The following is a 126,999-nucleotide window of genomic DNA, read 5'->3' as shown; positions in this document are numbered from 1 at the left end:
GATTACGGTAATTATGGAATAGTTTATTATGGGCTCATTTGCTGGCCACTTTTGAACCCATAATAATAATATATGAGTGGAGTGACTTTGCTTAAGAGAAGTCACTGATTACATTAATGTTAACAGAGTACATGGGATAATCCATGTCTGAGGTGAATTAGGGTAATAGTTGTAGTTACTGATTTGAGAAAACCTGCACATGACACTTGTCTTGCTGATGTTGAATGCTTATTACTCTTATGATACAATTGTTTACAGGTATGAAGTTTGATTTCACTTCCAGATTTTGCTTTCCAGGCCGTGATGGTGTGTATGCAGGCTCCTGGGAGAGCCAGGTGTTAAGCAAACTTAATATGCAACACACGCTAACATCTTTTATTGCAGGGTTACGGAGCTACTCCGGAGGAGGTGCCCTGATGTTGCCTGGGACATGATCTAGCTAATCTTTTTCTTTAAGACAGGGATCCAGGTTTGGTGAGTTGACGCATGGGAATGTCCATGCGTCAAGAGGTGGAGTGCAAGGATTAACATTAAACAATGTTTACTATTATTGTTGCAGTGATTTGTGTGATTAGCCGTTTATTTACAAGTATTAAACCTATGCAAGTGGTGCATCCATGTTCAGATGAGGCTTTGATGGCCTATAAGTGAAGTTCACTGAACTAAAGAATGTGGTTTGATGATTGTTGACATGCTCTCCAAATAGAAGTTTTTCTTCTTAGCAAGGAAATACAGGTGCAGCAGTAATCTCCTGAGAAATCTTCAGAGGCCCAGTGAGAAGCGTGAACCATTCCAGGCATAGCTGACAGCCAGGCAGTGGTTGAGGTCAAAGGTCAAGCTGGTTGGGGCCCATCATGAGATCAGACCTTGGAGCCACAGCAAGGACCATGAAACTGCCTGCAAAATAGAGGAGAGGATCGTCCACAAGATGGGAGCTGAGGCCAGGAGAGAGGCTTCAGGAGGATCAGAGATCATCTTCAGCACAGCAGACATCACACAGAGGGCTGTGCTACTGAGCTTCCAGGAGATTTTAAATAAAATGAAAGATTCAATATTGACGCTGAGGAAGACAACTAAGGTGTACGACGTGCTCTGCCTTAAACCTTCAGCAGCGTTGGAACATGAAAACTCGTGGGATGAGGGGAGCGTGCCAAGCTCCATCGACAGCGCAGAAGGAGTTCGAGGATGACATCATGATTCTGTGAAAGCACAGGAACCAGAAGCTATGGTGGTGATGACAGCAGTTTCCTATGAACATCACCTAATGCTGTGCCACTGTACTGTGCATACGATGACACTCTGAAGGCTGCTGGGATCATAACAGCAGTAAGATGACGGAACCCAGCACCCTTTCCACAGAGAGCTTTTCTGCAGAGCGTGGACAATTAAGGAGTCATAAATATCCCCCTCACAAGACGAAGGTCTGAAGTCAGGTGATGGGGGCTGGTAAGAGGCCATAAAACTAGAGTGCTGAGAGGTCTGCAGCTTTGGAAATAGCTGAGACCCATGTTGACAAACAACAAAACCAACTGGTATGTTTGAATGTTTATTCTACATACATTTGGACTCTGGTCCTATGGACAACGAAACAACTAGAAGAGACATTCATGTCGCCCTGCAGAACTCAAACCACTCTGCAGAGAGACATGTGATGTGCACACCTGGAGGAAGCACCACCAAGCTGAGATGTTTTTGGAAATGTTATCTTCTTATTTTCACTATTAAATTAACAATTTGTTTGTTTGTGGGATGCAGTTTGCCATGAGATGAGATCAATGAGGAATGGGATAACTGCTAATACATTTGTTAAACTGTGTACCTTTTCAGTAATTTAGGGTGATTTGACATATGCTGAGTATAAAAAGGTTTGCATTGAAACTGTCAGACATGAGGTATTCATACCTGGGAACTTTTCAAGCATAAAGGTCAAAAAGGGGGGAAATGTTAGATTTGTATTGTTGATTGTCATTTATGCTTAGAAATATTTACTTATATATGCTTAGAGTTTTGTAATTAGTTGTAGATTGGTAGAGGTTTTGATCCTTGATAGTCTGCAAACTTTGTGTGTATTAGACAGCACTTTGGGAGCATGAGAGGTCATACCATGTCTTATTGTTTTATGGTAGGATTAACATAGTTGCGTCTGTTCTAGTCTAAGTGCTCTTTGTTTAGATGAACTGCAGGACTTCCTCACCGTGTTATCTAGGATGAACCATCTAGGGTGAGGGGGAGGCTACCCTCTTCCTGACCAAGGATGTTTGACCCTTTGATCAGCAGTACACACACACACACACACACACACACACACACACACAGGCAAGGTACTCTTTGTTTGTATGTAGACGTCGTATGTTAATGAACCTATGCATATTCATGTAACCTCAATAAAAGGACAGTGTATGGGAGAACGGACGAGAGCAACTGGGGTCAAGCGAAGGGACGGCGCTCTGTCCGGTCTCTCCCGTGCACGAGTAACATGAAGAACTTTGCCTATTTGTGTCTTGCTTAGCAGTGTAATTATATTGTCTTAACATTCCAGCGAATAGGTTCAAGCTACAAACCTATCACTCACCCACCCCCACTGCTGCTGTTCCACCTCTGACACCTCAGACACTTCACACCTCTTCTATTCACCCTGCTCACTCCCCCCCACCCCCAACAACAGCATCCAATACACACTCAACACAAGGCTCCAGCCTGTCTCTCTCAACCACCCAGGTTAGGAGGGAACTGAGGAGGATTAATGGCAAGAAGGCAGCGGGCCCAGATGGCATCAGCTCGAGGGTCGTCAGGTCCTGCGCGGACCAACTGTGTGGGGTGATGGAGCACCTCTTCAACCTGAGGCTGGGAAGAGTCCCACAGCTCTGGAAAACCTCCTGTGTTGTTTCAGTGCCAAAGACTTCACGCCCCAAGGACCTCAACAGCTACAGGCCGGTGGCTCTGACATCCCACCTGATGAAGACCCTGGAGCGGTTGGTCCTGGCTCAGCTTCGGCGCCTAACAAGCTCATCACTAGACCCACTTCAGTTTGCCTACCAGCCTGGCATTGGAGCAGATGATGCCGTCATTCACCTCCTACATCGTTCCCTCGCTCACCTGGAGACCGCTGGAAGCACTGTGAGAATCATGTTCTTTGATTTCTCCAGTGCCTTCAACACCATTCTTCCCTCGGTTCTGAAGGACAAGCTGGAGAACTCTGGAGTGGACCATCACCTCACTACCTGGATTCTGGACTACCTCACCGACCGACCACAGTATGTGAGGACTCAGGGCTGTGTGTCGGACAGGGTCGTCTGCAGTACGGGGGCCCCACAGGGAACGGTTCTGGCTCCGTTCCTCTTCACCATCTACACTGCAGACTTCTCCCACAACTCCACCCAGTGCTTCCTGCAGAAGTTCTCTGATGACTCTGCAATAGTCGGCCTCATCACTGATGGGGACGACAAGGAGTACAGAGGACTGACTCAAGACTTTGTGGACTGGTGCCAGCTGAACTACCTCCAGATCAATGCCAGTAAAACCAAGGAGCTGGTGGTAGACTTCCGCAGGCACAAGCATTCTCCACTGCAACCACTGAACATCCAGGGTATGGACATCGAGGCTGTGGACAGCTACAGGTACCTTGGTGTTCATCTGAACAAGAGACTGGACTGGACTCATAACTCAGACGCCCTCTACAGGAAAGGGCAGAGCAGGCTGTACCTGCTGCGGAGACTCAGGTCATTTGGAGTGGAGGGCCCACTCCTGAAGACCTTCTATGACTCTGTGGTGGCCTCAGCTATCTTTTACGGTGTGGTCTGCTGGGGTGGCAACATCTCTGCCGGGGACAGGAAGAGACTGAACAGGGTGATCCGAAGGGCCAGCTCTGTCCTAGGATGCCCTCTGGACCCAGTGGAGGTGGTGAGTGAGAGGAGAATGGCGGCTAAGCTGTCATCCCTGTTGGACAACATCTCCCACCCCATGCAGCAGACTGTGACAGCACTGAGCAGCTCCTTCAGTGGGAGACTGCGGCACCCACGGTGTGGGACGGAGAGATTTCGCAGGTCTTTCCTCCCCACTGCTGTCAGACTCCACAACAAAGACTTTAACTGAACAAACACACACATCCATACATATGCAATAATACTATGTGCAATAATCTTTTCTGGCATCGTTGTATTTTTACTCAGTGTATATAGCATTTGTATTCTATTTTTATCTTATTGTATATTTTTATTCTATTTTATTCTACTGTATATAGTATATTATTTTATTTTATTCTATTCTGTACAGTTGTGTACTGTATTTATTCTTATCGTATTCTAATTTTTGCATCATAACTTTTGCACTGTCCACTTCCTGCTGTGACAAAACAAATTTCCCACGTGTGGGACTAATAAAGGTTATCTTATCTTATCTTATCTTATGTTGATGCTTTTAAAGCAATCATGTCATTTGATGTTTGACCTAATGGTAGGTCTGACATCTCTAGATTATTGTATAGTGCCTGTTCTACATCTAGCCAAGGCTCATCTAAGAAGGTATGTTTTAACCATCCAGAGATGAATTGAAGCCTGTTGGCTAAGAAGTAGTGTTGAAAGTTAGGCAGATCTAGTCCTCCTTTATCCTTGGTCCTTTGTAGCATTTTTAAGTTGATACACAGTGGTTTATCATTCCAAAGGAATTTAGAAATATGTGAATCTAGAGATCTGAACCAGTCTTGTGATGGTTTACTCGGGATCATTGAAAATAAATAATTTATTTTTGGCAAGACCCTTCCCATGAGTGAAATGATTAGAGATTTCCGATTCAATATTGAGGAAGGGTACAAGAGGTGATCGAAGAATAACCACACCGATCCGGCCGGGTGAAGTCAAACGATGATTTTAATGAATACACGCGTGGGAAGACAACTCTGTACGCAGACAGGAAGTAGTCTTCGACTTAATCAAAGCATGAACAGATATTTTATAGCATCAGGGTTTATTTACTGACGCCCCTTCATGCGTCACCGGTACATTTTATACATAGATCAGATCAACATCATCATGACTTTTCACCCAGAAAATCATCTTCTATTTTCATGGCTTGGTACTTTCTGTGTACCTTTCAGTTCTTATCCTATTCCTCTTTCTTGCCGAGACACCAAGAAACGGTTCCTCTTTTACCAAGACAATTTTGCAGTTACAGCCAAACATCCTCTAAATAAATCTAATTTAAAGTGTGTGTGTCACGACCTCACTCAGCCTCGATGTCACCTCTCGCACTTCTGACCTTTTACCAGACCAGAAGCTCACTGAGACTATGTGTATGTCTTCTACTAAATAAATATTTTAACCAAGAACCTCTACTAAAACCTTAATATAAAATGATCTGATATATAAGTGTTTTGTAAGCATGTATTGCAATTCCTTCTATGGCTCCAAGTCACTTGCACAATAGATTGTCCGAACATCGCGCCGAACAAAGCTTCCGACCCCCAATTAATTGACCGAGCTCCAACTCTTTAATAAGCACAGATATGCATTGTGTATAAAATAGTCATAGCTGCTTAAGGCCTTCTTAAAGCTATCTGTTACATTGTTAAAGCCTCGTCTTAGCCTGCGGCTCAAAATAACTTCCTGCTTTCACTTCTGCATACAACTTCCTGTCAGCCTGCAACTCAGTCTTTCTGAAAGAGACACTGTTTAAACCTCTGAATGCAATATCCATGCTGCAGATTATATTATTAATGCAATGGTAATAATGACAATTATTTAACAATAGCAGTAAAATAATTTCCCTTCTCGACACTCCCTCTTTTGACCTCTGGAACACCAGAGGTCACAATACATTGTGTCCTCACGCAGACCCTTCTCTGGTGGTCTCGAACCTCGAGATCTCCAGGATCCTCGCCCCTCCTGTGGTCGCCGAGATCGATCTTCTGCAAAAGAAACAAAACACCTTTTCCTGCATCTCCCTAACTTATCCTATCTGGGACTCTTTAATCAAAAGCCTGATCCTAATTATCTTCTTAACTTATTGACTTGTATTTATGTATACTCTTCAACGTTACTCATCCCTTTAGAACTCTTTAAGCCCTGCTTTCACGTCCGGTTGCTCGCTCTATTTTCCCTTATCTGATCATCAACATCCTGTGCACAAATTGTCGCTGCTGCAAGTTCCTCTACTCCAAAAGAAAACAACCACTTTAATCAATTAAGTTTAAGCATATAAGCAATTACTCCTGTATACATTTCATCATAGCTAAATGCTGCCTTGAAACAACTCCTATGTGTTAACTTCATTTTAACCTCACATTTCCTATGTTATAACCCATTTTGGTATAGCCTTTTTATTTCATTTTGCTCCTTTAATGTAACAATACCTTCTAATTCTAACCAAAATATATGCTTTCCTTCCTCTTTGGTCCTTCTTTTGTTTGTTTGTGACGTTCTACTTTAGTTCTACTAAACCTTGATGTAAAAACAATACTCCCTTATTTCACGCACACACTCTGCCTTTTGCCTACACACACACTTCTCTCTCAGACTTCCTCTGTTCACACATTCACCTTATATGGGCATGCAAACTTCCTGTCACCCACACCATTTCCTGTTACACACACACCGCACGCAGCTGCTCAGAGCAGCTCAAGCTGCTTTGCTGTTTCTCCAGGCTAATCAAACTTATTTTGTATTTACAATCTACAAACCCTCTGTAATTCTACTAACTTTTGACCTAAAATGTAGCATCATTCACACAATGATTTCATAATCCTCTCACACACACCTTTTAAATAAACTAAACTCTTATAACATCACTCATGCCTCTCTCAAATTAAAAACACTTTCAAACTTTAAAACGTCCTACTTTACATCACCCAAGAAATACCTCTCACACCTTTATTCATCATGTCAAAGCTTCTAGTCACCGCATTCACACACTTAAAGTGTGACTAGAGTTAAGGAATATAACTCAACACACTTTCCTAAGAGTATTTTAGACATGCTTGTCATAATCAAAAAGAGCAAGTAAAAAACAAACAAACAAAAAAATTGAAACCTCCATTAATTCTCACCGCACACACAAGAAATTGAAAAAATAAAACCCACCAGCAACTAATGCTGGAGAAAAGTTACTACTGAAAGTGATGTGTTAGTCTTAAGTATATACAGTGCACTCAATCTATTTATATATCTACATCCAAACTCAGTCAGTTACTATGCATCCCCTACGGCAACTCAAAACTTTATTTATAGTCCTCTAATAAACATAAATGGCATTTTAAACACACACTCTACAATGTTTGCAGCAGTATTTGTAAAACCAACTGTGGCTTAAACAGTTCACTGCTTACTCATTTGCATTTTCACTCACACACACACCGTCTAAAAATAGCAACAGCATTGCCTCAGACTCCTTTCACACAGATTTTTTTATTACAAAGACGTCTTATATTTACAACTACTGTCAGATCTGTCAGCTTTAGCGCCTAACCAATTTTGACAAATTTCAGTTAACGGTCTAACCGATAAAGTCCAACTTTTTTGTAATCAATTAACCAGTATCTGTCCAACAGTTTCTGGCCTCATCTCTAAAGTCCCTAACTCAATTTTAAAAGTGTCCAACACCCAAGGTCCAACCTTTGCTGCCCAAAAAAGCGCAGATACCGTTCCAAACGGTAAGGAGATTCTAACTCCTAGTTATTCTGGAGTGCCCCAAACTCCACAGTGACCAACTGACTATCCCTCTTCGAGGACAATGTCTAAGCGTCCTTGACATTGGCAAGCGTTACCTCTGAGCACTGCGCTTCCTACCAGTCCAACTGGCGTTCTAGAATAATTTATAATACTTTGAAACAACAATAAAACACCCAACAAAGTGTAAGACTGAAGCAGGTCCAACCTTATAACCAAAAAATAACCAAATTCCCTAACATACTAAAATCATTTCCAGCAGTCCAACTGCTTCCCGCGGTCCAACCGCATTAAATCCTTTCCAGCAGTCCAACTGCTTTAAATCCTCAGTACTGTCATGACATTCTCATCAAAATCAAAACAGACATCCACCAGTAACTTCAGTGAGTAGACTTAAATTTTATCATATCCAATTTGGCACACTTTGGAAATAATTCAACAGGTAGTGCCTTACCTTTTGGATAAGCCGGCTTATGTCCACTCACTTAGACCACTGGAATTCATGTCTGCCCGTCAGACCACCTAAGATCCCGGATTTCTCCGTCTAAACCTCCAACTCTCCCTCCTCAATAACCGGACGAAGCCCCCAAATGTTAAGATTCAATATTGAGGAAGGGTACAAGAGGTGATCGAAGAATAACCACACCGATCCGGCCGGGTGAAGTCAAACGATGATTTTAATGAATACACGCGTGGGAAGACAACTCTGTACGCAGACAGGAAGTAGTCTTCGACTTAATCAAAGCATGAACAGATATTTTATAGCATCAGGGTTTATTTACTGACGCCCCTTCATGCGTCACCGGTACATTTTATACATAGATCAGATCAACATCATCATGACTTTTCACCCAGAAAATCATCTTCTATTTTCATGGCTTGGTACTTTCTGTGTACCTTTCAGTTCTTATCCTATTCCTCTTTCTTGCCGAGACACCAAGAAACGGTTCCTCTTTTACCAAGACAATTTTGCAGTTACAGCCAAACATCCTCTAAATAAATCTAATTTAAAGTGTGTGTGTCACGACCTCACTCAGCCTCGATGTCACCTCTCGCACTTCTGACCTTTTACCAGACCAGAAGCTCACTGAGACTATGTGTATGTCTTCTACTAAATAAATATTTTAACCAAGAACCTCTACTAAAACCTTAATATAAAATGATCTGATATATAAGTGTTTTGTAAGCATGTATTGCAATTCCTTCTATGGCTCCAAGTCACTTGCACAATAGATTGTCCGAACATCGCGCCGAACAAAGCTTCCGACCCCCAATTAATTGACCGAGCTCCAACTCTTTAATAAGCACAGATATGCATTGTGTATAAAATAGTCATAGCTGCTTAAGGCCTTCTTAAAGCTATCTGTTACATTGTTAAAGCCTCGTCTTAGCCTGCGGCTCAAAATAACTTCCTGCTTTCACTTCTGCATACAACTTCCTGTCAGCCTGCAACTCAGTCTTTCTGAAAGAGACACTGTTTAAACCTCTGAATGCAATATCCATGCTGCAGATTATATTATTAATGCAATGGTAATAATGACAATTATTTAACAATAGCAGTAAAATAATTTCCCTTCTCGACACTAGATCGCCTTCTACTGTCTTTAAAAGTGGGATGTGGTTTAATTTAGTCAAATCTACAAGCTTAGGAGAGACATTAATACCTAAATATTTAATATTTCCAGATTGCAGTGGGGTAGAAGAAGAATTATGTAAGGAGCAATTCATCGGAAGAACTGTAGATTTCATTTGTGGTGAATATAAAGTTTAATAGAAATCCCTAAAAATGTTGTTTATTCTTTCAGGGTCATATATTGTGTTCCGAGATTAGTCTTTAACACCACATATAGTTGTTTTTTTCTTTATTTGTCTTTAACTGTTTAGCTAAGAATTGACCGGATTTGTTACCATGTTAAATTTTTTTTTAAAAATTTAAGCGAAGTCTTTGTACTAAGAACTGTATTTTTTAATTAATAATTTCGGGGGGGGGGGGGGGGGGGGGGGGGGGTTTGCACATTTTGTTCAGTATTTCCTGTTCCTGGGAGGACACGTAGGTCATAACTGTGTTTAGGGAGGGGAATGATCTTCAGGGATGATTTGAAGGGAGTTTTTGTTCTCTGCAATCTGCTTGTGCCTGTCTGAATTTGGTTCAAGTTTACAACACATGATCTGCATTTCCTGCAAATCACAACTTGGCATTCTTTTTTTTTCAAAGTAGGAAATGGGTTATTATCCAGAGATCAAATTTTCAAGTTTTGCCATGATCCTATCTTTTAACTCAGTGATTCATAGACATGAGCGAGACAGATAAATATGAAGGCATGCCAGCTTGGACGTCGCCTGGACCTATGGGTGTTTCGATACCCAACATCCACAATGATGGCGAAACAACTATTAGCGCAGTGTTCCAACATTCGAAAGAAGGAAGTGCTCTCACAGCCCCTGGCAGAAGGGGTTACATGAAAAGGATGAGGAACCTATGGATGCTTTGAAAGCCAACATCCACAATAATGGAGAAGCAACTAGTAGCTCAGTGAACCGACATGGTTCACGCCTACTGGCTAAAGAAGCTGATTGCACTCCACGAGCGTTTGGCAGCACAAATGAACCAGCTGCTAGTTGACGAGAGACCCCCAGAAGGGACCGGTCCCATCCAACTACCGACCAATAACCTGCCTCAGCACCACATGGAGGCTCCTGTCAGCATCATAGCAGCTAAGATGAACAGGCAAATGGCTCAATACATGAGTGGGGCACAGAAAGGGATGGGCAAGAATACCAGAGGCGCAAAACACCAGCTACTGGCAGACCAAGCAGTCAGCCGAGACTGCAGGACCAGACTGACCAACCTGTACACTGCCTGGATTGATTACAAGAAGGCCTATGACTCAATGCCCCACACACGGATCCTGGAATGCCTAGAACTGTATAAGATCAACACAACCCTAAGAGCCTTCATCAGGAACTCAGTGGGGATGTGGCGTACAACACTAGAGGCCAACCTCAAGCCCATAGCACAAGTCACCATCATGTGCGGGATCTACCAAGAAGATGCTCTGTCCCCACTGCTGTTCTGCATAGGCCTGAATCACCTCAGTGAGATACCGACTACAGACAGTACCAGGAGAGGACGTTTTAAGTGTATGTGCTTATGCACAGCAAATGTTGAGTAGATGTTTGATATCTCTGTCTCTGCTGATTGGAATTTTACACACATTACATATCACTTTGGTTTTATCTGCAGCACTGACTGTAAAATGCTTCCACGCAGAACTTGAACACGTTTTTTTTGGCTGGTGGAGGACCAAGAGGTGGCTCAGCAGCAGCCACACTCTTATCTATGTGATTGACCAAATCCATGTGGGGAGTTTCAGCTAAATTAATGAGTGACAGCTTCACCCCTACTGGAGACATATGCCCTGAAGTTCCAAAGGCATGTAGTCTACGCAATCCAGCTGCAGCATCACACCGCAAACATGACTACGATTCTCACTGAAACACAACTGAAGCAGACCCACTACCTTAATCACACTGAAAACGATCTGAAATTTGTATTACTTGGCTCTTAAAATGATTCTCTTATCCCAGGGCTCAGTGAAGAAAAGAAGTGTATGTGCTGCATCTCTCGAAGGGGAGAGTTGGGGCATATGAGTTTGTGGTTGAGGAGCCCAAGTGCTGTTTAAGCAGACTCTGAACACAGTAACCGTATCATGCAAATTAAATGTGAGTCCAGTTTTGTTCGTGGTATTTCCGGCTAAGCAAATACTATCAATGATGATTTTTTAAAATTTTTAAATCTGGAGACTCTGGATTAAATATATATTAAAGATATAGCTTTTCTTCAATTTTATTTCTTCAAACCAGTATCATACTGACTTTTAAACACAGTGCAACTTATATCTAAGTTTCACTTTTCAATGTCATTCTGACTGATTGAAATATAAATGAAAACTTTTAAGATTTGAGAGTTTGAGCACTTTATGTATCCTTTTATTTATTTTTTAAACACTGTGGTTAACAGAAGTATTATCACTAACAGAAATGTTAAATATTAGTGCCAGTTCATGTGTCAGTTCATGTATCCCTGTCAGGCAGGGATAGCTCAGTAGGTAGAGTGGCGGCCCCATGATCGGAAGGTCGGGGGTTCGATTCCCCTGAACAGCTACCCTGAGGTACCCCTGAGCAAGGTACCGTCCCCACACACTACTCCCCGGGCGCCCAATGGCTGCCCACTGCTTCACTGAGTGAATGGGTTAAATGCAGAGAGGGATTTTCCCCACGGGGACCAATAAAGTACACCTTCTTCTTCTTCAGTAAACCTCATTTGAGTGTGTGGGTTTCAGAAATACACAGTGCTGCATTACTGAGGGTGTGTTTTTAATAGATGTCTGTGGTTTAATATGTTAACGGGAACATAAAACATCAGTGTGCTGTTATGTTGGTTGCTAACCACAGTAAATGTATTTAAAAAGAAGCAGCATCTATGTTTATATAAGCAGAATCTTCAGGTAAGAAACCGAGCCGTGAAAAGAAGGCGGTTTAACTGATACTAACAATGTAACCAAGACAGAGACCAATGTTGAGACAATGGGTGGGAGTAAGGGTGGGGGTGACCTTCAGTCTAGGTCAGCTGTCAACATCTTACACACTTGGAATTGGCGCAGAAAAAAACATTCCAAATTTAAATAAAAACATTATTTATATTTGTATGTTACATTATATTTGTATGTTAGTATGTGTAATATTAGGCAGAATCTACTGGTTGCCACTGAAACTTACTTTGATTATAGCTGTTTTAGAAAGAAGTGAGAGTATAACTTTATTGGTTTCAGAACTCAGTAATAGGTCTAAATGTATTGAATCTGATGGTCTATGTTCTGAATTTGTTACAGTGCACAAGGGGATGCCACAGAGCTCTCTGTATTAGGTCCCCTTCTACTTATCATTTACATAAACAATCTTGGTCTAAATGTGCCATACACATACTTGCACTTCTATGCTGATGAGACAGTTATTTACAGCTGTGGTTCAACTCTCATCCAGCTGTCCAGCTCTCTTTACTTCAGCTTAAACTTGTTCTCAATGCAGACAAAACAAAGCTCATGTTGTTTTCGAAATAAAGGAAATGGGCCAAACAATTCCTTCAATTTTGCCTGCTTGTAACGATGTTGATTTATTAACAAATATTTTTAATAATTATTATCTTTCTATTTTAGATAATATTTGCCCTATTAAAACTAGACTATCCCGTTTCAAAACCCTCTCCCTGGATAAACGACAGCATTTGCTGTTTAAAGCATGCTTTAAAGGTATGTGCTTATGCATAGCAGATGTTGATGTTGAGCAGATGTTTGATATCTGCTCAACATCTCAACAAAGAAACTAAAATACCTTTTACATATCCATATTTTTAATTCTATAAAACCAAAGCTAACACTGGTGAGACTTAATAAGAGGTGTAAGCATCACAGCAGATGCCTTTGTGTTAAAGTAACTGAGCATAAAACACAGAAAAACATGAAGGAGATTTTCTTGGCTTGGCTTTTTGTAGCAGATAACCCAAAAAATATTCTGCAATATAACAAAAACTGAAGAAAACCATGAATCAACATATGAACATTACCTGATGCTGCTGAAGTGAAGCAGAGCAAAGTTACAGAGGTTTAGAGACACAGCTAATGGTTTTGTAATTTTGCATAATTTTAAGAAGTCTAAATTTGTTCAGTATTGAATAGCAGAAATTAGGTTTTATTGTTGGAAGTAAAAAAAAGAAAGAAAAGAAAACAGCGGCCAACAGCGCTGTAAACAACGGTAGACTGGTGGGTAATAAGCAAGCGAATAATGCAGAAAACAGAGATTTGAGATTGGAAACTGTTCTTTAAGTACACCGAGAGAGAGAGAGCTGTGGAGGAAGTGTGATTTTATCTTGGTGGAAGCAAAACAGCAAAATTAATAGGGAATTCATGACGATGTTTATGTGAACCATAGTTTGGATCTTCTTTTGCTGCTGGTTCAGTCAATTTTGGTTGGAGAGAGAAAAAACCTGCATCTTCAGAATCTAGCGCAAAAAGGACGCAAACACAAAGTGCAGACCCACCAATGCATCAGAATCAGTGAGATGTCGGCTTTCAGCCCCTACAGCATGTCCGTGTACGTGCCATCGAGTGAGAAGGGCGACATCTCACTGATTGTAATGCGTTTGCAGGTCCACACTTTGTGTTTATGTCTTTGTGCAGAATCCGTGGACCTGCTCTCATTTACTGTTTTAGCTGTTTGGTGGTTGTGGAAATTTTGTGAGGTTTAACCTGAGATTCTGGCGTTTCGGGCAAAATAAAGTTATATTTAAAAATTGATTCAGGGTTTTAATGAATTGATATTCCATTATCCAAGCTAGAATTGATTTTAATCAATAAATCGATTATCAAAACCCACCCATAGTTTTATATGTAAGGCAATACTTCGATTGCTGCCGTCCTATATAGGTTCCCTGCTTGCAGTGAAACATGCTGGTTGTTATTCTCTTCGTCCACAAGGTTAATTGCTGCTTTCTGTTCCATTTGCCCGAACTGAATTTGACAAAAGAGCTTTTGTCCGTTTAGCACCCTTGGCTTGGAACGAACTGCAGAGCGACTGGAAAAAGACTCAGTTCATTTAATTAAGTGCTTTTAAATCTGAACTAAGAATCCTTGAGGCGAAGTCCATAACATGCAACTGTTTCATTTAGATTGTTTGTCCGTTTTACTGAATTGTATTAAATTTTATTATATATATATATATATATATATATATAAATTTATTTTAGCATGTGTGTTGTTGCTATTTATGTTTAATTGAGTAATATTTGTAACTGTGAGACATTTGCTGCTGCCTATCTTGGCCATGTCTCCCTTGAAAAATACGTTTTTAATCTCAATGGGATCATCCTAGTTAAATAAAATAAATAAATAAAAAATATATATTCGGCTCTTCAACTGTTTTTTTTTTTAACTTTCATTTCCTGAAACTCTGGTCCTTGGGAATCTTCAGCAAGGTTCATTTCAGTCTACTTCAAGCATCTTCCTGTGACTTTTGTGTTATCCAAAAAACATCAAACAGTAACTGCTAAAAAACTGTTATTTCTTTAATATTTGTTTATTATTGTGGCTTTATAAATTACAGTGACTGGAGAGATAAAGAAAAGCTCACAATTAAAAAAAAATAGATATAGAAAAACTTAGATGTGCCATTCAAGAGGAGCAAACGTTACATTTATGGGATAATAACTGTTAATGTCTAATGTAAGTCCAGAAAATAAACTGTGTATGATCTTCCATTAATCAGTCAATTAGTATGGTTAGACTCATTAATGATTCTAAATTGCCCAAAGGTGTAAATGTGAGTGTGAATGGTCTCAATGTGCTAGCTCTGCAATAGATTGGCGACCTGCCCAGGGTGCATCCTGCTCTCGTATAGCCTCCAGCCCCAAGCACGACCTTAATTTGGATGAGCGGAAGAGAATGGATAGATGTATGTGCTTCAGTTCTCTGAAGAATAGGTGACAGTCTCTTCTTGAAAATATGGATCAATGTCTGCTCTGGACACTTTTAGTTCTGTGACGGAAACAAATATATCAAATTCAGAATGTTTCTTTTTTCAGGAAAATACGTAAATTTTATTATTATTTTATGCAAACAAGAAACAGTGTGAGAGGAATATTCTAGAATTTACATACGTATACCTGTAATTTAAATAAGTTTTTCACCTGTGTTAAGTATTTAGCTCATATACAGCTCAATAGACTACAATTAGGCTTTTAACAGGCTTTTCAAGTGTGTATGTGGATATATACTCTCTCTCTCACACACACACACATTCACACACACACACACACACACACTCAATAGTTGTCCAGTGGTTGTCCAGTGGTTGCTCACTGTGGCAATTGAGTCATCTTGATTTGTCTCCATCTAACAATGTAAGATTAAACCTGAAAACCTAAATATTCTCTCACATGCTGTCATTTATGTACTCATTTAATTCTTGAAAACCCCCACAAAATATAAATGACTCAAAAAGTTTACCTTTCTGTACAGCATATGCCACTTGTGTGTACTCTTCTTGCAAGCCTGAAATGTTAGAAAAAAAGGAGGCATTATGTTGATTTAATGTGAGGATTTTAACATGCATGTTATGGATGCATTATCATAGAAATATTTTAAGTACTACTGTTCAATTAATGTCAGCATTTCAGAAAATTGGATGCATTTGTTGAACATTTCTGAGGTCATCAAGGATGTCTCCTTGGGAAACATTTTTCCCTTAACCCTTACTAGTCTCCCAGTTTCTGGTGAAACAAACATCCCCACAGTATAATCCAGTGCCATGCTTCACTGAAGGCATTAAAATAATAATAAAATTTACATATTTTCCTGAAAACACAGGTGAAAAACTTATTTAAATTACAGGTATACGTATGTAAATTCTAGAATATTCCTCTCACACTGTTTCTTGTTTGCATAAAATAATAATAAAATTTACGTATTTTCCTGAAAAAAGAAACATTCTGAATTTGATATATTTGTTTCCATCACAGGACCAAAAGTATCCAGAGCAGACATTGATCCATATTTTCAAGAAGAGACTGTCACCTATTCTTCAGAGAACTGAAGCACATACATCTATCCATTCTCTTCCGCTCATCCAAATTAAGGTCGTGCTTGGGTCTGGACGCTATCCGAGAGCAGGGTGCACCCTGGACAGGTCGCCAGTCTATCGCAGAGCTAATAGACTGCCATGTTTCACTGAAGGCATGGCAGTGGCAAGGCAATGAGCAGTACCTGGTTTCCTTCAGATGTCACGCAGTGCATTCAGGTCGGATCAGATCAGATAATTTTGTTTCTCTATGGTCTGAGAGTCCTTCCTTTTGGCAACTCTAGGGGGTCTGTCATATGCCATTTACTGAGGAGTGGCTTCCATTTGGTCATGTTACTATACAAGCCTCATTGGTAGAGTGCTGTGGAAATAGTTGTCCTTGAAGGTTCTCCTGTCTCCACATGCAACACCGGAGTAGTTCCAGACTTCTTCAGTTTTACGAATGATGGTGGCCACTGTGCTCACTGCCAGAATTTTTTTTCTGTACCCTTACTTAGATCTGTGCTTCAATACAATCCTGTCTCAGAGGTCTACAGACAAGTCCTTAGACTTCATTGCTTGGTTTGCACTCGGATATGCACTGTCAACTATGGGACCTTGTATAGACAGGTGTCCACCTTTACAAATCATGTCCAATTGACTGAATATACCACAGGTGAACGCCAGTCAAGTTGTACAAACATTTGACAGATGATTAGTGGAAATAGGAGGAACCTGAGCTCAGTTTTGATTGTCATGGCAGAGGCTGTGAGTAGTTATGTACCTGTATAGTTTAGTTTTCTATTAAACATTTTTTTTCTTGAGTTTCTTATTGCGCTCTATTGGCTGTAGAATTTTGAGGTGAAAGTGAATGTAATCCATTTTGAAATACGGCTGTAACATGACACAATGTGGAACAAGTAAAGCGCTGTTAATACTTTCAGGATGCACTGTACAAGTTACTTTGGAAATCAGCTGTTTTTGAGAGGACTCATATGGGAACTCAGATTTGTCTGATGTTACAGAGAATGACCCTGTAGTTAATTAAAATCTGTATGCCTGTAACATCAGATTGAACATCCAGACATTATTAGTGTTTTTTTTCTTTGTGATAAGACTTCTCAAAAGCACCTCTGCTGTCTGCCCTTATGTTTCTGCCTAAATGTTTGAGTGCACAAGAGTTTAAAGGGAACTGTATATTGCACATTTGTACAGCTTTTATAGTAAAAGAAAATTTGCTTTTGTCTGAACAAAATTATTACTGTTAGAAAATAAAGTAACATTAAACTCTAAAATTGTCATGGAATCAAAACAAAAGGGCAAACTGGCTTGGGCATATCTAGGACTCATGTTGCAAGTTTTTAGTCACTGAAAAAGCCACTAAATGAGGATGGCGTTTCTCACCTGTGTTGTCTTCACATGAGCGTGACCCTTGTAGTGATGAAAAACAGGCTGATACTGAAGGACACAACAAAGAAAATCAATCAGTAGGAAAGAGAGCAGGGGAGATGTAGCAAAGAGGGGTAGGGGATGTTACTGGATTGATATATATAATAATCAAAATGTCAGCAGCTAATACATTAAAAAAGCATAATAGTGTCCTATGTGTATGTATATATAAAAAACACCCAGCACGCCCCTGCGGGCGGTTTATCCTTCAAGCTCGGGTCCTCTACCAGAGGCCTGGGAGCTTGAGGGTCCTGCGCAGTATCTTAGCTGTTCCCAGGACTGCGCTCTTCTGGACAGAGATTTCCGATGTTATTCCCAGATGTTATTCCCATATCCATAGGTCCGTCATGAATAGGATGACGGACCTATATATATATATATATATATATATAATTTTTGTAGTAACGTTAAATTATCTGCCAAATATTAGGATAGCAATATCTGTCATATTAGCAAATACCTTCATATTTGTTTTGCAGGAGCAAGCCGACCACCAATAGATCCACCAATAAAACACAGATAACAGTCCACAGCAAAGTGAGTGTTTTAGAGAAGAGACTTTGTGAAAGCTCAGTCTCTTTGGAAGGTGCTGAAAAGAATATGTTAAACATGAGCATATACAACAAAAACAAAATACAAATATACTTAAAAATGCAAAAGAAATTTTTTTTTTACATTGTTTTATAACAGCTAACCAGCCCTCTGGTGATTCTCCAGCTCCAGATATACTGCACTTGTAGAGTCCTTCATCTGACTTGGAGACATTTTTGATGGTCATGCTGCTTTGATACCAGGTCCCGAGAGAAACACCATCTCTGTAGAAGTCAGTTATGTGTTCTGACTGAGTTTTCTTGTTTGTACAGTTAAGGGTCACCTCATTTCCCTCCTTCACACCATGCGTCGGGGTTTCCAAGATCACAAATCCAGCTGCGAAGTGTGATGAAAATGCATTTTATTAATTACTTCATTACGTGATTTAATAAACATCTGACTATGGTAATACACATATTACCACACAGACATATACATATATATATGTATGTATATATGTATATATATATATATATATATATATATATATATATATATATATAGAGATAGATAGATAGATAGATAGATAGATAGATAGATACCACATACCAGTGACTGTGATGTTAACAGCCTCACTTCGTTTGCCATCTTCATTTTCACACCAGTATTGTCCACTGTGTCTTTCAAAGATTGGATAAATTGTGCAGGGTGATGTAGATGTGTGGGAAGAATTTGTTATTTTATGGGATTTCCATTTCACACTCCATTCAGTGATGCTGTCATCTTCCTCACAATGTACCGAAACAGACTCGTATTCAAAGAATTGAAATCTGTTTGGAGAAAAGCGAGGGAAAACTGCACCTGAGACGGAGATGTGAAGAAGGAAAGCAATTATCTCTTCTTAAAACAAACAAAAAATCTTCCAACAGGTGTGGCTATTACTAAAAAAAATGAAAGTGCTAATTCCACTAGATTTTGAGACATCAGTGCTGGGAAGAATCTGCTTGCGCTAAATCAAATCCAAACATTTGCGTTTATATCAGGAACAAACTATTTTTAACTCACCAGCAATGTTACCGTGGTCAGTTTGTACGGTGATCAGGACTAAAACAGCAGTCACTGAAACGACAAATGAAAATGCTCTAAATCAGACGTATGTTATAGTTGAAAATGTAATGAACAATTGATATGTAGAATCAGTACTTACAAAGTCGAATACTGAGAGCTGTAATCTCCATAATGTCTCACTGAAGACTGTGAGAGCGTCAGACTGAAATACACCAAAGACAAAATGTAGGTCGGTACTTCCTCTTCCTGTCTAATTTTCGTCTCATGTTGATGCAGATGAAAATGGTACCAAGAAACTGTAGGACACATCATCAGCTGCTATGAGGATGATAATGTCACAAGTATGACCTATGATATATATATATATATATATATATATATATATATATATATAAATAAACACCTAGCACGCCCCTGCAGGCGGTTTATCCTTCAAGCTCGGGTCCTCTACCAGAGGCCTGGGAGCTTGAGGGTCCTGCGCAGTATCTTAGCTGTTCCCAGGACTGCGCTCTTCTGGACAGAGATCTCCGATGTTATTCCCGGGATCTGCTGGAGCCACTCGCCTAGCTTGGGAGTCACCGCACCTAGTGCTCCGATTACCACGGGGACCACCGTTACCTTCACCCTCCACATCCTCTCGAGCTCTTCTCTGAGCCCTTGGTATTTCTCCAGCTTCTCGTGTTCCTTCTTCCTGATATTGCTGTCATTCGGAACCGCTACATCGATCACTACGGCCGTCTTCTTCTGTTTGTCTACCACCACTATGTCCGGTTGGTTAGCCACCACCATTTTGTCCGTCTGTATCTGGAAGTCCCATAGGATCTTAGCTCGGTCATTCTCCACCACCCTTGGGGGCATCTCCCATTTTGACCTTGGGACTTCCAGGTTATACTCGGCACAGATGTTCCTGTACACTATGCCGGCCACTTGGTTATGGCGTTCCATGTATGCCTTGCCTGCTAGCATCTTGCACCCTGCTGTTATGTGCTGGATTGTCTCTGGGGCATCTTTACACAGCCTGCACCTGGGGTCTTGCCTGGTGTGATAGACCCCAGCCTCTATGGATCTTGTGCTCAGAGCTTGTTCTTGTGCTGCCATGATTAGTGCCTCTGTGCTGTCTTTCAGTCCAGCTTTGTCCAGCCACTGGTAGGATTTCTGGATATCAGCCACCTCCTCTATCTGCCGGTGGTACATACCGTGCAGGGACCTGTCCTTCCATGATGGTTCCTCGTCTTCCTCCTCTTTCTTGCGTTTCTGCTGCCTGAGGTATTCACTGAGCACTCGGTCAGTTGGGGCCATCTTCCCAATGTATTCTTGGATGTTTGTTGTCTCATCCTGGACTGTGGTGCTGACACTCACCAGTCCCCGGCCCCCTTCCTTCCGCTTAGCGTACAGCCTCAGGGTGCTGGACTTGGGGTGAAACCCTCCATGCATGGTAAGGAGCTTTCTTGTCTTTATGTCAGTGGCTTCTATCTCCTCCTTTGGCCAGCCTATTACCCCAGCAGGGTACCTGATCACGGGCAGGGCGTAAGTGTTGATGGCCCGGATCTTGTTCTTACCATTCAGCTGACTCCTCAGGACTTGCCTGACCCTCTGCAGGTACTTGGTGGTTGCAGCCTTTCTAGCGGCCTCTTCATGGTTCCCATTTGTCTGCGGGATCCCCAGGTACTTGTAACTGTCCTCTATGTCTGATATATATATATATATATATATATATATATATATATATATATATATATATATATATATATATAAACGCTTGGATGTCTTCAACCCACTCAATAGGCCCTCTGTGAAGGTGCAATAAACACGAGGCCCACTTGTGATACCATTCCACATGCATACAACTGGTGACAGGAGTAAATGATCAATACATAGAATAAATAAAGAATAAAGAAATTTCCAATACAATAGAATTTAGAAAATACATCAGTGCCAATTTTAAGTCTATATCATAATGTCTGGTTTTAATTTTGTTTTATTTTGTGAGCTGGTTATTTGATGTCACTCCAGCCAGCCAGAGAATCCCCTACTGCCCGGTCTCTCTCCTCCCTGTGCCCGTGAGTGGAATCAAAACCTGTATGTCCAGGTGGCTGACCTGAATTCCAGAGTTCTCTTTGAACGTTGGTGGCAGGAGGGTATATGTGGTAAAGATATCCATCCAAGAAAAAAACAGAACATGGGGTTCGGTGGTGTGAATCCAGTAAGAGTTTAACCAGCGTCTGAATGGTGAGCACAGCTGTGAAGTGGAGCAGAAGCTTGATAAGGGCACTGTAGCACAAAGAGATAAAGGCAAGTATACAAAAACTTGGTCATAGAATGAGAACAGAGAGCCTTTTACCAACATGGGTAAGCTGATGAACTGGTACTGAAGAGACGGTGATGCTGGTCATATGTAAAATTTCTGAAGTCACATGATGGCCCAAAAAAATAACTGACTAGACTCTGCATTCCATAAACTGCTGCTAATTTGTTTGCAGAGCTGTACACACCACTCAAAACAAAATGACTGCATGTTTCATGTCTTTCTTTTATATATATGTATAACTTCCCACAGTGGCTCATTAGGGCGAAGCACTGAGCCATTGATGACCTTAAATGTCATTGAATGAAGTACTTGGGTCAGTTCATGAACTAGTGTGAGTTCATGTGTCAGTTACCTCAGGTTGAACTTAATTTGAGTGTGTGTTTCAGACATACAATGCTGCATTCGACAGGGTGTGATTTAAGAGATGTAATTGGTTTAATATGTTAATGGGAAAATCTAAAAGTGTCTGTGAAGGTTCTCAGTCATCCAGGTCATCGTAGTCAAAGGAGCTTGCAAAGAAAAGCGTCTGGACTTCTTTAAGTTGCTTGAAGACGTTTCACCTCTCATCCGAGAAGCTTCTTCAGTTCTAAGGTCAAATGGTGGAGAGTCCCAGATATAAACCTAGTGGGAGTGACCCCCCACAGAGGGACAAAAGGACCCCCTGATGATCCTCTAATCACCTGAGACAAGGTGTGAAATTGGGTGTGCGACCCAATCAGCCAGAGTTTCAGGTGAGTTCATTGTGAAACCTGGCCCCACCTTGTCATGCGAATTCCTGAGGTCAGATGGCCCAGGATGTGAGTGGGCGTTAAGGCGTCTGGGAAGGGATGTCAAAACTGGATTATAGATGGCAGAGAGTTGGTGTCGTAAACCCCCGCCTCTGTTCAAAGATGGTCGCTCACAGTGGACATAGATGGCTTCTTTCACTCCTCTTTCAAACCATCTGTCCTCTGTCCAAAATGTGAACATTGGCATCCTCGAAAGAGTGTCCTTTATCCTTAAGATGCAGATGGACTGCTGAGTCTTGTCCTGTGGAGGTGGCTCTTCTGTGTTGTGCCATGCGCTTGTGAAGTGGCTGTTTGGTCTCTCCAATGTAGAGGTCTGGGCATTCCTCACTGCACTGTACAGCATACACCACATTGTTAAGTTTGTGCTTTGGCGTTTTGTCTTTCGGGTGAACCAGTTTCTGTCTGAGTGTGTTGCTGGGTCTGAAATACACTGGGATGTCATGCTTGGAGAAAACTCTCCTGAGTTTTTCTGATACACCGGCTACATAGGGGATGACAATGTTGTTGCGTCTAAAAAAAATCTAAAAGCAGTCCACACTGTGTTAGTAACTAACCACAGTGAATGTATTTAAAAAGAGGTAGCAGCTGTGTTCATCTTCAGCATCTTCAGCCGTTGACAAACCGAGCAAGTAAGACAAAGTGGTTATCTGACACTAATGTGACTAAGACAGAGACCAAAATAGAGGCAGTATGTATGTGTGTGTGTGTGTGTGTGTGTGTGTGTGTGTGGGGGGGGGGGGGGGGTCAGTCTAGGTCAACTGTCCCACTAACTCACACACTTTGAAACTGTGCTGGAAAAACCCCCAAAACAGCCGTTACTGAACGTGGTAAGTTTGTGTGTATCTGTAACAAAATGCAGAAGTTACTTTTACCACTGCAATCATATCCAACATACTTTGAATATTATTATTTCAGAAAGAAGATATAATTATTTGAACTTGAGGAAATGATAGTAGAACTTTATTGATGTTTTTTTGGAAGTGAAATATATTTGGCTCTCCAGTGGTTTCTGTACTTTTTGTACTTCCTGAAATCGTGATCTGTTAACATGAATAGGGTTAGGAATAAATTGTAAGTAAAGTTAATTTGAGACAATTCCAAACACTGTCCTGTGACACCAGTGTTCAATAAAACCTTGCACTATAATAACTGCTGACAAAAAACAAAAAACAAAACCCCAGTACTTGGTTTCTTTGTCCTTTATTGATGCTATTTAAAATTACAATGAATGGAGAAAGAGATATGTAGACAAATGCTGACATTCTTTAAAAGTTCATAGGCAGATAAAATTAATTTCCAACATACGTATAAAAGAACTTTAATGTGCCATTTGGGGGAGGGGCTATCTTTTTGGGATGATACCTGTAATGACAGTTAAGGCTGTTTTTTCATATTTCAAAATAATATTATTAGTGATCATTTTGTCTTTTTTTAATGTCTTTCTCAGTTTTTTTCATTTGTGACACATGTTAGGCCAACATTAGATAATGGTTTATAAGTCCAGCAAATAAACTATGTATGAGGCTGAACATCCTTGACTGAAGAATAGATGACAGTCTCTTCTTGACAGCATGGATTCATTTCTTCTCTGGACACTTTTCGTTCTGTGTTGGAAACAAAGGTATCTGACTCTTTATCAATAAACTTTTTTTTCTCTTAATGCATGTTCAATTGTCCAGGTAGCAAAATCCCAGAAACTTTGTCATTTGGTCATCACATCAGGATGAACAGAACAGATGGGAAATAATTTTTCTTTCCATTTGTAAAACATGCATATTGAATTATTATTTTTTACAAATCATTATTAATACTGATCACTAGATAGATAGATAGATAGATAGATAGATAGATAGATAGATAGATAGATAGATAGATAGATAGATAGATAGATAGATAGATAAGCTGTCAGTGTGCCCCAGGGTGGCTGTGGCTACAATGTAGCTTGCCATCACCAGTGTGTGAAAGTGTGTGAATGTGTGTGTGAATGGGTGGATGACTGGATATGTAAAGCGCTTTGGGGTCCTTAGGGACTAATAAAGCGCTATATAAATACAGGCCATTTACCATTTTTAGATATGCGTGTGCGTGTGTGTTTGGGTACCTTTTTTCTTCCAGTGGTTTTTAACAGTGGCATACATGACATCGTCTGGATCAATGGAACTGTCTCCATCTAACAACAAACATAAGATAAAACCTAAACACTAAAAGGCTCTTTGTCACACTATTGTTATTTATTTAAGTATTTAATTCATTTAGGCATGAAATGTAAAGGACTAATAAAACTTTACCTTTCTTTACTACTACTTTACTATTACCATTAATTACTATTAAGCCTTTTAAAACAAATAATTATGCTGGAGTTTTAATGACCCTAACTATTTCCAGGTGGCTAATCTGTAATCCTTCCAGTCCTTAAACTATGACTCAAACATATTTGTCTTTGTTAAATTGCCAAATGATTTCGATATAGAAACAGTTTAAATCTTTATGTTCACAATCTCAGTATTTGTTAACTGCATGGTTTTTTGTTTTTTTTTCCATTGCTCTGTAAGTTCATATATTCCCTGTGTGAGTGACACGTGACAAATAAGTGTAACAACTTGTAACAATAAAAATGCCATCAGTTGAATATAAGCTTCCACACTTAATAAATTAAGAGAATTTGAAAATGCTGAAAATATATTAATCAAAAATGCTACATTTTGAACCAAAACTATGTTCTTTGAAGGGCCTGCGACTCTGTAAATGTGCACAGCACGAGGATAAATTTTGTATGGCTTTAATATACTATAGCCACTATAGAGGGAATTTGGCTTATTCTGAATGAGTTATGGGGGACCTTTGCTCAGATTTGGCTGATGTTACACAGATTGGACTGTTGATGATATAACTTTTTGTATGTCTTGACTTTTCTTATTTATTTATTTATATTTTCCTCCTCTGATGAGACCACCTTAAATGCATCTCTCTTATTTACACTCATCTCTTTCTACAGGTGTGAAAGTGGAAGAGGACTGTTCATAGGGTACTATTGAATTGTAGGCTTGCAAAGCTGCTGAAAAAAGAGAAAATATGGCTTTGGCCAAACAAAATGATTGTTATTGATAATAAAATAACACTAAACTAAATTTAAATTATATGTTAATCTTAAATTGTCACACAGGGGTGGGATCTAGAGAAAAGGCCAAAGTGGTTTGGGCAACTTCAAATTTTGTGTTTTTCACATGGAAATGCATTAGCAACATTCCACTGAACAAGGTTCTCACCGGTGTTGTCTTCATGTGAGTGTGAAAGCCGTACTGATGAAAAACAGGCTGATACTGAAAGAAAGAGCAGAGGAGTGATAGCAAATACGATAAGTCAAGGTTAATGTAATGATGCCTAATATTCAAAGTCAGCAGCTAATGCATTAGAAGAATTAGCAATCCTGCTAATCTTGTTTTGATCTATTACAATCAGGCAAAAACATTGCTTATATTTGAATTAGTATGCTAATAATACCATGTTAATGAAGTCTGTAAGACAAATTTTCCATACCTTTGTGCCCCCTATGAAGAAGTAGGCCCACCACCAGCAGCAACAGAACCGCAGATAAAGCACAGATAACAGTCCACAGCAGAATGTCTTTTTTAGGGAGGGGACTTTGTGAAAGATCAGTCTCTTTGTGAGGCACTAGAAAGGCTACATTGAAGATATTAAAGCAATTTAAGAAAAAGACAAATTAAAACAAACAAAACAGGGATATATATGATCTAAATCACCTTTGCTTTGTTTTATAACAGCTAACCAGCTCTCAGGTGATTCTCCAGCTCCTGATATGCTGCACTTGTAGAGTCCTTCATCAGACTTGGAGACATTTTTGATGGTCATGCTGCTTTGATACCAGGTCGCAAGAGATAAACCATCTTTGTAGAAGTCAGTTATGTGTTCTGACTGAGTTTTCTTGTTTGTACAATTGAAGGTCACCTCATTTCCCTCCTTCACAGGGATGATTGGACTTTCCAAGATTACAAAACCAGCTGGGAAGTGTGATGAAAATATATTTTATCAGTTAATTTTTTACATGTTTTAGTAAACATCACATTACTTATGCTGCCCCTTTTACATGGAACATGATGCAAAAAGACTGGAAGATAGCAGATCTTATTTCATTAAATGCTTTTAAGTCCAAATTGAGAGAGCCAGAGAAAAATGTTTTTTAAAATGTAATTGTTACTTATAACATGTATGCAACTTTGTAATTTTAACATGTTGTCGCCTCTTGGCCAGGACTCCCTTGAAAAAGAGGTTTTTAATCTCAATGGGACTTTTCCTGGTAAAATAAAGGTTAATAATAATAATAGCATCCAACTATGGAATATTACATTTTTATGAAAAGTGTTAAAACAACTATAGTAGGTCCAGCCTTGTATTATAGACTCTGCTGGGTAATAGGTTTTACTCTGTACCCTTATCTACTTTTGTAATCTCTTGTTAACAGATAATATTGAGTATTAGTGCATTGTTGAGTATAAATAATGTGCTTCATATTCATCTTGATTGTCCCCTTATAAGGGGATATTTTAAAGAAAGGTTAGTATTAACATATAAATAAAGGATATAGTCACCCAACATACCAGTGACAGAAATGTTCACAACCTCACTTCGTTCTCCCTTTTCATTTTCACACCAGTATTCTCCACTGTGTCTTTCAAACATGGGAGAAATTGTGCAGGGTGATGCTGATATATTCAATGTGAGGGAAGCGTTTGCTATTTTATGGGATTTCCACTTCACAGTCCATTCATTGATGCTGTTATCTTCCTCACAATGTACAGAGACATTATCATATTCAAAGAACTGATGCCTGTCTGGAACAATGCGAGCAAAAACTGCACCTGAGACAGATATGAAGAAGGAAAGCAATCAAATGAATTATCTGTTCTTGAAACAAGAAAAAAAATCTTTCAAAATGTGTAGGTATTACAAAACACAACAAAAAAAGTGCAAATTTTGTTAGATTGTGAGGCAGTGACATTATTTTCTAGGCAGGATCTGCTTGTGTTAAAAAAGGCAGACCATTAAAGACTACAGTTTCAGAGCTTCAAACAGTTTTGAAGGTAGTTGAAATCTTAAATGTCAGTTTATATCAGGTATATCAAGTAACTGCTTCTTACTCACCAGCAAAGTTACTGTGGTCAGCTTGTGCGGCCATCAGGACTAAAACAGCAGTGACTAAAGAGACAAATGGAATTTTGTGCATCAGACATATAGGATTGCTATTGAATGATTAATTGGTAGAATCAGTACTTACAAAGTCGGATGCTGAGAGTTGTAATCTCCATGATGTGTTACTGTTGACTGTGAGAACATTAGACTGAAATACAACAAAGGCAGAATGTAGGTTGGGACTTCCTCTTCTTGTTTAATGCATTGCTGATGGTGTAACTTGTAAGTAGAAATAGATATTAGTGCTATACACTAATAATGTCACAGATGTGACACATTCGCTGGCTATTTGCTACTGTTTTGGGGAGTTAAATTATTTATTTAATTAATTAAAATTATTAATTATTTATTGCCATTTTTTTGGGGGGGGGGGGGTTATTTGTTTGTTTTTAGAGTTCCAGCTCAAGCATTTCAAAACAAAGATACTTGGACTAATGGGGGGCAAATGATTACACAGCGGATTGAACCCAAGGTAAAAACTATCCAGAACTAATCTTCATTCCTCTGCATTATAACATTCAGTAAAGGCTGTTTTCCTCTCCCTTCACTTTTTCTTAGTTCCACTCTGCCCTCTGCTGTTAGCCATTTTACACTCCTCAGTACATATATTATTTACAGATGAAATGAACATTGAACCTTATAAAGTACAAGGGGTGTAACAGTAGTCTGATAAGGCAGAATTTATTTTCTCTATCATGCCATCAAGTTTGTGACAGGTGCACCAAGGTCAACTTAAATCTTCAAACACTAAGATTACCTGAGATTAGACATCACAAATCTGGAAGTAAAAACGATTTTACTGGAGAACTTTGACCTTAAATTTAACTAAGTCCGACATAAGCAGAGGTCGGCTTACTTGTTCATGTAACCTTATATCGGTAAACTTTATAAAATGTATATTTATTAAAATTTAATATTTATTTTAATAATAGAATAAATTAATTGCTTTTGAAATAAAATCCGGGCTGTTATCCTGAGTCAGTAAATTGTTTTGATACGCCTATATTATATTTAATTTGGATTTATTACAGTAAAATTAATTTGTAGCTGAATATATCACATGTTTTTTGATTATATTATATTTTTGTTTAATATACTGAGATATTTATAATTAGATTGATTGATTAATTGCATTAAATATTAATTGGGCTGTCTTCTATACATGATTTCATTGATGCCAGATATTGTATTTCTTTTCAGTGTACACTTCCAAGGTGGTGGGTTTTACAATTGTGGACTGATTGCAGGTGGTTTGATAGTTGGTATCATAAGGAAATCTACACCTAAGTCTCAGCTCACTTATTCATAAAACTCCATATTTCACTTTAAAACACAAGTGAATTGTTGATATTGTAATTAATTTTTTTAAGTGAATGGGGAAATTACTCTCTCTGCATTTAACCCATTCACTCAGTGAAGCAGTGGGCAACTGCAAATCAGAAACCCAGGGAGCAGTGTGTAGGGACAGTACCTTGCTCAGGAGTACCTCTGGGTAGCCGTTCAGTGGATTTGAACCCCTGACCTTCCATTCCAGAGACCTGAAGCCCAAAAAAAAAGCAAATGTTTGAAACATGACATAGATATCCCTGTTTTTTTTTTTTGTTGTTTATGTTGTTTTTTCGATCATTGTATTGTCTACTTTTTGGAATTTGTACAGTAACTAAGTAAAACCTAATGAAAACGTTTATAGTATTTTTCCCCTTTTTATAACAAAACAAAATACTTCTTATTCATCCTTTTTTGCTTACAAATTTATAAAATAAGGAGATAAGAGATGACCAGGTGCAAAGTACATGGCTTTCAGCATTTATTTTCTACCCCTTCTGAGCACTTTGGAGTGTTGACAGTGAATGTTGTTGCTTGGTTTAACTAAAACGGTATGTAAACTGTATTAAAATTTACTAATATTTTTTTGTTCTTTTATGTCGGCGTAGTATATTTAATATAGTTATTGTTAAATACATTTATTTATATATTTCTTATCTATCCTTTTTTTATTTGCTTTTACAAATTAAAAACAAAAAAATAAACAAGGTTTTGTAGCCAAAACACTAAGATTATTTTATTACAATTTGTTCTTTATTGTGAACATGCTAGGATTTTCAGCATGGATGATTTCTATGCAACTTTACAATTATGTTTTATGTTTTATCATTTCATTTGCTTTGACTGATGCAATCACATGACCATCATGTGTTACTAGTTTCTGCATGTGCTTGCATTTCTTTTGGCTTACAACCTTGTGTTTATTCCTCTACTTGGAAATAAAAACTGAAGTACACATTTGTCCTGTTTAATGTAATTTTTACCGTAATCTTAGTTAAACAAAAATGAAGCATTTATACTTTTATACAAGCCTGTATGTACATTGTGTGCCAAAAAACAGTGTGATCCAGGTACAAATCTGTCATATTATCTATCTAACAGTATCTTGGATTAAATATTAGCCAGTCTGGTTTTTTTGCTGAAACAATAAAACATTTTTTAAAAATTAGCAGTCACTAAAACCTGTTGCTAACCACAGGATCTTTCTGAATTTATGTAATTGTTTAAAGCTTTCTTTCATTACCATGTTGTAAGGGTGAACTACATATTATCTCTCTGTAGTGTCCATGCACCCATGCCAAATTGTATATCTTAGAAGTTCCTTCCTTCACACACACACACATGCATACACAGAAACCACCACCCTTTTTATATAGTCATGATCAAAGTACAGATGAGTCTGAGGTTTCTGAGCACAGCTTACTGAGGGGAGAATTTTTGTTTTGGCGAGTGTTTTGGCGAGCCTTTTGTTGGTAAGTAAATACATTACTATGCTATATCGTCTTCGTAAGCTCTGATCAAGTTTCAAATACTGCTGCATTCTCAAATTAATGTGGATACATTCATGGTTTTCTTTTGACATATTACAAATTTTGAAAGGAAGGATTAATCCTGCCTTCTAAAGTGGTTTAGGGTAGTGGAATTGTATAGTACACTAGTAAACTTCTGGCCCTCCAGTACCAGTTGAGCATTATTTAAATATCTCAACCTTGTATGAACATCCCTTCATGGCCCATGTGTACTAACTCTTAATGATATAGTAGTCACATTATTGTATAACAGAGATACAACAGAGAAGCTCAATTACATGATGGAAAATAAGTCACAGAATATGAATTGTGTGTTTATTGTTTCTAAATTACTTTTATTGTGGAAAAAGAACTGAAGTGCTGCTAACTTACCATTTCTGAGGCTGGTGACTAGGATGAATTTATCCTCAGCAGCAGAGGTGACTCTTGGTCTTCCTTTCCTGGGGCAGTCCTCATGTGAGCCAGTTTCATCCTAGTGGTTAATGATTTTTGTGGACACATTAAAAGTTTTAGCTATTTTCTGGACGAACTGACTTCAGTTCTTAAGTAATGACGGACTTTCATTCCTCTTTATTTAGCTGATTTGTTCATGTCATAATATGAATTCTAACAGTTGTCAAATAGGGCTGTCAGCTGTGTATCTACCTGAATTCTGCACAACTGATGGTCCCATCCCCATTAAGAAGGCAAAAAATTCCACAAATGAACCCTAACAAGGTACACCTGTGAAGTAAAAACCATTTCAGGCGACTAAATCATGCAGGCCAAGGGTTTGCAGCGCTGTCAACAAGACAAAGGGAACCTACTTTAAGGAATCTAAAGTATAAAACATATTTGAAGTTGGTTATCAATTTTTCTTTGCTACATAAGTGAATATATCATGGCTCATATATTTGATGTCTTCAGTATGTATCTACAATCTAGAAAGTAGTAAAAATAAAGAACAAATGCCGAATAAGAAGGTGTGTCCACATTTTTGACTGGTAATGCATATGTAATATATATATACACACACATATATAATCCTATAAAACCTCAAACAGCCAAATCATTGTTTATTTCTGTTAATTTCTCTGCTAGATGTCTTAACTTTTATTTATTTTTTTATTCAATTCATAGTAGTGAGATTGTTATTATTATTATTAATAATAATAATAACAATAATAAACAATAATAATAATAATGAAAATAATAATAATAATAATAACAGAATGACAATTATTAAATATGAATAATTCTGTTCTCTATACATGATTTAGTTAATGAAAGTTACCTTATAAGATGATGTTATTTGTCTTGTGCTTTTACGTTACCTTGCTTCAGTATTTGATTCTCTCTTTTTGCCAGTAAAAAAGTGCAAATCCGGTAACACTTTAAACCCCTGCATTACTATGGCTCTCCTGTTTGGCGCTGCTGGACTGATTTTGGGTGGTGTTACAGGCAATGCCATGTGGCTATATAGACGTAAGTCTCAGCTCACTTATCGTTAAAACTACTTATTTCAATTTAAAACAAGTATATTGATGACCATAAATTTTAAGTAAATGTAGTGGGCTTATTAAATACTCCAAAATCTTTTTAAGTGGTTTCATTGTGGAATAAAATGCTATCAGAGAAGCTCTACAGTACTGCAATATTATTTACTAGGGAATATTGCATAAATGCATAACTCACTGACATGTCTGGTTTTCACAGGTTTTAGATCTGACACTGAGAAGGGTGATGCTGCTGGTGCTGCTGATGCAATGAAGAAACTGAAAAAGGAACTGGAGAACCAGGAAAAACAATTAGAGGATGAACTTGATGACGTGAAGGAGCAACTCCGGAAAAACAAAGAGCAGCTTCACTTAGTGGAGATGAAACTAACACAAAAAGACACATCTGAAAAACCAGAGGCATTATTAACACAAAAACAAAACCTTCTACATGCTCAATGGGCACTGGATGAGAAAAAGAACGATTGTGAGAGAAAAATCCTGAAAATAGAGCAGTTGCTGGAGGAAATAAAGGAGAGTAGTTACATCTAAAAGGAAACAGATCTCAAGAAGCTCTTTGCTCTGATGAATATCAATGGCTATTATAATTGGTACCACTACACAATCATCCCTATAGAGAGGTCAGATATTAACTACACTGACCAACCTTTAGGTTTAACTAAGCTGACAAAATCATTTTATCAACATATAACCCAATTTGAGAGTAAAAGAGAATAAACTATAGAAAGACATGGACATAATGGGAAAAAAGATGAGTGCCATTTAATGTGTGTCAGGCGTGTCGTGTGTGGAGGCGAGGAAGAGATGACCCAAACGCAGGACTCACGGTGCAGGATAATGGTGTTTTATTGTAGGCAGGCTGGATTAACAGAACATGAACTGAAATGACTGGCTGGGTGACTGAACTAACTGGCTGACTGGACTGGACCGGCTGATTGACTGACTGACTGAACTGAACATACATGCGGAGAGACGACATCAACATCAATGACACGACAAGGGCTGAAGGGAACAGAGGGCATAAATACGTGACTAACCATGACAACGATTGGAGACAGGTGAGAGCACAGCTGAACTTAGTCAAACTAATAATGCATGGAAGGAACTGGAACATGATACACTAGCAGACAGGCTGACACAGAAAACATCGATGTGAAAATAAACTGAACATGACAAAACAGAAAACACTGGGTCAACGACCCAGGAAACCTGACAATGTGTATGCAAATATTCAAGATTATTAAAGAAAATAAAGCAAACCACAAATGATGCTAATGTAAGTTCACATAGTTGTTCATGTTCTTCACCATAAGTGTCTTTTTCCATATATGCAAACTTAAATGGAAAAAAATGAAACAATTACATTTAAACTTATTTAAGAGCTATCTTTTACACGTCCAAAAACCCCTTTTTGTTTTTTTCCCTGGCACATTAGGGAAATTGCTTAAAAGATACAGAACAGATAAATTTAAGAATTATGAAGCAATGAATCAATGCTTACTGTTAGTGGATGCAGAAGCTTATTTTCACTTGAATTTATGTGAAATGAAGCAATGTCAAAACACAACTGTTTTTTTTTTTTATTTAACCAGAAGCAGCTTAATGAAACGAGAGAAATAAATGCAGTGTGATTAAACCGTATATCTGCTCAAGTGCATATTCATGCAAATCTAAACTTGATATAGATTTTTTTTTTTGTATTTTCTTTTTTTGTATTTTTGGGTCCATTTCATCCATGTGGAAATTGAATTAAAATCTAATAAAAAAATGTTTCTAGTAGTTTTTTTTCTAATTTCCCTTTAAGTCTATCTATTTTTTTTTCATTTCACAGCGTTATTATTGGTATTATGTAAGAATAGTACATATATAGCACATGTCATTGCAGATGTAATAGTTTAATGTAAGGTAAACTGCGTAGTTGAAATTCTAAAGTCTCTCTGAAGAGACTTCATGATGTCAGAGCTGTGCAAATATGTAAAACACACATGTCAAACTCCAGGCCTCGAGGGCCGGTGTCCTGCAGGTTTTAGATGTGTCCTTGATCCAACACAGCTGATTTAAATGGCCAAATGACCTCCTCAACAGGCCTCTGGAGAACTTCGGTTGTGTCTCAAACCAGCGACCACACGCTTCGTAGTGCGCATTTGGAGACTGATTACATCACAGCGACGTGACGAAGGGTGTTCCTGTCCCAATTCGAAGTGTACTCCAAATGCATTTGACAAATGCGCCTGTCACTACCCGATCCGTACGGGAAACCTGATCAGTACCACGCATGCGCAAATCTTACGTCACTTCCTCTCTTTGCCTTAATTGCGACAGTTAATGTATTTGAATGACACAGTTAGCGCCCAGTTAGCTCCTAGCATTTCTCAACAGCTCTGCCTCCTTTTCGACTGCCCGGGACATTTAAACAATGGATAATCCGTATACAAACAAATTAATAATTTTCTCCTCAACAGAGAGCGTCCCCGATTGAACAACATCGCCGTAAAATAAGAAGAATTACACCTAATTGCGCCTAATTACAGACTTAATAATGGTCACGTCAAGATTCATCAGACAGATTAAGTGTTTACTGACAATTGACAGTAATAGTGGACATCATCGTCACTATTCCAACAATTCTCTCTTCACTGACATGCATAAACACACTCGACTATCACTAAATCAATGTATTTGTAATGACGCTAGTTCAGCTTACAATAGGATTCATTGGCTCGGTCAGCAGGTGGCGGTATCCTCCTACACTGGGGAGTAAAATGCCATTGAATGATACAGAAGAAGAAGAAAACATTTGCATATACACGGTACGGATCGGGGAGTCCTGATCCGTAACTATCTTTTTATTTTTCGTTTTTGTCTACATTATATTGAAATGTTTCATTATTGCAAACATTTTAAGAGATGACCCATAACTATCATAAAACGCTTCGGCCGGAAGTAGACACCTTTTGCACATGCGTGGTACCGATCGGGTTTCCAGTACGGATCAGGTAGTGACAGCGCCTTTCATTTCCCCAAATTTCAAGTGTGGTCCAGTGTAGACTTCATGGCCCCATATATCCCACAATTCATAGCGCTGCGGTGGATGGGGATATTTTGTTTGAAAAAACAACAGCAGATGGCTGAAGTGGGGCGCCCGAAGAGTAAACTTTCAAAAGTAAGAACTGAATATTATGTCACTTATTTATGTGCGAACGTTTAATAATGCAGAACATTTAAACATTATTGTTGGCCACATGTCGGCAATGTTTTGTGACATTAGCAACATTGTACTTGCAGAGTTAATTTGGTTTTAAAGCCTTTACTTTAAAATATACACCGTTCAATAGTTGACTTTAATCTTACAGAGATTGTGATGATTTTGTGGATAATTAAAGTCAGTCATATATCCACAAACACAACAAGCTGAAAGTCAGTGATGCTGCTCGGTTTGTAGTCCTGAATATCACGGCACAAGCAGGATTCACTGCACTGTTAATGTTAGCTATGTTATATTGCTGCCTCTGTTCGGTGGTGTCGAGCCAAAACGGACTTTAACGTGTGTTTGAACGAGCTGACGGTTCACTCGTTAAGCTGAAAGAAAGATGCTTTAATCACAGGAGTCACACATGTGTCCACTGTACCATCTGGGAACTCTTCTTGTTTAGCACTCGTAATAACACAAACACTAAATCCTCCTTCTCTTGTGCTGTTTTGTAGCAGTGTATACACCTGAGACTGTCACCTGTCTGTCTGTCCTGCACTCTCTCTCTTTTTCTGGACCGAAAAATAAATGTTTGTTTCAGTTCTATGAAGCTTTGAGTATTTTGGATTAGTAGTCCTGCTGTGTTTGTTGTATCATATTGCTGCAATTGTTTATATGCTTTATCGGGGCTCTAGAGTGCGACCAATGTGGTCAGAAATGTGACCATTTCTCAATGGTGCGACTAAAAAAATAAAAAGTTTCCACAACTCTGAAAGTCTCTGAAAGTCTCCGTGTGTTCAACAACAGACACACATTATGCACATGTCGTGTTCTAAACCAATCAGAGACAGTCAGAGGTGGGGACCTCTGTGATTGGCTTTGGTCCAGATATTCCTGCAGGCCTACGAGTGTGTACATTTGAAAGTGCACTGAAAAAAATAATCTGTGGGATAAACATAAAAAAATATGTACATTGGTTGCACGAAATTAAGTTATGTTTGGTTAACCTTAGTTTTTTATGTTATACCTGCACACATTTTTCTGGTAACATGAACATGACTTTTTTATGTTGTTGTTATGTTTTTCATTCCAGTCAAATATTTATAGAAACCACTTGTTTATCAGACATGAACTTTTTGTGTTAATTGTATTGGACTACTATGTGTTTTATTGACAAGATTATTTTATGGTAAGCTTATTTTATTTCATAACAAATTTCTAATATATAATATATAATTAATATATAATTGAGTGTTCAATAAATAAAACTAAATTAAGGCTGATCTTACTGTATGTACTGTACACTTTCTCTTCAATCAAAGAAGAGAAACATTCCTTTAATATTCCTTATTAAAGGAATATTTAATAGATCAGTCTACTTATCAGCAGTTATCACAGCATTTCCTTTTTACACATATATGTAAGCATTGAGCCAAATTTAGTAATGCCAACATATTAAATGATCAGTATTTGTCTTTTATATATAATACATCTATATATACACTGTCAAAGATACTTGTCTTTGAGTGAAGATTTAAGGTGATAGGAAATATAAATAACTGCAAGTTGAATCTTTGACACAGAGTTCAAGCTCACAGCTGTAATATATATATATATATATTGGATATATATATCATAATAATCTGACAATACTATAATATTGGCCATATTATATTTACATTACCAAAGTGAGATGACTTTAGTCTCATGGACAACATTAGCTAATTGTTATTTACTAACTAATGTTTAAATGACTGTTTATTTTTCAGAAATGAAGCCCAACAATCATGTTTTACAGTCCTGTGGTCTCAGCCTTAGATACTCAACAAATCAAAATGATCTCGTGAAAAAAATGAACGAACAAAAAAACATTTTTTCTCCTTCATTTCTGTCAAACAATGCTGTATGAAACGTTTCTTGTGGTTAGTATCATGGTTGCTAGGCAACCTGAGCAGCGCAACGAAGGCCAGACCGTCCCTTTTCACAAGCCTTGCACTTCTCGTACTTCGTAGTACCCGCCGTACGTAGTCCGCGAACTGCGCGTACTACAAAGCGTGCGGTCGCTGGATTGGGACACAGCCTTCATGACACGTTGAGGAGGTCATTTGGCCATTTAAATCAGCTGTGTTGGATCAAGCACACATCTAAAACCTGCAGGACACTGGCCCTCAAGGACTGGAGGTCCCCAACCCTCATCTAGCAGATAGGATGGAAAGGTGTGACATATAATCTGACACACCTTTTCTGATAAGAGATGACCAGGAGCAAAGTACAATGCTTTTTCTTTTTATTCCTTTCACTTCTCAGCAGTTCCAACTGTTGACAGTGCAAGTCATGTTGCTTGTTTTAACAAAACAGGTATGCAAACTGTACTAAAAAAAAGTTGTCAGTTTTTGTTTTGATTTGGTGGCATTTTATATTTTATATATTTTTATATATGCAAAATATTTCTTATTTAACATTTTTTGCTTGTACAAATGAAAAATACATAAATAAATCAACAAGGTTTTGTAGCCAAAACACTAAAGACCAAGTCTATTTTAAAACAATATGTTCTTTATCGAATACAATAAAGAAAAAATTTAACCCATGCTGAAATTTTTAGAACGGATGATTTGTATACAACTTTACAATTATAAAGTTATATACAAAATGTTTTACGTTTTATGATTTTAGTGGTGTAATCTATTGTGTGTTACAGGTTTCTGCATGTGCTTGCATTTCTTTTTGCTTTTTCCTCGCAGAAATGTAAGTTACAACCTTATCTTTATTCCTCTACTTTGAAATGAAAACTGAAGTGCACATTTAGAGTCTTTGAACTTGCTTGAGCAATAATAACTTTTTTTTTTTAGGGCTTTTCATATTGTTTACCTCTGAGATGGCTGTTTAGTGTTTACTTACAGTGGCTTGCAAAAGTTGGCCCCTTGAGAAGTGGAAATTGAGGAGTGGAACGAAAATCATACATGATTCCAAACATTTTTTTTACAAATAAATAACTGAAAAGTGGGGTGTGCGTAATTATTCAGCCCCCTGAGTCAACACTTTGTAGAACCACCTTTTGCTGCAATTACAGCTGCCAGTCTTTTAGGGTATGTCTCTACCAGCTTTGCACATCTAGAGACTGAAATCCTTGCCCATTGTTCTTTGCAAAATAGCTCCAGCTCAGTCAGATTAGATGGACAGCGTTTGTGAACAGCAGTTTTGAGATCTTGCCACAGATTCTCGATTGGATTTAGATCTGGACTTTGAATGGGCCATTCTAACACATGGATATGTTTTGTTTTAAACCGTTCCATTGTTGCCCTGGCTTTATGTTTAGGGTCATTGTCCTGCTGGAAGGTGAACCTCCGCCCCAGTCTCAAGTCTTTTGACTCCAAGAGGTTTTCTTCCAAGATTGCCCTGTATTTGGCTCCATCCATCTTCCCATCAACTCTGACCAGCTTCCCTGTCCCTGCTGAAGAGAAGTACCCCCAGAGCATGATGCTGCCACCACCATACTTGACAGTGGGGACGGTGTGTTCAGAGTGATGTGCAGTGTTAGTTTTCCACCACACATAGCGTTTTGCATTTTGGCCAAAAAGTTCCATTTTGGTCTCGTCTGACCAGAGCACCTTCTTTCACATGTTTGTTGTGTCCCCCACATGGCTTGTGGCAAACTGCAAACGGGACTTCTTATGGTTTTCTGTTAACAATGGCTTTCTTCTTGCCACTCTTCCATAAAGGCCAACTTTGTGCAATGCACGACTAATAGTTGTCCTATGGGCAGATTCCCCCACCTGAGCTGTAGATCTCTGCAGCTCGTCCAGAGTCACCATGGGCCTCTTGGCTGCATTTCTGATCAGTGCTTTCCTTGTTCGGCCTGTGAGTTTAGGTGGACGGCCTTGTCTTGGTAGGTTTACAGTTGTGCCATACTCCTTCCATTTCTGAATGATCGCTTGAACAGTGCTCCGTGGGATGTTCAAGGCTTGGGAAATCTTTTTGTAGCTTAAGCCTGCTTTAAATTTCTCAATAACTTTATCCCTGACCTGTCTGGTGTGTTCTTTGGACTTCATGGTGTTGTTGCTCCCAATATTCTCTTAGACAACCTCTGAGGCCATCACAGAGCAGCTGTATTTGTACTGACATTAGATTACACACAGGTGCACTCTATTTAGTCATTAGCACTCATCAGGCAATGTCTATGGGCAACTGACTGCACTCAGACCAAAGGGGGCTGAATAATTACGCACACCCCACTTTGCAGTTATTTATTTGAAAAAAATGTTTGGAATCATGTATGATTTTCATTCCACTTCTCACGTGTACACCACTTTGTGTTGGTCTTTACCTGGAATTCCAATAAAATTGATTCATGTTTGTGGCTGTAATGTGACAAAATGTCGGAAAGTTCAAGGGGGCCGAATAATTTTGGAAGCCACTGTATATAGAATATAGAGGTAATGTCATGACCAGTCAGAGCAGCGTGTCACATAGGTGGAGTAAAAAAAAAAAGAAATGGGGAACAGAAAATTAATCTTTGTTAAATTCATCCAAAATCTGAAAAGCTCAGGTTTCCAAGTAGTTATCAAATAGCAATACCCTGAGGATCTGCAGTTCATGTGATAGGACAATAGGGATTTAGTGAATAGTTAAATAAAAATAGAAAATCTTAAATTGCTTAATGAGTAGTACTTTGAACCTTTGACATTTTTGACAACATTTAAGTGTCTTAAAGTTATTGAAACGGAGTTGAATTGAAACTTAATTTTAACTCTGAAACTTTTTCTACATATACAAAATAGAAGTGTTCTGTTTGTGTGTGTACCTATTTCTGATAAGTGATAGGAGGTCCAGCTCTTTTCAAAACTCTTTTGGCTTGGCTAACTTAAAGGAGCTGGTTCTTATGACTCCCCAAGGACTATTTATTCATTCTGAGCTGTTAAACCTAATTTAGCAAATATGAGTGGATAGTGTGTGTGTGTGTGTGTGTGTGTGTGTGTGTGTGTGTGTGTGTGTGTGTGTGTGTGTGTGTGTGCTTAGTCTTTTATAAAAGACTTATTTTTTGCATTTGCTACTACAAGAGCATGGTACACGTGATGTAAGGTACAAAGTACTGTACATGTGATTTAAGGTATTGACCAAAAGTTAGAAATCTTTTGTAAAAATTTAAATTTAAAAAAAAATTTAAATTTAAAAAATTTAAAGTTGAAGAAAATTTAAAGTCATTTTAGCAGGCTCCAAATTTTTACTAATTCTGCACTCAGCTTTGCAGTCTCCAGTAACATTGGAAAGCAGATCTTGCTCCTTTTCTATTGTTACTTGTTTTTTCAATTTTGCGTCTCTGTCTCAAACCACTACACTCACTGATTTAGAAAGTCTCTCCTCTTACAATCTTTGATATAATTGTATGACCCAAGTCTGTCTTTGCAAAATAGAGTCCTGCAGTTGCGGTTGGCCTGCATGGATTCTCAGCAAAGTTGAGGAGAAGCAACTGAAGAGTTGACTCTTGTTGTTTGCTACAAAGAATTGTCTCTTAAGAGCCGGCTTGTTTACAAATGACACATCACTATTTCTGATGCTGCTTACTGAATTTTGCCTTTTAAGCAACACATGCTGTAAACATAACACATTTAATGAGTATGTATGAGTGGTAGTCATTTTAACTTAAGGTTTTAAACTGTCTGCTGTGCTACTGGGATGTAAGTGTAATAAAAATGGTGTCTGTAAATGCCAGTATGTTTTTCCCATGTTCTAAAAGACTTTAACTGTCTACACGATTCTGTTCCACATATTTATTTGTAAATAAAAGTGTTCCATCAAATGATATTAATAAAAACACAATATGTCTGTTCAGTAGTCGACAGAGCTGAGGTGTTATATAAATGCAAGTTTGTTAACGATTAAAATCAATGAAAACTTGTACGATTATAATTGCAGTTGAACAACAAAAGCCTCAGTGCACAGCATATTCAAGCCTTTATGTCCATGGTTTGCAAATAAATCTGTGTGTTCAAAGTACAAATCGTTTTATATTATCTATCTAAAAGTATCTTGGATTAAATATTATCCAGTCAGTTTTTTCTGAAACAATAAAACAATAAAAAAATCAGTAGTAATGTCATCTTTTTTAATGTACGTAATTGTCTAAAGTTTTCTTTCTTTAGCAAATTGTAAGGATGAATTAGAGATGATATGTCTGTAGTATCCATGCATCCATGTTGAATTGCATATATTAAACACTACCTCTTTTTTTTACGCACACACACAAACACACACACACACCACCTTTTTTTATGTGGTTGGGATCAAAGTACAAACCAGCTTGAGGATTTTGAACATAGCTTACCAAGTGGAGAAGGGTTGTTTTGATAAGTGTACAGGTATTTACTGAGAACGATCACAGACCTACAGGTATTTAAGTTTTTGTTTTTTCATTGAGTTTATTAAAGATTGTTAAATTGTTGGTGCTATGTTTCATTATATTCTGACACTTTTTTTACAAATGATTAATAACAAAGGAAAAAAAATTCAGGAGGTCAGGAGGACTACATGTAAAACTCTTATCCTTGATATAGCAATTATAAATGCAGAGATTATGCCGCAAAATGGTCAATTTTGTTTAAATAAATACTCATATAGTATTGTCTTCTGTTGTGAATAACAATAATTCAAAAACATTTGCTAAAATGTGATACATGTGATTCTTTGAATTTTTATCACCCCAGGACCATTCATCATGGAAGGACTATTTCTTAAACCTCTGCTCAGAAGAATCAGTGCTTTGCTTTTCCAACACACTGCAATTGTACTTCTCCTGACACTCGTTTGCATAGGTAGCATTTACACATATATCAGCAAGTATTCAGTTTAACTGTTAAGGTGTGATTCTTGGAAACAGAAAGCAAGAAAACTGTCAAACTGTATAACTGCAGTCTCCACCCACTATTTTTATTCATCAAATAAAATAACCTATTAAACAGGACTGCAAGCACATTTTGAAGTTAATTTAAAATAAAGTTACTTTTTCCCAGGACATTCACAGGAGATCAGTCCCTATCAGCCATTAATAGCAGTGGATGGTGACGACGTTGTTTTGCCATGCCATCTGGAACCTCCTGTGGACGCTGTTCAGATGACAATCGAGTGGGGAAAACCTGATCTAAACCCCCGATTTGTGTTTGTGCGGCACAATGGACAGGAGCTTCAGACTGACCAAAACACAGCCTACAAGGGAAGAGTGTCACTGTCTAACGATAAGCTAAAGGACGGAGATGTTTCACTGAAGCTGTCCAAACTGAAAGTCTCTGATAGTGGAAGATACAGATGCTACATTCCACAACAGAGTAAAGAATATTTTGTTGAGCTTCTAGTTGGTAAGTAAATAAACTCTGCTATATCTTCTTAATGAGCTATGAGTAGGTTTTGAATTGCTGCTTTATCAAATTACTGCTGTCTTGGTTATATTCATGGTGTTCTTTTGTATTATTGCAATCACACACTGGGTTTATGTGGAGGACCACAAGAGCCCCGCACATCAAAATAAATAATTCTGTGCTTAAATAATAAATTGTAAAATGAATTCTGCATTTGCAAATTCATTTTCGAATTACACATTAAAAACCTGATTTTCAACATGTTTTTTAAAAGACAACTTCAAATGGTGATTCCACTCCTCAGTTTAAAATCCATTTCCCTTTCCTGTTCTCTTAAGTTTCACAAAGTAATGTGGTAACATCTGGACTGACGAGTTTACTGTCAGCACTTTAATCGCCAGTTTAAAGGCTGTAGATTGCAGCCATTGCTCTAACACTGTATAAATGTGACAGGGCTCAGTGCTGGTTCTAACAGTCTGAGCTGCTTCAAGCTTTATTTATGAAGAGCACAGCAGCTTACAAAACACCTAGCTAGCTCGTACAACTGCGACATAACATTTCCATAAGCTAAGATGACCTTAAAATAACGGGGTTACATGTGGTGATGCTAGTGTTAGCCATATTAGCATGTTACCTTCAACAGGTGGTCAGATTGAGTAAAGAGGCGCACGTGAGAGGTTCAATCTCCATTTCACTGCAGGGTCCCTTCATTCTTCACATATCCGTGTCTAGCTGAGTGTAAATTCTGAGGCTGAACGGCCTTTGTTCAAGCACACGCGCTTCTTAGCAACCATATGGAAAAGATATATATAAATCTTATAAAGTTTGTATCTGTCTTGTGTGAAACTTGTATGAAAAGCATACAAGAGTGAAAACAGATATACGATCCCTTGAAAAATCATATAAATGAAACTTGTATGTTTTGGATACTTACTAAAACAATATATGAAAGTAATGAGAAACTGGCCACTTTCATGAGTAAATCATATAAGCCTTATATGATTTACTATATGAAGTAGGCCACGTCTTATTTAAGTCTTTTATAAGTTTTTACTATTTCTTTTCAATATGGGCAGGGCCAAGCTATGAGCACAAACGGCAGCATAGAAAAATCCAGGCAGCCAGCCTGTTTCTGTCCAATGAATCAGAGAGCTCCTTACATCCCATGGTGTGGCTAATTTGCATTGCAGCCGGATTTTTTAAATGAAGTTGCTAATCCAAATGTTTATCCCTGAGGTAATCCGTTACAGAACAGGGAACGGGATTTTGAAATGAGGAGTGGAATCGGCATTTTAAAAAACATTTTGAAAAACAGTTTTTAATGTGGAATTCGAAAATGAATTTATTCTACAATTCATTCTTTAAGCACCAAAGTCTTTATTTCAATGCGTGTGGCTCTTGTGGTCCTCCATACGTTTGTGGACATTGCCTGACAGATGTCTCACTTACAGTTTGTCACAACTCAACTAGTGTGTTGTAATGATGACACATTTAAGCACATTAATGTATTTTAGTGCCCAAGTATGTAACGTGGGCACTGAGATACATTTATTGCTTAAACCAGCAAATAAAAGCTAAAGTGAAGTAAGTCACTGAGGTCAGTGAAAACTGATCAGTGTGTGAGTAGCTTTGGATGACAAAAAGGGACACCTTGAAGAGGAGTTAGAAGTATGTTTAGGAAAATGAAACAATACAGCACAGATGTTTGATATTTTGACAGAAGTAGAAAGTACAATATGTCAAAAAATAAAACCAATCACAGAAACAGTGGCTGGCGAGAATGATAAGAGAAAAGCAATACTTAGGACTAAAAGAAATCTTGACTGAAATCAAAGGGGAACCGTATAAGATGAGACAAAAAAACCCAAAACTTTAAAGGATTTCAGACAAACTCATACAGATAATTACTGGTGAGATTACTAGAATGACAGAAAGTAAAAAAATCAGCTGGAGAGCTACCTAGTGCAAAGGAAAGAAAAATGAAATGTAGGAGAGAGAGGCATAAAATCAAAATTACTAAAATTGGCACCCAAAGTTAAGGAAGTTTATGTGTATAGCATATTAAACATTGGAGACAAAAGTGATGCACAGCAAGTTAACATGCAGTAAAATAAAAAACTAAAAGCAGTCAGAATAAAAAACAAAGTAATTAAAAAATATTAAAAGGAATAATACAGTACTTTAACTGACTCTAAGAATTAAAAACACTATGAATGGGGTCACATTAAGAACAATTAAGAACATTATTTGATAGAGGTTATTGTGCTGAGTCAATGTTTTTAACGGTTCTTTCTCGCTCAAACCAAATGTACAAATTACTACACTAGGGACAATACTTCAGCCTAGTATCACAGCAAAATAGAGTGTGTAATATACTTGCCAATCCACCATGTCCGTTTCACAGTTTGCCTCTCCAAAGCTTGAAATGTACTTTCATTCAGTTGCAATAAGCTGCAGTATCAGCAGATGGAGATATTTGATTTCAGGCCAACATGAAAATAATCACGAGACATTTAAACAGACAAAAAAAAAAACACTGACAATACATGATGAGGATGTTCATTCTCTTGAGGTAAACCTATTTTAGTTTAACTATGTGGTTACACAAAAGTTTAAATATGTACTTTGAACTGCTACCAACATGTGCCAGAGATTATTTCTGTAAATGATGATTTATGGAAAACAAAAGCATCATTGATTTAGTTTAAGTATCAGATGAGTCATTGATGAAATATCTCTTTTTGTCATCAGGTGCTTCCTCCCAACCTGGTGCCAAGTTAGCAGGACTTGATAAAGCGAGCAGTGGAGTGATGCTGGACTGTAACTCTGCAGGCTGGTATCCAGAGCCTGAAGTAATATGGTTGGACGGTGAGGGAAACCTCCTCTCTGCTGGACCTACGGAAGCACTCAGAGGTCCTAATGACCTCTATACTGTCAGCAGCAGAGTGACTGTAGAAAAGAGAAAAAACAACAACATCACCTGCAGAGTCCAACAGAAAAACATCAACCAGAGCAGAGAGACACACATATATGTTCCAGGTTAGAATATAAAAAAAAAAAAAAAAAATACCTAAATATAATCCCTTTAAAGGAAATGAAGGTTTGTTGTGCTTTTAAAATATAATTGTTTTCTTTTGTTTCAGATGATTTCTTCATGGTTCCTGTAAGCTGTGTTGTTCCTGTCACCTTTAATGTCATTTTCTGCCTCATATTTGTTCTTGCAGTCGCTATTTTTATGTGGAAAAACAGTGAGTCAGTAATATATTTGATTTATTTATACATTTATTTCATGTCAAAGTCTGTGAAATTGTGGCATTTTGAACTAAATACATGTAAAAAATGTATATGTTTAATTTAAAATTTTAATTTTTTTCCACAGAGATGAAAACTCAAGTTACTCCTACCACAGAATGTCAGTCTTTCCTGGAAGATTTGGGCAACAAAAATGGAAAACTTGATGAAGAGTTAAAAGTGTGTGAGGAAAAACAAAAGAATGCAGTACAGAAGATGAATGATATTCTAAAGGAGATTTTGACTCAAATAGCAGAGCAGAAAGAACAATTTAACAGCCAAACAAAGGAGGCAGAAAGACTGGCTATGGAGAATGAGGAGAAGATTAAATCAATTGAAAATGATGCTGTAGCAAAGGGAGATAAAGCAAAGGGATACTTCAAACTAAAAGAAATCATGATCGATGTAAAAGGGGAAATAGATAAGGTAAAACAAAATAATCAACAGTTTGGATTTAATACAGACAAGCTAATAAAGACTATAAATGATGAGATTTCTAGAATGACACAACAGAAAGATGAACTGGAGAAACACTTGGTGCTAATGAAAAGACAAATGAATGAGATAGAGAGTAAGAGAAATGAGATCCAATCGAAGTTTGAGAATCTGCCGAAAAATAATAGAGATTTCAAAATTATTAGGCGGGGCAAAAAAAATTGTTTAAATGACACAGTAGTGTAACTCATACTGTAAATTAAAAATAATATGAAATTTAAAAGCACAGTAAGAAGATATAGATATATTTTCATTTGGGATTTGAATACTGTTAGTGAGGTAGATGACCTGGTTTGGCAATAGAGGCTGTTCTGAAGTTTTGAAGCTTCATCTGAGAAAGCCCAGTTGGCAGAAAGAGCCAGTTAGCATTTTGTAATAACTAAACTGTAATTACTGCTCTTGATCAGCAGACTTAAAAGTGAGATGGGACATACAATTTTAAATGTTCTTATAGCTAACCAAAGAAAGTCCATGTAAGCATTAAAGAAATTAAAGCAGATTATATTTTAGTATTTTGGTCAATCTAGAATATGACTAATTCCATAAATACAGTTTGTATTTATTAAAAGCAATGATTTAATTCAATTTAATATTAATTTAATATTTAAATTATAATGCTACGGTCCTGAGATATGAATATATGAGTATTTGTAAGTATTATTACTGATCAGTGGGATTAATTCCAAAAGTGGTGAAGTAGTTGAGAAAATGTGGTGAAAGTCAATTTTTAACATCAGCTAAACCAGTGGTTATGAATTTGACGGAAAAGATGCTGTGGTAAGTACTGCTGTATCTTGTCAGCAAACAAGTGCTGAGCAATGTTTTTTTTATTTATTTATTTTTAAATCTTCTACTTACTGTTAGGAGTTAATTTGAGATATCAGGGTATATTCTTGGTCTTCCAGATTGTGGCAGTCTTAAATATTAGGTTGAAGTCAACTGGAGTTCTTTTTTTAGGTTCATGAAAGCATTTTAATTCTCCTCTGAGAACTGACTACCCAACAGCTAAAAGTTGTTGGGGAGTCACCTTTTAGAACTGAAGCCAAGTACAAAACAGTTGGCTTCAGTTCAAATCTTTCAAGTTGAACTGAGATGAAGTCAATGACACTTTCTGTGGAGCTGTCACCTTGGAAGTCATCCTAAGAGTCACTAACCCACCATGTCAACATGTGAGATCTCAGGATGACATTAACCAAGGTGTAAATCAGTGATGGAAGTGTGATCTGTGCACTGGAACTTGATAACAAAGCTTCTTACTACAACTAACACAGAAGAATAGATAGAAGTGGGATAATTTAATTGTAAGGTATGCTAATATGAAACGGCAGTTAAAATGTTGGTTTTGTGAATGTGTGTACAAATCGTTTGCATGTTGATGATTTTTATTCTTTTAATGCTTTTTCTTGGTTTTTCCATGTTGTTTTTATAAATGTTATGTTGTACATTTCAGTGTGACATTGGTTACTTATTGTTGTGTATGTGAGCAATTTACAAATTCAAATTAATGGTTCTTTGATATGTATAAACAACATATGTACTCATTTTTTAAATTTGTTATATATTGATTATTCAAATGTGTCCTGATGACTTTAGCTTGAAAAAATAAATTAATATAACTTATTGAGGAAAGGGTTGAATTTTAAGTGGTTATCAAAAGAAGAAGTTATGCAACTTCTTGTTATTTCAACCTCAGATTCCTTGAATGTACACTCAGAAAAATTATGGTTCTTAAATGGTTCTTCAGATGTCTTCATGGTTCTTTAAAGAACCATCATACGTCAAATAACCTTTTTATTTTGTGGATGGTTCTTCAGCTATTACAAATGGTTCTTTAAAGAACAAAAGGTTCTTCATCCTTAGCAATCTAAGTTTGATGGTGTAAATGGCATAAATATTTATTCACTATAATGAGGCTGTGAATTATACTGTGTTTTCTTTGTGTGCATGTGTGTGCGAAGGGGAAGGGCGGGATACAGTGGGGCAAAAAAGTATTTAGTCAGCCATCGATTGTGCAAGTTCCCCCACTTAAAACGATGACAGAGGTCAGTAATTTGCACCAGAGGTACACTTCAACTGTGAGAGACAGAATGTGAAAAAAAAATCCATGAAGCCACATGGTAGGATTTGTAAAGAATTTATTCGTAAATCAGGGTGGAAAATAAGTATTTGGTCAATAACAAAAATACAACTCAATACTTTGTAACATAACCTTTGTTGGCAATAACAGAGGTCAAACGTTTACTATAGGTCTTTACCAGGTTTGCACACACAGTAGCTGGTATTTTGGCCCATTCCTCCATGCAGATCTTCTCGAGAGCAGTGATGTTTTGGGGCTGTCGCCGAGCAACACGGACTTTCAACTCCCGCCACAGATTTTCTATGGGGTTGAGGTCTGGAGACTGGCTAGGCCACTCCAGGACTTTCAAATGCTTCTTACGGAGCCACTCCTTTGTTGCCCGGGCGGTGTGTTTTGGATCATTGTCATGTTGGAAGACCCAGCCTCGTTTCATCTTCAAAGTTCTCACTGATGGAAGGAGGTTTTGGCTCAAAATCTCACGATACATGGCCCCATTCATTCTGTCCTTAACACGGATCAGTCGTCCTGTCCCCTTGGCAGAAAAACAGCCCCATAGCATGATGTTTCCACCCCCATGCTTCACAGTAGGTATGGTGTTCTTGGGATGCAACTCAGTATTCTTCTTCCTCCAAACACGACGAGTTGAGTTTATACCAAAAAGTTCTACTTTGGTTTCATCTGACCACATGACATTCTCCCAATCCTCTGCTGTATCATCCATGTGCTCTCTGGCAAACTTCAGACGGGCCTGGACATGCACTGGCTTCAGCAGCGGAACACGTCTGGCACTGCGGGATTTGATTCCCTGCCGTTGTAGTGTGTTACTGATGGTGACCTTTGTTACTTTGGTCCCAGCTCTCTGCAGGTCATTCACCAGGTCCCCCCGTGTGGTTCTGGGATCTTTGCTCACCGTTCTCATGATCATTTTGACCCCACGGGATGAGATCTTGCGTGGAGCCCCAGATCGAGGGAGATTATCAGTGGTCTTGTATGTCTTCCATTTTCTGATGATTGCTCCCACAGTTGATTTTTTCACACCAAGCTGCTTGCCTATTGTAGATTCACTCTTCCCAGTCTGGTGCAGGTCTACAATACTTTTCCTGGTGTCCTTCGAAAGCTCTTTGGTCTTGGCCATGGCGGAGTTTGGAGTCTGACTGTTTGAGGCTGTGGACAGGTGTCTTTTATACAGATGATGAGTTCAAACAGGTGCCATTCATACAGGTAACGAGTGGGGGACAGAAAAGCTTCTTACAGAAGACGTTACAGGTCTGTGAGAGCCAGAGATTTTCCTTGTTTGAGGTGACCAAATACTTATTTTCCACCCTAATTTACGAATAAATTCTTTACAAATCCTACCATGTGGATTCATGGATTTTTTTTTCACATTCTGTCTCTCACAGTTGAAGTGTACCTCTGGTGCAAATTACTGACCTCTGTCATCATTTTAAGTGGGGGAACTTGCACAATCGGTGGCTGACTAAATACTTTTTTGCCCCACTGTACCTGACAATTACCCTTTAAGAGAAGATGGTAGGAAACTGAATATTCAAATAAAAGTTAGAAATATTTGCTTAAAAATATACTGGTGGCAGGGGTGGGGGCCAAAGCCTAAAGACCCTACCCCCCCCCCCCCCCACACACACACACACACACACACACACACCCCTAACCCCACAAACACATTATGAATATGGTGAGTTAACAAACAGTAGACACAATACGTGCATTCAAACACTGTACTTTAGTTTTAAATTTTAATAAAGCATTACTATTTTCTACTCCAAGGCATTTGAGATTATTGTATATTTTTGAAAATATAGCATAATGATAATACTAGTTATTGTAAACTTTACAAACCACCCATCAGTATGTAAAGTCAAATTATAAAATACAAGTAAATAACAATTGCAGAACAGAATGTCAGTGTAATGAACACACACTTCGTTTTGACAAAGCGCACTGCTTAGGTAAATGATCTGAGTAGTTGTTCATCACTGAGCAATTTGTTAACATGTGTTTCGAGCCAAATAAATGACAGGGAGAGAGACAGTGACGTCAGAACACGGACGGAGGGGGTCAGTCGTTGGGATGCACATGCGCAGACAGAGTGCGCGAGCGGCGGGCCTTGACCTTTTGGGAAAAAAAACTCACGGACGGTGACAGCAAAACGGATAATAGTCTTCAGTACCTGCTGGACTTTGAAGCTGTGGATTCTGGGACTATTAGAAAAGGTAAAACATTTTCATTAAAAACCTTATTACTGTTTTGTTTTTGTTACTCGTCATTGTAGCTTGCTGTTAATGTTGTGCTAACAGTAGCGATTAGCTAGATACGTTAGCCGTTGACGTCAGCGCAATTTAGTATCCAACTGTTTTCCCAACAAAACCACTGTTATAATTAAGTGAAGCTGCTCCCAGCTAATTTGAACCTTTGGCTTCTAAAATATGTGGGTCAATTGCGTGCTGCGTACATAACCTAATGTCAGCTAGACCGAAATTAAAATTTAATATATTGTTAAAGTCACTAAAATGGCGCATGAAGCCTGTTGTGATGTGAGCTCTGTGTCTGCTCTAGAAACTCTGAAATTCTGTAGCTCTGAGCCGTACATTAAATACTCACATGAACCTGTACTTTGAATTCTGTATGAGCTGTATAAAATACAGCTATGCATAAGTGTTTTGAATGAATAATTAGATTAGATAACTCTTTATTGTCTAATCGAATTATATAGAAATGAATAGAAATGTGACATGAGAAGGTGTGTCTTTGACTGTTCCTGCATAACTTAGTTTCGGACTAGTTGACAAGTTATGCTCCGGTCATTTGATGTTTCCAAGATAGATGTTCTTTTGTAATATAGTTAATTTTTTTGTATATTTCATTTACCCACCATCATACATCATACATACAAGCTAAGAAGAGGTCGTTATACTAACAAGAGGTATCAACGCCGGGCCAAAGTTCAGCACATGGTTAAAGTTTGTAATCCAGCCAGGGTGTAAATATCAACACATAAATCTACTCTACCCGGCTTAAATCACAAGAGCACCTCTGACCAAAAAGCTGTAGATTTTTCTTGTTTGCACAAATTAATCCAGATTCACATTAATTGTGTTCACAGCTCCAACAAAATGAGGAAGAGGAGGGGGGGAAACACAATTAGGTTGAATTACAATTGGATGGAAGGCGAGGACAAGGAGAAGGAAGCTTAGGATGAGGAGGAAGAGAAGCAGCAGGAGCATCTTTAGGGATCCCTATGATGTCATTGAGGTTTGTTTCATTAATATGGTCCTCTCACAAAGAACGATGACTTGTTTTAGTTCACCTACTTCCTGTATTAAATAGTGATGTGCAAAATGTTGTGAAAAACCATGGAACAGGCACGTATAGTGCATCTGCAGGTAAATGAACATCAAATCTCTAAGACAGACTGAAATCTGTATATTTATCACCCTTATGATAAAACCCACGTCAGCCATTAGTTTATGGACTTTGTATTTTGAAGCCTCAACATTTGCTTTATTGCTGTTGCTATGTTGGGACCATATTAGGATGAGGGATCAGAATCTGGAGTCATGCACACTATTGTTTCATTTAGTGTGTATCCATAAGATTCGTACAGCAGATCCAAGTTGTGCCTTGGAAACAGGAAAGTCGTCTGCATAGAGGAGAACTGTAATAGCAGGCTTGTACAAAGTGAGGCTTTGTGCTCTCGTTTTACTTCTGTCACCCTGATTTGATGCAGAATTCACTTGAAATCAGGCAAGAACTGGACTTATTTTTTTATAATGTGTTCTTGTGAATTGATTGTGTATCGCATATGTTTGATTTGACTTTCTGCAAGACGACAGTTGTCCGCTTGCCAAAAAAGTTTTCCAAATACCTCCACGTGATCTAGCCTGGATTTAGAAAAGAATAGCAAAAAAAATCTGCACCTCCTGCTTCAGATGCAATTTGTGTTTCTGTGTTCAGAGGCAGCGGTGAGAGGGGAGACCTCGGATCATCCAGCTGGAGAGCCTGACCAGGAGGAGTCGAGAATTAACTCAGCTCTTCCAGGGCACCCTGCAGACTCGGCTGCTGGCATCGACGAGGGATGACGTGAACGCCAAACTGGAGTCCATCACAGGTCAACTGCAGGTATGCGAGTCAGACCTTCTGAGGAGGGTTTCACTTTTCTCTCTTCTTTATAATTGACTCTTTTCTCTCTCTTTCAGCTCCTTGTCTCAGAGTGGGAGGGATTTGAAGCACAAAGGGAGGAACTTGTCGTTTGGTTGGCTGATATGGATGTCCACCTGACTGAGGTTGACCAGCTGACAGGAAGCACCAGTGAAAAACTGAAACAACTGCAGGTGTGGGCTTGTTTAGATATGACATATATTTGATATGATACATACGTCAGAGACATTATCCTAAACTGGACTAACAAAGGACTATGAGTACAACATGAAACGTACATTACATAGCGTAAGGCTGAAGTTCATTGATCATTTTAATCATAAACTTGTTGTTGAAATATTTTTATTGAACATGCAAACATCTGCTGATGAAAATGTGTTGATTTATTGGTCTGTTATGAAGCTATTGCTATTTCTAATGTGTTTTATCACTTTCTGATGTTTTATTAATTAAACAATACATTTATTATTTGTTGTGTTATCTGTAGCTATAGTATTTATATATATTTATTTATAGTATAGCAAATATATTTAATTATTACTGTTTAAAACACTAATATGTGACGTGTATTAGTAGTGATGTTGTGCTGAGGGTTAAAATGCCTTTTTGTCTTTTGGCAACTAAAATGACAATAAACCATTAATATATGTCTTTGCTGTGCTCGTATTTATTTTACCCTGCTCAAATTCAATTTATGATGCATTTTATTTTGAAAGATTTAAAATGGTTTTTTAAAGAACCACTCAAAAAAGAACCATTTGAAGGACCTTTTTAAAAATGGTTCTTTAAAGAACCATTTTTAAAAAGGTTCTTTGAAAAACCATTAAAGGTGCCCCAAAGAACCAGTTCTTGATGGTTCTTTGGGGCACCTTTAATGGTTCTTTAATGAACCACTGAAAGAAATGGTTCTTCAAAGAACCATTGTTTGAAAGGTTCTTTGTGGCACCAAAAAAGGTTCTTCTATGGCATCAGTCTAAAGAACCACTTTTGGTTCCAGTTGGCACCTTTATTTTTCTGAGTGTACGATAACACCTTATCACAATGTACCAATTACGTACACAAACGAGTCACAAAAGGGTGGAGGTGCTGAGTGCCTTCACTGTGTCTTTCTACTGCATGGCCTGATGTTAGAATATTTTTTTCAGAAAGCAAGGTCTTGCTTTTATTGGAAAGGGCAGTTGTTACGTTCTTTGAGGCTTGTGGGAGTGTGTGGGTGGGGTGTTTGCCCACTCTCCCCGCCTCCACCCCTCTTGCCACTCCTACTCCTCTCTGTCTCTCTCACTCTCCTCTCTCCCCAGGACACAGCTGCTGCTGATTAGCCTCGTTTGCCACCTGACTCCAGTCAGCAATCATCCTCTGAGGCTATTTAAACTGGGGATGAGCTGTGAGCAGGGTGGCTTTTTCCTCGGTGGCTCTACGCGTTTCTGTGCTAGATGTTGGCCAGACAGCCTTTTTCGGACCAGTGAGCAGACGGTAGTGATGGGCAGATGAAGCCTCATGAAGCACTGAAGCTTTTCATCCAATTGGTTCACCCCAATGCGAAGCTTCTTGAAGCTTCATTTGCTCTAGCAGGACACCTACTGGACGTAAAAATATTAGTTGGCATGCATTTGAAGAGTGTTGCATTTGAAGAGTGTGGCATTTGAAGAGTGTGGCATTTTGCACACAGCCTGTAAATGTCAACAACAAAAGGAGTGTGTAAAACATCTATATTGTAGTGATGGCAGTATACTGTGTATATTTATGCTGGCAGTATGGAAAATGATTATTTGCGGCAAAGTTCGAACCGCTTCCGGGCAGTGAGGCTTCGGACGTCATCATTTTCAGCTCCTCCCATAAATGAAGCAAGCCTCGATACGCGCTTCGCGGAAACGCCCCCTCCATTACTCGACACACGCTTCGAAGCCTCGATACAGAACGTCACATCACTAGCAGACGGGCTTGTGGGCCCTGAGAGTGTCTCCCCGTGGTGGGGAGTAGGGTAGGAAGTGTGGGAAGTGCCTCCTTTTTTATTGTGTTTATTTGGTAGTCCTCCTGCCTTTCTTGGCTGCGAGCGTTTTCTTTGTTTCTTTGGCCTTATTGGTAAGACGGCGTTGCCGGCCCTTTAAGTTGATGTTAATGTCGTTTGTAACCCACCTGTACCATTTCGTAATAAAGTTCCATTAACACAGAACAACTCTGTCTGTTTTCCTTTTTCATTCTGATTCTGGACTCATTTGTTACTGGTCCCCTCTCTCACATGCCTAGACCCCTTCGGGGGGAACGTAACAGCAGTGCAGACAGGCAGTAGGGTGGGGGAGAGCGTGAAGGGGGGGATAACACACAGGAAATGATCTGTGGATCGACTTGAACTTATGGTCACAGCAGTGACTGTTAGTTTAGTTGACCAATCATTTCATAGTTTTTGTCAAGACCTTTTTTTTTTTTTTTTTTTGCTACGTAACCCCTATGCTGCCTGTTTCTCATAAAAAACCCAACAAAATGTCAACGCTTGGGAGGAAGAGAAGAGCAAACATATGGATACATTTCTGTTACGAGTTCAAAATTGGGGATGGAAACAAGAGAAAAAACCACAATAACAACACTGGTCCGGTCGGGTTGAGTCAAACGATGATTTTAATGAACACACGCGTGGGAGATGGACACTGATGCAGACAGCCTCTGATCTCAAAATGGTGGAGCATTGCTCAAACTTTTATAGCCCCTGGTGCCTCCACCTTATCATAAAAAGCCTAAACATCCACATGCTTTCTCTCACACAGCGCCTAAGCTACGACCTTGGCTCCCTGTTTATCTGCTCCTGCTGCGATGGGGCAGAAAACTCCAGCATATTCTGTTCTCTTCTAATCAGACAAATAAGACAATAACTCTCTGCGAACAGTATTTCTTATAACTCAGCAGTATAATGCATCATAAAACAATATCCTTCATTCACAACAAGTCAGCAGTTTAATGTAATGCAAATCAGTTTAACTAATGCAATAGTTATCAGCTTCTTCTAATTCAGGAGAATAATGCAAACTAAAACTACATAATAATTCACAATCTTTAATTCGGGGTATAACATGGCATAAAATAACACTACAATCCAACATTTCACATTTGATGTTAAGGGGAAAAAGACACTTTTTAAATTGTGTGGAGCAACGCCCACTGGTAAAAACACAACAAACTTTTACACTTTAGAGTTTAGTCATGAGGATCAAATTTAGATTTATTCTATTATAATTCTATATTATTAGTGAAATAAAAGTAGAATAAAATTAAAAGATGTTTTAGTCAAAAGATTATGACTAAAATTAAATCAAAATATGCTGTCAAAATTAATAGTGTGAGGCAAAAATGGTGGAACTGTGGAAGAAGCAAGGCACACCTTATGGCTGTCAATGTGGTACTCGAGATGGACAGGAAGACACAATGGCAGTATCCCAAATCAGGATCTGCAGCTTTAAAGGCATTTTAAGGCCGATTACGTCACAGCGACGAGACGAAGGCTGTCCCAGTTCAAAGGCTGCTCGAAATGCAGCCCTCAAATGCGTCCTTCATTTCTTGAATTTTAAGGATGTGGCGGTGTAGACTTTGTGGCCCAACATATCCCAGACTTCATAGCACGGCAGTGGGTGTGGATAATTATGCCGAAAAAAAAACGGCGGAAGAGGGGCGCCCAAAGAGTAAACTTTTAAAAGTAAGTACTGAATATTATGTCACTTATGTCACTGTTTATGTGCAAATGTTTAATAACGAAGAACATTAAAACATTACTGTTGGCCACATGTCGGCAAAGTTATGTGACATTTGCGATGTTTGTACTAACTTAGTTTCAAAGCCTTTACTTTAAAATATGCGCGTTCAGTAGTTCAGTAAACTACTGAACAAGTTCAGAGAAATTAACATTCAATGCACGGGCGACAGATCTGGTTGACATTCCTGCTGTCAGCATGCCAATTGCACGCTCCCTCATTGCTTGTGGCATCTGTGGCATTTTGCTGTGAGACAAAACTGCACATTCCAGGGTGGCCTTTTGTTGTGGGCAGTCTGAGGTACACCTGTGCACTACTCATGATGTCAGATCAGCATCCTGATGTGGCACACCTGTGAGGTGGGATGGATTATCTCAATATAGCAGATGTGCCCACCAGAGGCGGAGCCAGACATTTGAAACACCCGGGGCTTAGCCCAAAAGGGTAGTATGCATGTGGGATTTTTTTTTTTTTTTTTGTGGGGGGGGGGTAGAAATGACTGAAAGATTAATTGGCTCTGTTTTGAGTTTTGTTAAAAAAAAATGACTTCATATAGGGAAAAATATATATCACATGTGCAGGACACCTTAAACTAGTTTTTTAATTAAGCAGCGAGGCAGAACAAAATCAGGGCTGTATCAAGACACGAGGACTAAACCCCAATTCAACCAGACCCAGAACTGATCCAGAATTAAAACAGGACTACAACAGTTCAAAATCAGGACTACTTGCGACTTAACCAAAACAGAACCACAATCAGAACTAGATGATAGTAGCACTAAAAATCATCATAGACCTGCACTACACTTATTTTTTAATTCTACCAAAGTACAATATTTAGATTGAGAAAAGTTTATATACCGTATTTCCCGGACTACAAAGCGCACCTGAAAATCAGGGACAATCCATAGAAAAGCCGCACCTGACTAAAAGCCGCAGGGTTCAAAGCTTGTGGAAAAAGTAGCGGCTTATAGCCCGACAATTACGGTAATTATTATATAATATATAATTTATATAATTATTTAGCCTTGTTGTGCGAAGAAGCCTGCATAACTTAATAAATATAGAATTTGAAAAATAACAAACCTAAAAAGAAATACTAGGTACGAGATACATGAGTACCTATGATACGGTGATACTTTTGGCAAACGACCATTTGACTAACATGTGTGTCTCACCTGCTCTTGTTCATCTCTGTTCTGTCCTCATTCTCCATCTCCCTCTCTGTTTCTCTCTCTCTCTTTGTGCTGACAATCATCAAATATACAGATATTTACAAACTCTTCAGATAAAAACACAAACACTTTTTTAATTGTAACATCAAATCAGACTAAATGTTTATTTTTTTAGATTGATAAATATAAAAAACATATTTGTTAACTTTAAGAGTAAAGAGAGAAATCGTCTGTATTTCTTAATTGCAAATGGCACCAAATTGTATTCAAAATTGAGCCACACTTATGGAGCTCCACAGTTCTTTTCCTGGTGTTTTGGTTGACATCTCTTGATTTTCCCATGTCACAGAAACAGGCTCTGTGTTTTGCCTTATATGCATCCACAGCTGTGCCACCTGTTTACTCACATGGACTCTACTAACCTATCAGAAGCTTCTTCAGCTTAGAATGGAATCATCTGGAGTTTTCTTATTAATTAACAATAAACTTAGTGTATATGTACTCCTAAATTTGATCAAAGTGATAAAAAACAGACAGCTCTGTCTCTCTTTATTCTGACATTTAACTAATTCAAAATATATTTCAATATTTATCTAAAACAAAAGTTTACTCTAAATTGATGTTGTACAGTAAAAATGTTTTATGTTTTCTCCCTAAAGTGTATGTAAATATCTGGTTACAAATGTGAATATCCTGCTGTGTACTGAAATCCCTCTTGGGCTACGTCCACACGTACACGGGTATTTTTGAAAACGGAGATTTTCCGTTTTCGTTTTAAAAAATAATCCCGTCTACACGTAAAGGCAGAAATGAAGGAAAACGCTGCTAGGATCATGCCAAAGCAGCAGGTGGCGCTATATTCCTAACCGTGTAGAAATGTTGGCCAATCAGAAGTCTAGAAGCCTCGGCGGGAAAAAGTAAACAAAGCTGGGGCATAGAAGCAGAACCGAGTCGTATGTGTGGAGGGACAGTAACTGTGTGTGTATATGTAAGCATTTAAACACTGCAGAGAGTACAAGTAACAGTAACAGTATTGTAGAAATTCATTTCATCGAAACAATAACGTGGCACACACTGTAACGTCAAAAAAGGCACACATCTTTGACCCTGCGTTTTCTGCGTTTTTCTCGTCCACACGTAAATGCAAAAACGGAGTTTTAGAAAATATCCACCCTGCCCGGAGTTTTTAAAAATCTCCGTTTTCAGTGACCAAAAACGCCGTTTACGTGTGGACGAAAGGTGCAAACGCATAGAAAAATCTGCGTTTTCAAAAATACCCGGGTACGTGTGGACATAGCCTTGTTTTGCATAGAAATATACTGAACAACATACAAAGCATAATATATAAAATAACATTTACCTGAGTTTTTTCTTTGAAAGAACGCTCTAATGTCCATTCTTATATTTCAGTACATAACTGAAACAGATTTAGTCGGGGAGGGTAAGAACTGAAAATATGAAATAAACACACGTAAGCTAAGACTCTCTTAAAAAAAAATAGCATTTGTTCGGCTTTTCATTTCGCCATTTGTTGATTCACTTGAACAGCAAGTAACGTAATATTGGTCAAGTGATCAGTTTGACATCAATCTTTCGTGATGCACCGTCATATTTACATTATTTGTACAGTACGAATGATTTGCTTTGGTACCTGGTCAATAAGCTCTCCTTAGTATGGCTGGCTCCGTTTCTCCAACACTGCACTCACAGGCAGCAGCTGCCCCGCCCCCTCGCTCTGTCGCTTAGTGTCTGAGCTCGGATCATACCAATATCAGGGGGGATTCACGCACAGTCGTAAATTCCCACAGTGTGCACTGTGTGTTTCGAATATTGCTTGCACTTTTTGTTTTATACAGTTGTCAGCCAGGCATCTAACTATGAAAACATTACACTCCAAAAGACCCCGGGCTTCTGACAAAACAACCCGGGCTTAAGCCCAGTAAGCCACCCCCACGCTCCGCCCCTGGTGCCCACTACCACACATTTGGACTGATTTGTGACCACTGTTTGGGAGGGATGGTTATATTGTGTATCTGGAATGAATTTTAGGTCTCTACGTCCATCCCATGGGGAATGGGAGCAGTAACAAAGGTGTTGCGTTTATATTTTTGTTGAGTGTATTTGTGAATCCACATAATGAAGCTCAGTGATTCACCACCACATTGATATTGTGTGATATGTGACACAATGATACATATTGATGGATGTGTGTGTACATGTCTTTTAATCTGTTTGTTTTCTTCTGTCTTGTTGTCCAGTTGTTTTTGTGTCTCCCTCAGTTCTTCACTCAACTTCTTATCAGCTTGTTTTTGGTTCTCTGCCTGACAAACAAAGAGAAAATGTGATGTTTGAACAGGCAGCGACTTAAAGGCTCTTTAGAAATTTGGTATCATCCTTTACTGTAAGCTTAATAATAGACCCATACTTTTCTATGTCACAGATTTGTCTCGACAATAAGTCTTAAACTAAAAAAAAAAAAAAGGAAAACAAAACAAAAACACAAAAAGCACAATTAAACCTTTTACTTTACATAGATCTTTTGTCAAATGTGACAGCAGTAACAATACCTTCATTGTCATTCTTTTTATAATGAAATTTCATAACTTTCAAATAGTGACCCAAAATACACAAAAATGAAAATATACTTGTTTTACAGATGCAACAAGTTGACCTGTATCTCCTTAGATGGATATTAGATTTACAAGTATGGGTCAAATTAATGAAAACTAGAGAATCTTGAAATTTTATAAATATACATTACATATCTGTATTTTTATGGCACATGTGACAGTGCTCAACGGGGCCTTGACACTGGCACAGAAACTGTCTGTCTACGGCATTTGCCCAGTTTCACGTAGACACAGGCACACAGACACATGCAGGACTTTGAAAAACCTGCAGGTGTCTGAATCTTGAAATATTGAAATAGTAAAGCACCACAGGGGTGATGATTATGGTGCACATAAGGAACAGAGGTCATATAGAAGTCAGAGGGCAACTTCAAACAGACATAAGATATACACCTTCCAAGTACTTACAATGTAACAAAATAATCTAAACAAAATAAAACTATTTCTATTTTTTCTCCACTAACTGAAATTAAAACAGGGTTTGGATATGATAAGATTACAAAGGCACCTGACTGTTTCACTTTTAAAATCACCATTTCATCTAAACTATATGAAGATTTTCTCCTCTGTATTTTATATTTGAATAAATTTAAGATAAACCTCTTTTTCTCTGGTCTCCAGCAGCTTTTGCAGTTGTTGTTTCTCACCGTTCAGTGCATTGATGGAAGCCATGAGACTGTCCACCTGAAAAGGCACAAAGGCACCTACTACTACTGTTTCACTAATTGTGTGAAATCAAAATTCCTGATTTACGAATAAATTCTTTACAAATCCTACCATGTGAATTCATGGATTTTCTTTTCACATTCTGTCTCTCACAGTTGAAGTGTACCTCTGGTGCAAATTACTGACCTGTCATCATTTTAGGTGGGGGAACTTGCACAATCGGTGGCTGACTAAATACTGTTTTGCCTCACTGTATATATTCTTTTCTTTTCAGCACTTCATGCTTCAATAAGACAGTATATAATTAACAATTTATTTACCTCTACAGATGTGTATTAAGAAAAAATGAAAAACCAGTACAGTGAGAATTTGGGACTGAGATGTAATGCGAAGACGATCCATTTGGAAAAGAACGGAAGACGACTGAAAGTAAAAAGACAATTAAAAAAACAAAGAGAGAATGAGACAAGAGAGGTTTCAGCTTGACTGACACAAAATTAACTAGGAAAACAAAGCACTTGTCTGCAGACAAAGTTCAAAACTTTCCTAACCTAAGCAACTTGAAGGTGAACAAAGGTTTTCAATTGGTCATTTTACTGTCAGGGTGATGTCACTGCTATAACTACTAATGTGTCATGGCTTTAAGCTTTCACCTCTGTTCCAGTTTTCCTTACTGTGTTGCTGTCAATTATACATAAATAACAGCTGATAATCACCAGTATGCTTTTAAGTTAAGACACCACAGAACAGTCTCAAAATGATGTTTTCTGTGAAGTTAAGTTCTAAAATAAATTTTAGATAACACTAAAAAAAACAAATACATACCCGAATGCCGCCGTCCATTATCTCATGACACTGTGTAAATCATTGATAGGTATCTACGGAGCCTGGCAGTGTTCTTAAAGAGGACAAACTGCGATTCCTGGCCAGGTTTTAGCCGCACTGACTAACCTCTTGAGTTGTTGTTAAAAATAAGAGGGTTTTGCACAAAGTACAAGAAGAAAAGAATAAGAAAATAATGATGAGAGCTCTGAATGCAGACCCGATTTAAAAAAAATGCATGAAATATTATGAAACCAATATTAATGTCACAGGGTGACGACTGTTGCATGTGGCCCATCCTTTAAAATGATCACACTATCTGTAAATAATTAACAGGCTCACAATATTCAATTGCTCTGTTTATCAGCAGAGTTTCATGCACTGAATTTAGTTTTTATTGTAATTAATGTGTCACAATTTTCCTAATGAAAACATTCAAATAGCACTGAATTCACATAGAATCGTGTTGTTTTCTCATTGAAAACAGAGTCATATTTAAGTGAAGAAGTGAACTTTGACAGTGTTGCCAGGTAACAGATTGGTGTCATAAAAGAATTCATCTGCAAACCTCAAGTGAAGCAATGACCTTGTGTAAACTATCATGAGGAGCACTGCTGGGCAAAATGTTATTTGACTTTTAACAGTTTGCAGGAACCACAATGTGAGATTATACAGCACTTGTATTTTACTTCTATTTTCAGTGGTGTCCATTCCAGATGATTTCACCTGGAATCATTTGACATCCAAAGTATATAGATGATATATGATTCACTAATAATAAATGATGATAATGTAATATATTACATATTAAGGTCATGCGATCACAGCTGAGGACAGTTCACCCCAAGTTTGTTGAAGCAATTTGTAACATACCAAAAACTGTAACTGTTTCTACTGTCACACTCCTACTATTACTACTGCTGAGCTCAATATATACAGTGTAACATTCACAATTTTATTTACAAGCAAACTGGTAGTTTGCAAAAAAAAAAAGACAAAAAACCAAAATATTTTAGTCCACTTTACTCACGAACAGATTTTCAGCTCAGAGTCCTCTCTGTGTCCGAGCTGCTGCTGCAGCTGAAAAAGCCATGATGGACTCTGCTGCCTATTGCTGATGAAGTGGTAGAGAACAATTGTGTGGCTATGCTAAATGGGGAATGCAGGAGCTGGGTGGCAAGAGCTTCTTATTGACATTAATATACCAGCTTCCCTCACAGCTATGCAACAGTTTTCCACACTGATGCTGATAAACTGTAAAGGAAAAGGCTGTCGTGTTTGCTGAAACATTTATTTATTTTTTGCTAAATTGACCTCTGTTTTGACCAAGTCTGAGCTGGGTGAGGGGTTGACCCAATTTAGCAGGACTGTTTCACTAAAGGCTTCACTACTTGCACAAAGGGTTTGCCAGCCATGCCTTTTCTGTGCAACACACAAATCTAGGAGAGGCACGCTATCACCGCAAGCAGCACATCCACATCTGATAAACTATTTGAATATGTCATAATTGGATATTTTATTGTTTCTGTATAAATTCAGTTAATTTTGAGTCAATTTTAAAATGTTTAGTTTTAATAATAATATACCACAGGTAAGATTTCAGAAACTCAGTACAGGTATTACAATAAAAAAAAAAAATAGCAGCAGTTCACTGAAAGTCCTCTAGATATCCAAATTCTCCTTAAATATGCGCATAAATAATTTAATGAATAATCCTTCCTTGTTTAAACGTGAGCTAATGTTTGGTTTCCCTTTGTCTTCTTTACATTTATAAACACAATAGATTAAAAATACATCATATACACATGTACAACACAGTTCTGTGATAGGTTGGTAGTATGCCTGTGCTGTGAGGTCCCTACCTCCACATGCTTATACCAGTGGACAGGTAGGTTCATATAATATATTAAATCTTATATGTTTAGTGTAGGGTAGAATTGTATATAAACTGGTAAAATATAAACAAAATGCTTATAAGGTTATTTCATGTTTAGTGTGCATATTACTTATTAATACAATTTGCACTTCTCTCAAACACAATGTCAGTCTTTCTTTTGCTGTTTTTAACCAACTTAATTTGTACTTTTCTTAGTTTGTGGTGTGGGAGGAAAAAGGACCCAAAATGCAGGCAGTGACTGATGATACGAGTGACATTTATTTACAAGTGGCAGAGTGGCAAAACAGGCAAATGAGAAATGACTAAAGAAACCTAAACTGGGAAAACTAAATAACAAACCTGAGGACATACGAAACATGGTGCGGGGCAGAGAGCCGCAGAGCAAGTAAACGAAACACCATGGAACACAGACGAGCCGACAACAAACGCAGACCGACACCCACTATATATACACACACATACAAGGAGACCAGGAAATGACATACAGGTGGGAGACACAGCTGATTCTAATATACATAATGACTGGAGGATACAAGCTGAACACAATGACCACAGACACAGACCTTCAGAATAAAAGAGGAAATCCAAAACGCAAACTCAGGGACATAAACAGGGCATAAGGGGAGGACACAGGGTACCAAAATCAGAATAAACTGGTACAGAGGAAAATAATCATATGAAACCCAAAACGCTGGGTCAACGATCCAGCACCATTACAGTTTTTTATGTATCTTATAAATATATAAATTCCTGCACTCTCTCATATGTGTAGTTTTAGTTAATTAAAAGTACCTCAGTGCCTTGTATAAGTAATAAAATAGAAGAAAACAAATAAAATGTAGAGAACATGTTGCTTGTGGTCAGTGTGTCCACAGTGTGTGATGTCATATAAGATGCATTGCTTACTCCAGTAGGGCATGAGCATCACATTGTTGGTAGCCACATGCTTTCCTCATTATTAAGGTCTTTTCTGTTTCATATCAATTCTATCAACACTGTAACTAATATAAAAGTCATGCAAAAAAACAACTTGACTTTCTCTACAGAAATCTTATTCTGGACTAATATTGTATAGAATAAAACTGATATAGTTTTTGCATAGAATAGTTTTATTGTATTCTGTAACAACGGTAGGTGGATAACTTGTTCCTGCATAAAATTCTATACTTGTTTGTTATTTGTCAAATATCCTGCAGACTGTGGCTTTACTCTTTATTTTTTATTTTTATTACGCGTGTGGTAAAATTTCTATCACAATTTCATTAATTTGTGCAAAGATCTTGGATAATTTGTTGCCCCATTTAATTGTACTACATTGAATATACACAACTGCCCAGTCAGCAGAAGAACCTTTCACTATAGACATAAGCATAGGAAGTGGGGGAGGTTTCTAAAATACAGTTATTACTTGGACATGATTGTGCTCCAACACTACTTGGCCTGTTTTTACTCTTGGCCATGCGATTAAGTGTTACAGGTGCATGAATGTTAAACTAGGTCATTTTAGCCTGTAGGTAGGTGGTTGCTAGGTAAGATTCAAGAAGTTTGAAAATAATAATTAAGGTAAAACAAGTGCTTATGTAGCACTTCTATCTTATGTAGCTTATGCGTGGGTGTAGTCAGAATTTCACATTGTAACATTAAAGGTTTCAGGGGTCTAAGATGCACTTGTGTGCTGAGTTTGGTTGCGCAACTCCCGACCATTCAGGATGTAGAAGTAAAATTACCATGTATGTCTTTAAAATTCAGAAAGTTTACAATGGTGACTGATAGGTTTGTAGCTCAACCCTATTCGCTGGAACGTTGAAGACAATTTAGTTACACAGCAAAGCAAGACACGAGTAGGCAAAGTTCTTTATGTTTCTCGTGCACTGGAGAGAACTGGACAAACGCCGTTCCTTCACTTCCCTAAACCTGCTGGTTTGGAAGTCCAGCAGTTCATCTAAAAAAGGCATTATGTCTGTGAAGGTGAAGTAAGAGCAGATATAACCTCTCTCCTGACCTTAAGTTGTGTGGCACACACAACTTAGGGTTAGTCTCCACAGACTACTAAGGATCAGACCTCTACCAACATGACATTGATTATAAAACTCGAAGCATACATGAGTAGATATTTCTAAGCATAAATGACAATCAACAAATCTAACAGTGACAGGAGCCTTCTGTATTTTGGGATTTTTAGATCTCTCAGGTTGTCCTCTTCACTCTCAGCTGATTCCTTTTTTTCTCACCTCCCAAAGCTGTTTCATATGAATATTATTTGTGGTCTAGCTGCAGGTAGAAAGACATTTGGAGAAAGCTCAATTTAAGACAAGAGAGTAATCACACACTTTTATAAAATACCTGGAGAAGTGTTGCCTTACAAACTGTTTAACTCACAATAGAAAAAAAATTAAGGCAGTAATTATCAGTGGTTGACATTTTAGAAGACCTTTTATTTACTGTTTATAAAAAAGCATGTTGTCAAAACTGGAAACATCAAAGTTATTCTGGAATTACTTTGATGCGAATTGAACAGTTTCTTTTTTTCTTGTTTAATGACAGAAATAATTAATAGACTAATGCAAATATTTTAAGAGAAGTTCCAAGAAGATGGAAAAGAAATCACATAACCTGTTAGCAATCTGACGGTTGGTCATTTATCATAATACCATAAAAATGAATCGTGTTTGATTCCAACTGACTGTCCAGAGTCTTTTCCTCCCTCTCAGTGTGCTCCCTTCTTTGATTCTGACCCATGATTTGAATTCTTTACTGGTGGCTAGTTCAGCTGACCAATTGAAAAGACATTCATATGGCTTGTGGCTGAGATGCAGCAGGCTGGGTTTGAGTGGGGACTGTGGGGCTTTGCTGCAAGACTTCTGCTCTTTCCTGTCTATCATTCACTACTGATCTTTCACATAAAGAGAAATAGTTCAAAAAGAAAAAAATTCCTCAAGCTGCAAATGAAAAGAGAGTAAAGGAGATACCAGAGGAGAGATATGCTTTTTTAAAGGATTGAGAGTCATCATACGAAACTCTGATGTCATCTCCTGTGTGAACACTGGGCAGTCAATTAGTTGCTTCCTTGTACTGCTGAAACAGGATTACACATTCTCGGTATTGAAATAGAAAAAATTTGGGTGTAGTGTGGATGAAGTGGTTTACACAGATGGACAAAGAAAAGCTAAAACAAAAAAGGTGAAGCTGAAAGAAAAAGAGAAAAAAAGAAACTAGAAATCAATGCAGCAACATGTCGTCAGTCAGGGCTTCTGCAGCACCATCAACAGGAGTGCCACCAGTAGCTAATAAATAAAACATTCAATACTTTTGAATACTGATGTACCTAAAAGAAAATTCAAATCCTTTTTGAAGATTTTTACTTTTTTTTAAAAAAGGTTTTAGTTAAATAAAAATGGTAAATTTACTCAACATTATATGAAATTTGTATTACTCATAAAAAAGTAATTCTGATGAATTCACATGATATAGTCTTGTTTTTACTAATCATCACTTTAGCCTGTGCGCTTTTCCTGTGTTGCTGATGAGATTGATCTTCACACGCTCTCCAGAGGCCCTTCGATCATGCCAACCACGTAACATCAACATTTGGGTTCCTGACACCTGCTCAGTGTAACTGTAAATGTAGCCAATAAAAATGTCAGAGATGTCCACGTAAAAGTAATAATAAGAGAGACTGAAACAAGAATCTAGGAACACAGAGACTTAAGGTGAGTGTTTTCTCAGCTTTCAGTTTAAATTTTTCTTTAAATGTGTATGTGATGTGATCTGTAATTTTAACTTCCAATCTGTCATCAATTTATCCTGTAAAAGAGAGATCAAGAGAATGAAAAAGGGGAAAAAGGGAAATAAGCAATAATAAAGTTCATTGTGTGAAATCCAAAGTGTTTATAAGTGAATGTGTGTCATTTACATCTTCCAGTTGTATCTACAAGTGAAAAGGACCTTATCTCAGAAATATTTCAGAATACACAAAACATGATTGTTTGTGTTTAGGTAGTACTCATTGTTCATCAGCATGCAAGCAGCATTACCTCACAGGAAGTGTTTCTCAGACAGATATAGTTGCCACATCTCTTGACATTGTCCAAAATGATGTCACCTCTCTTTGAGCTGTGATTGACTGAACCACTCTTATGCTTTTCCTGGAAACTTGTCTGAGATTTCTCAGGCTGTGGTTCAACTTTGCTCATCACTGGCTGAGAGAGACAACATAATGTGTGTGTGTGTGTGTGTGTGCGTGTGTGTGTGTGTGTGTGTGTGTGATGATTTCCAATCTTAGAGAACATATGAACAGAAAAATTTTGCTTGTGACATAACATGATGTAAATGACCGAGCATTTATTTGAATATTAGGATAGTAGAAAGATACCATCTATTCATACAGAAGAATTATAAAATGATTTACTAAAGAAATAAAAAAACAAAAAACATTTTCTTTGATATTCTCCAATATCAGGTCATAGTTGTAATATCTTTAAATGAAATATATATAAAGTCAGTCATTAAACACTTATTTATTTGAAAAATATTGGTTAGAAAACAATTAGCTAGTCAGCCAACTTTAAGCTTTTGGACATAGATACAAACTGTCAGGGTTCCTGGGTCGGTGACCCAGTGTTTTCAGTTGTGTTCATGTTCAGTTTATTTTGCCACTTCCATGTTCTCACTTCTTGCTTTTCCTGTGTCAGCTTGTGTTAAGTCTAATTGTTGAATGTCGCCATTGTGTTTCTTAAATTTGTATAGTCTTAGTTTAAGCAGTAGGATCAAAGCCATTCCTTTGATCCTGACCACCTCTCCAGCCACTCTGTGCTGGGGGAGGTTTTATTGTAGATACATCCTAACTTGAAGATCTGTTTGATGTTTGGTAGAGCTTCCTACCCTTTGTATGGTTTCACTGTGTTATCTTTGGTAAACCATACATTGGGTGTGGGGGAAGACTACCCTCTTTATGACCAAGGATGTTGTTCCTGCTTTTAGGTTTTATGACCCTTTGACCAACACACACACACACACACTCTCACATAACACACACACATTCTCACACACACACACACACTCAGTGTATACATTTACATACAGTGCCTTGTCTTTGTAACCAAAGGGGGGTTGCAAGGGGAGGTGTTTTGTAAACTTGTTTGAAGTTTGTCAATAAAAGGCGGCGAGAGGAGGCCACCAGTGTGGTCATTTCAACGTGCTGGTCACAGACGAGAGGCCTCCCTTGCGCAAGAAATCGATCGAACACTGTTGCCTTGCTTTTCTTTCATGGGAATAAGTCTTGGATACAGCGGGGTCTGAGTTTAGACCCAACAGCTTGTCTCTTGTGTCATTAGTCAGATTATGTTCAGCCCTGTACTCACCTGTTTCCACCTGTTTGAAAAATCATCACTCAGAGAGAATCCGGATTCATCTGATCCAAAGAGAAAAAACATGAGACTGTCTTCTTATTGGTGGAACATATTTTTGTTCAAGAAAAGAATAAGAATATAACACATATCAGGACTTGAAGTGCTCGGCCATTCATGAAGTAAAAGTACAACAACCTGTTTGTTCTTCTTTTGATTCAGAGCTTTTGTCTTGATGACATTAACTATGTTAGTTAATTAAACTATGTTAGATTATTTAAAACATCAATAACATGGTTCACTTTTAGCACTGACTTACAAAAACACCTCCTGATATACAATACCAAAACATGTGTCTGTGCTAAAGGTTGTAAAACACAAAACAACATATTTACTGGTCAATGACATATTCATGATTTTTTTCTCTCAAGATCTTGTGAGTTTATCTTTGTGATGCTTTGACTCGTGTATCTTCAGCTTACAAAGACACAGCGAAGCTTCGTCTTCATCCACATCCTTGCAGTAAAACTGTTTTTGTGTTGCACCTCAAAGAATAATGAAGATCTATTGATTCTGATATTGAAGATCACCTTGTTTATTTACATATTGTTAATTTAATAAAAAACACTGTTACACTGACTTCAAATTATATGAAATATATAAAATGTAATATTGCTCTTTTTTTTCTTTTATTCATCAAAACTGTCCTGATGAGTTTACATGATGTAATCGTTTTTTTAGCATCACTTTAGCCTGTGGCGCTCTCCAGTGCTGCTGATGAGGTCGATCTTTAGCTTGTCTGGAGAATCCCATATGATCATGCCCACCCACATCACATCAGCATTGTCAGTATATGGGTTCCTGACACCAGCTCCCCGTACCTGTAAATGTAGCCAATAAAAAGGTCACAGATGTCCAAGTGAAAAGTAATAATAAGAGAGACTAAAAGAAGAATCTAGTAACACAGAGACTCACAGTGAGTTCCTCTTTAGCTTTCAGTGTAAAGTTTTCTTTAAATGTGTATGTGGAGGTTCGGTCGCCGCGCTGTAGTTTTAACTTCCAACCTGCCATCAATATATCCTATAAAAGAGAATGAAAAAGGGGAGGTGGGGGGGGGGGGATGATGAAGTTGACTTCATAAATGTTGTGTTTATAAATAAAAATGTGTCATTTCCATCTTTGTGTTGTATCTACAAGTGAAAACGACCTTGTTTCACAAATATTTCTGAACACAAACACAAAACATGTTGTTTGTGTTTAGGTAGTACTCATTGTTCACCAGCATGCAAGCAGCAGTACCTCACTGGAAGAGTTTTTCAGACAGATATAGTGACCATGTCTGTCGACCTCGTCTAAAATAATGTCACCTCTCTGTGGTGTGTTAGGTTTGTTTGACTGTTGCTGAGAGAGAGAGACAAAAAAATCCAGATTAGTGTGTGACAGATGATGATGTAAAATAGTTGGAGCTTGTTAGAAAATGTGTTTGCTAAAAGTTGCTAAAATATTTAATAAACATTAAATAAATAGCTAAGAAACTATGTTTATAACAAAGAATTCAGTGAAGTGAGTTAATGCTAAGACACACAAATATATTGTTGGTCTTAATATGAATCACAGAAGTAAGTAAACATTTTGATTCTTTCTCAGTGAGATGTTCATGATCCAGATTTTAGCTCTAGTCCCATGAATGACTGTAAGTCAGTGATGTGTTTGTCTGTCTGTATTTACCTCTTTCATATGTTCTTTGACGTTTAGTTGTTTTATCTCCTGATGGAAATTCTGTTTTTCATCCTTCTTCAACTTTGTGTCAGCATCCTTTTTTTTCTCCTGATCACAGACAGTAGAAACTGACGTCAGAGGAGACTAGTCTGACCAAAACAGTTTGTTCAAAATGATCGCACTTTGTTTCCTTTCAAAACTTTGTGCTTGTTCATTTATTTTATTATTTACTTTGTATCTGTAATTTTTTCTGTGTGAACTGTGAGACGAGGAAATAAGAGTCCTGAAAGTCTCTGTAATGTTCGGTTGTTTGGCTTTAACTTCTGTTCTGTGATTGCTGAATGATTTCAGAGGTTTTTGCAGCAAACCTTGAATGTCTGTCTCCGCTGTCTCTTATTGTGTGGATGTGAGTCTTTGTCTGTGTTTGTAAGAGAAATCTGTTTTTACACACAGTGTATATAGAATATACAAATTATATCATTTAAAATCTGGTGTCAATGTTTTTGTAAACTTTATCAAAATTTGAGTCGATCTCAAAAGTACCTGGCAGCTGCTTGGTCGGGTTTGGCCCCCCTGGCCCTGAAGGGCCCCTGTTGGGGTGTGGGAGGCCCTTGGATCCTGGGTCTCTGGGCTCAGAGGTCGGTCTGCTGTGGTGCAGTCGGCTGCTGGCTGAGCCTGTGAGCTCGTAACCGCAGACTCCTGGGGCTTCTGCTCTGTGCCTGCTGGGTGTCTCCATCCAGCGCTCTCTTTTGCTCTTGTCTGAGTCGTGGCCACAAATGTGCGTGCGTTTGTCCTTTTGGGGGTCTCATGCTCTGGGGTTTTCTGGGGCCTCTCCACTTCTGTGATATCTGGTTGTTTTGCCTCCTGCTGGAATTCCTGTTTTTTATCATCTTTCAACATCTTGTCAGCTTCCTGGTTTTCCTCCTGATCACAGACAGCAGAGACTGAAGTCAGAGGTAACTAGTCTGACCAAAACACTTCGTACAAAATCATCAAAGTATTTTTGTTTCCTTTCAGGAATTTGCACTTTTGTTTAAAAAGTATATATATTTTTTTTCTTCTGTGTGAACTGTGAGACGAGGAAATAAGAGTCCAGAAAGTCTCTTCCTTAAAGAGCTCAAACAGGAAATCTGACCTCTGACTGACCCTGAACTCCAATAACGTCACTGAATATGAGAGCAAGCTGAAGATTTGTGTTTCTATAAATATCTTTATGGTAAAAGAAACACGCATGTGTTCATGTACAGTTTATATAAACATAAAAATAAAATAATTGATAATCTGGTGTCTGTGTTTTTGGAACTTTATCAAAGTTTCAGTCCAGTTTTCAGATTACAGGTTAAAATGCAAATGTTCCAAATAATCTAAACTGTTTTATTCTTTCTATTTCATAATCTTAACCTCATCAATGACCTGTAAACTGCTCCCTCAGGATTATAAAAAGTATAAAAATATTTCACACAAACAAGAAGCATAAATGTGTTTAATAAACTTCTGCTAACCTCTGTTTTACTGGATTCCTCCTCTTTCATGTTTTTCTCCATCAGTTGCTGATGTTTTTTGAGAGCTGATGAGCCTCCAGACTGAGAGAAGATATGAACAGAATAATTTAGGTTGTTACATAATGTTCTGTAAAATGAAAACATGACAGAAAAAAATATTTGAATATTAGGATAGTAGAAAAATATCATCTATTCATACAGCAGAAGATGGAAACTATATATTTCCCGTCACATTATTCCTCTGATGATTTTTAACTCTTTTATTTTCATTTTATTGTCAGTAAAATTGTCTCTTTCTTATCTTTAAAAAGTTGTATATTTTATTTATAAACATTTTTTCCCCACAGTCATGAAATCTCTCATACTGTTTTTCCTACAGGTTTTGTTGTCTTGTCTGTTTCTGTCATATCACTCACTGGCTCGATGTCCTGTGTCATGAGCGTCTCCTGCTCTTGGTCCGGTTCAGTTTTTGTTGTTTCTTGTTTTTTTTGGAAGCAGTGAGGTTTCCTGACATCTGTTAAACGTTTAGACAAGAAAGTCAACATGATGTCGTCCTGGGCTTTAGAATGGTAACACATCATTTATCATCTCATTTTAATATGAATTAAGTAAATATGCTGTATGTTTTCTTTTTAATGCAACACAAAGAGGTTTATAACTTTGCATGTGTGTTGCTTTAACCCCTGTAGGCAAAACTTTAGATAATAATTTTGACAACATGGTAAATTAATTTGTGTCTTACTTGTTTTGTTTCGTCTCCAGATGAAAAAAACTCCAATTAAAATCAAGATGATGCTTAGAGCCAAACTAACAACAACACCAATGATAATGGGAGCAGCAGAACTGGAGTTGAGCTGGAAGTATTCATCTGAAACAATAAAAACAGAATTACATGTTATTTTAAAAGATTCTTGTTCATTCAAACCAAAATCGAGCATATCATACATTTTATAAACTAGATTTACCTGGAACATGTATGTGTGTCTCTCTGCTCTGGTTGGTGTTCCTCTGTTGGACTCTGCAGGTGATGTTGTTGCTGTGTCTCTTCTCCACAGTCACTCTGCTGCTGACATTATAGAGGTCATCAGGACCTCTGAGGGTCTCTGCAGGTCCAGCAGAGAGGAGGTTTCCCTCACCGTCCAACCACAGCAGCTCAGGCTCTGGATACCAGCCTGCAGACTCACACTGTAACACCACTCCACTGATGGCTTTATCAAGGTTTGCTAAGCTGATGACAGGTGAGGAGACAGCACCTGACGCTGGATGAAATGTACAATTTAAAATGCTGATCAGTAATGCAAATCACTAAAAATGCAATGGTAATATTTGAATCTGATACAGACTGCAGTTTCCAAGCTGGTGTAACTCACTGGCTGAATCAAGGCATTATTGCAAACACTAGTCCAAACTGCTCTGTGCACACATAACATATATAATTCATCCACTTACCGACCACAAGATCGATAAAAACTTCTTCATCCTTCTCTGGGATGTAACATCTGTATCTGCCCTCGTCTGCAGGTTTTACTTTGGATAGTTTCAGTGAAATGTTTCCATGTTTCAGCTCATCAGTGAACAATGATGATGGACCTTTGTAGGAAGGGTTTTTTCTATTTATGAGTTCCTGACCTGCACGGCACACAAGCACAAATCTGGGGTCCAGGTCAGGTCTTGCCCACTCCAAAGTCATTGCAGCAACATTTTCTCCTGGTATCAGGTGACATGGCAAAGTGATGTCTTCTCCAGCTGTTGCAATAATTGGCTGATTTGGACCAATTAACCAAGACTGACCTGAGATGAAAAGATCAGTTTATCAATTTATTTATGAATGAGAACTTCCAAGAAATCTAAATGTCAATGGAAGGATTTGCTTTTTCTTTTTTCATGACTGACAGCACAAACAGTGTACTGTCAGTGTAAAAGATGGAAATCAGCTCTGAAACATCCGCTGAGATCTTGTTGAATTCAGTTGTGTAAATCCACAAAGAGCAGCAGTCCAGCCCACATCAGAAATTAATGTTAGTTTCTGTTTTTTTCCCCTGTGCTGAGACAGTACACAAACTTTAGGGTTCCCCCATCTGCTGGATCTCACTTTAACCCCTGACTGTACTCATTTTTCTGCTGAGTCTCGGAGGCAAAGCTGCCCTCTACAATGTAGGCAATAGAAAATAATTATTTCTTTTACATTATCATTCTCTGCAGGTGACCTACATACTTCTACTTGAGTGAAGAAAGTCAGGACTTTTGCCACTTATTATAATTCCAGATTCAGTTATAATCTAGACACATTATAGCTTCTAGAATTGCACCTTTAAAGAATAAAAAAAACATTGAGAGGAAACATTAAACCTTTTGTCTAGGCACAGAAAACAGAAAAAAGTAATAAAAGATAATTATTTGCCATATCAGTAAATTAGAAAATTTGAGCCATTAATTTTATAAACACCCACACTCACAAACAATAACTATCATGTTATGTTAGAGGGCACCTACAAAAATGTAGAAGAAGAGGGACAACCAGAATGCAGTGTGATGAATGAATTATGCAGCTCTGAAAATGGAAAGAACAAATAATAACACAAAGAAACTGTTAGTAATAAAACAATAAAACATGGTCTGTTTCATACTTTCACATTCAATTCAAATGTCCTTGAGGTCTCTGTGGCAGTTACACATGCATTAACTGATAGTTTAAGATCATTTTTAAATTGTTTGAAAATTGTCAGAATTATAAAATGATTTACTAAAGAAAAACAAAAACAAAAAATGTTTTCTTTGATATTCTCCAATATCAGGTCATAGTTTTAATATCTTTAAATGAAATATATAAAGTCAGACATTAAACACTTATTTATTTGAAAAATATTGATTAGAAAACAATTTGCTAGTCAGCCAACTTTAAGCTTTTCGACATAGATACAAACATAGATAACGTCATGGTTAAATGTGTACCTTAGCTCTAAGTGTAGACCTGCTATTCCGTACTAGAAGATGTATTACACATATTTTGTATGTGGCAGTATGCTCTTAGACATTAAAAGAAGATTAGTTAGAAACTAATTTAAAACTATAAAAACGAATTTAAAATACAACATACCTGCTGCATGATGTGGCATTCATTTGAAAAGAACATGCAGTCTGAGTTAATAAATCATTACCGAGTTAGTGAAACTTACAGATATCCAGTGTGTGTGTGTGTGTGTGTGTGTGTGTGTGTGTGTGTGTGTGTGTGTGTGTGTGTGTGTGTGTGTGTGTGTGTGTGAGAAAATCTTCCTTATGAACTTTGAGCATGTTGCCAGGAAACTGGTCACTGTTATAAAACAAATAGAACTGCAATAAAGCTTCAAATGAACAACAACAGTGTTTCTTCACTGTCTTTCCACCTTAAGAGTAAGCACTCATGGAGTTGTTGTTAGGTCTGCTATGGTGCTGCAGGGGGCATAACATGACTTTTTCTGTAATATTTTAGGCAGGTGAATAAACTTGAGAGACTGAATTGTAGGAGAAACTGTAAAGTAAAAGAGAGAAACAGTTTTGAGGACTTAAAAAGATGTCAACTCTGTCCACTACACTAAAGTGCATCATGTTTTCTATGTAGTTTTTCTGCATACTCTGTTGTGCAGATACCGTTCATTTTTTTGCCTTTACTGTAGTGGTGGGTACAGCTGCAGTGCCGAATTTTCAATTTAAATGTTTTCTGTCCATTTGATCTGTTTGTACATCAAGACTTAAATGTTTCAGTCAAAAGAGATAGCATTCATGTAATGTTATTTGAAAAAGTAGCATGTAAATGAAAAGACGATTTTTGGGGAATTATTATTATTATTTCTTAATTTTTTTTTTTATAGTTTTTTTGTTTTTTTTTTATTGCAGACCAAAGACAAGGGGTAAATTTAGAAAAGAGGAAGATTGGAATTTGATCAAGAGTTTTTATAACATGAGGCCTTTTGCTGTTATTGGACAGGACAGTGCTGACAGTACAGAGGTGGAGAGGGTGAGGGGAAAAGCACACAAGAAATAGTCTAGACTCCAACCCAGTCCTGCTGTGTCCTTCATTATATGGGTCAGCTGCTCAGCCTTGGAGTTATAGCAGTAATGTCTAATGGTCTGTTTGAAGACCGATTACATGACCTGGCTGAGCAGCCAGCCATGGGACAAATATGAATGTGGAAAAATAGTGAAACTGAATGACCTTCTTGCCAAATAAATGAGGCTTCCTAGATCACTGCAAGCATGATGCAACCAGGGCCTGTACAAATGGCAGTCACTTATGTGCAGAACATCAAGTTTATTTTATCTTGGATGCAATCAAGAAATTTGTCCATAACAGGAAATATTCTCTGATCTAGATCTATTATCAACAAAACTATAGACTGGTACATATGGGCTCTTTATACAGAGGAGCTGAAATGAAGAGACTTATATGAATTTCGTAAATTTCAAATTCAGTTGAAAGTAGTAAAACTTCAGTAGTCATCAGAAACTTCAACGATAAAAAAGAAATAATCGAAGCATTTCTTGTTATAATTATTTTTTAATATCTGTTAAGTATTTTACATAATTTGTTATGGGTGTATTGATTTAATCCTCTAGGGTCAAAGGTATATTTGGCAATTTTTTGACTAATTTTGATTTTACCTTTATATTTAACCTTTGAAAAATCTGCTTACCTTGCCTTGTTTGGTGTCATTGTTTTCAGCACAACCTCACATATCTGATTTGTTTTTTGTTTTTCATTTTGACATATTGTATTTGTTTGGATCTCTTGGCCTGTTTCCCAGCTTATATTTTTGGGACTTTTGAATGGTGATACTTTATTGTATGGTCTTTGAGTTTATAATGTCATTTAAATCTAGCTTATACTTTTGCTTCTTAGTCCAATCATTTGTTTTGTAGTTCTTAATCACTTGTTTATTTAGTCAGTTCTCTTTTGCGCCCTGGTTGTCTTGGTCTCTCGTTGTTCTCCCCAGGTCTCTCTGTCTCTCTGTTGTGTGCTTCCAGCATAAAGTTTGTGTGCCTTAAGTCTTTGGCTACGTTCACACTGCAGGCGAAAGCGCATCAAATCCGACTTTTTTGACCCTATGTGACCCATATCCGATCATGGTATGACACTGTGGCACGATCGTCACTGTCACAAGACAGGGCGATCATGGCTCATGAGTTGGGTGTTCGTCTTATAATTGGAAGGTTGCCGGTTCGAGCCCCTGCTCGGACAGTCTCGGTCCTTGTGTCCTTAGGCAAGACACTTCACCTACCGCCTGCTGGTGATGGCCAGAGGGGCCGATGGCGCAATATGACAGCCTCGCTTCTGTCAGTCTGCCCCAGAGCAGCTGTGGCTACAGCTGTAGCTGCCTCCACCAGTGTGTAAATGTGAGAGTGAATGAATAGTGGTATTGTAAAGCGCTTTGAGGGGTCCCGAAAAGCGCTGTATAAATGCAATCCATTATTATTATTTCAAATCCGATCTGGGTCACTTTCGTATGTGGTACTGAATCCGATACATATCTGATGTTTTAGAAAGCGACTGCTGTTTGAATGGTCATGTCGCATTAAGTCCGTCTTTTACGTCACTGACACAAGACAGACGCCAATTATCAGCTCCGGAGAAAACATTGTGAACGCTTCCTGTCGATCCAGTGTAGATGTTAGCAAAACTGTTGGGAACACAACGTTGGAGAAACATGAACTTTTTATTTGTATTGTATAATCTGCAGATTCTGACAGAAATCTGCAACTATCCTTTGAAGCAGCTCTCCTCTAAAACAGCAATAAGGATCATTATTAGGCCATATGTAAATAACAAAATAACTTTAGAATTTAAAGCAAAATTGGGAAACATAAAGTCCGACACAAGTCTTTATACTAAGGGCCATCAGTCAAACAATACTGTTTGGTCTGGGTCTAAACAGAGTGCGTTGTGTGTGACGTCTTCTTTTGCGCAACTGGGACACTTTGAGGGTTCACACTAGAGCGCGTTTGCTGTCGCATTTTATTTGTTGTGTGAACAAGCAGACAAAAAAATCAGATTTAATCAAAAAATCAGAATTCAGCACTAAGACCTGCAGTGTGAACGTAGCCTTAGTCTGTTTCTTTTCTTATTGTGAGAGTCTTGTCCCGTATGCATCAGGTTCTGTTTCACTCCTCCTTGTCATTAAGTGCATTAAGTCCAGCTGTGTTCCCACGTGTCTCCACTTCCCCTCATCACCCTCATGTGTACATGGTGTCAGTTTCACTTTGTCCACCATCAGAGTGTCTGTTATGTTCCCGTCATGCACCTGTTCCTGTGCCCGGTGTCCTTCATGTTCCCATGTTCTGTGCACCACTTTCACTAGTATTATTTCCAGTGTTTATGTTTTGGATTTTCATCTTCCCTTGTATCTGCTCCATCGCCTTAATAAAGGCTCGCTTTCTGTTTAAACTTCTGTTCGGCTCCATGGCTGCATTTGGGTCCTCATCACACACTCTCCATCAGCATTAACACAATGGACATGAAAACACACACACATCAGAGTAGGAAAACCTTTTCATGACTTGAAATGCAAATGCATACTTTAAATTATGCAAAAATTTACGCAACTATTTAAATTAAAGTACAGACAGTCCCTCAGCATTTTTTGAACAACTAAACAACTATTATTTACAAAATGATCCGACTTTACATTAAGATCTTACACAAATTATTTGTTCTACTCCAAAAAATTGTTCCTGTCTACCACAAGAAAGAGGTCACAAGACAAACCTGACACCTTCAGGGTGTATGACTCCTTCTGTTGTCCATCTGGCCAACAAAAGGACATTCAGCATTTGCCTCACTGTTTTGACATGTTTTAGCTTTTATTGCTAGCAAGTGCTTTCAAAATGTGAGCTGTTTTCTTAGAATATTCAATTTTTCTAGTTTCTTCCTCCACTAAATGTGCAGTTCGTATACAGGAAAAAGCATAACAAGAACATTTTTATAATAAGTCTAATTACAAATAAAGAGACAGAGGATGCAAAACTGAACACAATGCACACAGGATGAGAGACCTAAATAAAACAGGAGGTAACACACACTGAAACTCAATTAAGATATGTGGGCTTGTCACTGGGACTGAGGGAAAACAGACATGAGACACACACTGGGGAGACAAAATAAAGATCATACAAACAATAGGAGATGCTGAAGACAGAACACAGACTGGAACAGACATGAAAACAGCGAAAAACCAGAAACTAGAAATATTAAAATCAGGCGTTCTAGGAAATACAAAATTACAGACATGTATAAGAAAATGTCTTAAATCCAAAAGAATGGCTGTCAAATTGTAAGGATTTTTGAGGTCTACTCTAAATATCATCATTTTGTTTTCTATTTTCATTGCTTCATATTTTTAACTTTGTTTCCATCTCAGATGCAGGTTTTTATATCATTCCAGACAGACTAGAGCTGTTTCACTACCTGTCACTGTTTTTGTTCTTTTCACTGTGGTGATCTCAATTAGGGCTGGGTATCGTCACTGATTTCTAGAAGCGATTTGATTCCGATTCGATCTGTTTCGATCTGATTCGATTCGATTTGAATCGGGGAAATTTTGCCTCAGACAGTCAGAAATATTATAATTCAGATCATGCATCAGTACATTTACATATTTATATCTATAAAAGGAAAGCTGACACTTGCAAGACTTTGCCAAAGGTGTGAGCATCACAGCAGATGCCTTTGTGTCAAAGTAACTGATGATAAAACACAGAAAAACGTGAAGGTGATTTTCCTGGCCTGGGATTTTATACAAATATTCTGCAGTGGATCAAAAACTAAAGAAAAACATTAATCAACATATAAACATTACCTGATGCTGCTGAAGTGAAGCAGAGCAAAGTTACAGAGGTTTTATTGGAGACACGGCTAAGCGTTTTGCAATTTAGCATAATTTTAAAAAGCTTAAATTTGTTCAGTGTTTAACAGCAGAAATGAAACTTTCTTTTCGGAAGTAAGTAAAAGGAAAAAAAAACAGCGGCCCACAGCGCTGTAAACAACGGTAGACTTGTGCATAACAAGCAAACAAATAATGCAGAAAACAGATTTTTAGATGGGGAACTGTTCTTGAAGTATACTGAGAGAGAGAGAGAGAGCTCTGCGTGAAGTGTGATTTTTGTCGTGGTGGAAGCAAAACAGCAAAAGTTAGAGGGAATTCATGACGATGTTTATGTGAAGCCTAGTTTGGATCTTCTTTTGCTGCTGGTTCAGTCAATATTGTTTAGAGAGAGATAAAACCTACAGCTTCAGAATCAGCGCAAAAATGGCGTGAACATCCCGCCGAAACATCAGAATCAGCGAGCTGTCGGCTTTCAGCCCCAACCATGTCCGTGCCGTCAGGTGAGAAAGGCGACATCTTACTGATTCTGATTCGTCGGCGGGTCCGCGCTTTGTGTTTACGTCTTTGTGCAGAATCCGTGTTCCTGCTCTCATTTACTGTCTTAGCTATTTTGTGGTTTTTGAAATTTTGTGAGGTTTAACCTGAGATTTGGCATCTTGGGCAAAATAAATTTATATTTAAAAATCGATTCAGGATTTTAATGAATCCAAGGTAGAATCGATTTTAATCGATAAATCGATAATCAAAACCCACCCCTAATCTCAATGGCTCCCCTTATTTGGGAAGATAAGGAATATTGAGGGATTTCTTTAAGCATGTGACATGAAGCAGAGATCAACAGTATTTTGGGGAGACATGATGCATCAGTGATGCAAGACTTCAATGAGAACATGGCAGCACGCCACTTGTTAGAAACCTTTTTTCAGTTATTAGTTTTTTTCACCAGCTTACTTCTAGTGTACTTCCCAAAGAAGGACATGGTAATGTGATGCCATCACCAACTCTTGCCACAAATGGCTGAGAAGGACCAAATAACTGAGACTGACCTGTATATAAAAAATAAATAAATCCAATTTTTAGCTGTAGTGTATATTCACAGCATGATGACAGTGTTTGCGCATCTGATGAAGGATAGTAGTGAAGATGAATTGAAGCATCTCTGATGTTAGTGAGTCATCAGACAGGCTGAGTGATATTTCCCAATATTAATATTGGCAAAGTATTAGAGCAGATATATTCTCTCATAGCTGGCAAAAAGTGCTGACTTCACAAACTGCTTTACACAAATTTGCGTCATCCTGAGGACTGTTTATGTAACACAGCCCTAAGCGGACAGCCAGAAATTATACCTGGTACTGACAAAACAGCATCATAGTATGTTTTCCTCTCTCGCTTCTGCCACATCTGAAGACCAGCAGTAGTGTCACACTAAATCATCTCACTAGTGTGGAGGTGCCCCCTTGTAGTGTAACACACCACATGTTGAAGCTCCAACAAAAAACACAAAATTAAGGCCTTTGTTTAACAAAACTACACCTGAAGACTTGTGCAATATACAAAATAACATCACATAATGTGACCACACATTACGGTGTGTCACATTTCAGAGCGTTCTCACTCCCGAGGCGTAACATGTCGACGTTTTGTCACGTCCCGCGGCGTTCCTGAGGAACGCGAAAGGAGACCTTCGGCGTTCTTATGGTACGCGGCGGGTTATGGCTGGAATCCAGTGCAATGACGCTCCCGCGGTAATAGACGTTCCAGCCCTGTATTCCAGCCCTAAACCTAACCTTATCCCTAGCCCTGACCATAACCTTATTCCTGACCTTAACCAGGACGTTAATGATGTTAAATAGCATGTTTCTAAGCGATTTGAAGAAAAAGAGCGAACATGTGTAGGTTCAGTCCAGACGGTTCTCATATTTCCTCTTTTTCCGAGGTCGTCATTTAGGAACGTGGTGGGTAGCCGAAAACGTAATATGGTGACGATTTGTCACCTAGCGTAAAATGTTACGCTTTGGGAGTGAGAACGGGTTGCACATTTACACTGCTATAGAAGAAGCTTTGTTGCTGCATCTTATGCTGGGACTTTTTAGAAAACAGAGCAACTTAACAAATAACACATTCACACATAAAAGAAACTGATCAACAGTCACAGAGGGAATTTGTTTAGTGAAGTTATTCAAAAGTTGTTTTTTTTCATGAGTTTATTGAAAAATCATCACTCAGAGAGAATCCGGATTCATCTGATCCAAAGAGAACAAGCTTGAGACTGTCTTCTTATTGGTGGAACATATTTTTGTTCAAGAAAAGAATAAGAATATAACACATACTTGAAGTGCTCGGCCATTCATGAAATAGCAGTACAACAACCTGTTTGTTCTTCTTTTGATTCAGTGCTTTTGTCTTGATGACATTAACTATGTTAGTTAATTAAACTATATTAAACTATGTTAGTTAGTTAAAACATCAATAACATGGTTCACTTTTAGCACTGACTTACAAAAACACCTCCTGATATACAATACCAAAACGTGTCTGTGCTAAAGGCTGTAAAACACAAAACAACATAATTACTGCTCAATGACATATTCATGCTTTTTTTCTCTCAAGATCTTGTGAGTTTATCTTTGTGATGCTCTGACTCGTGTATCTTCAGCTTACAAAGACACAGCGAAGCTTCGTCTTCATCCACATCCTTACAACAAAACTGTTTTTGTGTTGCACCTCAAAGAATAATGAAGATCTATTGATTCTGATATTGAAGATCACCTTGTTTATTTACATATTGTTAATTTAATAAAAAACACTGTTACACTGACTTAAAATTATATGAAATATATAAAATGTAATATTGCTCTTTTTTTTCTTTTATTCATCAAAAGAGTCCTGATGAGTTTACATGATGTAATCGTTTTTTTAGTATCACTTTAGCCTGTGGCGCTCTCCAGTGCTGCTGATGAGGTCGATCTTTAGCTTGTCTGGAGAATCCCATATGATCATGCCCAACCACATCACTTGAGCATTGTCAGGATATGGGTTCCTGCCACCGTCTCCCCGTACCTGTAAATGTAGCCGATAAAAAGGTCACAGATGTCCAAGTGAAAAGTAATAATAAGAGAGACTAAAAGAAGAATCTAGTAACACAGAGACTCACAGTGAGTTCCTCTTTAGCTTTCAGTGTAAAGTTTTCTTTAAATGTGTATGTGGAGGTTCGGTCGCCGCTCTGTAGTTTTAACTTCCAACCTGCCATCAATATATCCTATAAAAGAGAATGAAAAAAGGGGGGGGCAGTGATGAAGTTGACTTCATAAATGTTGTGTTTATAAATAAAAGTGTGTCATTTCCATCTTTGTGTTGTATCTACAAGTGAAAACGACCTTGTTTCACAAATATTTCTGGAAAAAAACACAAAACATGTTGTTTGTGTTTAGGTAGTACTCATTGTTCACCAGCATGCAAGCAGCAGTACCTCACTGGAAGTGTTTTTCAGACAGATATAGTGACCATGTCTGTCGACCTCGTCTAAAATAATGTCACCTCTCTGTGGTGTGTTAGGTTTGTTTGACTGTTGCTGAGAGAGAGACAAAAAAAAATCCAGATTAGTGTGTGACAGATGATGATGTAAAATAGTTGGAGCTTGTTAGAAAATGTGTTTGCTAAAAGTTGCTAAAATATTTAATAAACGTTAAATAAATAGCTAAGAAACTATGTTTATAAGAAAGAATTCAGTGAAGTGAGTTAATGCTAAGACACACAAATATATTGTTGGTCTTAATATGAATCACAGAAGTAAGTAAACATTTTCATTCTTTCTCAGTGAGATGTTCATGATCCAGATTTTAGCTCTAGTCCCATGAATGACTGTAAGTCAGTGAAGTGTTTGTCTGTCTGTATTTACCTCTTTCACATGTTCTTTGACGTTTAGTTGTTTTATCTCCTGATGGAAATTCTGTTTTTCATCCTTCTTCAACTTTGTGTCAGCCTTGGTGTTCCCCCGGATAAGCTGGAGAGGGAGGTCTGGGCCTCTTTGCTTAGGCTGCTGCCCCCGCGACCCGGCCTCGGATAAAGCGGATGAGGATGGATGGATGGATGGATCCTTCTTCAACTTTGCGTCAGCTTCCTGTTTTTTCTCCTGATCACAGACAGTAGAAACTGACGTCAGAGGAAACTAGTCTGACCAAAACAGTTTTTTAAAAATGATCGCACTTTGTTTCCTTTCAAAACTTTGTGCTTTAATACAAATAAATATATTTCATGATGTTGTGTTTATTAAAAAGGGGAGATTTACAAAGAATTAAAAACTTGTGTCTTCATATTTTTTTCTGTGTGAACTGTGAGACGAGGAAATAAGAGTCCTGAAAGTCTCTGAGATGTTCAGGTTGTTTGGCTTTAACTTCTGTTCTGTGATTGCTGAATGATTTCAGAGGTTTTTGCAGCAAACCTTGAATTTCTGTCTCCGCTGTCTCTTATTGTGTGGATGTGAGTCTTTGTCTGTGTTTGTAATACAAATCTGTTTTTACACACTCAGTTTGGGTCCTTGTTTCCTTTCCTGCCATTAAAAAGCCAATAGAATAAATAATAAATGTAAATGTGCTGCATGTTTGTTTGTTTGTGGTTGAGGACAGAGCGAGTTCCCAGTAAATGAATGTGTGTTTGTGCTGAAGTGTTCAAAACAACAGTCTGTGTGTGTGTTTACTTCTTTCTTCATGTTGCTGATCTCTGCATGTTTCTTCTGCAGGTGATGATGTTCCTCCTTCAGCTTCTCCTCAGCTGCATGTTGGTTTTTCTCCAACTAACAGACAAACAGATCGACACAAAGGTTCAGCCTGAACAAAACTATCTGGACTGTCAAACATAACAGTCTGAACACGTCTCCAAAACTGTTCACACATTTTCTGTTTGCTTTCAAATCTCTCTTCCTTAAAGAGCTCAAACAGGAAATCTGACCTCTGACTGACCCTGAACTCCAATAATGTCACTGAATATGAGAGCAAGCTGAAGATTTGTGTTTCTATAAATATCTTTATGGTAAAAGAAACATGCATGTGTTCATGCACAGTTTATATAGAATATAAAAATAAAATAATTGATAATCTGGTGTCTGTGTTTTTGTAACTTTATCAAAGTTTCAGTCCAGTTTTCAGATTACAAATGCAAATGTTCCAAATACGAGAAATAAACTCCTAAATGGAGTTAAAATATTTTAAAAATGGAAAAAAAAATGGTTAAACAACAAAAATGAACAAATTAAGTTATAGACATGACACAATGCTGAGACTCAATGTTATAATATGAATCATAGAAATAACTGAAGTTTCAAATTCCTTCTTAATGAAATGTTCATAATCTGCAGTTTTTAATTCTAGACCCATGAATGACTATAAGTCAGTGAAGTGTTGAAAACCTGTGTTTGTCTGTCTGTATTTACCTGTTTCCAAAATTCCTTAGTGGGTGTTTTTTTCTCCTCCTGCTGGAAATCCTGTTTTTTCTCCTCCTTCAACTTTTTGTCAGCTTCCTGTTTTTCCTCCTGATCACAGACAGTACAAACTGATGTCAGAGTAACTAGTCTGACCAAAACAGTTTGTTCAAAATCACCAAAGTATTTCTGTTACCTGTCATAACTTTGTGCTATAATAAAAATATACATTTATGATATCTTGTTTATTAAGAGTTAAATAGTTAAGATTAAAAAAATCAAACTTTATTTTTGTCTGCATTTTTTTTTTTTTTACTTTGAACTGTAAGACGTGGAAATCAGAGTTCTAAAGGTTACTGGCATTTTCAGGTTTTTGGCTTTAACTTCTTTTTATTTTGCATTCTGTGATAAACCCTGTGACTCTGTTCCTGTGGAGGCCTCGTCTGCACTTTGTGAGAACTTTTTGAGTTACTTTGTTGAAAAAGTCTCTGCTTTAAGGTCTCCACATTCACAGCCAGTTTAAGATGTAGATCCACCTTCCTAATGCAGTGAATATGAGAGCATGCTGAACACTTCTATTTCTGAGAATATCTTTATGGTAAAAGAAATATGCATGTGTTCTTGTACAGTGTAGATAGAATATAAAAATTATATCATTTAAAATCTGGTTTCAATGTTTTTGTAAACTTTATCAAAATTTGAGTCGATCTCAAAAGTACCTGGCAGCTGCTTGGTCGGGTTTGGCCCCCCTGGCTCTGATGGGCCCCTGTTGGGGTGTGGGAGGCCCTTGGATCCTGGGTCTCTGGGCTCAGAGGTCGGTCTGCTGTGGTGCAGTCGGCTGCTGGCTGAGCCTGTGAGCTCGTAACCACAGACTCCTGGGGCTTCTGCTCTGTGCCTGCTGGGTGTCTCCATCCAGCGCTCTCTTTTGCTCTTGTCTGATTCGTGGCCACAAATGTGTTAATGTTTGTCCTTTTGGGGGTCTCATGCTCTGGGGTTTTCAGGGGCCTCTCCACTTCTGTGACATCTGGTTGTTTTGCCTCCTGCTGCTGGAAATCCTGTTTTTTATCATCTTCCAACATCTTGTCAGCTTCCTGGTTTTCCTCCTGATCACAGACAGCAGAGACTGAAGTCAGAGGAAACTAGTCTGACCAAAACACTTTGTACAAAATCATCAAAGTATTTTTGTTTCCTTTCAGGAGTTTGCACTTTTGTTTAAAAAGTATATACATATTTTTTTTCAGTGTGAACTGTGAGACGAGGAAATAAGAGTCCTGAAAGTCTCTGTAATGTTCGGCTGTTTGGCTTTAACTTCTGTTCTGTGATTGCTGAATGATTTCAGAGGTTTTTGCAGGAAACCTTGAATTTCCGTCTCCGCTGTCTCTTATTGTGTGGATGTGAGTCTTTGTCTGTGTTTGTAAGAGAAATCTGTTTTTACACACTCAGTTTGGGTCCTTGTTTCCTTTCCTGCCATTAAAAAGCCAATAGAATAAATAATAAATGTAAATGTGCTGCATGTTTGTTTGTTTATGGTTGAGGACAGAGCGAGATCCCAGTAAATGAATGTGTGTTTGTGCTGAAGTGTTCAAAACAACAGTCTGTGTGTGTTTACTTCTTTCTTCATGTTGCTGATCTCTGCATGTTTCTTCTGCAGGTGATGATGTTCCTCCTTCAGCTTCTCCTCAGCTGCATGTTGGTTTTTCTCACACTAACAGACAAACAGATCAACACAAAGGTTCAGCCTGAACAAAACTATCTGGACTGTCAAACATAACAGTCTGAACACGTCTCCAAAACTGTTCACACATTTTCTGTTTGCTTTCAAATCTCTCTTCCTTAAAGAGCTCAAACAGGAAATCTGACCTCTGACTGACCCTGAACTCCAATAATGTCACTGAATATGAGAGCAAGCTGAAGATTTGTGTTTCTATAAATATCTTTATGGTAAAAGAAACACGCATGTGTTCATGTACAGTTTATATAAATATAAAAACAAAATAATTGATAATCTGGTGTCTGTGCTTTTGTCACTTTATCAAAGTTTCAGTTCAGTTTGCAGATTACAAATTAAAATGCAAATGTTCCAAATAACCTAAACTTTTTTGTTCTTTCTATTTCATAATCTTAACCTCATCAATGACCTGTAAACTGCTCCCTCAGGATTATAAAAAGTATAAAAATATTTTACACAAACAAGAAGCATAAATGTGTTTAACAAACTTTTGCTAACCTCTGTTTTACTGGATTCCTCCTCTTTCATGTTTTTCTCCATCAGTTGCTGATGTTTTTTGAGAGCTGATGAGCCTCCAGACTGAGAGAAGACATGAACAGAATAATTTAGGTTGTTACATAATGTTCTGTAAAATGAAAACATGACAGAAAAAAATATTTGAATATTAGGATAGCAGAAAAATACCATCTATTCATACAGCAGAAGACGGCAACTATATATTTCCCGTCACATTATTCCTCTGACGATTTTTAACTCTTTTATTTTCATTTCATTGTCAGTAAAGTTGTCTCTTTCTTTTCTTTAAAAAGTTGTATATTTTGTTTATAAACATTTTTTCCCCACAGTCATGAAATCTCTCATACTGTTTTTCCTACAGGTTTTGTTGTCTTGTCTGTTTCTGTCATATCACTCACTGGCTCGATGTCCTGTGTCATGAGCGTCTCCTGCTCTTGGTCCGGTTCAGTTTTTGTTGTTTCTTGTTTTTTTCGTAAGCAGTGAGGTTTCCAGACATCTGTTAAACGTTTAGACAAGAAAGTCAACATGATGTCGTCCTGGGCTTTAGAATGGTAACACATCATTTATCATCTCATTTTAATATGAATTAATTAAATATGCTGTATGTTTTCTTTTTAATGCAACACAAAGAGGTTTATAACTTTGCATGTGTGTTGCTTTAACCCCTGTAGGCAAAACTTTAGATAATAATTTTGACAAGATGGTAAATTAATTTGTGTCTTACTTGTTTTGTTTCGTCTCCAGATGAAAAAAACTCCAATTAAAATCAAGATGATGCTTAGAGCCAAACTAACAACCACACCAATGATGATGGGAGCAGCAGAACTGGAGTTGAGCTGGAAGTATTCATCTGAAACAATAAAAACAGAATTACATGTTATTTTAAAAGATTCTGGTTCATTCAAACCAAAATCGAGCATATCATACATTTTATAAACTAGATTTACCTGGAACATGTATGTGTGTCTCTCTGCTCTGGTTGGTGTTCCTCTGTTGGACTCTGCAGGTGATCTTGTTGCTGTGTCTCTTCTCCACAGTCACTCTGCTGCTGACAGTATAGAGGTCATCAGGACCTCTGAGGGTCTCTGTAGGTCCAGCAGAGAGGAGGTTTCCCTCACCGTCCAACCACAGCAGCTCAGGCTCTGGATACCAGCCTGCAGACTCACACTGTAACACCACTCCACTGATGGCTTTATCAAGGTTTGCTAAGCTGATGACAGGTGAGGAGACAGCACCTGATGCTGGATGAAATGTACAATTTAAAATGCTGATCAGTAATGCAAATCACTAAAAATGCAATGGTAATATTTGAATCTGATACAGACTGCAGTTTCCCAGCTGGTGCAACTCACTGGCTGAATCACGGCATTATTGCAAATACTAGTCCAAACTGCTCTGTGCACACATAACATATATAATTCATCCACTTACCGACCACAAGATCAATAAAAACTTCTTCATCCTTCTCTGGGATGTAACATCTGTATCTGCCCTGGTCTGCAGGTTTTACTTTGGATAGTTTCAGTGAAATGTTTCCATGTTTCAGCTCATCAGTGAACAATGATGATCGACCTATGTAGGACGGATTTTTCATATTTATGAGGTCCTGACCTGCACGCCACAGAAACACAAATCTGGGGTCCAGGTCGGGTCTTGTCCACTCCGAAGTCATCACAGCAACATTTTCTCCAGGTACCAGGTGACATGGCAAAGTGATGTCTTTCCCAGCTGTTGCAATAATTGGCTGAGTTGGACCAATTAACCGAGACTGACCTGAGATAAAAAGATCAGTTTATTAATTTCTTTATGAATGAGAACTTCTAAGAAATCCCGCTGAACCTCAATCGAGAGATCTTCTTTTTCTTTGTTAAATAATATTTCATAACAAATGTCTTACTTCCCCTAAAATATTCAACCTCTACATTTTTGTATTGCGAATTATAATGTAACGATCAAATTACAGATTCGGTTAGAATTTATAATCTAGTCACATTAGTCAAAGGTATAACTACTAGGTTACAGCTTTTAAGAATCAATAAGAACACTGAGAGATAACATAAAAATATTGACAAATTAAAACAAAAAACTAAACATTAAACATGGCAATTTGAGCCATAAATTTTATAAACACATACACACAAATAATTACTGTGACCTTATATGTGAAGGTACTTACAAAAATGTACAAGAAGAGGGAAAACCAGAAAACAGTTTCTGAGACAATAAAGGGAAAATCCAGCCATCTGATGATTTATGCTCTGAAAATGGGGAAAAAATAATACAACAAACAAGTTACTAATAAAACAATAAAACATGGCTGAGTCAGGTTCATACTTTCACATTCAATTCAAATGTCCTTGAGGTTTCTTTGATGGACACACAAATACCTTCAGTTCATTGTTCCATTGTGAATTTAAATTGTGTGAATATTGTCAGATGTAGAATACTGTACGATAAACTAAAACTATGTTTAGTACAACTTTTCATTGCCATTTTCTGATACTAGGTCATAGTTGTAATATTTGTAAATGAAACATGCAAAACCAGATATTAAACACTTATTTATTTGATAAATATTGATCAGACAACAATTATCCAGTCCCCTGAAATGCAGAAAGTTTCAGCTTTTCCTCCAGAAATAACTTCGAAGTTATAATGTGTACCTCAATGTAAATCCTCTAAATGTAGACCTGCTATGCTGTACTGTAAGATGTATTCGATGTATTTTGTATAAGATGGTATTTTAGTAAGATGAGAAAGTCAGTAAGATATAACTTAGACATTAAAAATAAGATATAAAATACAACATACCTGTTGCATGAAGTGGCTCTCACCTGAAAAGAACCTACAGTCTGAGTTAGTAAATCATTACTGAGTTAGTGAAACTCAGCATTAGTGAAACCAGACATCCAGTGTGTGCGTGTGTGTGTGTGTGTGTGTGTGTGTGTGTGTGTGTGTGTGTGTGTGTGTGTGTAAAATCTTCCTCACGAACTTTGAGCCTGTTGCAAGGAAACTGGTCTCTGTTATAAACAGGGTTGGAAACAGATCTGCTATGATACTTGCGGGAGCATGAAACCACTTTTCTAATCAGGCAGGTGAATTAACCTGAGAGATTGAAGAGCAGAAGAAACTGTAAAATAAAAGAAAGAAAAAAGTTTGGCAACTTGAATAGATGCAAACTGTTTGTGTTGCTGCTACTGTCCCATTTATGTGTTTAGAATTTATCAGTACACAAGCACTGCTCAAGCAAAACCTAGTAAACAAATGAAGAGATGAAGTTCTATTAATTAATTTGTTTCATCCAATGTTGACATTAGAAAGAATTTAGAATATCTGTGTTTGTTGTATTGCAAACCAAAGACGAGCGAGAATTTTAGAAAACAGGAAGATGATCAAGAGTTTTCAGAACATGTGCATTTTTGCCTTTATTGGACATGACAGTGCTGACAATAGGCAGGAGGAGAGAGTGAGGGGGAATGACACACAGGAAATGGTCTGGACTCAAACCCAGGTACTCGCAGTGAGGACTCGAGCCTTCAGTACATGGGGCACCTGCTCAGCCAGATGAGCTGTAGCAGGACCGTCTAATCAGAGTCTGATGGTCAGTTAGAAGACAAGTGTGACTGATTATATGAGCTCCAATACAAGCCTGCCAGCAGCCAGCAAGAGGAGAAATATGAATTGGAAAAAAAATTAAAAATGAATGGCTTTCTTGACCAAGAAATGAGGCATCAAGTTTTATTTAGAACTTTTAATCCTAGCTGCAATCTAGAAATTCAACCATAATAGAAAATGTTCCCTGATCTAAATTCTCTTCTAGGTCAAACAGCAACACAAATAAAAGCTGCAATGCGTATTGCCACAAATGGACATGGAGATACAGTATATATGCATTGAGTGCAATAAATACATGTCTCCATGTGTTGCATAAACTGGCACAAACAGTATTTTTATTCAGTTAATTGGATAGACTTTTGTGAATTTGGAACATTACAGTTCAAAGAAGTTAACATTAGCACTCATTAGAAATTTCCCTTTATATTTGTTCCAAGATAAGAATTGGTGGTTCTACTATTAAGTTTATTCAAAAGACTGAATAAACTCTCACGGTTGGCAGCATTCACGAGACGTTGCCAGCCATTTGCTTCCAGTTTGTCACCTACCTCATGTTGGTAACAGGCCTCATGGGTTCATGTTTTCTCATCAATGTTCTCAACTTACCTTGGCTTTTGTGTCCCTATAGTAATCTCATCAAGGGATCATCCACCTGCAACTTCTCCCTTTTACTCGCTTCATGAACTCAAATATCCTGCTACTCTCACATGCCTGTCCTGCCTTCTGCCTTCTCTAGATCACAGGAAAAAAAACAATGTTGGAACCTCTTTCATGCATACACCAATTGGATGCTCACCTGACTACCCCCGCCTGGACCTTGCGCAACCCAGCTGCAAAGTAAGCCACAAATTCAATACTCACTTTCTCACCAGTTACTGTTCTCCACACCCAGATCCTAACCTTAATTTCCCTCTGTTACAGTATCGCCACATTAAGACTCCCCACCAAGCACCCACGCCATATCATTGCTTATCTTTGTGTTTAGAAAAATTAAAGCTTCGGAGAAACCTTATCGCTGTGCCGTTTTAATTGGCATTTGGGTCCACTCTCACATACGGGCGTCTAGGTCCTTTTGAAGGTCCTGTTACCTTGAGATTTTGTTTTGTTTTGTTTTTTGTAAAATTAAATTAACTAAATTAACAAAGAACATGAACTTAAACATGTTAGCTGAGACTCAAAGCACTTTACATGAAATAACATTCAGTGAACTTGTATTATTTATCAAAACAAGTTAGCATACACATGCTAATATGTACTCACTGGCATTAAACATGTGATTCCCAGCCACAGAGCTATCAACTTACTATAATCACAAGATGCTTGGATGTCCTTCAAGAAACCTGGAGAGCTAACAGTGCTCATCACAGTGTCACAGTGTTGCCTCAATGATTACAACTGTTGTCTCACAGCAAGAAGGTCCCGAGTTTGATTCCACCGCTTGGTTCCTTTCTGTGTGAATTTTACATATTTCTCCATGTGTGGGTTAGCAAACTGCAGTTGATTAAGGCTGGCTCCAAAAGTAGGATAAACCTCATAGACTCCCAGAATTTCAAAAATCAATTAATTATCTGCAATAATGATATTTGGTTAAAAATGCAGCATAGTTAATTATATCAGCCCAATCAGAAAGTCTCTGCACCGGTATTATAGTTCAATTATTGCCCTATTATGGTTACAATTCACAAATTCCACTTTCCAAGCAAGCTTGTTAGCATTAGCTGGCATTAGAAAGTCAGAGAAGTCACCATTTTGAACTCTCCATTTACGCTTCATGTCCACAGCTCAAAACCTAAAAATGGGCTCTCAAAATTAAATAACTAATTGGTTGTGTCATAGTGGCTTAAATCAGTTTTTCCATGTATTCTTTAGAGTAAAACTGTAACTTCATCTTTAAAAAAATGTGAATCTTCACTTACAGCCTGTTCTTGAGACGAGTAAATACAGTAAGTAATGAAAGGGAAAGGGTGATATAAACTCCAGCTGTGGTTGTTTATAGACTGAGGTTACAGTGACTCTAACTCTGCACAGGAACAGGAAACTCTCAAATACTTCAGCTGTATTTCAGCCTAATGCTCAGTCAACTAGACAACATGGCAGTCACAACTCTGTGCTTCAGGATAAGTAATGTGGGGATGAACAGAAGAGTATTTGACCAGCATAATATAATCTGCAGTATGATCATTGCTTTAACAATGTAACAGATAGCTTTAAGATGGCCTTAAGATGTTTATGATGATGTTAACTTTGTATTTCAGGTGCAGTTATAACTATTTTATACATATTGCATATCTGTGCTTATTTGAGTTGATGTTCAGGTTCTTTAAAGGTCGTAAGCCTCACTGACGTGACTGTTCAGGTGATACATGCTGAGGGAAAACTAGAACATAGAAGGAATTGCAATACATGCTTACAAAACACTTATATCAGGTCATTTTATATTAAGGTTTATTAGAGGTTCTTGATTAAAACATTTATTTAGTAGAAGACATACACATAGTCTCAGTGAGCCTCTGGTCTGGTAAAAGGTCAGAAGTGCGAGAGGTGACATCGAGGCTGAGTGAGGTCGTGACACACACACTTTAAATTAGATTTATTTAGAGGATGTTTGGCTGTAACTGCAAAATTGTCTTGGTAAAAGAGGAACCGTTTCTTGGTGTCTCGGCAAGAAAGAGGAATAGGATAAGAACTGAAAGGTACACAGGAAGTGCCAGCCATGAAAATAGACGATGATGTTCTGTGTAAAAGGTCATTGTGGTGTTGATTTGACGTATGTATAAAATGTATCTGTGACGCATGAAGGGGCGTCAGTAAACAAACCCTGATGTTATAAAATAATTGTTTGTGCCTTAGTAAGTCGAAGATCAATTGCTGTTTTCAGTGATCTTCCCACGTGTGAATTAAAATCTTCGTTTGACTTCACCCGGCCGGACCAGTGTGGTTATTTTTCGATCACCTCTTGTACCCTTCCTCAATTTTTGAATCTTAACATTTGGGGGCTTCGTCCGGTGGTTGAGTAAGGGAGAAAAGTGGAGGTGTGAGCGGTGGTCCGAGGTGGTCAGACGGGCAGACATGAATTCCAGTGGTTGAAGTGAGTGGGCATAAGCCGGCTTATCCAAAAGGTAAGGCACTACCTGTTGAATTATTTCCAAAGTGTGCCAAATTGGACATGATAAAATTTAAGTCCACTCACTGAAGTTACTGGTGGATGTCTGTTTTGATTTTGATGAAAATCTCATGAGTTGATGCAGTTAGAGTTCTGCTAAGAAGAAATGAAAGTAGTTAAGAGTCTGATAAGAAAAGTTTAAATACTGGGTTGAAGTCCCAAAGAAATTGAGTTAGAGTCTCAAGTAGTTTGGTAGGGAATTGGTTATTTTGTTGGTTAGAGTCCAAATTTGGTCATAAGAGTGGACCTGAGCGGTCAAATTGACCACTAGGTTGCACCTGCCTCAGTTATACACTTGTTTCGGGTGTTGATTGTTGTTTCAAAGTATTATAAATTATTCTAGAACGGCAGTTCGAGTCTGCTAGGAAGCGCAGAGCCCGGAGGTTACGCTCCCTCCTTGTCGTGGACGCGCGACATTGACCTCTCGGCGAAGAGGGATAGTTCAGTGTGGCTTAACTGTGGGGTACAGGGCATCCTGGAATTAAGCTAGGAGTTAGAGTCTCCTTACCGTTTGGAACGGTATCTGCGCTTTTTTGGGCAGCAAAGGTTGGACCTTGGGTGTTGGACACTTTTAAATTGAGTTAGGGATTTTAAGAGATGAGGCCAGAAACAGTTAAAGTCTTGATACTGGTTAATTGGTCGTAAAAAACTCAGGGAGTTTATCCGCTGGGCGGTTATTTTAAATTTGTCTAAATTGTGTAGGCGCTAAAGCTGACAGATCTGACAGTGGTTGTAAATATAAGACGTCGTTGTAATATAGAATAAGAAAATTTGGTGTGAGAGGTCTCTGTGTGTCGAGTCAGTAATGCACTGACTGCCTGCTGCTATTCTTAGATGAAGAGTGTGTGTGCATGCAAATGAGGCAGCTGATGCAGAGCGCATGAGCTGCCTCGGCTGCTTTCGGTTTTGTGTGTTATTCAGCTCTATAACTATTGTTTGCAAATGTGGATAAATGTCTGCGATTAAAATGCTGGCTTAGTAAATAATAACATTGTAAATATATGAATGGTGACAGCGTTTCAAAATAGAATATAAGAATTGTTTGTGTTTAAAACCAACGTTTAGGTAAGAAGATTTAAGGTGGATTTGAAGGCATAAACAAAAAATAAAAGGGTTACAGTCTGCAAGGGTTGTTAATTCATGAGCTGACTGGATGCAGAGTAAGTGGAGTGGTCATCCTGAGAGGATTGAATGATGCTCTAACTCTGTGGTCAAGTCAGACATAGGCTTTAAGCAACCATGAGCCACTAATAAGCGTGACAGATTAATGAGTATGTGTAAATTGAACTTGTTAAATAGCCTTAATAGAAGTAACTCAATGAGCACGCAATAAAGTGGACCTGTTAGAACCCCTTTGACATTTGTCCCTTCAACAATAAATGATTATATTGTGTCCCATGCACTAAACAGTCCCATTTAATACTGTTAAATCGTTGTTTAAATAGAATAAGCAAACATGCCTGTGCTTTATTTTGCAACCTGTAACATACAAATTGCAGAGGAAGAGGGTCGACTGGAGGTGACCTGTAAATGTCACATAGTGACTGAGGAAGGTGTTTCACCTTATGAGATGACAGTGTGGTCCGAGATTGAGCTGCATGAGCTAAATGCCTATATACAACGTTGTCTATTTCTATTTCAAGGCTTAAAGGAGATGACTGAGCATGAAAATGATCCAAATTGGGAGCCCACAGAGGCTATGGTAGAGTCGGTACTAGACGGTTTTGATTCTGATATGCTTGCTTGGGAAATAATGTAATTATCTGTGGAGATGTCTCCAAGCGATTAGTAGATTTAAAGGAGACAAATGTGTGCTTGAGAGTGCGTGGTTGAAATTGTATGTGTGCGTGTGCGTTTGATATGTGGGAGCCTTCTTGGGCAGCGATTTTTTTGTTAAACCTGTGGCAGGCTGTGCAAAATGGAGAAAACTTTGACATAATGACATAAAGGTGATTTCTTGGTTTTAGATTTATTAGTACGGGACAAGTTGAGGGACCCTTGAGGGTGTGTTGCTGTAAAGTATATAAGGGACGCGCAGCGCCGTTAATGGGTTTAAAATAAATGAAAAAACACTAATCCGAGGAACTATTGGAGAGGTAAGTATACGGAGGTGAGCGCGTTGCGCATAAGGGTTGCTGGTGTCATATATTAACACTTTGAGGGCGAATAATTTTGATTGAGTGTCAACGCTTGAGAACGCGAGGACAGCGTCTAAAGTGCTGGGTTAAACTTTGTGTGTCACCGAGCAGGGGAAGAGGAGCCAGTGGTTGCGAGAACAGCGAGACGAAGACTGAAACCGAAAGTTAAGCGTGTCTGGGTGACCTAGACCTAGAAGGTGGAGTCGACCAACGCCGTTGGAAGAGGTAAGTCTGTGTTTCAGAGAATGGCTGACAGCTCGGGTGCGACACCTAGTGGGAAAAGGGGATGCAAACCTCTGAAGGATCAGCTTGAACAGCTTAAGAAAGCTATTCGTTTGGCTTCCCCTGGAGTATTAAAATCAGCAGAGAAAGAGTGCCAAGCGATGGAGGTTGAGGTAAGCAAACTTATTACATCCCAACAGAAAGGGCTGGGTGATAAAATACCTCTGAGCTTGGTGTTAAAAACTGAAGGAGAAGTGTATGGACAAATGCATGAGGCCCTACGTGCGTCCATAGAGGCATTAACGGCATTGGAGGTTATAAAGCAGAGAGTAATGCAGGGAGGGCCAGAAGAGGAGAATGAAGACCGTGCGACGTCATCAGAAGAAGAAGACGATGAGGAGGACGAAGATGGAGGAGCTGAACCCCAACCAAGTACAAGCCTAATTTTGAGGAAAAGAAGTGTGAAGAGAGACCAAGCACAGAGACGGCCCATATTTAAGAGCTCAAAGGGAAAAGGAAAGTTGAGGAAGAGTAGAAAAGTGAGTTTTGAACAAGGAGCTCCTGACCCTGGTTTAAGTCTGCCTCTAATAGCAGGTCCAAAGAACGAACCAGTTTATCGCGCCTATAAGGTGAGAGATTTGGAAGCATTGGTTAAACAACTTCCACCAATAACCAAGGGAGAACATTGGGAAGGAGAAGAATTAGCGCTGGGCGATTTTCGCGCTTTGGCCGGACGTTGTATGCTGGGTGGTGGGTTAGCAGATGTAGAGCAGATAGCTCAAACAACCAGATATGCAAATGACCTGCAATATCATGAGGTGCAGAATGACTTAGCAGATGCAGTCCGGGAGAAGTACCCAACTCCTAACTCTGGAGCCATTCCAAAAATTATTTGGGATCCCAAAAACACACCCAGAGAGTGTTTAGCTAAAGCAAAGGAACAATGGTTGTTAGGAACAGGAATACATCCGGGGAAGGAGGGTGAAAGTAGAGCGTGGTTTCGTTCGGCAGTGCTGGCAGGGCTGCCCAACCAGGTTGCAGTTGACTTGGAAAAGAACCCAGATTTTGCCGTTGCAGACTCGGTGCAGTGGGATAGACATGTGACCCACAGACTTCAGCAGGAACAGGATTTGGCAAACAAACAAAAGAAAGAGTTGGAGGAAGTCCAGGCGTGGCTGGTTAAGTTGCAGCTGGCAGAAGCAAAAAACAAAGCAGGAGACAGAAAGAAAGAGGATAAAGAGAGCGCAAGGAAAATAATGGTGGCAAGGCCTCAGCCCGATCCTGTGCCTGACTTGCCAGATCAGGATCCGGGTCTCTACCCTGATGACCGTTGGCCCGCCAATGCACCAAGGCAGCGTCAACCAGTAGGGAATTGGGGGACCGGTGGACCGCAGAGAGGGCGTGGTGGATCCGTGGGGGGAGGACAAAGGGCTCGGAATCCAGGGAATCCTAACAATGTGTCTTGGACTGCCTGTTACAGCTGTGGAGCAGAAGGACACTGGTCCCGAGAATGTCCTGAATCGCAGCGAAATTATCAGAGGCGAGGCTATCAATCCCAGGCACGAGGAGGCCCAAGACAAAGAGCTGCTTACAGGGGAGCACATCAAGCTCCAAACCCGAATGCAGCACCAGCCGCCCAGTACCCAGTAGCTGACTGGGGCTGGGAGAGGGAGCAATACTGACGGAGCCCGGAGAAACTGAACAGCGTGGGGGGCGGCAGAACCCATGCTGTCAATGACCGTGGAAGGCACTGAATTGCCCTTCCTGGTGGATACTGGAGCAACATACTCAACACTGAAAGACACACCAGACAGTGCGACACTCTCCTGTCACACAGTTAATGTGGTAGGCTTTTCCGGGATTCCAATGACACTGCCATTGACAGATCCAGCATTGACACAGCTGGGAAAACAGACTTTGAAACACCAATATGTGGTGTCCTCACAGGTGCCTGCAAATCTCATGGGCAGGGACCTGCTTGTGAAACTGGGAGCCACAATCATGTGCTCACCAGATGGACTGATTGTTACTCTGCCTGGAGGAAAAGAATTCCCGTGCCTGGGATCACCTTCAAAGACTCAATATCTAGTCCAGAACTCTGAACAACCCACTGCCGAAATCTACTGGGGGAGGCTGGTGGAAGAAGGCATTCTGAGACATTATCAGCTGTGGAGACCCTGGATAATGAGCCTGGCCGTCTACTCCCCTCCGCGAGATCCTTTCCACGTTACACTCTTTTATGATAGGGAAGATAACGATATCTAAAATCGTAAAATCAAAGCACCCAAATTCCAAATGTCTGGTATGCACCAAAATGTAAAATATATCGCATAACTTGTTTGTCCAACGATGCAGTGATCTTAGAACATAAAGAAATCTCCAGAGTACATGGCAGGGAAAGAATGGATCATCCTGATGCAGTAGCTGAGCTCTCAAAATTGCCTGATACTTTGTGGTCCGCAGGGCCCACAGATGTAGGTTTAGCTAACTGTTCGCCTGTCCTGTTCCAGCTGAAGTCTGACATACCAATTAACAGACCACAATAGAAGCACAAAACTGAAGCAGAAGAAGGTATAGCTGAAACCATTGAAGGGCTGTGGAAAGCAGGAGTGCTTGAGCCCTCATGGTCATTTTGGAACACACCTATTTTGCCAGTGGAAAAACATGGGACAGGGAAGTACCGTATGGCACATGATTTGAGAGCAATAAATGCCATACTGAGGACTGACACTGTGCCTGTACCAAATCCCTACACAGCTCTGACCGAAATTACTGGGGACCAAAAGTGGTTCACATGTATTGACCTAGCGAATGCATTCTTTTGTCTCCCACTGCACGAGTCACTCAGAGACATTTTCTCTTTCACATACAGAGGCCGGAAATTTAGGTACACACGCCTACCACAAGGCTTTGCACTCTCACCAGGTATTTTCAATCAGGTGTTGAAAGAGGCATTGTCCCCATGTCAACTGCCAGAGGGCTGTACATTAATACAGTATGTTGATGATCTTCTTATTGCAGCCCCGTCAGCAGCGGCCTGTACGGCAGCATCGCTCGTGGTGTTGAACAGATTGGCGGAGTGTGGCTTCAAAGTGAGCAAAGAAAAACTGCAGTTGGTCCGGCCAGAGGTAACATTCCTGGGCCGGGTGATCGCACACAGATCAGTGGGGTTAATGAACACACACAGGGACCAAATTTTGACACATCCAAAACCAAGAACTGTGAAGGAGTTGCTTTCCTTTCTTGGCTTGACAGGTTACAGCAGGCAGTTCATTCCGAACTATGCGGGTAAAACTGCCCCTTTAAGGGACCTGATCAAGAAAGTTGGTGTTCGAAATCTGAAGGCTGAATTGCCTTGGACGCCGGACACAGAGACAGCGTTCATTTCGCTAAAACAGGATTTGTCAAGAGCCACAGATCTGGCCACTCCTAACTATGATGAGGCATTTTATCTTGATGTTTCAGAAACAAAGGGAGTTGTGAATGGTGTGTTGTTTCAGAAAAAAGGGGGAGGTAGGGATGTACTTATGTATGTTAGCATAAGATTAAATTCAACAGAAGCAAGGCATCCCACATGCACACAACACGCAGCAGGAGTAGCAAAGATAATTCAGAAAACAGCACACATAGTGAGGGAACACCCACTGAAAGTGCTTACCACACACAGTGTAGTGGCCTATGTGAACTCACAGGTGTTCACAATGACTCCACTGACGCAACAAAGGTTGAGCAAAATTTTAGAGGCGCCAAATTTGATATTCACACATGAAGGAATAAATATGGCAGACCTAATGGGGTCAGGAGAACCACATGACTGTATTAAGAAAGCCCAAGTTGAAGGAAAAATCAGGGAAGACCTGAAGGCAGAGCCCATATATGGAGCTGAGGATTGGTTCACAGATGGATGCTGCCACAGAGATGAAGAAGGATTGAAAGTGGGCTATGCAGTAGTCTGCAGAGTAGGAACTGAGTTTCAGGTGAAAGAAGCAGGAAAAATTGAGGGACAACAGTCGGCCCAGAGAGCTGAAGTGATAGCCCTAACTCGAGCCCTGAGGTTGGCTAAAAACATGAGAGTGAACATCTACACTGACTCAGCATATGCGTTTGGAGCAGCTCATGTGGAACTGGCTCAGTGGAAGAGAGCCGGGTTCAGAACGGCCACTAATGCACCCATCTGTCACAAAAAGGAAATGGAGGAACTGGAAAAGGCCCTGGAGGACCCAGACGAGGTAAGTATTATAAAATGCAAAAGCCACTCACAAGCAGACAGTATGGTGGCAAGAGGAAATCAGAAAGCTGATGAAGCCGCAAAGGAAGCAGCGGGCTACAAAGGACAGAGACAACTGGTGCAGGTAACCCCAGAAGAGGAGGTTAGCACTAACAGCATGGAAGAAGTTAGACAGGCTCAGGAGGAGACATCCCCAGAGGAAAAGGGGTGTGGGAAAACAAAGGAGCCTGGCAAGATGGCGGTTTGTGGAGGGGGCCAGATGGGCGTCCCGCTTTAACGGCCAAAATGGCGGAACAAAAGGTGAATGAGGCTCACGGGCTTGGTCACGTGGGAGTGAAACAGATGGAGAGAAATTTGTGCCGATGGTGGCATCCTGATTTGAGAAGGATGATACTGGAAAAGGCCAGAACGTGCCTAATTTGTGGGGCACACAACCCAAAGCCAGCAGTAAAACCTGAAGCTGGTAAGTTTCTCATGCCAGAAAGGCCAGGAGAAGAGGTCGTGATTGATTATACCGACATGATTGATACAGGCCCAGGTGGGGTGAGGTATTTGTTGGTGTGTGTGGATGTTCTGACTGGATGGCCCGAAGCATGGGCGACCAAACGTGAAGACGCGAAAAGTGTGATTAAGTGCTTAATCAATCATTACATTCCAAGGCATGGGTTTCCCAAGAGAATTAGATCAGACAATGGTACTCACTTCAAGAATAAAGATTTGCAAGAGGTAGAGAGGATGTTGGGAGTGCAACATAAGTTCGGGACGGTCTATCATCCTCAATCTCAAGGAAAGGTAGAGAGGATGAACCTAAATTTGAAAAACAAGTTGGCTAAAATCTGTGCGCAGACAGGGCTAAATTGGGTCGCAGCCCTGCCCATTGCTTTGATGACCATAAGATGTTCTGTTAACCAATCCACAGGTTTCACCCCTTATGAGCTGCTGACTGGGAGACAGTTTCCAGCACCCTAGACAGTGGTCCCGGTGGAGCAGCCCAGGACAAGCAACAGGTCTCATGCAGAATGTTTTAATGAGTTGAAGGCTCTTGTGTCCAGCTTTACAAAACAGGTCACTTGTGAGAGATCCACGGGGAACGGAGAGGTCCTGGACGCAAAGGCAGTGTGGCTGAAGGTCATTAAGCGAAAGTGGAAGGAGCCCCGCTGGACTGGTCCGTATGAGGTGACCGCCCGGACGGCTACAGCAGTCCAGCTGAAAGGGAAAGGCGACACCTGGTACCACTGGTCGCAGTGTGCACCCGCACACGAGAGCTTGGTGGAGGAAAATTCGTCTTCAAAGAACGCAGGTGTCAAGGAACAGAGGCAGAATAAACCTCTTCACCTGTGTAACGGGCCGACCAGTAGTCCACCTGGAAGGCCGAAGAAAGAAGAGCAGCCTAGGAGGAGATCGCCGCGCCTACAGAAAGGAGTGGTAACAAATTGAGAGTTTGAAAAGGGGTGGTTTAAATAAAAAGAGTAAAAAAGGGAAAGTGGAAGGGGCTTGCTCTGTCAATTATGTTGTCTCTATCTGTATTGGTGGGTATTTTGATGACCTGTGGTTGTTGTCTCATTCCTTGTGCCCGAAGGTTGGTAGAGAAAGTGATTGTAAAGGCAGTGGACCCTGGGGCGGTGGCCCCTATGTCCATGATGCCGATGATGGATCTGGAAGTAGTCGAGTGGACTGAGGAGTGAACAACAACCTGTGTATCGACCTCTGGTGTGCCAGAGGTCGAAAGGGGGATTGTGGGGATGAACAGAAGAGTATTTGACCAGCATAATATAATCTGCAGTATGATCATTGCTTTAACAATGTAACAGATAGCTTTAAGATGGCCTTAAGATGTTTATGATGATGTTAACTTTGTATTTCAGGTGCAGTTATAACTATTTTATACATATTGCATATCTGTGCTTATTTGAGTTGATGTTCAGGTTCTTTAAAGGTCGTAAGCCTCACTGACGTGACTGTTCAGGTGATACATGCTGAGGGAAAACTAGAACATAGAAGGAATTGCAATACATGCTTACAAAACACTTATATCAGGTCATTTTATATTAAGGTTTATTAGAGGTTCTTGATTAAAACATTTATTTAGTAGAAGACATACACATAGTCTCAGTGAGCCTCTGGTCTGGTAAAAGGTCAGAAGTGCGAGAGGTGACATCGAGGCTGAGTGAGGTCGTGACACACACACTTTAAATTAGATTTATTTAGAGGATGTTTGGCTGTAACTGCAAAATTGTCTTGGTAAAAGAGGAACCGTTTCTTGGTGTCTCGGCAAGAAAGAGGAATAGGATAAGAACTGAAAGGTACACAGGAAGTGCCAGCCATGAAAATAGACGATGATGTTCTGTGTAAAAGGTCATTGTGGTGTTGATTTGACGTATGTATAAAATGTATCTGTGACGCATGAAGGGGCGTCAGTAAACAAACCCTGATGTTATAAAATAATTGTTTGTGCCTTAGTAAGTCGAAGATCAATTGCTGTTTTCAGTGATCTTCCCACGTGTGAATTAAAATCTTCGTTTGACTTCACCCGGCCGGACCAGTGTGGTTATTTTTCGATCACCTCTTGTACCCTTCCTCAATTTTTGAATCTTAACAGTAAGTACCTAGTCTCAGGTTTCTGTATGAATTTATATGTGTTTGCATGCACACGTACACGCACAAACACATCCAACCACACACACCCATATTTTGCTCCATTGCGGTTTCTTTCACACCTCAAACATTTAGTAAACAATTAACCAAATACTAGTAATCTGCAATAAATTACAGGTAGTAATAAAATAAACTACTAACTCTTTTACGCTATGTCCGCACCTACACGGGTATTTTTGAAAACGCTGCTGTTTCGTCCACACATAAACGGCGTTTCGAATCATCGAAAACTGAAATTTTTTAAAATCCTTTTTTCCGTTTACGTGTGGACGAGGAATACAGAGTTTGTCACGCAACGTCAAAGGTATGTGCCTTTTTTTACGTCACGCTGTGCGCCACGTTATTGTTTACATGAGATGAATTGCAGAATGGCAGATAGAGACAAAATACTGTTAATCTGACTATCTTCAGGTTTTACATGCTTACATATAAACACGCAGTTACTGTCCCTCCATTTAGAAAGGCAGAGGCATCACGGTGTGATTATTTTACGTGTAGATTTTTTTTCCTGTGTAATTATATTCAACATTGCCATCAATACATTTTTCAAAAAATGCCTCTCTGCAAAATGGGTTTAAAAACATAAACAGCTGTGGGATACTGTTTGTCCGTGATTTAAACAGCCCAGCGCTGCTCCCGACACAGGGAAAACCAATTCTGCAGGGGAGACCTACCTCAGCACTTGTGCAGGTGAAACCAAAGGGAAGATATGCTTCACCATATTTTCTTTGGCTTAGAATGAAGTTGTTTTGGAAACATGCTTCATCTCCTGCTTTTTTTGCGTTTTTGTGGGTGCCCCGTGCTAGCAGTGGCCAAGCGATTTGTTTCCCCCTTGCAATGGCTCTGCCCCCCCTCCCCCCCTAGGGGGCGGGCCCCACACTTTGGGAAGGTCTGGCCTAACAGATTGTGCTATAAAGTAAACTGAATGCTATCCCACATGTATACAATTAAGTGACACAAAAGTGATATTACTAAAACATCAACAGATAAAATAAAATACATTTCAATCACAAAGACAAAATTTAGATATAATTAATTTCAATTAAATTGTATTTATATAGCACCAAATCACAACAACAGTCACAAAGACAAAGTTCATTATGTTGTCAAGTAAAGATCGTACAATAATACAGAGAAAACCGCAACAATCAAAAAAACCCATGTGAGTCCAGTTCCTTGGTGACAGTGGGAAGGAAAAACTCCCATTTAAGAGGAAGAAACCTCCATCAGAACCAGGCTCAGGGAGGGGTGGACATCTGCTGTGACCAGTTGGGGGTATAACAACATTCAAGTTACACATTTTAAAATTGCTTTTTTCCGACTTACACACACACATGCACATATGGGTGCCTTGCAATTTGCTTTGTCACACCAGCTGTTGGTGTAAACATAAATGTAAAATAATTCTTTAAAAATAAAAATCAAATCAGAAAGCACAGCACTCATTTTTGGGCTGTTCCTTGACTTGTTTCTGTTCCGTGTCCTGTGTACTTACTGTTTGTTTGTATATTTGTCTTTTTGGCTGCTGTTACAACCAAATTCCCCCTTGTGGGACAATTAAAGGATTATTCTATTCTATTCTTCAATTCTATTTTCATTGATTACCACGTGATTACAGTTCCTTTTCTCAAACCTAATAAAATAATAAGTGTGTGTAAGCATTACGTGTGCGAACCTCACTGGTGAACAAATTAAAACCTTCTCCATTTTGATCTGCAAGGTCTGATTTTTTTTCTCAGTTTCCTCTTTGTTCTGTTTCTTCTCCTGGAGTTGAATAAAAAGTGAAAAGACTCATGAGAGCAGATTATACACTTGTTGTCATGGTCTTTGTCTTTTTGTTTGTTTATTATTGCTTTGATCTTAAATACTGTGTTATGTTTCCTCCCCAAAACCTATAAGGAAATCATATTTCAGTTCTGCTTATAAAATAAAAGATTTGATCAAAAGTTAGTCAGTTAACGCGTTATTAAGGTACAGGGAGGTTTTCATCTTTATTGGGGAAAGAATTCAAACATAAATTTTAAAAAAATCTAATCTTTATCAAACTGCATTTCAAAGGACAACAAATACATTAAACTAATCTTGTTTTATATATTGCCTAATTACACTGGATTTCATTGTCACTAGCAGAGATGGGTAGTAACTATGGGCAGAAATCTGTGCCATCAGAAACTGAATTTGAATAAGTTAAATTTGAATTTGAATTGCTCAGATTGAATTTGAATTGTAACTTGAATAAATGCTTTTGAAAACTGAATTTGAATTAGTCTAATTTGAAATTGAATTTATGGTTTGAAAATGATCATCACTAAATTGAAATTGAATTTTATATTTTGAAAATGAATTGATTTGCTTTGAAACTGGATTTTATCCTTTAAAATTTCAGCTCTCGAATAATTTCAGTTTCACTTCTCACCATTCAGTTTCAGTTCTACAATTCAATTTCAGTTCCAAAATTCAGTTTTTTGGAACTTACATCCGGTTCCGGTTCAAGCGCAGATTACTAGATCTACATTTTAGCAGCGGACCGAAAGTGTCACTGACGGGAATCTACAGCGTCTTGAGCTGAATTAAGACTTCAGAACTCATTCGTCATGTCGAATGACCAGCGGATAAACTCTCAGGTTGGTTATAAATGTATTACATGTATAAGAACAAGCGTCATGTTAACAAATGATAGCCGTAAGGTAACTTTTATGCTTATTGTAGCTGCTAGCTAAAAACGCTAATTTAGCGTAGTTTAACCTGAATTCAGCTTTGACAAACAAATATGATCGACGTTCTAGTAGAATTCCAAAGTTGTCATCTTGTACCCTGTCAGAGTACCCCCTCTGTATGCTTGCAGAGACCCCTACAGTAGGGAAACATGCAAAACAGTGTCCAAACCTTTGTGTTTTAGCTTTATTTATGTCTTACACAGCATCCCAACTCTTTAGCTAACTTAATAACTTTAGCAAAAGTGAATTGTTAGTCTAATTCATTAGTGCAGCATTGCTGGATCACCTCTGTTTGAAGTGATATATACTATGATATACAACTATCACTGAAATATGGTATCACTGTGGGGCTGTATACTGTTGATCTAAAGTGGAATTACCCTGTGGAAACAGGAATTTGCCATTTTAGAGCATTTTGAATTGTTAGAAGATTAAGTCAAATATCTGCAATTTCAAAGGGCCATTACTATGAAAGGCAAAATCAGACTGACTTGATATTGATATGGTATCACTGTGAAAAAGACTGTGGTTGGAAAGTGTTGGTTAAAGTTCAAATAGTATTTGGAAATACGACTTTTGCTTTTAAGAGCATTATTAAGTCATTGAAAGAGTAGTTCAAAAATGAAGATTCACAGGGCTTTTACTTTGAAATCCAAAATAAGATGGCCTTGATGACAGGGCACAATTAGGGTACAAGGCTGTGTCATATAGATCTAACATTAGAGTTTGTAAAAAAAAAAAAAAAAGCCTAAATTATATGTTATTATGTTCTTAACATATCTGTTAATTCACTCGAAGTTGGCTTTTATTTTGAAATCCGGTTTCCACATCCATTCCCGTAATACTTTGAATACACAGGGAACGTAAAATAAACTGGAGGCTGGCTTGACTGCAAGTCTCGAATTGGAGGCTGGCTTGACACCAGTGATCTTCACATATCTTCCTCCAAGCTCGGTCCTTTTTATTCCTGTCTCGGTACAGAAAGCAGCTGGTGTCGTACGGCTCCGGGTTGTTTGCTACGGCATTGATTGGCCTTCCCTCCATTGAAGTATGAGGGCTTTGGCTGGATCTGCCCCTTTGACCTAGGTCACAGCCACGTCACCAGGCTCCTGATTGGTTGTCGCGGCGCGATTTGACGCTGGAGTTCAGATTTTTCCAACTCGAGCGGTAGACGCGAAACGCGTGTATGCACAAAATGCAACACAGAAACTCACGCGCGTGGTTTTATTCGCGAGTCAAATGCGCCAGACGTGCTACACTGACGCGCATTTCATGCGTTTTGGCGTTTTCGCGACGCAAATCTGCTTCCGAATTTTCGCGGGACCCGCAATCGCGGGTCATCGCGCTTTTCCATTGACTTTTGTTTTTGCTCACAGGTGGTTTTGAGTGTTTTCCTTATAAAATGCTGCTTTTACCATTTCTTCCCGCAGTAATTATTCAGGAAGAAAACCAAACATTGCAGATATTTTTATCGTAACTCTGGTTTTATGTGGCCTATCAACACAATTTAAAAACTGGTATAAAGTCCACACTTTTTCCATCAGTTGTTCCGTCTGTCCTGCTCACATCTCTAATGGTTGTACACATTGTCATTAACATGGCTTCAGTCCAAATCAGCCACACCGCTTTGCTAGCTAAAACACCAGTGTCGGCACATAAGGAAGCTGTCATAGCCTGTCAATGACGTTGATTAACTGCATATATATGAATGTGAATCGCATTATTGGCTGGACTATGGGATAAGGTGGCATCGTTCTAATCCCATACTGGAGCAGCCAGTCACCAACTAACACTGCAAAACAGAATTGTTAAATTTTTAATTTTCAATTCAGGTTAATTTTTTTTTTGTGCGCAACACAGATTTTCTGTGCACAGAAACCGTGCCAGCAGTGTGCAATTGCGCACGCGCGCAGCTTAGAGTGAACATTGGTGATATTTACAAAGGCTACAACCACCAAGTACCTGCAGAGGGTCAGGCAAGTCCTGAGGAGTCAGCTGAATGGTAAGAACAAGATCTGGGCCATCAACACGTACGTCCTGCCCGTGATCAGGTACCCTGCTGGGGTAATAGGCTGGCCAAAGGATATTGTAATCTGTAATATGCTTGTAATATGCTCAGATTTATGGAAAAATAGGCTGTTAAGATTCAAACTTCTTGTTAATCAAAGTATAATGCCGGAAAAATATTAATTTATCAGGTTAACACTCATTGTTGAATCTGGTTAGATCAGGTATACAGTGTGTCAAATGCTGAACTTTGAGCCTGTTATAAAATAATAGAGCTGAAACCATATCTGTCTTTATGGTGTTCAAAAAGGGGGAAACATTCACATGTGATGTGTTATCTCAGCTATCATACTCAAGGTGGCAGCACAGGACTGATTTGTTACACACTGATTCTCAGGATTGTTTTATATCATCTGTGTGAAATGCACTTCACACACATACACACACACACAGATTTCTTTATCGCCAGATGCCACGTTTATTTTTAGTTTTCATTTGTTGTGACAGTCTGACAGCTCCGGTCTCAGCTGATTCTCAGCTTCCCCTCTGCTTAAATAATATTACGTACTGGCAATTATAACTTAAACAATCGTTTGTATATCAGATTTCAAACAAAGTATATGCAGCAGAAATATGTCTCTGTCCTGAGACTTAGTGGAGCTCAAAGACAGAGATCTAAAAATTTTTTTTATTCATTTGTTGACATAAAATAACTCATCAACTTCTTCAGGTATCAGTGGTTCAGTGTACGGAGTATGCAGATGGGAGTTGAACAGCTGAGCCTGAAGAAGAGGTTTGATCTGTTTGACCTGGCAGCAGGTCGGCAGATCAGTGATTTCGTAGACTTACAGTATACGTACAAAGGGTCTGCCTGCACCAATTACATGTTTGCTAAAATAACACAAACACATTCTTTTCTGTTAGAAGTGAAGTGAACTATCTAATACTAGCAAAGTCAAGCAGTTTCTTTTATGTGGACCTAACTACGAGTTTCATTTCCACCCGTCTCCCTTTCTTTTTAAACTTAGGCTCCTATTATCACTTTTAACAGAAGCATCCTACCATCTTACTGCTCAGCATCAGCTAGCAGCACCTGGACCAAACCAAATCATGAAATAAGGAGGGGGAGGCGGGGTCAGAGTGACTGGATTTATTGTTTGCTGCAAAAAAACAAAACAAAACTAATGCTAGGAAACAAAACTCTTTCTAAGTACCTCGTGAAGCAAAAATAAAAAAGACTAATTGAATGTTCACCTGTGTTCTAGATTCCAGTCAGTCACAGGCCCTTAGAATCATCATCACTCAGTGTTTGAATACAAACAAGGCTGAAAAACGGTTATGTTTGATTTGTCATATAGGAAACAGCTAATCACATGTAATAAAAACAATAGAGTATGTGGTTTAAAGAGACTTCACATGTGAGACATTTATAAATACAGTTTATACTTTGAATAAATATAGATGATGCATTCTCAGTCTTTCTTACTCTGACTGAGTGCTCATAGCTGTTTTTACTACAAGCCTCATTGATACAATCACACAGACGTTCATAGAGCATTTGGTGTTTAAGCAGTTTAACATTCACTCACACTCTGGTGGATGCATTTGGGCAACATGGCGTTTAATATCTTTCTTAAGGACACTTTGACGTGCAGACTGCAGTAGAGGTCAATATTAATCTTAAACTGCTGTTTGATCTGCAGATTGAATTTAAAGGAAGCGATAAATACTCAAAACCTAAAACAAAGACACAAATATATTGTAACTCATCTGTATGTAAAGAATAGTTTCAGCTGGACTTGTTTTTGCAGTTCATGGTCAGTATCAAACTTCTAACTGCTCTCTTTGTCCTCAGACTGCTCTCTGGTAGAACCACAGTGAGTCAGGCTTCATGTTATTGAAGTCAAACTGCAGGAAGAAGAAGTTTTCATCTGCAGTACAGAGCAGCTGTATTTCAGGCTCAGACATTCAGCTGCAGGACAACATGAAGATTACAGCTGTCTGCTTCACAATGTGTGAGTTCTCTGGTTTTACATATTTCTGTGTACTTGAATAAAACTTCCACAAATTGTTTTAACAGCATTAACATTGGAAACTTATTTAATTACAGTGTTTCTGTCAATCTGGTCGTTGTCATGTTTGTCAGTATGTTCACAGTTTGCATTAAATAAAACTCACTGAAGGTCTGACAGATTAAAATGTCATCATTTATAAATATTCAGCAGGAGGTCGTGTGCAGAAGTTCATTTGTAACTGAGTTTATATTTGCAGTAACAAACTCTTTGGCTGATAATTTCTTTAATTTTTCAGTGTTGCTTGTATTTATTCTGCTGGCCGCACATGTTGAAAACAGGGGTAAGCAGCTGAGCAAGTTTCTCTCTTAAATCACACAATTTTGTCAACAAACCTTTGTTTACTACAAAATTGATTGATTGTTCCTTTACTCTATACAGTAACTTCATTTGATGTCTTTCTGGTTAAGATGCTGCGTTTCGCATCGTCCCAAAAAGACTGCAGTTCTTTGAGCTGGAGTCTGTCTTCTTTCACTGTGAGGGTCTTGATGGAGCTTCTCAGTTAAAAGGGATCAGAAATACAGAAATACTCATTTCAGTGTGTGATGAGAGCTCACCAACACTACTGTGTGCGATTCATCGAGCCTATGCAACAGACAGCGGTGAATACTGGTGTGAGACTGGAGCAGGAGAGAAAAGCATCAGTGTCAACATCACCATAACTCGTACGTTTAACACTCAAGTGACCGAAATATTTTATTATGACGTCATTTATAACCTGATGGATTTATGTCATTCAGAAACATTTTATAACATAAAAATGTTCTATTGTTATCTATAACTATAGTATTCGGAACTATTATTAGTATTATTTATTGTAAACAGCATTTAACTTACTTATTTTAATGAATCATAATGATTCCATTCAAATGTTGCCGCAATATTGATGAATCAAGCCACAGTATTTGTTCAGTCTTATGTACTATTAATAAAAATTAACATTAAAATGAGTGACTATCAATGAGTCCAAAACGTCGTTACCATGGCAGCTGTTAACTAAAAAATTGTTCCACTTATTATTTCAGTGTTTTGCTTGCTTGGTTTGAAATGTTACAGATTTCTGTATCAGATAAAAAGTCTTGTTTTTCAGCTGGTTCTGTTGTCCTAGAGAGTCCTGTTGTCCCTGTCAAGGAGGGAAACAATGTGACTCTGCGCTGCAGGAACAAGACAAAGACTTCAAACCTCACAGCTGATTTCTATAAAGATGGCTTCCTCATCGGGAACAGCTACACAGGAGAGATGAGCATCCACAAAGTTTCCAGGTCTGATGAAGGACTCTACAAGTGTAAGATGTTTGATGCTGGAGAATCACCAGAGAGCTTGTTGACTGTCACAGGTACAAATTCAGACATTTTAAATCAGAAATTAAGAGCTAGAATAAATGATAATTTTAGAGTGTAGCTAAATATAATTAAGTGGAGACAATCAGTTTTCCCATTCTGTCATTTAAAGGTGAACCTTATTTGTTTTACAGCAGATGTATTTTTATCATTGCAGCACTTCACAGAGAGACCTGCTCATCTTCTTGTTCTGCCCTCCAGGTGTTCCTAATGTTGAGGACTATTTTCACCATTGTGATGGTGGTTCTGCTGCTTTTGTTAGTGGGATTACTTCACTTTGGAAAACTCAGTGTTACACAGACATAAATGGTATTTGTATATAAAGATGACTGATGGAGAATGTTCTGGAAGTTTTAACATTTAGATAATAAAACAGTGCAGTAAACTGGACAATTATAAGAGTTACACTATGACGGGTGATTGCAAATATTGTAAAAAATACTTCGACTTCAGTTTTTTTTTACTATATACTTTTTTCCTTTTTTATTGCTTTGACTTTGTTGGTTGCTGTTAAACTTGTCATGCACAGAAGAGTTTAAAACCACAGGCCTGCTGAGCATGTTTAAAGACCTCTCAGTATCTCAGTTTACTCAGCGTGTGATTATTTTAGATGCTGCAGACGCTCCAGTAATTTTAGCTTCTTAGATACAAACCGCATGAGAAAATGTTGGTTCACAGTAGAGTTAAAATACGTCAGCGTGATCATTTCAGTGCCAGCTTGTGGCTTAAAAATTCTACATAAGCCTTGTAGCTGCAAACATGTCAGTGTATCTTCTGCAGCTAAATAGTAAGCATGGCAAAAACAAAAACTTATATATATAAACTTATATATATATATTAACATATTTTAAAATAAAATGACCCAACAGAGGGGTGTGGATGTCAGTTACTACTTTCATTTCATTCATTCAACTTTAAATTTGTTAACTGTTTTAAAATAATTGACAAAAATATATATAAAGACAATCCCAGTGTCATCCGGATCAGCGGATCCAAGCCTCACCTGGTTTCCTCCCACGCTGTCGCCCACCTGTAAGGACATCTGCGGCTCTTCACCTGCTGGAAACTGCCCTTAACTACCTGCCCTCGATCCACAGCTCTCCTGCCCCCCCCCCCCCCCCCCCCCCCCGCGCTACAAGTAAGGCAAACCCCATTCTCACTGTTTAATCTCTCGTCGTCACAAACCTCGCCATTCACTAATTCCACTCTCTCTCCCATTTCAGGCACTTTGCCCCGTGAAACTCCCGCCGTGAACTTTCACTACTAAACTCACTGCAAACTTGTGGCTGTTGAGCATAGTGTCTGCTTTTGGGTCCATTTATGTGACACCCAGTGAAAATATCATCTATGAAAAAAGAAAGAAACAAAATATATGTTTACATACAGAAAAAGAAAAATGTGAAACATGTTTTGGAACTTAAAAAATTTAATATTAAAAGATCAAGATTGTTTTTTCCATTTCTTACTTCACTTAACTTCATTTTTTTATTATATATAAATGTTTCTGAAACACCATAACACAGATACAGCAACATTACAGTTCTATTTGTCTGACACAGAAAAATGAACACAATATTAACCCTATTAAACACACAGACACACAAAGGTTCCCAGAATAGTGCTTTAGCTCATGAGTTGTTACCTGATCAAATAATTGATTGGTTGCTTAACTAGCTTAAAATAAGTTCGAGAAAATCTTTCAAAAAAGAAAATTAACTTAATAAATCAGACACAGCAGTGAATTATCAACATATTCTTAGTTGATAAGATTTATGCATTTTCTACTTAATTAAACAAAGACTAAACCAATTTTAGTATTTGGGAAATTTAGATGGATGAGAAGAGCTTTTGCTTCACTTAACTGAGTCTTGATTGAATAAAGTGTTACAAGTTGAACAACTGATTATTTAAACATGTTACATGTTGAGCAACTTCTGGGTTGGTTTTGGTCAGATCATCTCATAAGAAATGACAGAAATCCACGGCTGCTGTGGGAAACCTGTTGGCAGAGATCAGTTAGTGTTCTTCTTTTGTGCTAATAGAATTCATCAGAGCTATAAAATCTACAGTCAAAAAACCTGGTTTAAACCAGATTTAAAGTTTTGGTCTCAACACCCTCAACAGCCATGTTATATTCGTTTGGTTTCTATAGAGCAAAATATATAGTTCAGTGATTATAAGATTAAATGTTTATCACAACTTCATCAGAATATGTTCAAGTGCATAGTGTGGAGGATGTCATAAGGCCTTGAGGCAATCAGATGTAAAACACAATATTTATAAGTGTTCATCCATCCATTCCGCTTATCCTTTTCAGGGTCGCGGGGGGCGCTGGAGCCTATCCCAGCTGTCCTAGGGCGAGAGGCGGGGTACACCCTGGACAGGTCGCCGGTCTGTCGCAGGGCCAACACACAGGGACAGACAACCATTCACACTCACATTCACACCTAGTGGCAATTTGGATTATCCAATTAACCTCTCCCCACAAGCTGCATGTCTTTGGACGGTGGGAGGAAGCCGGAGTACCCGGAGGGAACCCACGCAAACACAGGGAGAACATGCAAACTCCACACAGAAAGACCCCGGCCTGATGGTGGAATTGAACTCGGGACCTTCTTGCTGTGCGGCAACAGTGCTAACCACTACTGGTTACATTTTGCTCATTAGTTTTCTCAACCAGTTTATTTTTAGAGAGCCTATAAGGCAATAAAATATATTCTAGCTAAATTTTCCACTACCTTCAGCACTCTGGTGGGCAGTGGCGAAGATCTGGACAGTCTGCAACTTTATATTGAGGAGTGCTTCAAGCAACGTGTTATCAAGAAACCCAACAAAACATTAACTGAATTGGTACAACAGTATATTGCAGTATTCAAGTAACCTATCAAACAAACAGTGGAAAATGTTTACATGTGACAAAATTAGGAGAGACAGAAAAATCTCTGTCAACTTTACTGCCACTGGAAAGTTTCTGTAAAAAGTAATTTTATTCAATCTTTGAGAACATGACTGGAAATGAAAACATTTGTCTGTCAGTTGGCTCTGTGATCCTGCAGAGGCCTGTTTTTCCTGGGCTGGAGGGTAACTGCGTGAGTCTGAGCTGCAAAAACAAGAACACATCCTCCCACCTCCTCTCTGATTTTTATAAGGATGGACTTCTCATAGACAACAGAATAACAGGAGATATGGTGAGCCACAGTGTTTCCATATCTGATGAAGGATGGCACAAGTGCAGCATATCTGATGTTGGTGAACCACATCTTAAAACAGTGCTGCCTTCAAAGAGTGCTTTACTCAAATGCAATTATCCTGAGCACTGTTTTAACTGTTACTTTAGGATATTAGCTGTATGATGTTATGATGTTGGATGATGATATCAGGACTTGAAGTGCTCAGCCAGTCATCAGTCCAAAGTACAACAACCTGTTGTTTGTTCTACTTTGGATTCAGCGCTCTTGTCTTGATGACGTTAACTATGCTAATTACAAAACACCTCCTGTTCTATAATCTGTGCTAAAGAATGGAAAACAAAAAAATTAATGCAAATAGTCAACTAGGGAGTGGTCGCTGTGACTTATGATTTTAAAAAAATAATAATAATAATCACTTTTCAAAGTAAAACAGAAAAAAAGATCTTGAGATCTTGTAAGATTTTCTCTTTGTGAAGTTCTCACTCATGTACCTTCAGCTTTAAAACACACAGCGAAGTCTCACCATTGTCCACATCATTGCAGTTAAACTATATTTGTGATGCACCTCTAAATAATAAAGACTCCTTTTTAAAGATATTTTTATTTACATATTTTTAATTCAATAAAAACACAAAATGTTTAACTGACATAAAATAATATGAAATATATAAAATGTAATAATGCTCTTATTTAATTTATCCCTCAGAAAAGTTACTCTGATTATTTTACATGATCTTGTTTTCAAACAGCATCTGTTCTTCTCCAGTGTTGCTGATGAGGTCGATCTTCACGTCGTCTCCGATGTTCCAGTTGACCATGTTCATCCACAGCAGGACAGCATCAGGTTTAATTGGCTTCTTGATAGCATCTTGCCGTACCTGTAAATGTAACCAATAAAAAGGTCACAGATGTCCAAGTTAAAAGTAACAATAAGAGAGACTGAACGAAAAATCTAGTAACACAGAGACTCACAAGGAGTGTCTCTCCAGCTTTCAGTATAAAGTTTTCTTTAAATTCGTATGTGGCACTTTCTCTGTTGTTGATCTGTAGTTTTAACTTCCAACCTGACAAAAGTTTATTCTGTAAAAGGAAAACAAGAGAATAAAAAAGGGGGAAAATGAATGAGGCAATAATAAAGTTCAGTGTGTGTTAAATCCAAAGTGTTTATAAATGAGTGTGTTACGTCCACATAAGTGAAAAGGACCTTTTTAAAATATTTCTGAATACATGGAACATGTTGTTTGTGTTTAGGTAGTACTCATTGTTCATCAGCATGCAAGCAGCAGTACCTCACTGGAAGTGTTTTTCAGACAGATATAGCTGCCATTTGTCTCGACCTCGACCAACGTGATGTCACCTGTCTTTGAGCTGTGATTGGCTGAGCCGCTCTTATTCTGTTCCTCAAAACTGGTCTGAGATTTCTCAGGAGGTGGTTTGCTTGTGTCTGGCTGAGAGAGAGAGACGACATATGCAGATTAGTGTGTGCGAGAGGGAGAGATGGACAAGATATTTGAGCCTATGAGAAACAGTGTTTGCTAAACACAGTAAAAATATTTTGAACATTTAAAAAAATTTGATCTCCAGTTTTTATTCACTGTCCAGTTTCTCAAGAAGACGACACGACATTGGTTCTTGTCGTCTTCCTGTTTTTTCTTTAGATAACAGAAAGTTGAGTCTTTGTCTGTGTTTTTAATATAAATCTGTTTTTACACACTGAGTTTGGGTTTTTGTTTTCTTTTTAAGCATTAATAAAGTGTAAAATACATGTAAATGTGCTGCATGTTTGTTTGTTTATGGTTGAGGACAGAGCGAGGTCCCAGTAAATAAATGTGTTTGTCCTGAAGTGTTCAAAACAACAGTCTGTGTGTGTTTACTTCTTTCTTCATGTTGCTGATCTCTGCATCTTTCTTCTCCAGTTGTCGATGAGCCGCTTTCAGTTTTTCATCTGCCTCCTTCAGCTTCTCAACTGCATGTTGGTTTTTCTCACACTAACAGACAAACAGATCAACACAACGATTTAGCCTTAACTTTACTATGGGTGTGGTCGAACAGTGAGTGCTGCTGTCATTAGGAACATGAATGTTTCCAGCTGTAGCACATTGTGTCTGTTGTTTGGCAGTGTGTTTGTTCATCACTCATTTCAATGGATAATAAATCTGCTTTTGCCCGACTGGAGTTTGGATTACTTTCTTTTGAGGACAAAATGGAAACTAATGCATACATGTAAATCTGTGCATTTGTTTGTTAGTGTTAGGATAAGGTTTCTGTTAATGAATATGAGTCAACATAATGGAAATGTGGATGTTTATCTGTGTGTTTACTTCTTTCTTCATGTTGCTGATCTCTGCATCTTTCTTCTCCAGTTGCCGATGAGCCTCTTTCAGTTTTTCATCTGCCTCTTTCAGCTTCTCCTCAGCTGCATGATGGTTTTTCTCACACTAACAGACAAACAGATCAACACAAATGTTCAGCCTGAAAAGCACACCAACATTTTTTGCATTTTTTAAATGTTTTACTCATGCTCATATTTTTTTTATAACATCTTTAAGGACTGTTAAACCATAGCAGTCTGAAAACCACTGAGGCACTTGTGTTTTGTTTCAAATCTCTCTTTCTGAAAAGAGCTCGCACAGAGAATCTGACCTCTAACTGACCCTAAACTAAGGTAACTGTATATGAGAGCAAGAATAAAATATTAAAATCAAACTGAAGACTGACTGAATTAATTTTATTATCTCTCATCTATAAAGTGTCAGTGCTTTTATCAAATGTTCTCTTTAGCTTATGACAAAATATGCAAAATTTAACAGTTTTCATTTAAGAAATTAACAATATGAACCCAGGACTGTGTTGTTGCAACTATGCTAACCACCATCCTGCCTCTATAGCTTAAACATGTTAACATTATGTAAGGTTTTAATTTAAAAGTGAATACATGTGATTTTAGTTGTATCTTTTGTGGATTTGTGGAAATATGGCTTTTTAGTTACAGAAGAACTCTGGACTCTTCTTCATGAGCAACTGTGGAGATTAAGAGTGATCAGTTGCTGAGTTTTGGGAAGTGCTCCAGACTTAAGAGAAAATAGAAAAAGTTCTGTTGTGAGATTCTGCATAACAAACTGCACAATGACACATGACAAAACAAAAGATGTGAATATCAGGACGGCAGAAAAATATCATCTATTCTTATAACAGAAGATGGTAACTATTTCTCTGTCGTGTATAATTGCTCTAAAAGATTAATTTCACTGTTAGCTAACCCTGGACATGCTATTCATATATTCTTTTTATTTGTGCCATTTTCATTTTCTCTCTTTTCTTTCCACTCACACTCTTTCTTCCCCATATACATGTAACATCCTGCTTATTTTTCAAAATTTTCTGTCTGTTCATTTTCTTGTGTTTCGTTCATATCACTCACTGCAACGATGTCCTGTGACATGAGCTTATCTTGCTCTTGGTCTCTTTCAGTTTTGTCACTTTCAGGGCGGTTTGCTGTTTCTTGTTCTTTACATGCATCACAGTGAGCTCTCCTGACATCTGTTAAAAGCATAGACAAGATTACAATATGATGTTCTCTTGAGCTAAAATGATAACGCAGCATATAATCATCTCATTTTAAACTAAATTATGAAGTGCATATATTGTGCCTTATCTCATAACACACAATGATGTTTAGCTGCTTATAAAAAATAAGTGTAATTTACACAAATGTGTCTTTCTGTTGCTTCAAAACTTGTTAGAATAACTTGAGATATTAATTTAGACAGCATGGTGAATCAATTTGTGTCTTACTTGTTTTGTTTTGTCTCCAGATGAAAAAGACTCCAATCAAAATCAAGATGATGCTTACAGCCAAACTAACAGCCAAACCAATAACAATGGGAGCAGCAGAACAGGATGTGAGCTCAAAGAATTCATCTGAAACAATAAACACAGAATTACATGTTATTTCAACAGATTTTGATTTAGGCTGAATTAAGCATATCATACATTTTTTAAACGATATTTACCTGGAACATGTTTGTGTGTCTCTCTGCTCTTGCTGATTTGCTTCAGTTGGACTCTGCAGGTGATGTTGTTGCTGTGTCTCTTCTCCACAGTCACTCTGCTGCTGACAGTATAGAGGTCATCAGGACCTCTGAGGGTCTCTGTAGGTCCAGCAGAGAGGAGGTTTCCCTCACCGTCCAACCACAGCAGCTCAGGCTTTGGGTGCCAACCTTCAGATTTACACTCTAACACCACTCCTGTCTTGTCTCTGTCAATCCCTTCTAAGCTGATGACAGGTGAGGAAACAGCACTCGATGCTGGATGAAATGTACAATTTAAAATACTGATCAGTAATACAAATCAATAAAAATATATTTGCCCAAATGTAAAGATAATATTTGAATAATGGATATCTGATACAAACTTCATTCGCGCTGCCTCATTTTTTAATGATAATTCAGATTTTTTTTTATTTGGTCAATAATCATACAGTAAATATTTTCATATAATAATTATAATTCATTTCCCAGCTTGAGTAACAATCAATAACTCAAAACTGTGTTGATTCAACCTAATTTAACTGCACTTTGTACTCACAATGTATATAATTCATCCACTTACCGACCACAAGATCAATAAAAGCTTCTTCATTCTTCTCTGGGATGTGACATCTGTATCTGCCTTCATCTGCAGGTTTTACTTTGCACAGTTTCAGTGAAATGTTTCCATGTTTCAGCTCATCAGTGAACAATGATGATCGACCTTTGTAGGAGGGGTTTTTCATATTTATGAGGTCCTGACCTGCACGCCACAGAAACACAAATCTGGGGTCCAGGTCGGGTCTTGTCCACTCCAAAGTCATCGCAGCAACATTTTCTCCTGGTACCAGGTGACATGGCAAAGTGATGTCTTCTCCAGCTGTTGCAGTAATTGGCTGATTTGGACCAATCAACCGAGACTGACCTGAGAAGAAAAGATCAGATAATGAATTTATTTATGCTGACATTTTAATTTTCAAAATACTTTAATACTTTACAACAAATATGTTAATTCTTTGGAAAAATTAACCTCTGCATATTTTTCATCATGACATGTAATTTAATGATGTCACATTTAGTTACAATGTAGATACATTATTTAAATACAGTTACCAAAATTACACCTCTTAAGAAAAAAAAGTAATGAAAAATGTATATGTGCCATTTAAACAAGACAATTTGAGCCACTAATTAAAAACGCACACACAAATAATAATTGTGATCTTATATTAGAGGTTACCTACAATAATGTACAAGAAGGGCATGCAGAATGCAGTTACTGAGAGAATAAAAGGAGAGTCCACCCATCTGATGAATTATTCAGCTCTGAAATGAAAAAAAAAAAAAGAATAATTCAAAGAAATAGTCACTAATAAAACAATAACATATGGCCAAGTCAGTTTCATAATTTTACATTCAATTCAAATGCCCTTGAGGTTTAAGTGACAGTTACTTTTTGAATAATTTTTCTATTATAAATTGTAATTATGAAATGATTGACTAAAAATGTATATTATGCAACTGTTTCTTTGACAGTCTCTGATACCATGTCATAGTTGTAATTTTTGAAAGTGAAACCTATAAATTCAGACATTAAAAACATATTTATTTGAAAAACATTGATTAAATAACAATTAGTTAGTCTTCTGACACGCAGAAAATTCCAGCTTTTCCAAGCAGCTATAAACAGAAATTACTTCCAAGTCCTAATGTGTCCCTTAGCCATGCATGTAGACCTGGTACTCAGTACTAGAAGATGTATTAGATGTATTTTGTATGAGATGGTATTTTAGACAAGATATTTGGTAAGATATAAATTAGACATGAAAATTTTTTAAATAAAAATACAACATACCTGCTGCAGTGGCACTCATTTTAAAAGAACACACAATCTGACTTAGTAAATCATTACTAAGTCACCCTGAAACATCCAGGGTATACTGTATATGTGTCTGTAAAATCTTACTCAAGAACCTAGAGCCTGTTGCGAGGTAACTGATCACTGTTATAAAACAAATAGAACTACATCAAAAATTCAAATGAACAACAAGACTGTTTCTTTGTTTCTTCTTTCCACCTTATGAGCTCTCATGGAGTTGTTGTTAAGTCTGCTATAATAGTGCAGGGGGCAAAACGGCAGGTGAATTAACTTGAGGGGCTGAAATTGAAAATTTGAAATAAGAGAACTCTCTGTTGTACAGTTGCTGTTCATTTCTTGTCTTATTGTAGTGGTGGAAGGTAACATCAACATGATGTAGGTGGAGTACATAGTTAAATTTTATTTGAATTCAGAGCTAAATAAGTGACCTTTAGTTGACTGGTGTGCCAGTGAAAGCTACTTTTAGCAAAAAGCTGTCGGCTGGCCTTTACCTTAATTTGTTTTGCCTACAGTGTTTTTGATCTTGGTTAACTTTTCATTAAATTATTTGCAATAATAATATATTGCTGATAATGCTGCATTAAAGTTACAGTACAATCACAAAGTCTGTGCATCAGTTTTATAGTTCAGTGTTAGTATGTTTTTTCTTTTTGCCATAGTATGGTAACAATTCACGGATATGAATTTCTAAACACGCTTTGTTAGCATTAGATGACAGAATCCTGGCATTAGAAAGTGTGGCATTAGAGAGAAGTCACCATTTTGAACTTTCCATTTAAGCTTCTTATCCACGACTCAAAAGCTAAACATGGGGGGCCCAAAATGAAAGAAACTAATTGGTCATGTCACAGTAGCTTAAATTTGTCTTTTTTTTTGGTACATCAATTATTGGAATAAAACTTTAACCTCATCATTTTCAAATCTTGACTCAAAGCCAGTTCTTGAGACGAATATATGGCACCTATGTTTGACCTGGTTCTGTCTCTTGCTCTGTCTATGTGATTGTTTATTTGAAAATGTTTAATCAGTATTGCTTTTACATTTATGTCCGGTGTCACATCGTTGCAGACATATAATTGCCATCCACTACTAAATTTGACATGGATCGTTTCCCGACTCAGCAAAAGGGTTTGTTTTTCCCCCGCCACCAGAGAACAGGATGGACCTCAGCATACCTCAGTTGCTGCCATTCAGGTACGTCTCTGAAATCTTGCCAGAGAAAGCGGAGCACGAATGCAAGTGCCACTCATCATACATTGTCAGATTGGCATACCATATATGTATCACAAAGTGACAGCTATATTTTTAGGATAACTATACATTGGAGACGAGCAGTATTCCTATCTTCTTATGTTAAAAAAAACCTAATGTGTGTACACTGACAATGTTGAAAAGGAAAGTTTAGCGGTGCAGCAGAAGAGGACGTAAGCCAAGGCTCACAGGTGGCTTGGCAGGTGGCCGGCATGCAGGACCACACAACGTGCTCACCCCTGGCAGAAATGAAGCAGTTCTCCCTTCTGGTGAGCCCGCCGTTGGATGGGATGGAATGGTGACTCCAACATGGGCTAGGCAAGCCCCTCTGGCATGCTGCCCTCCAGCTCGGGCAAATCAGGTCCCTCTGAATGCTGTCTACAGGCTTGAGCAGAGACGGTTCCTCCCGTGCACAACAGCAATAGTAATAAAGTACCTAATTACTTTTGAAAATAATTAATCAGTAAAGTAACCAGATTACTTTCTTTAAGAAGTAATTGATAATTAGTAACTAATTACTATTTTCAAATAACTTGAACAACACTGCTCATGGGTGCCTTTGATATAGTCAATTATAATACTTATAATAGGCTTAAGGTTTTGACTGGTGTTTCTGGTTCAGCCCTTGAATGGCGTTTCTCCTATTTATCTGGAAGGACATTCTCTATTAGGGTGAACAGCTTCTCCTCCTACCCTGCTTGTTTGACCTGTGAGGTCCCTCAGAGTTCAATCCTAGGTCCATTATTATTCTCATTTGACATGCTTCATGAAGCCGGCATCATTTAATCCTTCTCTTTTCTCTGTTTGACCATTTTATGGTAATGACATTTAATTGTACATGTCTTTTAAACCTCACCAGTTGGGTTGTCCAGCTAGGACAGGCTAGGATAGGCAGTTCAACCTACTTCATTGTTTGGATTAGGGTTGTTGCTTGATTAGTGACCAGCCACCAAAAAATTCCCTTGTTTTAAACTCTGACAACACCGAAACCATGATTATAGCTCTACCCGATATACACTCAAGGATCAGTCAAAAACTGAGACAAACGAGTCACTGCGAACCTGTCTGATCAGTTTCTTCCTTGGTGTATTTAGCAGATAAACACGGAGCACAACGGACACAGGGTCGGTTGACCTTGATTGCATATTGCATCAGGTCCGAGTGTCAGGTGAACTGAACTTCATGTAAGAAGTTATGACCTGCAGTCTATCTGGGTCAGATACCATGTGACATGTCTGTGAACTATCAGGGTGCTGTTGTGGTGCTTTGAACATGTATTTTTGGGGGGTGAAAAAATACATGTTGTGTTTATTTAATTAATAATATTATTTTGATGAATAAATATCGCCACATGTGCCTCGCTGTGATCTTATTTTGTTTATTTTTTTGTCATTAGATATTAAAACAACATACATTATATATAATAATATACAAAACAATCTTATAATAGGTTAGGAGTATGCTTGTGCTGTGAGTTCCCTGCCTCCACATCATTATGTAATTAATCAGGCTTAACAGGTTTGTTTAAACATAGCATAACTTATATGTGTCATGTATTATGCTTGTTTTAAACCTGTCTTGCATACAGTTCCCTCCAATGATATTAAACAAATATGCTACTTGTAGTGAACTCTTTTCCTATTTGTAAACCTCATTTCAGTTGGGTATGTACTATGTAACCTTCAAAAGCAACTTAAATATTTGAATGAGTTATTGCAGTGTCTAAGTGTAATTCAGAATCACAGATTTTAATATAATACATCAGGGTCTGGGTTCTGTTTCCCCCTCTGGGGGCGAGGGTACCTGGACCCGGGGTATAGAGTATATTTGGGGAGTGTGATTGTGTGTACATGTCCATTTATGTCTATCCTTACGTTGGGTGAGTGCTGAGTGTTTGTATATGTGTGCATGAGGGTGGGAACGCATGTTTGTGTCTGTATGTGCCTGTTTTCTGTGTTTATATGTCAGGTCGGGTCTTAGACTCCACCTCTCTGGGAACTCCCAGGCCCTCCAAGGCCTATCTCACCTCACCACACTCCCTGCTGGTGACTGATGCCCTCAGGGGTCGGTGCATTGGTGGTTCTTGGTGTCCGGGGCTGGGCGCTCAGGTATGTATCGGCTCACTCCCGGTGGCTACTTGGCGGGGTCTGGCGCCCATTGCTCTGTCAGACCTCTTCCGGGGTGCGGGGGACCCTCGGGCCTCTGGGCCTGCGGCTTGGTTCACTCTGGCACAGCTGGTTGCCGGCAGAGCCGGCGGGCACGCCGGTGCAGCCCCCTCTGGCTTCTGCTCCGTGGCTACTGGGTGACCTCTCATCTGGGGATCTCCTCAGCCCTTCCCAGGAGGGTGGCACGGATGCCCCTCCGGTGGTCCTCCTTGGGCTCTCGCACTCTGGGGCCTCTGGATGTCTGGGGACTGGATCTCCTCTATGCCCTGGGGGACGGGGCTATGGCTCTCTACACCCTCTAGCAGACCATTACATGGGGAAACCTTTTGAATACAAGCGCGCTGATCCACACAGGTGTGCACACGGGTGTTCACTGTTCATAGACATAAACTACACCTTTATTGGCTGCTACTTCAAAGCACATTGTGCGCTGTCGGTCCTGCGTCCTGCACAACAACATTCAGTAGTTAGTATTTACTGCTGTTTACACTTAGCTAGATTAATGCGATGGTGTTGTGTTTAGTTTATTGCTTTGTTTTTTTTCATTGTTTTCTCTTCTTTTTCTCTCAACAGGTGATCCAGGAGATTTTTTTCTTTCTCTTTTTAAGTGCCCTTTCTCACTGTCCCTCTTCCCTTCTGTTTTTCTTTTCCTTCCTCTCTTTCTTTCTCCCTTTCCTATCCCCCAGTCATGTCTGTCCCATCTGTAACAACTGAAAATAAAATAAAATTAATAATAACAACAAAGGTCGATCAAATGGACCAATACGGCAATGCCATAATGATCCATTTGGCAAAATAAATCCATTGGGTATCCTTGTTGGTCTTCAGACAACAGTTCTGATGGCTAAAAAACCAAATGGGACAGGCAAAAAAATAAAAAATAAATAAATAATAATAATACATCTGTTAGGATGCCTGGGTCGTTGACCCAGGGTTTTTGAGTTTATTATATTATTTATACTTTCTAGTCTTTGGTTTCTTTGAGTTCTGTCTTATGGTTTATGTCTGCCTTCTCTAGTTGCTCTGTCTACCCTGTCAGCTGTATCCCTTTGTCTAGTTCGCGTCTCTGTGTATCCTTAGTTCCTATATCCCCGTGTCCAGTCAGTGTCTGTGTCTGCCCTGGTCCCACGTCTCTGTTCCCTCTGTTGTGCCTGCATGTGAGTCTGTGTCTTTGTTCAGTCTGTGTTATGTGTTTCCTGTTTTACTTTGAAGGTCTGTGTCTTATCTCAGTGTGTTCAGGTTACGCTTCTTTGGTCTCGTCAGTTCTGATTTGTCCCAGCTGTGTTTCCCTCCTGTTACTCATTCCCTGATTGCTCCCTCTGTGTATTTAAGCCCTGTGTTTCTCTGTGTCCGTGTCGCGATCTACCGTTTATTTTGCTGTCTGTTTTGTCAGTCCACCGGTGTTAGTTTATTTTGACTTTTTTCCATTTATGTTATGTTTGAGTTCAATATTAAAGCTGTTTCGGTTTAAGTTTGTCTCTGGAGTCTGCACCTTGGGTCCTATTCCTGTTTGCACACAGCCGTCACCTAACAACATCAGTTTAAGGGTGGAGTCTTCAGTTATCTGAGGCAAAGGCTCAATGATCTTGACCAAATTTTCCAAAATAAGTCAAATAACAATTTGGGAGGAAGAAGAAGAAACATGCACAACCAATGTTCCCTCTAATTTTTCACGTGTCTGAGCGAACACACAAACTCCCTGAGCGATCCCTTGGACCACTGTGAGCGACATCAGACGTGTGGACTGTGGTCACGCCAGCATCAAATCCATCCAAGTTACATGGTTTATTAAATAATCAAATTACAGCATTTACATTTATGTTAGACTACTTAATCTTATTATAATTAAGTGCTTAAGCCCACTTACAATGAAAATTACAACAACAAAAAAAATCTTGTTCATGACCTGTGTAGTTAACACTATTGGAAGGAAAAATAATTTGAACTCAAATTTCTTTTTTATAAAGCTCTGACTTGTATTATGAGTCTGAGTCTGTGGTCTGGGAGAGAGTCCTGGTGTCTCTGTCTGCAAAATATAGCATATAATGACCAATGTTGGGCAATTAATTATATTATTCAAAAAAGTTACTGAGTTTTGGCAAACAAAGTTTTTTGCAGCTGTTTACCTGAAAATGCATCTTAGGCGGTTTTTAAATACACATTTCAAACTATTTACAGAACAATCAGGTGTTTGCATCAAATCTGATGCCACACAAATTATTTGTGCCACTCCAAAAAATAATTTCTGTCCACTATGGGATAAAGGAGAACAACAGCCTGATACCTGCAGGCCTGACAACAGGAGATGAATCATTCCTGTAACATTCAGCAGTCGCCTCATTGTTCTGACACACACAACAAAACTATTGACTAGACTACACACTAACTACACAAGATTTGCGCTAAATGGCAGAAATTTCTCACATCTCAAAACACCGCCGTCACTCCCAAAACGTCCCCCCTTCCTAAACAACTAAATGCCATTTTGTCATATAATTTTTTGATTGGTCGAAATTATACATTTTTCCACCAATAGGAAATGGGGGTTGCTCAGAGGGGGTTTCAAGCGCATTCCTTACAAAACGCTGTTTTTAAGTTTTGGTTTTGGTTTTTCGTGGCCTATCAACACAATTTAAAAACTGGTATAAAGTCCACACTTTTTCCGTCAATTGTTCCGTCTGTCCTGCTCACATCTCCAATGGTTGTACACGTTGTCATTAACGTGGCTTCACTCCACATCGGCCACGCTGCTTTGCTAGC

At 38.5% G+C, this 126,999-nt stretch overlaps 7 protein-coding genes and 1 long non-coding RNA gene across 8 annotated transcripts; 3 read left to right on the top strand and 5 right to left on the bottom strand.

The window, feature by feature from the left end:
* Positions 1 to 15,173: 15,173 nt before the first annotated feature.
* On the bottom strand, positions 15,174 to 19,486 carry LOC147334634 (low affinity immunoglobulin gamma Fc region receptor III-A-like). The gene is made up of 8 exons (XM_086285975.1): positions 19,456 to 19,486; positions 19,314 to 19,367; positions 18,858 to 19,109; positions 18,363 to 18,644; positions 18,178 to 18,306; positions 17,673 to 17,726; positions 15,719 to 15,763; positions 15,174 to 15,247 (listed from the first exon to the last, which is right to left on the bottom strand). The coding sequence occupies exons 1-8, from the start codon at positions 19,484 to 19,486 to the stop codon at positions 15,174 to 15,176; spliced, it is 921 nt and encodes a 306-aa protein (XP_086142101.1).
* Positions 19,487 to 23,695: 4,209 nt separating this feature from the next.
* On the bottom strand, positions 23,696 to 27,736 carry LOC147334633 (low affinity immunoglobulin gamma Fc region receptor III-A-like). The gene is made up of 8 exons (XM_086273651.1): positions 27,706 to 27,736; positions 27,573 to 27,626; positions 27,029 to 27,289; positions 26,174 to 26,431; positions 25,950 to 26,093; positions 25,679 to 25,732; positions 24,514 to 24,582; positions 23,696 to 24,016 (listed from the first exon to the last, which is right to left on the bottom strand). The coding sequence occupies exons 1-8, from the start codon at positions 27,734 to 27,736 to the stop codon at positions 23,925 to 23,927; spliced, it is 963 nt and encodes a 320-aa protein (XP_086129777.1). The 3' UTR covers positions 23,696 to 23,924.
* A 2,589-nt stretch (positions 27,737 to 30,325) lies between these two features.
* On the top strand, positions 30,326 to 34,010 carry LOC147334632 (uncharacterized). Its single transcript, XR_015126302.1, has 3 exons — positions 30,326 to 30,418; positions 31,823 to 31,939; positions 32,171 to 34,010. It is a non-coding gene; the product is annotated as an uncharacterized LOC147334632 (long non-coding RNA).
* A 7,484-nt stretch (positions 34,011 to 41,494) lies between these two features.
* Positions 41,495 to 48,029, top strand: LOC147334631 (butyrophilin subfamily 3 member A2-like). The gene is made up of 6 exons (XM_086273623.1): positions 41,495 to 41,551; positions 41,866 to 41,973; positions 42,172 to 42,513; positions 45,265 to 45,552; positions 45,657 to 45,761; positions 45,893 to 48,029. The coding sequence occupies exons 2-6, from the start codon at positions 41,877 to 41,879 to the stop codon at positions 46,483 to 46,485; spliced, it is 1,425 nt and encodes a 474-aa protein (XP_086129749.1). The 5' UTR covers positions 41,495 to 41,551; positions 41,866 to 41,876; the 3' UTR covers positions 46,486 to 48,029.
* Positions 48,030 to 58,749: 10,720 nt separating this feature from the next.
* LOC147334630 (uncharacterized) lies at positions 58,750 to 74,596 on the bottom strand. The gene is made up of 13 exons (XM_086285974.1): positions 74,542 to 74,596; positions 73,498 to 73,839; positions 73,014 to 73,307; positions 72,791 to 72,916; positions 72,465 to 72,562; positions 71,948 to 72,129; positions 71,682 to 71,712; positions 71,090 to 71,470; positions 70,556 to 70,654; positions 70,127 to 70,228; positions 69,575 to 69,708; positions 60,698 to 60,818; positions 58,750 to 59,788 (listed from the first exon to the last, which is right to left on the bottom strand). Exons 2-13 carry the CDS (start codon positions 73,736 to 73,738, stop codon positions 59,513 to 59,515), a joined length of 2,085 nt encoding a protein of 694 aa, XP_086142100.1. The 5' UTR covers positions 73,739 to 73,839; positions 74,542 to 74,596; the 3' UTR covers positions 58,750 to 59,512.
* A 7,533-nt stretch (positions 74,597 to 82,129) lies between these two features.
* On the bottom strand, positions 82,130 to 89,883 carry LOC147334629 (uncharacterized). Its single transcript, XM_086273553.1, has 15 exons — positions 89,745 to 89,883; positions 89,000 to 89,341; positions 88,516 to 88,809; positions 88,293 to 88,418; positions 87,967 to 88,064; positions 87,551 to 87,631; positions 86,933 to 87,028; positions 86,043 to 86,426; positions 85,336 to 85,434; positions 84,604 to 84,699; positions 84,025 to 84,039; positions 83,806 to 83,889; positions 83,377 to 83,478; positions 83,062 to 83,166; positions 82,130 to 82,967 (listed from the first exon to the last, which is right to left on the bottom strand). The coding sequence occupies exons 1-15, from the start codon at positions 89,881 to 89,883 to the stop codon at positions 82,830 to 82,832; spliced, it is 2,199 nt and encodes a 732-aa protein (XP_086129679.1). The 3' UTR covers positions 82,130 to 82,829.
* A 19,185-nt stretch (positions 89,884 to 109,068) lies between these two features.
* LOC147334628 (low affinity immunoglobulin gamma Fc region receptor II-like) lies at positions 109,069 to 112,403 on the top strand. Its single transcript, XM_086285973.1, has 4 exons — positions 109,069 to 109,132; positions 110,796 to 111,050; positions 111,476 to 111,721; positions 111,883 to 112,403. The coding sequence occupies exons 1-4, from the start codon at positions 109,069 to 109,071 to the stop codon at positions 112,029 to 112,031; spliced, it is 714 nt and encodes a 237-aa protein (XP_086142099.1). The 3' UTR covers positions 112,032 to 112,403.
* A 3,107-nt stretch (positions 112,404 to 115,510) lies between these two features.
* Positions 115,511 to 120,867, bottom strand: LOC147334627 (butyrophilin subfamily 3 member A2-like). Its single transcript, XM_086273568.1, has 9 exons — positions 120,189 to 120,867; positions 119,528 to 119,869; positions 118,930 to 119,223; positions 118,712 to 118,837; positions 118,338 to 118,456; positions 117,238 to 117,354; positions 116,206 to 116,364; positions 115,889 to 115,996; positions 115,511 to 115,794 (listed from the first exon to the last, which is right to left on the bottom strand). Exons 1-9 carry the CDS (start codon positions 120,250 to 120,252, stop codon positions 115,642 to 115,644), a joined length of 1,482 nt encoding a protein of 493 aa, XP_086129694.1. The 5' UTR covers positions 120,253 to 120,867; the 3' UTR covers positions 115,511 to 115,641.
* Between the last annotated feature and the right edge of the window lie 6,132 nt (positions 120,868 to 126,999).

This window comes from Aulonocara sp. 'chitande type north' Nkhata Bay, linkage group LG3 (genome assembly GCF_057382095.1).
Source record: "Aulonocara sp. 'chitande type north' Nkhata Bay isolate Kocher_YH1m ecotype deep benthic linkage group LG3, A_spYH_male_GT1.1, whole genome shotgun sequence".
In the NCBI taxonomy this organism is placed as follows: Eukaryota; Metazoa; Chordata; class Actinopteri; order Cichliformes; family Cichlidae; genus Aulonocara; species Aulonocara sp. 'chitande type north' Nkhata Bay.
The sequence above is the reverse complement of the archived record's forward strand: the minus strand, read 5'-3'. Positions and strand labels throughout refer to the sequence as shown.

Coding starts and splice junctions, on each gene's coding strand:
- LOC147334634 (XM_086285975.1), bottom strand. CDS start 19,486: ATGGAGATTACAGCTCTCAGTATTCGACTTT. Junction 19,110..19,313: donor TGACCACGGTAACATTGCTG/GTGAGTTAAAAA, acceptor TCTCCGTCTCAG/GTGCAGTTTTCCCTCGCTTT. Junction 15,764..17,672: donor CTCATGTGAAGACAACACAG/GTGAGAAACGCC, acceptor CTAACATTTCAG/GCTTGCAAGAAGAGTACACA.
- LOC147334633 (XM_086273651.1), bottom strand. CDS start 27,736: ATGGAGATTACAACTCTCAGCATCCGACTTT. Junction 26,432..27,028: donor TGTGAACATTTCTGTCACTG/GTATGTTGGGTG, acceptor CACACTTCCCAG/CTGGTTTTGTAATCTTGGAA. Junction 25,733..25,949: donor TCTTCATAGGGGGCACAAAG/GTATGGAAAATT, acceptor TCTTTCTTTCAG/TATCAGCCTGTTTTTCATCA.
- LOC147334631 (XM_086273623.1), top strand. CDS start 41,877: ATGGAAGGACTATTTCTTAAACCTCTGCTCAGAAGAATCAGTGCTTTG. Junction 41,974..42,171: donor CCTGACACTCGTTTGCATAG/GTAGCATTTACA, acceptor ACTTTTTCCCAG/GACATTCACAGGAGATCAGT. Junction 42,514..45,264: donor TTTTGTTGAGCTTCTAGTTG/GTAAGTAAATAA, acceptor TTTTGTCATCAG/GTGCTTCCTCCCAACCTGGT.
- LOC147334630 (XM_086285974.1), bottom strand. CDS start 73,738: ATGACTTTGGAGTGGGCAAGACCTGACCTGGACCCCAGATTTGTGCTT. Junction 73,308..73,497: donor TTTTATCGATCTTGTGGTCG/GTAAGTGGATGA, acceptor CATTTCATCCAG/CGTCAGGTGCTGTCTCCTCA. Junction 71,471..71,681: donor GAGTTCAGGGTCAGTCAGAG/GTCAGATTTCCT, acceptor GTCTGTGATCAG/GAGGAAAACCAGGAAGCTGA.
- LOC147334629 (XM_086273553.1), bottom strand. CDS start 89,883: ATGTTTTATTGTTTTATTAGTAACTTGTTTGTTGTATTATTTTTTCCC. Junction 83,479..83,805: donor TCAAAGAACATGTGAAAGAG/GTAAATACAGAC, acceptor TCTCTCTCTCAG/CAACAGTCAAACAAACCTAA. Junction 83,167..83,376: donor TGAAAAACACTTCCAGTGAG/GTACTGCTGCTT, acceptor TCTCTTTTATAG/GATATATTGATGGCAGGTTG.
- LOC147334628 (XM_086285973.1), top strand. CDS start 109,069: ATGCAGATGGGAGTTGAACAGCTGAGCCTGAAGAAGAGGTTTGATCTG. Junction 111,051..111,475: donor TGTCAACATCACCATAACTC/GTACGTTTAACA, acceptor CTTGTTTTTCAG/CTGGTTCTGTTGTCCTAGAG. Junction 111,722..111,882: donor GAGCTTGTTGACTGTCACAG/GTACAAATTCAG, acceptor TTATCATTGCAG/CACTTCACAGAGAGACCTGC.
- LOC147334627 (XM_086273568.1), bottom strand. CDS start 120,252: ATGGGTGGACTCTCCTTTTATTCTCTCAGTAACTGCATTCTGCATGCC. Junction 118,838..118,929: donor GACACACAAACATGTTCCAG/GTAAATATCGTT, acceptor TTATTGTTTCAG/ATGAATTCTTTGAGCTCACA. Junction 115,795..115,888: donor AAGCTGGAGAGACACTCCTT/GTGAGTCTCTGT, acceptor TTACATTTACAG/GTACGGCAAGATGCTATCAA.